This window comes from Caretta caretta, chromosome 13 (assembly GCF_965140235.1).
Source record: "Caretta caretta isolate rCarCar2 chromosome 13, rCarCar1.hap1, whole genome shotgun sequence".
Taxonomy (NCBI): Eukaryota; Metazoa; Chordata; order Testudines; family Cheloniidae; genus Caretta; species Caretta caretta.
Window position 1 is genome coordinate 32,163,225 of NC_134218.1, and position 119,407 is coordinate 32,282,631.

Sequence of the window (119,407 nt, forward strand, 5' to 3'; positions counted from 1 at the left end):
CTTTAGTTCTGATAGTGCTCGTAATTTATATGAGTATGTATCTGTCCTATCTGCCTAATCTTATCTGCTCCATCCACTCCTTTCCTCACCTATACATCCTCACTGTTGGCTCACTCTGCAGTGACAGAACATACGGGGGCATTTCTTGAACCAGGGAAGCTGTCATGGCCGCCAATCTTCCAGTTCCCATATCCTTGGAAGGTACACACGTGTATGCTCCCAAATGAATCTGTGGCACTCCCATACCTGTGGCCTGGAAGGCACCATGGTCTCTGTAGACTCTCCATTCCTATGGTGGGAAGGGCTAAGGTAAGGGTCCTGTGGACTCCACATATTCACAGTATCAGACGGAATGTGATCCCACACCTGCAGCCCCACTGCATAAAAGGCATGATGGACTCTGGTCTGTAGGTCTTGCATATCTGTGGTATGGCAAGGTCTGTGGCCCCATTCCTGTGTCCACTAGGTTCCTATGGCATGAGTAGTGCCATGCTTTTAGTCCTGTGTTTTCGTGGCCTGGGAGACACAACAGGTACTAAAGCATGAGTCAAGGTTTAAATGACATAGCAGGAAAGGGGTTAAAGTTTAAATGACTATTTTGTTTATGAATTAATGTAGGTAGTTTTGAGCCAAAATATCTACCATTAATTTTTCCATCTATTCCAGGAGCAGTAAGATACACACAGTAAAGTTTATTTTGGTACTTGGTATACTTCACTCCCATTAAAAATAAATTAATCAGCAAATTCCTACACGGCTAAGCCTTCTTTTACGTAAATACAACACAGCTGTAATGAATTACAAGGTGTTATTATCTCACACATACTGCATAATACTTCACACATAAGAGGTTTCTCTCCTTAGCTCAGCTTGCAACAAAAGCATCTTAAATAAACTGAGAGAAAGTTGTTTGGTTTGTAATGTTTTTACAGAAGTGGGATATACCTCACACATATAAGGTTTCTTTACATGACTCATTTTATAACAACTTAAACTGAGGAAGTTTGCTTTTGAAAAAACTAACAAAATTACTTTATATATCTATGTGAACACACACACACACACACACACACACAGAAAAACTCACTCGTAGTTGCTCCCTAAACAAAGGCTAAGAAGCATTTGCCTGTGTTTCGGAGATCATGTTCTGGATCCCATTTGTCACTGACAGGAAAGGTGATGTCTAACACTGATGCAAATTGCCTAGAAAAGTTGGCACTAGGAGCAGGAACATCCACAGTCCAGGGCAGCTACAGAAGACATCAGACTTACACCAGAAATAAGAACATTTGTGGCATGTTAGAGGGATCACACATTAAAGATGACTCGTCTATATATTTGGTGAATTGGTTTATTAGGACTATATCCTGACATGACAGGGCACCATTCTTCTCATTCTCAGCAAAGGCATTACAAAGTACACAAAACTAGTACAGTTCTATTACTTGGTCACATGGTTTCCTATGAAGATTTTGTACACGAGAGAAATAAAACCAGTTTCAGTCACTGAACTAGAAACCCCATGTTGACCTTTAGTTTGTGCAATAAAGTCCTACTTTCTGTTGATTTATTTGGTGCACGCTTTCATTTAATTATTCTTTTGGGGTAACTGTTGCCTGCTTAACTATTTAAAATGTTAACTAAAAAAGGTCTTGAACCTCTTCTTTTGGGCAGAGCATAGTTTTATCCCATCGAGAACATGAATAGACCATTCAGATGTTACTCTACTGCAGCAATCACTAGAGCACAGCTCTAGAAAGAATATAAGCATATCAGGAAGATACAGCTACTTTGAAACAATAAGTTCTCTAAAGTGGCTTTTAGCCATAACCCCCCCATGGCCCCGTCACCTCCCTCTCTAGCTGGCTAGTACCCAAGGAGGTTAGCAAGGACTGTGAACATGCCTGGCCCTGGCTCCAGCTCCTTGCACCTACCTCGCCTTGTGCATCTGTGCAAGAGGCCAGTCGCAGTCTGACTCTGAACTGGGCTTTGATCTTGAAATGATTTTTTATTTTCTCAGCCAATTCCCAAGCATTTTAATGCAAAAATACTCTATGTCCCCCAAAGCCAGGATAGAGGTATATCAACACTGAGAACACACAGAACTCAGCCTTGTGCTTAGCAACTTTTCATGGCGCAGAAAGAGTAATATCATTGTATCTGTGTGAAGCAGCTCCCCTCTTGCCAATTAAAGAGCAGAGAACCCTGTTCTTGAGGTACCTATCACTTTTGGGAAGATATTTGGTTTTCAAAAGATGAACCTACCTACAGGGTCAACTTTATACTTCTGCAACAGCCAGGCATTCCTCAACTGAGCTAGCAGCATCTAATCCTAGACAGAATATTCAAAAGAGTACTGCTGTCAGGTTTACCAACATGTAAATCAATATAAAAAAGGCTATTTATTTTAACATATTCTTTCAACGGCAAATATTTATTCCTTCCCTTCTTGGGTACCCCACAGAATGAGATAACCTCACTTTTAGGTACAAGCTGATTTAACACATCGTTCATTGACTGATGAAGGTCTCAGAGTCCTTCATCATTATACGTTGGGGTAGTTGGCCTCAGGATGCTTTGGGCATTACTCTCCACAAGAGGGCGCCAAGTCACTTCACCAGCCAGTAGCAGGTCCTCTCCATTTATAGCATCCAGGTACTGCATCTGAAATTCACAAGGAAATAATGTATTTCTGACTTGAACTCACTGGAAGAAATAAAGATAGCCTGAAGATTTCCCCCGACAATTCCAAACTCACCAAGAGTTCATGTAAGCAGCATGTTTTGAAGAAAGGAAGTAGAACTGTGGGATTGTTTTGAATCTTTAGCACTGAGTGGAAGAGGACTAGAAGGAAGGGGTAAATGGCTGAAAGTGCTTCTCAAAAGGGCTAGAAGACAAAGAGCTATAGAAGGTTTGAGTCTAACAAAAGGTCTTCTAATGCCTGAAATAAAATGGTCTCTGAAAATCCTGACAGTGGGGCAAAGAAGAGGGCAGTGTGCTGAGGAAACTTTGGCCTGTAACCAGTGTATTGGACCAGTCCCTCAAGCTTGAAAAATGGAGTGGAGAGGTACTTAATCCACAGCTGGCTGAGACTGTCCTGGTGAGTGATACGAATAAAGAAGTGAGACTATTCATTTCTACCTATACAAAAAAACCACTATCCCAAGTACTAAGTGATTCTACCACCAATCTTAAATGACTGCTGCTGTTATTGGTAGTGCCTGGAGATCTGTACACACACAGTAGGAGACAGCTCCTATCCCCAAAGGTTTATATGAAAACACAAGACAAGCTATGGGTCGGAGGAAGGAAGCACTACCCCCGTGACGTAGATGAAGAACTGGGGCCCAGTGCCCTGCTCAAGGTCACACAGGCAGGATGTGGCAAAGCCAGGAACTGAACCCAGATCTCATGAATCTCAGCCTTAGCCACAAGACCAGACTTCACATAAGCTAAAAAATTCACAGCTCCTCTTCCCCCGGAACCAAAAAGAACCAGTGATAACAGCAAATCAAACAGTTCTCACCTGGCCCTGCAAAAAGCTGTCTTTACCATCAGACTGGGTAAAAAGATGGGCTTTGCACCTGCCATAAAGGTAATCACATTTGGTCCATTTTGGACCAAGGAGGTGGGGAAGAGGGAGTAAATTCTGAAGTTAAGGGTCCCTCATGGAGAAAGCCCTGTCAGCAACTCCCTCTCTTCTGCCAAGGGGGCTCCAGCTCAGTTGCTTCTCCTGCCTACAAGCTGTGGCAGTACAGTACGGGGAGGGAGGTGTCCCTTGAGTAGGCATGTCTCAGGCTATTTACAGCTTTCATGGTAAAACCACCACCTTACCCTGTACCCAGCAGTCAATGCAGATCTGGGACCACTGGTGTCATGTTTTTTCTGGTGAGATGCACTACTTGCTAAGCCATGCAGGCTGCACCAGCTTCAATTTCCAAGCTAATTTAAGGTGAGGTCCCATGCAGGGCACATTGCCATCTTGAGGTGACAACGGAATGAATTAACATAACCCAGACCACATCCAAAATAAATAGGCGCAGTCTCCTGGCCTGACATAAATTGAGAAAAGCTGCTTGATCACTGCAGCTCTGTGACGGTCTAACAGCAGCTAGGAATCCCGTAATACCCCCAGACTACATATTCCAGTAACAAATGGTAGACACGTGTCTCACGAAGAGGGGTGGAGATAATCCTTGCCACGTTTTACAGATTATAAAACCAGAAAGGACCATTGTGATCATCTAGTCTGACTTCCTGCGTAACACAGGCCAGAGCACATTCCTGAATTAATTCCTGTTTGAACTACAGCATATATTTTAGAAAAACATCCAATCTTGATTTTAAAATAGACAGTGATGGAGAATCCACCACCACGCTTGATAAATTGTTCCAATGGTTAATTACTGTTCCTGTTTAAAAATTACACCTCATTTCCAGTCTGAATTTGTCAAATTTCAACTTCCAGCCATTGGATCTTGTTATACCTTTGTCTGCTGTACTGAAGAGCTCATTGTCAAATATTTATTCCATGTGTAAGTACTTACACACTGTGATCCATAACCTCCTCTTTGTTAAGCTAAATAGATGGAGTTCCTTGAGTCTATCACTATAAGAAGTTTTTCCATCCTTTAATCAGTCTCATAGCTCTTCTCTGAATCCTGTCCAGTTTATCAACATCCTTTTTGAACTGTAGTCACCAAAACTAAACCCAGTATTCCAGCAGCAGTCACACCACAGGTAATGTAACCTTCCTTCTCCTACTCAAGATTCTGATGTATGCATCCACGGATCAAATTAGCCCCTTTGGTCACAGCTTTGCACTAGGATTTCATGTTCAGCTGATTATCCAGCATGACCCTCACCCCAAGTATTTTTCAGAGTCACTGCTTCTCAAGATAGAGTCACCCATTCTGTAAGTATGGTCTACGCTCTTTGTTCCTGGGTGTATAACTTTACATCTGGCTGTATTAAAGTGCATATTGTTTGCTTGTGCCCAGTTTACCAAGTAATCCAGATCACTCTGAATCAGTGACCTGTCCTTTTTATTATTTACCACTCCCCCAGGTTTTGGTATTATCTGCAAACTTTATCAGGAATGATTTTGCATTTACTTCCAGGTCATTGATTAAAATGTTAAATAGCATAGGGCCAAGACCCGATCCCTGCTAGAAACACACTTGCTTGATGATTCCTCATTTACAATTACATTTTGAGACCTGTCAATTAGCCAGTTTTAATACATTTAGTGTGTCACATTAATTTGTATTGTTCTAGATTTTTAAGCATCATTTTGAATGGTATAAAGTCAAGTGCCTTTCAGCAGTCTAAGTATATTACATTATTACTGTTATCTTTATCAACCAAATGTAATCTCATTAAAAAAAATGATATCAAGGTAGTTTGACAGGGTATATTTTCCATAAATCCATGTTGATTGACAATTATATTATCTTCCTTTAATTCTTTGTTAATTGAGTCCTATATCAGCTGTTCTATTATTTTGCCTGGGATTGATGTCAGGCTGACAGGCCTATAATTACCCCTTTTAAATACTGGCACAACATTAGCTTTCTTCTAGTCTTCTAGAACTTCCCCAGTGTTCTAAGACTCGTTGATTTTCAATATTAACCATCCAATGAGCCCCTCCGCCAGCTCTTTTAAAACTCTTGTATGCAAATGGGTAAATGGAAATGCAACATGCATTTGCCAAAGTTAGATCATGCCAGATTAACCCAATATCCTTCTTTGAGAAGAAAACTGATTTTTTAGATGGGGGACATACAGTCAATCTTGTACACTTCGACTTCAGTAAAGCATTGGACATGGTATGGGAAATTATTAATAAAATTAGAGAAGATGGTGATTAGTACAAGAATTTTAAGGTGGGTAAGGAACTGATTAACGAGCAGAAGGCTGGACTGGAGGGAGGTTAGTAACGGAGTTCCTCAAGGATCGATCTTGGGACTGATCCTATTTAATATATTTTATTAATGACCTTGGCACAAAAAGTAGGAGTGTGCTAATGAGATTTGCTGATGATACAAAGTTGGGAGGCATCATTCATACACAGGAGGATCAGAATATTAAACAGGAAGAACTGGGTGACTCTGAAAGCTGAAGTAAAAGAAATGAGATTAAATTTAATAGTACAAAGTACAAGGTCATGCACATAGAATCTAAAAATAAAAACTTTTGCTATAAAGTGGGGGCTCATCAGCTGAAGTGACAGAGGAGGAGAGAGACCTGTGTATATAAGCTGATCACAGAACGACTATGAGCACCAAATGTGATGTGACTATGAAAAAGGCAAATGTGTTCCTAGAATGTATCAGGGAGGCATTTCCACCAGACATAGAGAAGTATTAACGTCATTGTACAAGGCACTAGTAAGACTTCATTTGGAATACTGTGTACAATTCTGGTCACCCATGTTCCAATAAAACTATTTCAAGAGTCAAACAGGTGCAGAAAAGAGCTATTAGGATGATCAGGGGAATGGAGGGTCTCTAAGGGTCTTACCGTCGCTAAATAAAGTTATTGTTTCTGTTAGTTCTCTAGTTTTTATACAAGGGTGACGTACCTCAATGGGTAGGTCCTAGGGATCAAGGAAGGAGGGAAACAGGAGAAGCAAAGAGAGGGAGTTTGCCTGGGGAAAGTTCCCACAGAGTTTTTGCCTTTCAGGCTTCTGTGAGCAGTAAATACAACATCTGAAGAGACTCTTAGAAGGAAAGCAATATGGATAGTAAGCTATCAGCTGTTGTGACCTGCACAGGATGTACCATGTTTTTCTTTCTTCCAGAGAATAGAAGCGACTTCGTCTGTACGAAGTGCAAGCTGGTCTCTGTATTGAAAGAGAAGGTTAAAGGGCTAGAGACCCAAGTATCAACCTCGCATTGCATCAGAGAAAATGAAGACTTTCTGGACAGACGTCAGCGTTTGGTACTGCAGGCACAGCATGATGAAGAATCAGAGAGGGCAGTTCAGAATGAGGAATAAAACTAGCAGCACGTGACTTCCAGAAGAAGAAAGAGGAGAACCCATGTACCCCCAGTGCAGATACAGGTAAAAAACTGTTTTCAGGCTTTCTGCACAGGTACTATGGTGGAGAATGGTTTGGAAGAGCCATCTGAGGGAAGGGATGAGAAGGAGACATCATCGACCGAAAGGAATGGGATGCACTGTCCTAGAGATGGGGGTTCTACGACCACCACTCCCAAGAGGAGGAGATGGGTGGTGGTGGTCGGGGACTCCCTCCTAAGGGGGACAGAGACATCCATCTGCCATTCAGACCGGGAAACTCGAGAAGTGTGCTGCTTGCTTGGTGCTAGAATTCAGGATGTGACAGCGTGTCTGCCGAGACTGATCAAGTCCTTGGACCGCTATCCCTTCCTACTTCTCCATGTTGGCACCAGTGATACTGACAAGAATGACCTAGAGCGGGTCACTGCAGACTATCTGGCTCTGGGAACAAGGATAAAGGAGTTTGAGGTGCAAGTCGTGTTCTCGTCCATCCTCCCTGTTGAAGGAAAAGGCCCAGGTAGGGACCATCGAATTGTGGAGGTAAATGTGTGGTTGCCCAGGTGGTGTTGGAGAGAGGGCTTTGGATTCTTTGACCATGGGATGTTCCTGGAAGAAGGATTGCTAGGAAGAGATGGGATCCACCTAAGGAAGAGAGGAAAGAGCATCTTTGCAGGCAGGCTTGCTAACCTAATGAGGAGGGCTTTAAACTAGGCTCGCCGGGGGATGGAGACCTAAGCCCTGAGGTAAGTGGGGAAGAAGGATACTGGGAGGAAACACAAGGAGGAGGGTGCAACAGAGGAGGCCGCCTGATTCATACTGAGAAAGTAGGGCAATCGGCTAATTATCTTAGGTGCCTGTACACGAACACAAGAAGCCTGGGAAACAAGCAGAAAGAATTGGAAGTCCTGGCACAGTCAAGGAACTATGATGTGACTGGAATAACAGAGACTTGGTGGGGTAACTCACATGACTGGAGCACTGTCATGGACGGGTATAAACTGTTCAGGAAGGAAAGGTGGGAGAGAAAAGGTGGAAGAGTTGCACTGCATGTAAGAGAGCAGTTTGACTGCTCAGAGCTCCAGTATGAAACTGGAGAAAAGCCTGTTGAGAGACTTTGAGTTAAGTTTAGAGGCAAGATCAACACGAGTGATGTCATGGTGGGCAACTGCTGTAGACCGCTAGACTAGGAGGATGAGGTAGATGAGGCTTTCTATGGACAACTAACAGAAGTTTCCAGATAACAGGCCCTGGTTCTCATGGGAGACTTCAATCACCCTGATATCTGCTGGGAGAGCAATACAGCAATGCACAGAAAATCCAGGAAGTTTTTGGAGAGTGTTGGGTACAACTTCCTGGTGCAAGTGCTGGAGGAATCAACTAGGGGCTGTGCTCCTCTTGACCTGCTGCTCACAAACAGGGAAGAATTGGTAGGGGAAATAGAAGCGGGTGGCAACCTGGGCAGCAGTGACCAGTGATGGTTGAGTTCAGGATCTTGACAAAAGGAAGAAAGGAAAGCAGCAGAATACGGACCCTGGACTTCAGAAAGACTGACTCCCTCAGGAAACTGATGGGCAGGATCCCCTGGGAGGCTAATATGAGGGGGAAAGGAGTCAAGGAGAGCTGGCTGTATTTTAAAGAAGCCTGATTGAGAGTGCAGGAACAAACCATCCCGATGTGCAGAAAGAATAGCAAATATTGCAGGCTACCAGCTTGGCTTAATAGAAAAAACAGAGCTTAAACACAAAAAGGAAGCTTACAAGAAGTGGAAACTTGGACAGATGACTAGGGAGGAGTATAAAAGTATTGCTTGAACATGCAGGGGTGTCATCAGGAAGGTTAAAGCACAACTGGAGTTGCAGCAAGTAAGAGACGTGAAAGGTAACAAGAGGGGTTTCTACAGGTATGTTAGCAACAAGAAGGTCAGGGAAAGTGTGGGCCCCTTACTGAATGGGGGAGGCAACCTAGTGACAGATGATGTGGAAAAAGCTGAAGTACACTATGCTTTTTTTGTCTCAGTCTTCACAGACAATGTCAGCTCCCAGACTGCTGCACTGGGCAGCACAATATGGGGAGGAGGTGAGCAGGTGAAAGAACAGGTTAAGGACTATTTAGAAAGGCTGGACATGCACAAGTCCAAGGGGCCGGAAAAGAAGAGTGAGGGGGGATTTGATAGCAGCCTTCAACTACCTAAAGGGGGGTTCCAAAGAGAATGGAGCTTGGCTGTTCTCAGTGGTGGCAGATGACAAAATGAGGAGCAATGGTCTCAAGTTGCAGTGGGGGAGGTCTAGGTTGGATATTAGGAAAAACTATTTCACTAGGAGCGTGATGAAGCACTGGAATGGGTTACCTGGGGATGTGGTGGAATCTTCATCCTTAGAGGTTTTTAAGGCCCAGCTTGACAGAGCCCTGGCTGGGATGATGTCGTTGGGGTTGGTCCTGCTTTGAGCAGAGGGTTGGACTAGATGACCTCCTAAGGTCTCTTCCAACCCTAATTTTCTATGATTCTCTGAAAGTGGATCTTCCTCAAAATGAGAGGGAGAAACTGCAATGCTTACTCTGCTCCTGGTGGTCTCAACCTTCCTGAAAAGAGTGAGAAGCTGTGGTGGGCTTCAGAAGGCTCTTTGTGTCAACAGCATTTTATGTCCATTTAAAACTGAAAGTAGCTATGGCACAGACAACTTGCCATAACAGTGGAAGGGAATCTTTGTAAAAAAAGTCTATATGGTCACTCACTTCTGAAAATATGCTGGAGCGTTTCATGGACTTCTGGAGATTAGGGGCAGCAGGAGCAGATACAGCAGCAATTCTGCCTGCTGTGCTTTCTGTCCTTATGGTTCTCCACCCTGCCTGTGTGAAACATATGTATCGGCAAGTCACATGTGTCATGAATTGGTGAAATGTGGAAACCTGTATTTTGTTGTGCCACACCATAATTCATGGATTATTATGTCTTTTAAGTACAAACAATGTTTTAAAAGCTGATTTCTCATTACGAGCAGCTGTATGTGTAGTAAAGCCCAGAGTGTTTCAGATTTCTTGTAAAATGGGTCCAAAAAAGTGAGACAATCTCGTGAGAAATATGGAAAGAGATTATTCTGGATCTCTTATTATTCTTTCAGTCTCAATCCATTTTTATCAAACCACCATGAACAACTGAAATACCAGCCAAAGTTCACATCCTTAATTCCATTATTTTGCCACTTGTATAGGTGTTTTAGAAACTAAAGGTTTAAAATTCCTGCTAAACTGAAAACCTCTACCTCAACCTTAACTCTGAAGCTGTGACCAACTCCAGCATAAGAAAGCAAATCTTCCAGGGAGAGACCCAAGGCACCAAGCTCCAGTAGAGGGACGGGATTAAGACATTGCCACTGGGGAGGGAAACTGGAACAGGATTTTATGAAACTCTTGGTCAATCTCATTTCTGTAATCAGCCCTGTGCAATGTTGTTTGGTAAGCAAGCAATACAAAGTTTACTTTCCTGGGAGCAGTAAGAGAGGCTCGGCTCTGCTCTGAACTACTGCCCACCTGCTTGCGCACATACTCCACTAGCAGTTCCAGCTGCTTGGGGTCCTCACAGTGCTTGTTGAAAAAGTTTCTCCAAAGGGCTGCTGCCAGTACATGGTCATCAGACAAAATCCCCTAAAAAAAGGAGCGAGAGAGAAGGATTGGACACTGTACACGGCGAGAATGTAAACAACAAGCAGAAAACCTGAGTGATATTTAACTACCTGTTGTCTGACCAGATCTTTTCAGTTTATTACACATCTCTTACAGCCCCATACTGTTGGAGTTGCAGTCTCTTTTTCGCATCTTTTTCACATTCCAAGCGTTGAGTCCAACACAGCTAAAATATACACTGCAATATACACCACACATCTGCCTCTCCCTGAGGCTTGTGTAGCGTCTCAACACAACAGTCCAAAAGAAATGGCTGGATGAGCGGATTCTGGAGAAAACACGCGTTGGTAAACCAGTTTTCTCTCTCTTTGGATCACTGGCGCAAAGCCTTACTCCTTATGAGACTAGAGACCATTGCTGCACAGTATGGGGGGGGGGGGGGGGAAGCGTGATAACTTTTGGCAAGGACAGGAGCTAAAGGGCATATAACATAACTGTTGCAGAGAAGGCCACTAAGGTGCTGCTGTTCACCTCAGCCTGTGATGCAAGACCACAGGGTAATTCCATGACATTTAGGCTTATCTGGATTTTTTTAGTTAATTTTCACTGGCAGATGTCTTTGCTGGATTCAGATCTGTAACACTTCTTTGTCTGTGTTCGTCATAACCTCTGCTGTCTGTCTAGATTATATGGTGACCATCCCTGCAACATCTGAATGCCTGTCCTCTGCTGAGTGCTCCCATCAGGCGTGCATTAGGCAAAAATTACCTTAACATTAAAGACCAATATTTGCCTTGATCTTGAAGCATCCTGCTGCCCAATACATTGTGGAACTCACTGTTTATAAGGCAAACAGCAAAATAAAAAACTAAAGTAAATGATTATGTGAATGAGTACAGCACCTGCAGTGACATCAGTTCAGGCAAAAGAAATAACACACTTTGCCCTTAACGTAGTGCCTTCTGAGAGTCACACAGCCCTTACACACATCAGGGCATTTTTACAATTCTGGGTCATTAGACAGGCTCGATAAATAGCATATCCACTGTACATCTGGATCAGCTAAGGCACTGAGGGGGGAAGTGACTTGCCCAAGGTTAGACAGTAAGTCTGTGGCAGAGCCAAGAAGAGAACCTAGACCTCCTACCACTCAGGCTATGGCTACACTAGAGAGCGGTGCAGCTGCACTGATGCAAGTTCTCTGTATAGCTGCTCTAAGCTGTTGATTTAATTAATCCACCCCCAACGAGCAGCAGTAGCTATGTCAGCGGGAGAAACTCTCCTGCTGACAGTGCTGTCCACACTGGCACTTAGGTCGGTGTAATTTATGTCACTTGTGGAGACGGAGTGGCTTATTCACACCCCTGAGCAACACAACTTATACTGAAATACGTGGCAGCGTAGACATAGCCTCAGTTGTGTGCCTCAGCCAGCAGACCATGCTGTCTCTCCTAGAAGGGCTCTCATTAGTCAGGTTTCAAAGGTCAAACCGATCACAACAGCTGCGTCAGGAAGAATTCTGTCCCCGTTGCGCTCTGATGTGTAGTCTGGGTGTTTTACTCCTTCCTGTGAAGCACCCAGCTTTCAGCGCCACTGGAGAAAACAGTGCACTAGACGGTCTATGCCGTCTGCCACCTGGTCTGTAGGCAGGGTCGACTGTATGCTCTTACCTCATCATATCCAAATATAGCTGCATAGAAATTTTCTGTCATGCTTCTCATACTTTCTTTTAGAGTAACAGAATCAATCTGAAAAATAAAACAACAACATAATCTGTACAGGTCCTGAGAGATGGGAGCAGTGAGAGCAGTGCGGTCCGTGGGGGTCGGGGCAGAGGGAAGGTGAGAGCAGTGTGGGTCGTGGGGTGGGAGGAGATAGAGCAGTGCAGTCTGTGAGGGGCGGGATTGGGGTGTGAGCAGTGTGGTTCATGTAGGCGGCGGGGTGGAGAGGTATATGCATTAGAAGCTAGCACGGACTTTGTAGAAATGAAAACTATCATAAGTATCTGCCCTGTGTGCTCAGAGGGTAGGAGAGTCCCCAGCCTGGGATGCTCTCTCATTAGTCTCAAGTTCCTCCCAATTCCTGTCAACTCCTCCCTGGCCCCATACTGCCAGTTTCTGTTGCTTCCACAGATTAACAGATATTAAAGCCATTAGCATCACCTAGTCTGACCTCCTGCATAAACACAAGTCACAGAATTTCACCCAGTAATCTGATCAAAATTAACATTGGTTTCTTTGACAAGTGCCATGCTGATTGGCATTAATTGTGCTACCATCATTTCATTAATACTGGGTGCTTCCATGTTAGACTTTCTATGATATTGCCCAGGTTATCCTTGTACATTATTGCCTCAACATTAGTTTTCCCCCCTGTCCTCTTGGGCTTCCCCAGTATTCCAAGATTTGTTAAATATTAGCATCAATGGCTCAGAGAGCTACTTGGCCAATTTTTAAAAACTCTTGGGTGCAAGTTACTGGGTTGTTCAGTTTCTCTGATCCTCCTTTTTTGCTTTGTCTCTGCCTCATAGATTTGCAGACTGAATGAGGTGGCTCTGCTACTGTCTGAGACTGTGCAATCAAACTAAAACTAACATATATGAGCTCAATTCTACAAGGTGCTAAGAGTTCTGGAGTGACCAAACAAAGCACTTAAGAATCTGTTAAATTTTAAGCAGGTGAGTAGGTACCCTACAGTCACTGGGGATAGCCACAGGCTAAATTTAATCAGATTCCTAAATAATTGCTAGTTTGGCATAGCTGCTCATCAGCTTGCAGGATTGAGCCCTGTGTCAGCAGAGCTATGAGCTGCCTAAATGTGCTAGGGAGAGCTAGATTGCCAGACACTCAGAGGGATGGCTAACTCAGACTCATGCTGGCCTACAAAATACTTACTTCATCTGTACTTTGCTTTTTGTCAATACAAATTGCCCCAAACAATTTAGAACTAAAACATTTTCTTCACATAGATATAGCTGCATTTTAACTGGCAAGGACTTGGGAAAGATTCTTTCCTATATTGGACCCATATGACAGATTTAAGGGACACTGAGCACTTGTTCTCAGAAGGAGCTCTGACAGGGCCCATTGACAGTATGTGGCGAGAGGGACCAAAAGAGCCCCATATGGTCTCTGCTTATTTGCATCCCTCCAACCTCAGTCACAAACACCTGAGACAGCCTATGTATGGCCAGTGTTCTGGGATATTCTCCTGTGTTCTGCCCAGTCCAGGCAGTTTCCAAACGCTCACATCTAAAAATGTCTCATTTAATTATCTTCAAAACTGTCTTAAATAAATAAATAAAATAAATGCCCCCCTCCTCCCATGTGTGACACTGAAGATAGAAGCGAGGATTTTTTAAAAAGATGTTGGGGATCAGTACAGTGTTTAAAAAATTGTGTTTACTATAGAAAGAGCATTGCTGTTTTGGGGGTTGCAACACCATGTCAAATACAGACACTACACAGCAAAGAAAAATTATGAATACAGCTTCAAGAAAATCTCAGAACTCTGATAGCAGCACAGACTGCTGGAGTTTCATCAAAAATGTCACCAAAATCCCCATAATATCCCTATAACCTTAGTGGTTGTGCCTATATAATAGTTGCTCTCTCAAAACTCTTACTTATTTTATATAATGCCATCAAATCTATTGTTTATATACTCTTTCATTAAATCACTATCCTTTTTCATAATTTGATTTTTATAAGAATACATGTAGTGCAACCACAAGGAAAATGTTCCTTTTATGTCAGTTACTCATATTTTTCCATTTAAAGGAGCTATTAAAATTCATGCAGATATTTTATAGGCCATCAAGATTTGGTGACTGGCTATTACTGAATGTTTAATAAAAAACTAAACAGAAGAAATCAGAGGGCTAAATGATGACTGCAACTCCAGTAATGACTTAATTAAATTTTTATGGAGTACATAAACTATGATGTCACTTCTAGCCAACCACACTCATACTTTCTATGCATGCCAGAGGCCGTGGTTTTTCTCAATAGAACATACTTCTAAATAAGCAGCACTTCTACACTCTAATAGGGGAGCAGGTCTCATGTAACACACTCAATAAATTATCCTTCCATTTTAAAACAAACAAATTCCATGAGTTATAATATATTTGCCATGCACTTTTAATGACATAATAAAAATGTTACCTTAAGGATTACTTAACACATACTACAAATGTTACAGCAGGCAATTGCAAAGGGGTAAAGAAAACAAACAGTCCCATTACAGGGACAAGTCCTGGACTAAACATCCCCAGGGAAGCAACTTACTATATTAAAAACCAAAAGCAGTGGCTTTAGGTTAGTAAGAAATGGATTAACGAAGGAGATAAAGTTAAGCAAACATGGCAATAAGTACATCTTAGAGACAAACATTTTGAAATATGAAATATGACTGAGGATGAGGGAATATCTTAGGCAATAAAATTACATTTAAAGGGCTATCATACTGTTTTTGAGGAATGTAGCCAACAATGCATAACTACAAAAAGCTGGAGAAACAGCCTCTCTTACAAAACAAGGGAAGCAAGTAAATCGAAATCAGCGCTCTTTGGAAACCATTCCCTTCTTGATCTTATCTGCTTTCTCACCACTGGCAAACTTCACAGTCTGGCTTTTGACCATGATGACTGCAAGGACTCTTTTGCACTCCAGTCTCAAACAGCAAAGCTGCTCGAGAATTTCAAATGAGTTAAAAATTTATAAAAACAACAAACAACAAAAACAGCGGAGTTCTCCTGGGGTATGGCTCCTTCACCCGCTGGAGTGTCCCATCTCAGAGCAGTTACCAGAATCAGGCCATCCATGCACTAATGCCTGTATCCTCACAAATAAAAATCTGTGTTCAAAACAAATTAAGAAAGCTTGGGTGTCCCCCACATCTACACAGATGCTTAAAAATAAGGCAATATCCAGCTAAGGTATCCTGCTTTAACATCATATTCACCACTTTTGCTGAAAGACTGCTCCCTTTATTAACAACTCCCTTATATCTTCAGCATATACAGTAACACAATATACATACCACATTCCTCACTCACACACTAGAATGCAAAACCTTAACTCCAACTTCAGCAACATTAACATACATACTGTTACACTCTACCAATGCTTGGATGTCTATGATTCTATGTACCAGTTCTATGTCATGCTTCTCCCTAGGAAAATCAGAGGTAAGGTTTTGCATTCTAGTTTGATGGTTAGGAATGTGTGGAGTGTATTGTGTTATTGTATGTGCTGAAGGTGCATTGAAATTGTTCGTAGAGGGGAACAATTTCAAAGTGAAACTGAACATAATGTGTGGAGGTTAAAGAAGTACATGAAGAGTTTTTTAAACTGGACATGCCCTTGCTGTTATGAGTTTGTGTTAATGGGTACTGCCCTTTAGTGACATTATAGCAATAGACTAAAAGAGCTCATTCTATACAGCTTAACAAAGAGGAGGTTAAAGGGTGACTTGATTACAGTCTATAAGTATCTGCATGGGAAACAAATATTTAATAATGGGCTCTTCAATCTAGCAGAGATCCAATGGCTGGAAATTGAAATTAGACAAATTCAGACTGGAAATAAGATGTAAATGTTTAACTGTGAGAGTGATTAACCGTTGGAACAACTTACCAAGGGTTGTGGTGGATTCTCCATCACTGACAATTTAAAAATCAATATTGGATGTTTTGCTAAAAGATCTACTCTAGGAATAATTTTGGCGGTGTTCTCTGGCCTGTGTTATGCAGGAGGCCAGACTAGATGATCACAATGGTTCCTTCTGGCCTTGGAATCTCTGAACAATAACCTGGATCTTTGCACCACTTAGATGAACAGGGGCTGTGAGCCTTCAGTGGAAATGGAGATAATGTCTTAGCTAGTTCTTCAAAGTGTTTCCCCTTTCCGAATAGCAGCATTTCAATCTTGCCTCGGCGCAGCTTGAACCAGCTGATCCTCATCCAAGAGCTGATCTCTTGTAGACATAGTCTGCCATCTAAGTAGTGGTGGTAACTGCATACCACTGGCAGCGTTCCTCCCTCCCAGTAGTCTCATGTAGCTATCAAAAAGACAAAGGGATTGTATGGTTCTCTGTGGGACCCTGCAGGTTAGAGCCTTCATTACTCATGGCCCACATACCAATCACAACTCTCTAAACTCCACTGGGAAGGAATGACTGGAGTCACTGTAGTGCTGTATTATGTATTCCTGCTATGTCACGTAAGTGGGTTAGTAGAACCTTGCAGTTCATTGTTTCACAGGCTACAGAGAGGTCCAGCAGTATGAGCGTGGAGAACTTACCTGTGTCTACTGCCATGAGATCATCTTTCAGTATCACTAGAGTCATCTTTGTGCTATGCTCTGGTCTGAACACTGATTGTGAGGCTTCCAGTGGCTGATCTCACATTTTGGAGCTTAGCGGTTACTACGTTCTCAATTATCTTGCCCAGGATTGGGAGGTTAGAGACAGGACAGTAGTTGGAGTGTTCTCCAAAGGTTAGTTTCTTGACTACAGGAGAAACTATTGTTGTACCTTTCATGGAGTTTGGTACGTGTCCTTCTCTGAAGAAGGCACTGATTATTTCCATTAATAGTGTACATAGTTGCTCTTCACTGGCTTTCACCAGCTAGGAGGTGCATGGATTCATAGATTGTGGCTGTAATATTTTTCAGGGTTTCCTGAGCTTTGGCATGTGTGATGGGGCCAAACTCATTCAGGGTTGGTAGGGTAGATAATACAATCGGGTCCGGGATGGAATTTTCTTTCCCACTTAGCTCCATACATATTCAGTTGATCTTATCAGTAAAATACGCTGACAGCTCTTCACAGCAGTTGACGCTTGGGGCTGCCATCTGGGCTGTGCAGTCTGCATGACTGAAATAGCCCTGCTGACCGTGACTATGCTGCATCAATTGCAGAGAAGTAGAAGGCTCATTTTGCTCCTTTATTGCAGTGGCAAAAGTTCTGTAAGAGCTATTTGTGGTGGATAGATTCAGAATCCTTTTTGTGCCACTGGCATTCTAACTTTCTGCCTCTGCCTCATCTACTGTTGCTCTTCTGTGTACCATGGTGATCTTCTCCACTGGTGAGGGGAGAATGGGCAGGACAAGACCAAGGCATTGATGGTAATGGACATCAGGTGATTATACTGTTATACTAATTCATCGGCACCTTCTATTTGGGTGGTTTGTTCTCCTACAGTGAGTTTTAAACCCAGAGGTACAGGAGTCTTGGGGAAGGACAAGCTTTGGTTGTTCGCTACTGTAGTGGGAAGGACAGAAGTCTGATCTCTGCCACCATGAGACCAGTAGCATGGTATGTTAGTAATTTCTCCAATATCCACTCTTAGGCTGATGCCAGGATCTAGCATATGTCTTGCTATATGTGTGGGTCCAGAGTCTGCCTGGGAGAACCCCATGATTTCTACATGGGACATGAAATTAAGTACTACCGTGTCCTTTGCACTGTCTATGTGAAAGTTGAAGTCCCTGAGAGGAGAGAATCTGTAGGATTCCAGTACTATGATGGGCAGCAGCTCTGTAAGTTCCTCCAGAAAGCTGACAGGGTTCCCAGCTGAGGGTCTTTCACCACTAAGAGTCCTAGGAACCTTTCTGTCCTTTGCCCCACAGATCATGTTTTGTTTCTAGGGGGATCATCTTCCGCATCTCAGACTGGAGGGGAACAGGATTACTACTCTGCCTCCTCTTTCTTTTTTTTCCTGGTGCATTCTGAAATCTTTCTTGCTTTGGGATGTATAGAGTATCCTGTGGAACCAAGCATGTTAGGGTATAATAGAAGGAGGCCTTGAACCATGTCTCAGTGATGTGAGCAAGATTTACTATACTGACATTTTGTATTCCACCACTATAAGATATAATGGTTATTATTCCAAATTGTCCAGTACCTCCTCTTCTACTGGAAACACTGTATAAACCTCACTGACACACTGGGGCTCTTTGTCCCCCTGAAACAGTTAGACCATGTACAGAGCTTTAGGAGTCAACTCCTGTCCCTGAGCTAATGGCTCTAGTTCTTTAGCTCAAGCAGTAGTGGCCAATGCTTTCAGAGCCAACTATCCATTAGTTCAGATGCTGCAGCAGACCCATAAACCACTGTCTATGGTCTATCCCTTAGAGAGTGGCAAAAATAATTCACTGTGTTAACATGGGATATAACTGCATTTTCAAAAGTCTTCTAGCATCACAGAATAGTAAGCGGTAACAGTATGCCATCTAAAAAAACTCTGTCATTGTGTTGACATAAATATTATGCCATCATCATAGCTTATGCCATCAGTAACATTGTGTCAATATACCTGTGATGCTGACATCCAAAAATAGTAACTTCTTAAACCTTAATAACTATTAATAAAAACATGTTGCAACTTTTAACCAATATTCTTGCCAACTACTCATAGCGAAGAATAACACACATTTAATTTCCTACTTCAGACTGCTCTAAGGCTTTTTTATTTTTTTAAAGGAGTCTGAAGAGAAATGAGAAACTGGAATAACTGTGGTCATGTGATGCTTTTTGAACTCGTTACAGCAAGTGTCAGACTGGGTTTCAAAATTCAAGCAGTTCATAAACAAAAATAAGCATTTGAAATTGACACTATAATTCAAAACAGATTTTACAGAATTTGTTTTCACCTCTGTTAAAATGAAAATCACTGAGCAACTTTAACGATGGTGGCTCAGTCACCCCACCACAATGGTACGGACAGATCATCCATTTGGGTTCCATATGCAGAACTGAAATATTTATTGAATACACCTGGATTTTCTGCACCATTATTGACAATTTTACCATTCCCATAAAATAATGGAGCTACACCATTACTATGATTCCTCCCCTTTGCCCCCCGATATGCCTTAAAAACCTTGTCTTTAACTCTACATAGATATTTCATTGATACCTTTAACTTTTTGTCTACCCTGCATTTCTTAACTTTAGATTTACATTAATTGCCATCTTCCTCCTCTTCCCCCGTCTGCTATATAACGATTTATTGTTCTTTAGTACACCTTTCACATCTGCTTAAGCAGATTTATTTTATACACTGAAATAGCCGTTTTTTTTTTCTGGCTAAGGAATTGTGGCTTTTTGGGCATCGAGCAAAATTCTTAAACAACTCCAAATTTTTGTTCATGCTTTTCAGTTTTATTTTTTCCCCCAAACACATTTTGCTCATTATTCTTTTTGGCACAAATATAGGGGGACTGTATTCTGTTTGCACAAAATGAGTCTACCAGGTCCTGATCACATGTATCTAGGCAACCACTAATATTTTGTTGAGTAATCACTTCATCTTTATCCATCATAATGAAATTTAATATTGAAACAAATCTAAACATTACAGGGATATTGCACTTATCCCCAAACCAAACTTTACAAACCCAAGAAACGCTGAGTTAAGGTTACACTTAAAATGAATACAAATATTTTAAGGTATGGAAATACACAATTAAGGTACAAAACCACAATTTACTCTGCTCTGTAGTGATGCCATAATGATTAAGGCATTTTAAATGCTTGTGGTCTCAGATTAGATTAAACTCAGTTTCAAAGACACAGGTGTTTCATATTTTTGCCCTTCATGCCACTAAGTAAATCCTTTCTTCCTTTGAACCTAGAAGGGAATACACAATAATTTCTTAGGCCTGCATCTGTGGTGTACATAGTAGCCTGAGAGTGCAAGATGAGCTAGCACTGGGCCTGCAGTGTCAACAATGTTTCTAAGATACAGACCAGGATGGGTGACCCATTGGTAATATGATTGTGGAGAGACTATTCATGGATGTTGTTTTGATCTGCATGAGGCTGAGGTCTTCTCTGTTCCAACTTTATCTCAATGTCCATGAGTTGGCTGTTTGCTTAGTATGCTCAATTCTAACTAGTTATCTGCTGATCTTTCCAGGTAAGGATTGATTCCTTCTTTGTACAGTTCTTCCTGTTCTGATTTGTACCGGGGACAGATATAGGCTAATGCAGGGGTTGGCAAACTATCCGGCCCCTCAGGGCTTTGGATCCAGTCCACGGGATTGCCCCCCCGCGGAACCCCCGGCCCCGCGCCACTCTCAGAAGCGGCCAGCATGACATCCCTGGGGCGGAAGGTGGGTAGGCAGAGGGCTTCGTGCATTGCCCTTGCCACCAGGCACTGCCCCCGCCACCAGGCACTGCCTCCCACAGCTCCCATTGGCCGGGAACGGGGAATTGCGGCCAATGGGAGCTTCGGGGGAGGTACCTGCAGGCATGGCATGGGCAGCGCACGGAGCCCTGTGCCAACACCCCCCCAGGGGCCGCGCAGGGACGTGGTTCTGGCTGTTTCCCGGCGTGGCGTGGGGCCAGGGCACGCATGCAGGGAGCCTACCCTGGCCCCGGCATGTGCTGCTGCCACCCCGAAGCTGCTTTAGGTAAGTGGCACCAGGCCAGAGCCCAAACCCTCCTGCACCCAGCCCCCCAACTCCCTGCCTGTGCCCCGCACCCCTCGTGCACCCCAACTCCCTGCCCTGAGCCCCCTGCTGCATCCTGCATCCCCATGCACCCCAACTCCCTGCCCTGAGCCCCCGTTGCACTCCTGCACCCCAACCCCCTGTCCTGAGCTCCCTCCCGCAGTCCGCACCTCTCCTGCACCCCAAATCCCTTCCCTGAGCCCCCTCATATACCCCACACCGCCCTCTGCCCCAATCCCTTGCCCTGAGCCCGTTCCTGCACACCGCACCCCCTCCCTCGCACACCCCAACCCCCTGCCCCAGCCCTGCATACAATTTCCCCACCCAGATGGGGCCCTCGGCCCAAAAAGTTTGCTCACCCCTGGGCTAGTGGATGATCTGAAGTAACACAGATCACACTGCTGACCTGAGCATCAAAACTGGATCAGGATAGACTAATCTGAGTGAAAGAAAATGCTGCCTTTGGCACAGTTTATAACCGACCCATGAGTTTCTAGAAACAACAGCACCTTCCTCACTGGCAGGACTGATTCCTCTTTGACTGCTCATACCAACCAAGTATCCAGATAAAGGTGGATGAAGAGATGCTCGCTTCAAGAAGCTGAAGCTCGAGCCACGGCATTAGTAAATGGCAGGACACCACAACCCTTCAGAAGGAAATAATCACTAGTTCTTACCCAGAATCTAGAATCAAAGAAATATCTGGTGGACTGGATAGATGAGATGATACTGGTTAGGAACAGGAAGTCATCCAGACTGACTGCAAGGTTTTCATCCAACAGTTCAACTTCCAGAGAAGGGAGTTTACTTTAGACAAATCCAGAATGGGGTAAAAACTGCCAAATGTCATGGCAATTAATGAGTAATCCATGTGCCTGCTTCATGATGGGGACCTCTACTGCTGCTCTGACCTTTATCAGATGACTCAGGCCTGGGCAAATTCTATGCCATTAAGAATACCTAATTTTGAAAATCATCACTGCAGCCACCATGACCTATCTACTGTATCCATACTTGGCCCACTGGGCCTCCCAGCACACATCCGACCGTGCCTGCCCTGTCCAGGCGTGACCCACTGGGCCTCCCATCACACATCCTACCATACCTGTCCTGTCAGTGTGTGACCCATTGGGCCTCCCATCACAAAGCCTACCATGAGTTCTGTATGTGTGCCAGACTTGAGACTTCATCATCTGAATCATCACACTGATTTCAGCTTCTGTACACTGATAGTTTGCACTTTTCAGTTTCACTCATAGGCAGAGAAAAACCTGATTTCCCTAAGCACTTCTCCTCCCCAGAGTATCACACATATGCAAGCCACAGAACAGTTAACAGTTAAATATTTTCTTGCCAGTATTTTAAGAGTGCAGAAGGTTCCAAATTGCTGGTAAAATAAACAATGCCAGACTGTGAAAACTCCTGGCTGCCATGTTCTCTGATGTTAACAAGAGTTTCTTTATTACTGTAACCTTTCTGAAGTGAATAAAAATTATTTCTCTTCCCTAGTTCTGCCCTCAAGTAAAAGGCAAGAGAGGAAAGTGAATCCTGAAGAAAGTTGCACAGTAAGAGCTCCAGAATGCTGGGGATGGCTTGTTCAAACATGTTGTTTCAAAGACAGCATTTATCATAATCATAGAAAATACTGAAGTTTCCAATATAACTCCTGTATTTCATTCAGACTTGGTACTGTTGTGAATAAGCAAACTCCAAAGGCTCCTAAATAAATGATCAGGGATATAAAGGGTTAAAGTCTCTTTACACACCGTTTACTGAAAAGGACCAAAAGATGTAGATTAAACCTGGACCGGGCAACATTCTCTTCCTCTAGCCCAAGCACACAAAAAGATGGTCTCGTCCAGTGGTTTTCAAACTTTTTTTCTGGGGACTCAGTTGAAGAAAATAGTTGATGCCCGCGACCCAACGGAGCTGGGGAGGAGGGGTTTGGGGCATGGGAGGGGCTCAGGCCTGGGGCAGAGGGTTGGGGTGCGAGGGTGAGGGCTGTGGGGATGCAGCCGGGAATGAGGGGGGCACAGCATTGTGGTGCAGGAGGGGGTCAGGGCTCTGGGCTGGGGAGGAGGGTGTTGGGGTTCAGGAGGGGCTCTGGATTTGGGGGTGCCTCAGGCAGGGGATTGGGGTGCAGCCACAAACTTACCTTCGGCAGCTCAGCGGCGTAGTCAGGATGCACTGCGGGCCACGCTGCACCCCGGAAGCAGCCAGCAGCGGGGTCTGGCTCCTAGGCAGAGGCCAATGGGAGTGCGGAGCCAGTGCTCGGGGCGGGGACAGCACACAGAGAGCCCCATGGCCCCCCTGACTAGAACAGGGTGACCAGATGTCCCGATTTTATTGGGACAGTCCCGATATCTGGGGATTTTTCTAGGTGCCTATTACCCCCCACTCACTGTCCCAATTTTTCATACTTGCTATCTGGTCACCCTAGCCTAGATGCCGGACTGCTGCTGGCCGCTTACAGGGCACAGCGCGGTGTCAGAAAAGGTAGGCACTAGCCTGTGTTACCTGGACTTTTAATGTCCCGGTCGGCAGTGCTGACCAGAGCAAGGTGACCCAGCGCCTTACATGCCACGACCCAGTACTGGGTCTCGACCCACAGATTGAAAAACACTGGTCTAGTCTACTATGAAACACAAAAGGACATATTTAGGACATCTTGAGTCTCACACACTGCTTTCTAGCTCCTTGACATGCAGATCTGGCTTTCAAGACCCATAGGCAAGACCCCTCTTGATTTTGGGGGCTCCATAAATGTCTAGACTAACTTAGGCTTTCATGTATAAAGAGAGAGCTGTTAGCCCTTTTTATTGTAATCAACAAGACATACACCAATTGCCACTCATGGTGATTTCCCCTAAAAACCATTGATTATTCACAATCATTCTTCTGCCACATAGGACTGATCTTTGGAGTCATGAGATCAGTTCTCATGTTTCTGAAGGTCCCAACCCAATTTGTTGCTCCAGGTGGAGGTGCCATCCGGACGGCTTCCAACTAAACTAGGTTGTGAAAGCCCTATCTTCTAGTCACACATTAACTAGCTGCATGCAGCTGAGATGGCTCCTTTAATTAGCAGCCACTGCAGCCTCTAGGCTGAACAGAACAGAACAGAATAGACGGCATCATGGTACAGATCCTGTAAACTAAGTACAGGAATGCAAGAAACCCCTGTGTTCTAATCCCAGTTCTGACATGCTGTGGTTTCGGTCACATCATTTCATTTTTCGTCATTTGTTTTTATATTTGTAAAATGGGAATAATGCTACTCAGCTACTTACAGGAGTGTAGTGACAATTAACTAGTTAATGCTGCTAAACAGCAATGCTAAGTGCTATTAGAAAGACAAGAAGGAGGAATGGAGGAAGACCGTAAATAAGCTGTTGAATACAGTAGGAGTAAAAAGGATGGAGATAAAAATGTAGGGAGCAAAGAAAGAGACAATATAACACTGGACAAAAACTGATGACCTCAAGAAGGGTGAGGTGTTTAATGCCTATTTTGCTTCCTCCTGCACTAAAAAGGTTAATGGTGACCAGATACTCAACACAAGGAACGCAAACCAAAATAGGGAAAGAACAGGTTAAAGAATATTTAAGATAAAGTTAGATGTATTCATGTTGGTCGGGTCTGATGAAATTCATCCTAGAGTACTTAAGGAACTACCTGAAGCAACCTTGGAACTGTTAGCAATTATCTTCAAGAACTCATGGAGGATGGGTGAGGTTCCAGAGGACTTGAGAAGGGCAAACATAGTACCTGTCTTTTTATAAAGGGGAAAAAAAGAGGACCCTGAGAATTATAGACCAGTCAGCTAACTTTGATACCTGGAAAGATACTGGAACAAATTATTTAACCATCAATTTGTAAGCATTTAGCGGATAATAGGGTTATAAGGAATAGCCAACATGGATTTGTCAAGAACAAATCAGGCCAAACCAACCTAATTTTCTTCTTTGACTGGGTTACTGGCCTAGTGGATGGGGGGATGCCAGAGATAGGATATATCTTGGTTTCAGTAAGGCTTTTAACACAGTCCCACATGAGAGTCTCATAAGCAAACAAGGAAAATGTGCTCTAGATGAAATTACTATAAAGTGGGTGTACAACTGGTTGGAAGACTGTACTCAGAGTAGTTATCAATGGTTTGCTATCAAACTGGGAGTACATAGCAAGTGGGATTCCACCAGGGTCAGTCCTGGGTCTGGTACTCTTCAATATTTTCACTGAAGACTTGATAATGAAGAGGAGAGTATGATTACAAAACTTGCAGACGACACCAAACTGGGAGGGGTTACAAGCACTTTGGAGAACAAGATTAGGATTAGAATTAAAAATTACCTTGATAAATTAGAGAATTGATCTGAAATCAACAAAGTGAAATTTGATAAAGACAAGTGCAAAGTATTACCCTTAGGGAGGAAAAATCAAATGCACAACTACAAAATAGGGAAAAACTGTCTATGTGGCAATACTGATGAAAAGAATCTGGGGATTATAGTGGATCACAAATTAAATATGAATCAATGTGATGCAGCTGCAAAATGGGCTAATATTCTGGGTGTAGTAACAGGACAGTCATGTGAGGTAACTGGCCCATTCTACTGAGCGCTAGTAAGGCCTCAGCTGGAGTACTGTGTCCAATTCTGACAGTTTAAGAAAGATGTGGACAAAACGGAGAGAGTCCATAAGAGACCAACAAAAATGATAAAATGTTTAAAAACCTGACCTGTGAGGAAAGGTTAAAAAAACTGGGCATGTTTAGTCTGGAGAAAAGATGACTATGGGGATAGTCTTGGTAGTCTATGATAATAGTCTTCAAATACGTTAAGGGCTGTTATAAAGAGGATGGTAACCATTTTCCATGTCCTACTGCAGATAGGACAAGAAATAATGGATTAATTGGCAGCAAGGAAGATTTAGGTTAGATATGAGGAAAACCTAATTATAAGGGTAGTTAAGCTCTGAAATAGGCTTCCAAGAGAGGTACTGAAATCCCCATCACTCGAGGTTGGATAAGCACTTGTCAGGGACGGGTCTAAGTTTATGTGGTCCTGCCTCAGCACAGGGGCTGGACTTGATGACTTCTCAAGGTCCCTTCTAGGCCTACATTTCTATGATTCTGTGATTCCCTCCTGTTCTTTAGGTTCTCATTTAGAATGGGGACTAGGACAGAACAAAAGGCCACTGTATTAGAGGGCATCTGCAGAGATGGTCCTAGAGGAAGAGACCCTTAGTGCCAGGAGATAGAGGGAGTGGGAGATGAAGTAGTCATGGCGTAGTGGTGGTGTTTTTGGAAATCGAGTAGGTGATCCAGAAGGAGCAGGAGAAGAGGAGGAGGGAGAGGATGGGCCAAGTGTGAGATTTAAAAGGGACTACTGAGATGGAAGTGATGATGGGGAAAGGAGAGGGTCGGCAGGGAGGACCAGTGTTGGGGTTGATATCACCAGAGGTATGGAGACATCAGCAGAGGAAAGTGTGAGATACGGATGTGGGGGGGGGGGAGTAAAAGGTGGTGGGTGATATGAAAGGAGTGGGAGAGGGGAGAAGGTCAAGCGGTGTGAGCTGTCAAGAGGGAGGGTAGCAGAGAGGAGGAAAGGGATTGAGTGAGGGAGGGTGTGAGGAGGAGAGAAAAGTATGCATAGAATGGGTGAGATGAGAGCCATAGTAAGAAATGGAGGGTCATAAATAATTGGCTGTGCACAACAAACTGTTAATTGGGGAGTCAAAAGTTAAGTAAATTAAGCAAAAAATTAAATATACAGTGAACCAGTTATGAACCAGATTGCTGTGCTGCTTTACCACTGCATACAAATCTTAAGGAACATGCTAAATTTGCTCAGAAGATTTTATTCTCAACCATTCCTTAGTGTAGCCAGTAGTATTGTTTTGGGTAACTAATGGGAAGCCTGCTGAGTGTGAGAGGCACCAGTGTGATGTGCTCTTGTCAAACTATTGTTAAGAAAGCAAGCTGCTGCATTTTGTACAAGCTGAAGTTTCTGTGTGGATTTTGTACTCAACCCCAGGTAAACTGTGTATCATTGATTGATCTGACAACTCAGAGGCACTAGAGCTGGACTGCTTATAGATTTATGATCTAACCAATATATCATAAGATGGATACTGCCGGGGGTCCGGTATAGACATCAAATCAGAAGAAGGAATAGGGTGAGAAGCTCCTTAAACATCTAAGATGCAGAAAGAAAATCTGCATTATCATGCGGGATTTCAATCTGGGGGACACAGTCTATAAGACTCAGGCTACCACTAGAAGAACATCTTTGGAGTTCATAAAAATTACAGGTGATAACTTTCCAATACACAAAATATTACAACCAACATGTAGTAATTCTATATTAGACCTTATTCTGATGGCTACGATGGATTGATCAGTGAAATGAAAATTAACGGTTGCCTAGGTACAAGTTACCACAACCTAATTACATTCAGAATATAATCCTGACCAGTAATATGCACACACAACCCATATGGAGTGCTTTCAAATTTCCAATAACCAAAAACCTGAAAATAAATATGAGCAAACTTGATTGGGAGAACAAATTTAAACTTAAAAATTTGAAAAATAATTGTGAATTGTTTAAGAATATTTTACTAGATGTTTACAAAACAAAATTTCACAATCACAAAAGGAGGCTTTTTGGTTAAAACAATCCTGATTAGGAAGAGAAGTGAAAATGGGAATAATTTTTCTTTGAACCAATATATAACACACACAAAAAGGGAGTAGTTGATCACATTGATTATAAATTATCAGTTAGGAAATACAGACAATTGATAAGGGAAGCTAAAGATATCAATGAAAATTCTATAACCAAAGACAACAGGAAGGACGTTTAAAAATAAATCAGGAAAAAGAGAATTTAGAAATCGTATAGGTTCATTATTAGATAAAGATGGTAAAATTGTTAAAAATAATTCAGAAAGAGGCAAAAATGTTCAATAAATATTTTTATTCTGTATTTGAATGAAGTTGGACGACGTATTCATTTCTTACAGTGATAAATATTTTCTAATCCAGTAAAAATTAGGGAGGATGTTAAACAGCAGCTTAAAGTTAAACTTTTAAAACACCCAAGAATTTTAAAAGAATTCACCAAGGAGCCCTCTGCACTACTGATAGAATCATAGACGTGTAGGACTGGAAGGGACGTCAACAGGTCATCTAGTCCAGTCCCCTGCACTCAAGGCAGGACTATGTAATATTTGATGTTGATATTAAACAAATCATGGAATACCGAGGAAGTTCCAGAAGACTGGAACAGCTAATGCTGTGCCAATATTCAAAATGACTGCGGTAACTACAGGCTGGTTAGCCTGATATTGATCGTCGTCTTCTTCAATGCTTAGCAGAATGGTCGGTCTTAGTAATCATTCATCATTGAGTCCGTTCCTGTGCAGCTGCAAGGGCTTGATGGGCCAAGAGTAGAACACTGGAATAGACTTGATGCACCCATGTAATAGGAGGTCTGACCCTGGGCTGCCTCCACCCCTCACAGTTGGTGGAATTTTATCCCAGATGTTACAAGCCACCCGGAGAACAGCGTTCACCAGAATGTCTTGCGGCATTTTGGCGACATGTCCGAAAAGCGTAAGACACCACCTGTGGACAATGGCTCAAGTCATCAGTAGGCTGGAGCAACTGTAAACATCTGCATTACAAATTAAGTCATTCCACTTTATGCCCAATATACAACATTGGCATTTTGTGTGGAAAGCCTCCAGCTTTGCTCAGCCTGAGCGGCATAGAGTCCATGTTTCACAACTGTATGGCAGTACAGAGAGGATACAGCTCAAACAGATCCTGAACTTGGTTGTCATGCTGAAACGATGTTGATTCCATATTTGTTGTAGATGACCCATGGCAGTCTCTGCGATGTCAATCCGGTGGAGAACGTTCATGTAATAGTTGGAGGAACTGGTGAGTATAGAACCCAAATAGCAAAAAATGGAGACTGCTTTGACAGTTTCATTATTCAAAGAGATTTGGGTCATGGGTGGACCTGATCCTAGATTTTGCATCTTTGTCTTTGAACACGAAACATGGAGGCCAACCTTAGCTGACTCCTCCTCCATTTGCTGGAGTGCCTCACAAAACCTGTTGGGGCTCTGCACTAGAAGAACGTCATCAGCATAGTCAAGGTCTGAGAGAGAGAGAGAGAGAGAGATCACCGATCTTAAAGCCTATGAACCTGACGGAATGTTGCATTATGAAATCCATTGCCCAACAAAAGAGTGCAGGGGTGAAGATACACCCCTGCCTGACAGCAGATACTGATTTAAAAGGTGCTGCCATCCGATTAAGTAGCATAGTTCCATTATGCAGCTTGCTAATTAAGTCCAGCAGAGTGGTTAGGACATCTATGCCCTTGAAGGCCTTCCACAGTGCGACTTGGTCAATGGAATCAAACGCAGCCTTAAGATCAACATACGCTGCGTACAGGGGATCTTGAACTGGTGATGTATCTCCGACAACAAGCGGAAGGCCAGAATGGCAGCTAATGTGGACCTGTGCTGAAGGGCGGTGACCTTCAATTTAACTGTCTGGAAGGCCTCCTCTGATAACCATGAGTTCTGATATTGATGCCAGACACAATAATAGAAAGCCTGGTAAGGGAGGCACGGAGTACAAGTGAGGGGCCACTGGACAGAAGAGTAGGACTGCTATATGGAATTGTGCTGAGCACATTGACAATGACAGGTTTGGTTACGGATGGGTACAGTGCTGTTATATCCCATATCTATTGCCATCCTCATGGGGCAGAGTTAAGGTTGTGTGGCTGTGTTGTGTGGGAAGTATCACCTTAGCTCGGTCATTCCTAGTTTGACAACATATGACTTTTGGGATTTAAATTCTTGCGTTCTCAAAGGGCTCAAGGAGCACAGGGCAGTGCTGAGTGCCAGCAACCTTCCCTCCACTGTAACAATGGATTTCGCATATGACTTTTCCCATTGTTTTTGAGAAAGGGTAGTGAGAAGGGCATTTCTGGGAGGGGAGGTTGTGGGAATAAGGGGGTGCTGTAAGGAGGTTTCCTGGGCACTTCTCAGAGCCTCTGAGCTACCAGCTATAGGCCCCAAGGAGAGCCCCAGACTGCTTGCCCTTATCAGAACCTAACACATCTGGGCAATTTATACCAGCTCCTAGTACACTAAATAAGCTTCAGGGCAGGCCAGTGAGCTGAGCCTGAGCACAGTTTCTATGATCGCAACTCTCCTTTGGTCTCAACACCATGTACCTATGGCATGCACCCAAACAGGTTCATTTGCAGCTACCTGGCTGTTTCACTGCTGTGTGCCTGATTCCTCAGCCCTTAGAAAACTAAAACAGGTCATCTGAGGGAGGGACTTTATCTCAGAAATCCCTAGACCAAAAACTCCAAACTTGCACCATATAATCTACCATCTATTCTGGAGCCCAGTGAGGCATAGTTGTTTTCAAGACCATTTGCCTATATGGATGAACACAGGACAGTCCCTAGCTATGGACAAAAATACATTATAAGAACCAGGAAATTTTAAAATGAGGTGATTTTAGGAGGAATATATCTCAGGAATCCATTGACCTAATGAGCCTAAACATGCACTGCTAACTCTACCCTAAGATTTCGAGTGGTGTAAGCAATTTTGAGGGCCAATACAAGTATACATGGGGATTGTAGAGTACTTTGAAAATTCAGCTCTGAACACAAAGCTCTGCTCAGTCTTAACTATAGTGCTGCGAGAGCCGCCCTCATAATCCTTTTGAAAGTCCCCCCCCACACACCCCCTTGTCACCCAACATGACATCCAGCTGACATCCTTCCCCTGAATCATCAGCACATCTGGGGAGCCTAACATCCCATACTCCTCTACTGAAAACATTGTGTAACCCACACTAATATGGTGTCATGGCTGGATGTTTATACTTCTGCTAAAGCCTATGCATGAGTGGCCCTGGTGCTTCAGCTCAAGCAGCAGAGACTTATGCTTTTAGATCCAGACAACCCAACTAAGGTCATTGCTGCAAATGGTCCAGCCATTAGAAAAGGCATAATTCATTACCGTGGGTTACACATTCCTCCTTGCCAAGAAAGCTCACCCCACAGTAGTTCAAATCCCGGTACAGGTTTGTAGGGTCTGAATACAGGACCTCTGTATCTAAAAACACTGGAGGACTAGTTCCATTCGCTCAGAAACAGCAGCACACTGAAACCTCTATATGTGGTCTATCCCCATGATGTTAGCGTGGGTTACACTTGCATCTTCTGAAGTCATCTCATGTCATAACTCCTGTGGGAAAAGAACTGTAACACTCCATTATCCTAATTTAGGTCATCTGTAACATTGTGCCACTGTAATTCTTATGTCTGTAATATTCTTAATGCATTGTCACTATGTTGGTCACAGGACACTAGAGAGACAAGATAGGCTAGGTAGTATCTTTTATTGGACCAACTTCTGTTGGTGAAAGAGACAAACTTTCGAGCTGCACAGAGCCCTTCCTCACCTTGTATCTTTTTTGACACTTAAAACGTTACTTTTTAAACCCTAAAAAGGAGTCACACAAAACATGTTGCTGCAACTTTTAATACACATTTGTCCAAACTATTCAAAGCAAAGAACCACACACATTAATGTCATACCTCTGATTGCCTTCAGATGTTTTTAAAAGGGTCTGAATAAAATGACACCGCAAAATTGTCATAAGGTGATTTTTAAATAGTTATAAATCTCCTGGGGTGCGGGGGTGGAACTTTCCCTTTAAAATATCCTAGAAAATTCAAACATTTCACAAAATACAATAAGCATTTGAAAATGATCCTCTAACTCAAAACAGAATTTTTATCAGACTTTTTCATCCTCACTAAAATGAAGAGTCTGGAACAAATCTTAACTTTCCTGTTAGTTCCACCCCAATCCACCCAAGACCTCCACCTTCCTGTCCTCTTCCCCAGTAAGCTTCCTTCATGTCACATGAGATTCCCTCCCATGCAATGCACTCCCATTCATGGGCCACTCACTCTCCTCCTGCCCCAATCCACAGCCTCTTCCCATAAAACACTTGTTTTCTATTATATACTTCTCATCCTGACTCCTATACTGCCTGCTCTCCTTGTCTTGATTCTGATCATGCTTCTTGACTCCTTGGGCAACCTCATGCATCTTTTATCCTCCACTAGGAGGAATAGCTTCTTTTGGAACTGACCTGTTGCAAATTTAAGAAAACGTAATACATGACGTGAATAATCCCAAAATGAATCCCAAATTGGTTTCCAATAGTCAGAATGTGGCTAATGTAGGACAAGGCTGGATTTGTTTTCTTTTAAAACAGATTCTAACAGTGGCAGAACAAGGCAGAAATCTGTGCTCAAAGTTTCTGAGCCAGATTCTGTTCTGTTACACTGATATAAATGTGGAGTAATGCCAGTGATTTTAATGGTGTTACTTTATATTCACACCAGTGTGACCGAGAGCAAATATGGGCCACTGTGTATAAATAGCTCTAGCTGAAAGCATAACAAAGGCTGTATTGTGCTATGCAAGGCAGTGGCAATAAACAAATTCAAAAGACATCTAGAAGTAGGGGTTTGAGTGGTCTGGTGGGAAAGCAAGAAGGTGGGATTAAGATAAATTAGACAGGGTTCCCATGTTGGGCTGGACAGTCCCTTCCTGTTCCTATCATCTCTTACGACTTTTAAAACATGCACTGATACAAATCAGGATTTTGTAGCGAACAAGCAAATCTTGTACATTTCAGACATATAGTATCCCTGCATATAACAGAAACATCCTTGTTAAAAAGAAACTTATTTGAATTAGGAATGTTTATTTCAAATCAGTCCCTGATGCATATGTTTAGATAGAGTACAATTTATGTAGAGTAATGGTAGTGAATCTCAATCTTAGATTACCAGGGAAGATCTAAGATTAAGGAACAGGAATTTTCTGAGGTCTCCCCTTTTCTAAATTCCATGGTATGGAGTCCTAACGATCGACTCCACTGCACCCTGATTCAGGAGTATGAGAATACACTCAAGACACCACAGTCCTGCTTTTTAAAGCTAGATTTACCAAAACACAATGTACAAGCGAACCTAATATCTTTGTTGCCAAGGTCCTCTGATAGGAAGAAAAACAGTTGCAATTTCTAGTACTGACTCTGGCTCCCCCTTACAAACTGATTAAGCAGCTGCCAGTTTGCATAATTTAAACTTGCTCAGTGTAAGCCACAAGATGGAGATCTCTGGCAGAGCAGGATCGTAAGGAAGTCTTTTACCCAGCCTAATGTTACTATTAACACTTTGAGCCATTGCATCAAGCCAATTTTTATGTTTGTTTTTTAAGTTTGGTAGAAATGTCACAAGTGGAAAAATTAAGTAAAGAGCATTGGTTAGCCACAGAACTGGACACACCTGGCTGCAAACCCACCAAAAGAAACTGACTTCATTAGTACTAGCAGCAGCAGAGTAAAATTTATATCTGAAATCTGCCTGCACCAGTAGAATTGCTGAGGCCAAAAGCTCTCTGTCTGTTTTTACAGCTGTGTCATGTTTTGATTCCTGACTCTTGCTGACACTCTGGAGTGCTGAAGGAGCCCAGGCTCCAGGGTCCCAAAACTTTGCAGCTGAGATTCAGATCTCAGAGATTTAACTATCAGTTTATGAAATAATACAGAATCAAACTGGAGTTGGAGCGGATATAAATTAGTAGTAAAAATGCAACACGTATTAATTTAACAGCACTGATCCAGCATTTTTAAGAGCAGACAGCAAATTCTAAATACATTGATGACAATTCTGAAATATAAAACTTAATGTCCACTTTCTGCATCAGCTGTATTAACTACAGGTTACGATACATGAAAGGGGGTTGGACCCCTGAACGTCCTCTCTCAAAATGTACCTTACCTCTTACTGATTTTAGACAAACTGCCTTTTAAAAATAACCTGACCAATGGAAGATTTTTATATTTTAATGAGTGCACATGCCTGAAAGCCTCTTAACAGAAGAATACAGTTAAAAATGTCCAAGATTAAATTAACGAACTGCTCTGCTTTCTGCTCATCAGTCAGGTAGCTACATCAATCACCTACTCCAGAAATTTGTACCCAGCTCTCCTCAGCCTTCTCTAACCAATCAAAAACTACCTTAGAGAGACAAGGTATGTGAGGGAATATATTTACTGGTCCAACTTCTACTGGTGAGAGACACAAGCTTTTGAGCTACACAGAGCTCTTCTTCAGATCTGGGAATGATACTGAGAATGGTCACAGCTAAATAGAAGATCGAACAAATATTTAGTACATACTCTAAGCCTAAGGGACAATTAGAACCACAAGGCTAGAAGGGACCACAAGGATCATCTAGTCTCACCCCGTGCCAAGATGCAGGATTTGTTGTGTCTAAACCATCCCTGACAGATGGCTCTCCAGCCTCCTTTTGAAAACCTTCAGTGAAGGAGCTTCCACAACCTCCCCAGACAGTCTGTTCCCTTGTCCTACTGCTCTTACTTTTCAAGGTGAAGTGGCCCATTAACACCCTATAGTCATAGGACAAAAAGGGGGGTTAGTGTGTTACAGATTGCTGTCTGATCAACACCCCCCACAAAACACCTTTCAAGATCCATGGGTCCTACTCATACCTATCACAACATGTGCTGTACCTCAGTAACCAGTGCACTAAATGCCGCCACAACAACAACTGTGTGGGTGAAACCAGATGGACAATCACTACACTCTCAAATGAACTCCCACAGGAAAATGATAAAAGAAAACAGTACCATACACTTGTGGGTGAACACCTTTCACAAAGTGATCACTACATATCTGACCTATCAGTCCTCATCCTCAAAGGAAACATACATAATCCTTTCAAAAGATGAGTCTCGGAGCTTAAATTTATAACTTTGATATGGTTTTAATAAAGACACTGGCTTATTACAACCATCTGTAACCCACTAACCCCCCATTTTTGTCCTATGACTGCTGGGGTGTTAATGACCCAATTTACCTTGAATTATCCCATAGAATAGGTGCTAACTACTTACGCTAAACTATCTGGAGCCTCTGATAAGGTCCCAAAACTCAGGCTGCAGCCCTAGCCCGAATGTCTATACGATAATTAAACAGCCCCTTAGTGAGAGTCAGCTGGCACAGGCAGCTGCGGGTGTCTAATGGCAGTGTAGACATACCCTCCGAGTATGTCCCAGCCCCGAAGAAGATCTTGCTCCTTGTAGCTTCAAAGGTTGTCTCTCTCACCAACAGAAGTTGGTCCAGTAAAAGACATTACCTCATCCACCTTGTCTCTCTAATATCGTGGGACCGACACAGCTACAACACCACTGCATACAAAAACTACCTTAGCAGCTATAATTTACTGAACTCTTTACGCAACCCAGTGGAAGTTCAGACTGGTGGATTCCCTTGCAGAAATCCAGTTTTTAAGACAGAAACAGTTTCCTTTTCTCTTCAGGGCTGCACAAAGGTGGACTAGCAAATTTCATACAGATGCAGATTCTCTTTTGGCCCAGGAAACCATACTCTCTCATGAGCTTTAATTCCTAAGAGGTAGTGGAGACCTTCCCGCCATTTATGCCTCCTTAGTACAGGAATGAATCCATCTGTTTGAGAATGAGAAGCTGACCCTCTAGACCTTTCTTATATGTCTAGACCAGAACAAACTGGATTTCTTAACCTCCTGGGAGCAGTGCATGAGATACTTCAAGGACCTAAAAGCATGCTGTGATCTTCCCTTTATCTGAAGTAAGGCAGGACAAAAGCCAGAATCTGAAATTCATCTAGGAAGTAGCTACTCAGAAATCAGAAAGGAATATTTAACGAGGAGGGCTGCCCTGGTAATTATATTTCTGGTGGCTTCCAATGACACTCAGAAAAAGCTAACAGAAGCTAGAAGCTCCAATAGGGAAAGAGAAAGCTGGTAGAAAGAGCAGATTAAACAGCCTAGGACAAGACAATTGACTCAGGCCTGACCAGGAGATTTGCTTTGGCTGGACGGCATCTTGGAATTAAGCAGTGCAATCCAATAAAAGAATTTTCAGCATCTCCTCCAATAGTCCCTAAGGTCAAAACTTGGTCCTTGTGGTTTCTCAAGACTGACTTCATTCTCCACTTCCTCCTGGAGGAACTCCAGAACTTGGGAAACAGAACAAGACCAACCTTGCATGCCCTGCAAGAGCACCTTTTAGAGAAAAAGTTCTAAGGATGGGAGTATGGATTAGAGATAACAGGCTTATGGGAGTTCAGACCAATGTCCATATTTAAGACTCCCTAATATCTAAGAGACATTTTTCATGAACCATGCTTTCAGATATAATTTGACCCAGATACTGAGATAAATTTGACCCCATGCAAGATGATCTGAAAAATTTCTTTTCCGACCTAGTTCAAATGGCTTGATTAGGTTGAGAGTGAACTAGGGCTCCCAGACTTTAAAAATGACTACCCGCTAATGAAGATCCCCAAGAGGCAACCCTGACTTCCAATCCCATAGTGAGTACAAGCAATGAAAGAACTGCCTTATGGAGGCTGGTGAAAAAAACCTCGGATTCCACCTGGAAAACAATGGCCTTTTTACCCTGCTCTGGCAGAATGAAGGGGTCATAAAAACAGCAGATCAGGCCATTGAAGAACATTGCTGGTGGAGGAGATTTACCAGTGTGCCACAGAGTTGGTGTAACAGCTCTATATCACTCTCTCACACCATTGGAGGGTTTCAGGAGCATTGTTGGAGGGGAAGGACATGGCCACAGTACCACTAGGCTCTGGCTATTCTCAGCTGTTGCAATGGCTCCAAGTTAGAAACCTCAAACTCCTGAGGAAGCAAGGTAAAGGTTTAGCCCAGAACATGCACCATCGTAAGTGGGGACAGAAACCCTCTGAACCTCTCTATCCTTACTTTAGAGAGTTCCTCCACAGAGCCTTCGAAGAGGTGTGTGACAAGATGAGAAAGAGCTCCTCCCTTTCCCCCACTGCCCTCTCACCCAGGTGGCAAAATCGGCAGAATGAGCCTGCCACAGCACCGCAGCGGCGCTGCTGCAGCACATCTGGTCAAGACGCTATATGCTGATAGGAGAGAGCTCTACTGTCGACATAATAAAACCACCTTCATGAATGGCAGAAGCTACGTCAGTGGGAGAAGCTCTCCCACTGACATACTGCTGTCCACACCAGCGCTTAGGTTGGTGTAACTTACGTCGCACAGGGGGTGGTTTATTCACATCCCTTAGCGACATGAGTTACGCCAACATAAGCTGTAGTGCAGACATAGCCTTATCTCTCAAAGGCAGAATGTAGATTAATTAGAGATGGACTGGACTACTGGAGAGAAGATCTGGGTGCCCATTTTGGATCAGCTAACTGGCTGAACGTAATGCCTGGGTGATAAGCAGAAGGCAGATCATTCCACAAAGCTCACCTTAATGAAGCCTTGAGCACAATTTTAGGTGTGTGTGTGTAGCAGCAGGCAAAGTACTAAGGACTGTCCCAGCTGCCCCTCTTCTAGCCATTGTTTAGCTAATTTCTTGTAGGTGTTTCAGCATAACGGAGCCCTAAGGGAAAGATCAGCTCAGAGGTGGAGGTCCATGCTTAGCAGGTGTTGTAAGAAATCACACAGTCAACTGTGGGAGGAGGGGTAAAAGAGTGTATTCGGCTGGCAACACTGGCAGAGAGGAGGGGATAAATTGACAAGACTATCTAAAATGAATTACATGCCCAAATGAAGCAATGAATAGGAGCAAAAGAAATCCTAAGATCTTAGAAACATCTATATTTCACCACAAGTCCAACAAACAATATTAACTGAAATTAAAAGGTACAGCGCAAAAAGTGAAATCCCTGTAAGCTGAATGGAAACTTTTAAAAGACACCATAATAGAGGCTCAACTTAAATGTATACCCCAAATTAAAACACACAGTAAAAGAACCAAAAATGTGCCACTGTGGCTAAATAACAAAGTAAAAGAAGCAATGAGAGGCAAAAAGGCATCCTTTAGAAAGTGGAAGTTAAATCCTAGTGAGGAAGATAGAAAGGAGCATAAACTCTGACAAATATGAAGTGTAAAAATATAATTAGGAAGGCCAAAAAAGAATTTGAAGAACAGCTAGCCAAAGACTCAAAAAGTAATAGCAAAAAAACGTTAAGTACATCAGAAGCAGGAAGCCTGCTAAAGAACAAAATTGTCAGGCACACAGATTAACATAATTTGTTGGAGAAGAGTCAACATGGTTTTTGTAAAGGGAAATCATGCCTCATCAATCTACTAGAATTCTTTGAGGGGGGTAAACAAGCATGTGGACAAGGGGGATCCAGTGGATATAGTGTACTTAGATTTTCTGAAAGCCTTTGACAAGGTCCCTCACCAAAGGCTCTTAAGCAAAGTAAGCTGTTGTGGGACAAAGGGAAGGTCCTCTCCTGGATCAGTAACTGGTTAAAAGATAGGAAACAAAAGATAGGAATAAATGGTCAATTTTCAGAATGGAGAGAGGTAAACAGTGGTGTCTCCCAGGGGTCTGTACTGGGACCAGTCCTATTCAACATATTCATAAATGATCTGGGAAAAGGGGTAAACAGTGAGGTGGCAAAATTGCAGCTGATACAAAACTACTCAGTATAGTTAAGTCCAAAGCAGACTGCGAAGAGCTACAAAAGGATCTCTCAAAAGTGAGTGACTGGGCAATAAAATGGCAGATGAAATTCAATGTTGATGACTGCAAAGTAATGCACATTGGAAAACATAATCTCAACTATACATATAAAATGATAGGGTCTAAATTAGCTGTTACCACTCAAGAAAGAGATCTTGCAGTCATTGTGGATAGTTCTCTGAAAACACCCAGTCAATGTGCAAAGGCAGTCAAAAAAACGAACAGACTGTTGGGAATCACTAAAAAAGGGATAGATAATAAGACAGAAAATATCATATTGCCTCTATATAAATCCATCCATACGCCCACACATACTGAATACTGCATGCAGATATGGTCGCCCCATCTCGAACAAGTTTTATTGGAATTGGAAAAGATTCAGAAAAGGGCAACAAAAATGATTAAGGGTATGGAACGGCTGCAATATGAGGAGAGATTAATAAGACTGAGACTTTTCAGCTTGGAAAAGAGACAACAACTAAGGGGGGGATATGATAGAGGTCTATAAAATCATGACTGGTGTGGAGAAAGTAAACAAGGAACTATTATTTACTCCTTCTCATAACACAAAAACTAAGGGTCACCAAATGAAATTAATAGGCAGCAGATTTAAAACAAACAAAAGGAAGCATTTTTTCACAAAATGCAGTCAACCTGTGGAACTCCTTGCCAAAGGATGTTGTGAAGGCCAAAACTATAACAGAGTTCTAAAAAGAACTAGATAAGTTCATGGAGGATAGGTCCATCAATGGCTATTAGCCAGGATGAACAGGGATGGTGTCCCTAGCCTCTGTTTTCCAGAAGCTGGGAATGGGCAACAGGGGATGGATCACTAGATGATTATCTGTTCTGTTCATTCCCTCTGGGGCACCTGGCATTGGACACTGTCAGAAGACAAGATACTGGGCTAGACAGACCTTTGGTCTGACCCAGTATGGCCCTTCTTATGTTCTTAAAGGAGCAGTCTGTGGGATCAAGCCTGTAGATACATACAAGAGTTCTCTTTAAATATTTGGTGTTCCCAGACAAAAGCTATGGTAAAATGGAGTTACAGCTGAGAACACATCTAAAGTAACTTAGAGGCAAATACATTATAGGGATGCTGTCATTATCACAAACCAAGCGACATAAACCTAGGAAATTCAGAATTAAGGTTAAAAGAAATCTAAACATGCTGAGGTATGGAAACATACAGTTAGGTCACACACACAACTTTAACTCTGGTTGGTACTGACATCATACAGTAACCACACAACCACGCTGAATACGTTTTCATGTGTGCGGTCCCTGATTAGATAAGACTGATTTCTGAAGATTCTTTCTAAGTCTTCAAGGGGAGCTTTGCAGGGAATGGGGATAGCATGATTTACAGGAGACACAGAAACTCCTAAATTCAGATCTATTCCAAAGACTAGATCCAACAGGGGGCTGCCTTGTGTGCACTTTCTGCAACTAACTGAGTAAAGCACCTGGACAGCAGAGTTCTCAGAAAGTTTCAGGCAACTAAAAAAAAAAAAAAAGAATAGTTGTCACTGAGGGAGCAACTGAAATCTCCCAGAATCAACACTTCCCAGGACTCTCTGAGCAATGAAAAGAGAAGACTGTACACCTAATAGAGAGACACTCCCTTGCACACTCTCATTAGCAGTACCTGAAAGTGTTGTGGACCCATTGCACATACAGAAGAGAGGGCTGCCCAAAGAGCTCACAATACAATTAGTGCAATTTAGAAACAAAAGGGAGCGTGGGAGAAAGGAGACAAGATTACTTCTGACCTATGGTTAATATTCCCTCTTTTGAATGTTACTTGACCCAGCTCCCTAGCTGACCCTGCCTTGGCTTCTTGTTTCTTTAGTAACTGGGGCACTGGTATATTAACCCTTCTAGGTTTTCTATTTGTTCTGTTTACTTTAATCCTAAACAATCCCCTTTTTTTCCAGCAATAGCATAACAGCAGTTCCCTCTTTTCCCAGTACAAGTCACAATAGGCATTGCCTCCCCGTCCAACCATTGCCTGCAGAAGTACTGGAGTCCTGTGAAGACAAGGACATTCATTTCCATCAGCCCTGCAGAGGTCACTATACTTCAAGGTTTGTGAAGGTCATCTCCTAGTGCTGCTGCCCCATGCATTGTGATCTCTGAGGCCCCATACCAATGCTGGTATGCAGTGGTACACTCTGATTCGAAGACTTTAAGGCCAGAAGGGACCATTGTGATTACCTTGGGTGACCTTCTGCACAGTACAGGCCAAAGAACCTCACTCAGTGCTTCCTGCATTAAGCCCTTAACTTGTGACTGAACTGCCCCTGAAGTTCCTTTATAAGTTTGTTCCTTTATAAGCTCCCTTCTGAGATCAGGACCAGATATGCAGAGAATCCAAACTGTAGATTGTACTCGTGGTTAGTTAAAGCATTATGTAGAAACTCTGTCCTCTCTCCCCGTTCCCATCCACTGTCCTAGGTACATGGAATACTGAAATCCCAGCTGAAACCAGTCAGACCAAGTCTTGCACCACCTTAATCCCACAGCCACTGTTCTAATATGTCCCAGGTCACAAAACATTACATGGTTTGGGTCATCAAAATAATCAAGAAAGTCAACACTAGACAAAGATGACTTACCCCCATCACCTTACCACGCTGTTCAACGTCTTCCCACATAGAATGAACTATATAGCGACACATGTATTTCCCAGCTCGACCCTCCTGTTTCATTCGTACCAGACACATCCTGCAAGACAACAAGCACCAGAGAAGTTGGTTTGATTTCCAACGGCTTCTTCAGACCTTAAAAGAGTAAAAAAACCTATTTTTATTTTAAATTCCTTACAAATCTCACTACAGCATGGAAAGTGCTATAAGTATAAATAATATTCTGCTCTGGTTAGAAAAGTTCCTCAATAAAAATGGCACATTTTTACTTTTACAAAACTTGCCTTCTGTGTATTTAAAGTCTGATCTGCTGGATTTCAGACTAGTCTACAGTGGGGAAATCTACCTGAATATTAAAACTGTTTCAAAAATGGCTGGAGCTGTAGCACAGACGAGGCTACCGTAGGTGGAATCATTCTTCAAATTAGTGAAGCCCTCAGAAAGCAGGTTATAAAAATGCCTCTGCCTGCTGGAGCCACTGCAGTTCCAATCAGTTTTAAAACCAGACTGAATTTTGGGAAAAATGTCCCAAATGTAGATAAAGCCTTGGTGACAATATGTTTGTATTGTTTTTTATTCCTGTAAGCCTTGCAGAGCCACACCGGCTACAGAAGGCAGCACTGGAGTCTGTCCAAGCTCATTTCTCTACTTCAGGGAACTGAACCTGTTGTAATTAAACTGACTGTACTGAACTGCCTCTGTGTCCTCATTAGCCATGCTGTATCAGTTTAAGAATCGCTGCAGGTTTGACCCATGTCCACACTAAGGCTGTGTCTATACTATGAGCTAGCGGTGTGATTCCCAGCTTGTGTAGACATACTCATGCTAGCTCTCATCTGAACTAGAACACTACAAATAGGGAAGCTGTGGTAGCATGGGAAGCAGTGGAATGGACTGGCTGCCCCAAGTACATACCCATGGGGTTCAGGAGGGTATGTACTCAGGATGGCTAGCTCCTGCTACCACCACTTCCATTGTCCATGCGACCACAGCCATACTACTATTTTTAGCATATTAGCTCACATGAGAGCTAGTATGGGTACGTCTGTGCAAGCTGAGACTCATAGTATGTAGTTTTCAGAGTAGCAGCCGTGTTAGTCTGTATCCGCAAAAAGCAAAGGAGGACTTGTGGCACCTTAGAGACTAACAAATTTATTTGAGCATAAGCTTTCATGAGCTACAGCTCACTTCATCGGATGCATTCAGTGGAAAATACAGTGGGGAGATTTATATACATAGAGAACATGGAACAATGGGTGAACACACTGTAACAAGAGTGATCAGGTAAGGTGAGCTATTACCAGCAGGAGAGCCGGGGGGGCGGGGGGGAAGAAAGAAGACGATGACGACACCTTTTGTAGTGATAATCAAGGTAGTATGTAGTGCAGACATAGCCTAAGGACTTCTGTACACCCCACATTGCCACTTATTTTGTAACCTGCTGTGCACTAAATGTCTACATGGACCCTGCTACAGTGCACAAAAAGCTTTGATCTACCTTGCTTTGAAATGGGAGTAGATTAAAGTGCACTAGGAAACTTTTCAAAAAGAAAAGGAGTACTTGTGGCACCTTAGAGACTAACCAATTTATTTGAGCATGAGCTTTCGTGAGCTACAGCTCACTTCATCAGATGTATTCTTTTTGCGAATACAGACTAACACGGCTGTTCCTCTGAAACCTAGGAAACTTTTAGTTCACAGCAGCAGAGTCCACGCATACCCACGGAAACTCAGCGCGTGGCAGATTTACAGCTCAGCTTGCCATGAACTAAGTGTTCATGCAGACAAACCCTAGCACGTACCTAAACTGTTTCAGCTGCAATGACCCATTCTCCAGACCAGTGCATTCTGGGAGATTTTGCAAGGCTCCAAGTGCACTGTGGGACATTAGTAGGAGAACAGGGTTGAACTGTTTCAGCTTCTCTGCATCAAAATTGGCATTAAAACAGCTCAGGCTAAACTGGTATTTAGCCCCAATAAAACATATTCTACTCTGCTTGGTTTGTAGTGTGCTTATAAACCATTTGGAGCACTTTCATGTGTGAGTGCAAAGAACATAGATTAGGAGATTAAAATGGCGCTTAGATCTGTGTGTTTCTCTAGTGTACACAAGACCTGTGTCAACCTATGCACATTGAGAATGCTTACCACATTGTGGATGCTGCCTCAGTAGAAAAATAAATTAGCGGCAGAATCTTTATTATTGGGGATGATGTGCAAAAAGGAAATAAAACAATTTATATCTTAGATTCCAGACAGGGTCCTGACCATTAGAAAAAACATATTTTTCTTGTAAATGGAGCAAAAATTACTCTGGAGGTGAGTTACTGATGGACAATAAAACTAGAGCCCCATGAAGCCATTTGTACCAAGACACTTTTCAGAATAGAGCCACATTTTCCAAACTGCACACAAGTGTTTGTTTTAAACTTAGAAATTAGAGATGAAAAACATCTCATGGACCTAATTTTTTGATGGAGGACATCTGGAAATGGTGAGTGTTGATTGGCTGGATCTGGTTATGGAGCACTTGGGATAGGGACGGGAAGGTTAAGGCAGCTCTCTGTTAACACCTTCTGCCTCTGGCCTCCTGCCCTCTTTTTTCTTTCTTGCATGGTTTTGTACTTCTTGTGCTTGTGCTTTCTGACTGGAGGGTACTGGGTGCTCCAGCTCAGGGGAAGTGCACCTGAAAGCTTTGCTGAGTAGCCCAGGGCACTTCACAACAAACCTAAAACTTCATTCTAATGTCTGGCAGTAGCTACCAGCGCTGACAGTGGAGGGTTCATTAGCCCCATTAGACCCTCAGTGTGGTTCAGGGCATTTGATGAGCCCCTTGATTTAGAGCAAGAGGGGGAGGAGAAGCAAGGGTCATAGGAGGAGCAGAGGGAAGAAAGACAAATGGGGGAAAAGTGATATGGGAAGGATGGAGGGACTCGGGGAGCAGTGCCAAAGGGGAAGGGGAGGACAGAGATAGGGGCAACGTGGGAGATGAAGGGTAGAAGGGCTGAAGGAAGACAGAAAGAGTGAGTATAAAGTAGAGGGATAAGTGGGGAGGGAGTGCAATAGAGATGGCTAGAAAGACCTGGAGAGAGGAAAGGGTAAAAGAGGGGGTGAGGATGGGGCAGAGTCAGAGAGGCTTAGGGAAGACAGAGGATGGGGAAATTCCCTAAAAATGTGTCAGGTTTTCTTTTTGGAAAATGCTCTGGAGCTGCGTGGTGTTCCCAAGGCTCATGTGGTGACTTCCAGAGTGGTTGTGAGGATGGACCGATGATCCCTCCATAGCCTGACAGTACCATCCTTCCTTCAGCCCTGGCAGGTGGTGGAGAATAGGGAGGGTTATAGAGTGACACAGAGTGCATCATACCCATCCAGAGAGGAAGGACAATCCTGCAGTTAAAGAACTGGGCTGGGACTTGGGAGATATAGATCCAATTCCCAGTCCTGGCACAAACTTTCTGTATGACCTTTGGCTTAAACACCCTCTGTGCATCAGCTCCATGTGTAAAATGAGGATAATGCACCCTTTTTGCAATCAAAATACACAGGACAGATGAATGATGGGTAAGTCCTGCCCATACAAACACTATAATCAGTAATAATCCTGGAATCCCATTGCTTTCCGCACACCTACTAAGACAGATAACGAAAGACCATGTTTGGGAGCCCAACTCTGGATAAGAAAATGGTTTTATACGTTACAGCCTGGGTAGTCAAGCCAAGGAAGAAAGCAAGGAGCCCTGGCAAGAGATTCCCTCAGTACAAATGTTGCTTCCCATTCAAGCTGCAGTATCCCTCAGTGGTGTCATGGTAGAAGGCAGAGCGCAACAAACCAATAATTACAATCCATCACTAGTAATGCAAGAATGGAGTAGTTTTCAGAGTAAACCTTGTTGCTCTTGAAGCCTGAATGGACGCTGTGTGTTTGGATGCATAGTTCTGTCATAGAGCAGTTCAGCAGCACCAAGAGTGAGGTCATGGAATTATGCAGTTTATTTGAAAATTTGGTAGTTTGTTACTACACCTGCCATCTGAGGTTTAAAAGACACAGATTTTCTTAGACTATAAACTTTATACCTAGATTAACACGGTATGAAATGTTTTACTTTTTCACTACGGAACACATTCTGTAGTCCATTCAACTACTGACTCATCTTTGTCACACCACTAAGGTGAAACTGTTCCACACTCAGATTACTGGTTTTAAAAAGTTATTTGCATCATTACTTTAAAACTATGATATTTTGAAGCTTAAAATATCTTATGAATATTGTGTTTTTATCTGGTTACCTAAAACAATCACTGTTCTGCACTGGTGGTGGAAAAAGCAGATAGTACCCATAGTCAGTTAAAATACTTGCATTTTTAACCAGTTAGAGTCAGATTGGATCCTTTATGCTGTACGTACATTGAAATCAACTCTAAGGGACAAATTCTGTCTTCATATGCACAAGCAGGGGCACCCTTTTTAAAATCAGTAAGTATCCTACAGGTGGATCCAAGAGCAGAATTTGGCCCAAAGTTGCTAATAAAATGCAATGATCCAACAGATTGTTTCCAGTGCAATATCCTGAAATTAGTAGTGAGGAAACTAGGCAAAATCATACTGCCTGACAAAAAAAAAAATAGATGAATACAATGAAGAAATAATTGTACTGCAAAACTTTTATTACAGCCAAATAATAAAGCGGATTAGAACAACCACGCAATTCTAACACAAAAATACATTTAAAATTGCATTTCCCAGCGAGTGAAATACAGCTAGCCACTCTTTAATCTTATTAAAAGACAATAACTTTGATTTTATACCTGACTAATCACCATTAAACTATGCGATACTGTCCTAAATATAAAGGGAAGGGTAAACATCTTTAAATCCCTCCTGGCCAGAGGAAAAACCCTTTCACCTGTAAAGGGTTAAGAAGCTAAGGTAACCTCGCTGGCACCTGACCAAAATGAGCAATGAGGAGATAAGATACTTTCAAAGCTGGGGGAGGAGGGGAGAAACAAAGGGTTCTCTCTATCTGTGTGATGCTTTTGCCAGGACCGGAGCAGGAATGCATGTCAGAACTCCTGTAAAGAGTTTGTAAGCAATCTAGTTAGATGTTTTGTTTAAATGGCTGAGAAAATAGCTGGGCTGGAGGGAATGTATTTGTGTCTTTTTGTAACTTAAGGTTTTGCCTAGAGGGATTCTCTATGTTTTGAATCTGATTACCCTGTAAAGTATTTACCATCCTGATTTTACTGAGGTGATTCTTTTACTTTTTCTTTAATTAAAATTCTTCTTTTAAGAACCTGATTTCTTTTTAATTGTTCTTAAGATCCAAGGGTTTGGGTCTGTGTTAACCTATGCAAATTGGTGAGGATTTTTATTAAGCCTTCCCTAGGAAAGGGGGTGTAGTGCTTGGGGGGATATGGGGGGGGGGGAGGGGAGACATTTCCAAGTGGGCACTTCCCCTGTTCTTTGTGTAACACTTTGGTGGTGGCAGCGTTTAACCTAAGCTGGTAAGAATAAGCTTAGGGGGTTTTCATGCAGGTCCCCACATCTGTACTCTAGAGTTCAGAGTGGGGAAGGAACCTTGACAGATACAAATTAAATTTCACACTACTAATCAGCAGTTAAACTAATAGTTTCAAATTAAGTAACAGTCATTTCACATATGACCACCAAAGCACCAGTTTAAGGACTTATTTGACAAATACACCAAGGCCTGGTCTAAACTACACGGCTAGGTCGATGCAAGGCACAGCTTACATCAACCTAGCTGTAGATGTGTCTTCACTTACATTTGACTCCCGCCAAAGTAAGTGCCCCCTATATTGACATACTAACACCATCTTCCTGAGAGGCGTAGAGCCACAGTCGATGTAGTTAGGTCAATGCAGTGATAGTGTAGACACTGTGTTACTTAGATCTACTTTTATTGGCCTTCAGAAGCTCTCCAACAATGCCCAACATTGACTGCTCTGGTCACCATTTTGAACTCTGCTGCTGAGGGGTCAGATAGACAGGACGACCTCCTCCCCTTTAAAGGCCCACAAATTTTTGAAGTTTTGTACCTGAAATGGAGTGTTCTTTCCCTTTCATAAGTTCTGTTCCTTTAATTTGTTACGTTTTAAATGTTTTTTTAATTATCTGGTTCATGTTACAGAATAAGATTCTATTTTTTTGGAACAAAATTAATCTTTATACTTCACAACATATGCTGTCTGGTGCTGAGCAGGTCTGATACCCACCAATTTACTGTTACTTCATTTTGTCATAGAACCCATAGCATCATTCACAGACAACAGGAACACTGACAACATTATATTCCTATGTACACAGCAATCACTACAAGATTCATACCACGCTGCAAAAGAGCAAGGCGAGGTAGAGCACACGACAGCAACACACACTGCTCACTATTAAAATGGTTTTTCAATGGTTGAGCTCTTCTTATAGCCCTGGTATTTGGCTGTTCAAAACCAGCAGACAGACACTCCACTTCCACCTGGCAGAAACTTTTCCCCCTTTGTATCACAGATATTATGCAGGACACAGCAGACAGCTATATGTAGATTTTTTTTCCCTCAGCGGTCCAATCTTGTTAGTAAACAATGCCAGCAACCCTTCAAACAACCAAAGGCACGTTCAACTGTCATTCTGCACCTACTGAACTGATAGCTGAAGCGCTCCTTGGTGCTGTCGAGGTGGCCAGCGTATGGCTTCATGAGCTATGGGGACAACGGGAAGGCTGGTCTCCCACAATCACTATTGGCATGGCAACATTCCCAGTGGTAATCCGCCAGTTGGGAAAGAAAGTCCCTTCTTGCAGCTTTCTGAATAGTTCCGTGTTCTTAAAGATGGGTGCACCATGCACCTTTCCTGACCAGTCCACACTGATGTCCCTGGTGATCCACCAGTGCTTGCATTACCATAGAAACGTAGTCCTTTCTGTTGACGTCTTCTGTGCCAAGGTAGTTTGATGTTAAAATAGGGATGTGTGTGCCATCCATCTCCCCACCCCAGTTCGGGAATCCCACTGCTGCAGAACCATGCACTATATACTGCCCATTGTCCAGAGTCACAGTCCTATGTTACAGAAGGTGATTAATTGCCCTGCACACTTGCATGACAACTGCCTCCACAGTGGATTTCCTGATCCAAACTGATTCCCAACTAACCAGTTGCAAACTGGCGTTGTGAGCTTCCGCAGTGCAATTGACACTCACTTCTCAACTGTCAGTGCAGCTCTCACTTTGGTGCGTCTGCGCTGGAGGGCTGTGGAAAGTGGCCAGGTAGGGCAAGTGCAGACTCTCAAAGAATAATAGTTGATGAGTACCCTTTCTTTCATCCTCCCATACTGGGCTTCGGACACAGGCCAGAGACCATCTTCTTCCATGTTACCCTGACTATACCAGTCAGAGCAATCAACACCTTACACATCCAATGAGCCTGAGATGTGATCCACCCTCTAGCCTATTACTTCATCATACAACAAAAAATCCTATTGCAATCCATATAAAACAAGACAGACTTCGGTTTGTGTAACAACTTGTGGGGTTTTCCCATGAGTACGGTGAAAATAAGTAAGAGTGAAGTGGCAGAGTTAAAGCTATTGTTAAATTGTATTTGAATATTCCCAAGCTTTCCAAGCCATAGGTTTTCTCACTTTCAAATTGTTGGTTTTATAACTTTAACTTTGAATTCCTTGACTTTCAAAGAGAAGAATATTGTGTTTTTATTTTAATAAATACAATGCTTTAAATTAATAGATATAATATTTAGAACTTAAAATCTATCTCACTGAAGTTTTTGCCTGGGATTTTATATTGACTCCAGGTAGCTGAACTCATAGTCCTATAACAGTTCATACAGATTCTTCCGTCTGCTGGTCTAGACTGGGTTTGCAGATAATGGCCAGTAACCCTAGCTGAGGCCACATATCTCATGGAGGACTATCTGGTAACTCAAGCCATTCAGGGGCCCTCTACGAAGGGAATGATGGCTCCTGATATGCTAGAAAAGGAAATAAGCCAAGGACCCAAAAGTGGTGATAGAAAATGCAGACTGTTATCCGAGCAACCGGCAGCATGAGGGACAGGAACACACCTCCAGGTCCATGGGTCAGATTTCTCTGTGACAATAGGCTTATGCTGTGATGTTGCACTCTATATGCTTTTATAAAAATATGCTAATGAGTGTGAATATAATGTAACTGAAATGTGCTTCATGCAAAAGGTCTCTTGAAAGGTATCATTACAAAGCTTATAATCTACTGAATGTGTTCATCCTATCTGTATGAATGTATCATTCTTGTATATGAAACTAGAAATATGAAATATAACTCTGAGGGCCTATTGTAATTATGCAAAGTGTGGGCCATTAATGGTGCTTTGGAATCTTGATGGCTCCCATTAACCAGGACAATTGACTGTGGATGCCTCTGTTTTACTTGTAAGTCTTCATGTATACATGTGTGCTGGCAAGTGAGTAATGAAGTCTTACAGTGACATGTGATCATGTCACCTGAACTGGAATCCATCTTTAACCTGGTGTTTTTCCATTGAGAAGGAGGGGTGGGAACCCAGAGAGGGACAAAGGATTCCCGGCTTATGCAAAAGACATACAAGTGGGTGGAACAGAACAAAGCGGGCAGCCATCATGAGAAATCCCCTAGCTACCACCTGAGCTGGAACAAGGACTGTACCAGGGGAAAGGATTTTGCCCAGACTAGGAAGGCGTCCAGTGAAAGAAACTTATTGAAACATCTCTGAGGGTGAGATTTTATCTGTATTCAGTTTTATTACTGTACTAGGCTTACACTTCAATGTTTTATTTTATTTTGCTTGGTAATTCACTTTGTTCTGTTTGTTACTACTTGGAACCACTTAAATCCTACTTTCTGTATTTAATAAAACCACTTTTTACTTATTAATTAACCGAGAGTATGTATTAATACCTGGGGGGGGGGGCAAACAGCTGTGCATCTCTCTTTATCAGCGTTATAGAGGGTGAACAATTTATGAGTTTACCCTGTATAAGCTTTATATAGGGTAAAATGGATTTATTTGGGGTTTGGACCCCATTGAGAGTTGAGCATCTGAGTGTTAAAGACAGGAACACTTCCCAAGCTGCTTTCAATTAAGCCTACAACTGTTAGGGAACGTGGTTCAGACCTGGGTCTGGGTTTGCAGCAGGCTAGCGGGTCTGGCTCAGGAAGGGCAGAAAAGCAGGAGCAGAAGTAGTCTTGGCACATCAGGTGGCAGTCCCGAGGGGGTTTCTGTGATCCAACCCGTCACATATACGCTTAAGTGCCCTTGTCTCAAACCTACATAGGAGCAAGGGCTCGCTGCTATTCAGAAAGAAGGTAACAGCTGCCAGAAGACAAGGGACAGACCTAATGACTCCTGCGGACAACAGGGGCACTGATTCCGCGACTGCCACTACAAGGAGTATAACTTTGGGCAGTTCTGAACTGGAGAGAATAGGACCTGAAGTAAAAGCCTGAAGAAACTCACCATCTCAGATGAAGAGGGTGAAAAGACACTGGCCCTCATAGACTTTGGGTATAATCAAACATTTATCCAGGAACGAATGGCCAATTTATACCCATTTTGGCTTCTGCCAACATAGTCCCTTAGCATAAATAGCTCATCACCCTCCTTGGAATATTGTCTTCAGTAGTGGGAACTCCAACAACAGAAAGATGTCAAAAGACTGGAAAGAAATCTGAAACCAGCAACGAAAATTACCAGAGGGCTGAAGGCAATTAATTAGGAGGAAAGATTAAAGTAGCTAAATATGCATTGTTTGGCCAAATCATTGCTAAGCAGCATACATAATTTTCCTGAAGTACTTGAAAAAGAAAAAAACTTTGTTTAGAGTTGTATATAATTAGGGGATAGGAATGGACCAAGGAGGAGAATGTGCAGCAAAATAAGACCATTAGATATAAGGAAAGCAGGTTTTAAGGAACTAAATCTAATGAAGGTGCAATGGAAAGAAATATTAAAGAAGGCTGATGGACAATGCAAGACATACATTAAAGCACCATGAACTCCCCTTCCTCTAAAATAGAAGGATATAAGAAACTGCCAATATATCTTCAGAAAGAACCGCAAACATCTTAGGGTACAGCAGAACCTGGACTGGAAGTGAAAAGGAGAAGCACGTGACTGGGTGAAGATCTGGGAGGCCACGTGTGCCTATGGTTAGCTGCAAGTAATAACAGGCTATTTGGAGCAGTAGCAGCCTTACCTTTGAAGATACACTCTTTCCAGCACTTTGGCTACCCACACAGATAATTGCAAGAGGTTCTGTTTATGTTGTTAGGGGGAATGAATCTTTCAGTGAGGTAACAGAAGGGAAATTAAGGGAAGGGCAAACAGAGGCAATTTTAATATTTCCATTAAATATTTTTGGGGTTTCTTTAAGACCAAAGTTGTTTCTCAGTCTGATTCACACATATTTAAAAAGCAAGGGAATAGAGTACAAACATAGTTTTAGGTTGAAAATTTAAACCCAAATAGTCAGGAAATTATTATTTAAGGTGCTCACACTAATCCCAACTCTGTGACCAAAAAGATACAATACAATAGGGCCTTTCATTAAATAATCACACAGCATATTCATATATATCCACTTCAGGTTTCAAATGTTATGTTAAGAGTTTTTTGAGTGGAATAAGCTGCCAAAGAAGTAAGATGCAAAGACTCTCAATACATTTCAGAGTCTGGAAATTAAGGGGGAAAAAAGAGAAATAAGAGATGCAGAAAAATGAGGGGGACAGGGTTGCTGGGCCAAGTGACTATTTCTTCCCAGAAATTCCTTTTGGCCTGTGGATAGCTCCTATAGGTTACAGTAGTAAACTTAATTCTTCAGACATTAGGCTCCTAAGAGAACTGGCAGTCTGGAAAATACTGTATTCCCTTGTGTGTCCCTGCTACGTCCCTCTGACCTTTTCAAATGTGTTATGTTAGATGAAAATTAGATTTTTTTTGGCTACTTATTTCACAAATGAAGAAAAAAATATTGCTTATGGCATTAAATATTTTTACATGCACCCAATCTGGCATTTACTGAACTTGCATGGCCATTTTAGAGGTGCAAGTGTAAATGTCAGGGCTATAATTTGCTAAAGGTTTCTGACAGCCAGCAATTAAAATCACCACAAATTCTCACAATTTAAACCACTTTTACGTAAATGTAAACTTTTCCTAAAACAGCTAAATGAGAGTTTTCCATCCAGTCTGAGTGAGGCTTTTTGATAAGCTCATGGCAATGCTCTTTCTGCTACTGAGGATTTTTGAGAATACTACAAATATTAGTTTCTCTTTGGGTCTGTTTGACCTTTAATAAAAATTTGCTAAAACAAACAAGCTAACAAAACAAATAGAATATTTCTTGTCAATAACCATGGAACTGCTTTTTGACCTGACAGGACTGCTTCAGTCTGCATCATGAAAATAAAAAAAAATTATTATAACTTTCACTTACCAGACATGAAGCTGGGCTACTAGAAACCAAGAGTTCAATGTATCAGGCATATGGCACCCTAGGAGAAAAACAAAACACAAAAAAATTGCATGATGTTTTCCATTGATTTTTACATTTTAAAGAAAAGTTCTTACTTTAAATATATTTTTGTACTTCAACTTGTTTCATACACTAAACATATATCAGAAGATCCTGCTTAGTCTACTTCCAGAAATTTGTGTTTTACTCCACAGAGAGCTCCGAAAACCATTTTTTCCTCACCTTTTAGACTGCAAACTCTTTGGGGAAGGAATTGTCATTTACTGTATGTTTCGACAGCACCTAGACTGGCTAGCCTCTAGGTGCTACACATTCTAAACGTTAAAACAAAATAATAATAAGGAAGTCCCATTTCTCTTTCCACGTCTAGCTCTCTTAGCACAGAGGAGACTTCTATCCATACCAAACCTCTTAATCTGATCTGCGTTCAGACCTCACACCTGCTAATTCAGAAACTGTCTCACTCTTCATGCTTTAACCTGACTGTTGAGATCAGTTACGACAGATTTGCTACCAGTTCCTTCTTTTGCCTGTCTGCATATGTCAAGTCCCCTCCTGTTCTGGAACAGACTTCCTCCCTTGGTCTGACAGAGGAAGAGTATGTTGACATTCAGAGAATACTGACAGGCTCTTCTGTTTACCCAAGACGAAGTTCAACTCTATAAAGCGGGCCACACAAAGCCTATGCACCTTGTAAGTCAAAGAGGCACAGATCTCATGTAGGTCTCTGCACAAGGGAGAATTTCACTCTCAAGTTTTTCTGAAGGGGTGGGAAAAAAGGAGTTCATTAGGCTATGGAGGTCCTTTAAGTGTCATCTCTGACATAATGTTAATTTGTTTATTTACTATTTGGGTATTTTAAATCCTTCATTGTTCATATGCCCAGAGATCCTAACAGCCAGTCTATAAACTGGGAAAATTAAAGTAAACAGCTGGGAGTTTTAGAAGCACAGCGACTAATCACATGCAAATTAACAACCTGACCTGCTGATACACTAGGCGCCTTTCTATATTAAGTGCAAAAAGCTAATGTTAATGCAACATTCAGGTTGTGGAACCAAGCATTCAATTAAGGAATTCCAAAATTTAAAGGTTCTTTCTGCTGTGTTAATTTGGCCAAGCTGAAAATACGTATTCTGCTTTCCTTGTTAAATGCAATCTTTCATATATTTTTGTTCACTTGTGCATACCATATATTATGCAGAGAATATAGAATGATGTAGTATAAAGATTTTATCAACATGAGTTTTCAATATCAGCCAATCCCAAATGAATGCCAATAAAACCTTTATGCCATACCACACTGCCATGTATTCTGTATATGCCACATACATTACAAAACTAACTCAACAACTTGTTTACTGGGACTATTCTTATATCCTTGATCCTGTACAGATAGATGCCCAAAGGCTGCAATTTATTTTCATTGTATCTAATGTAACTGAGTATGTTTTCATTATCTGTATAAATATCTAACAGGATTACTCTAGGGTCTGGAAGCAGCCATCACAAGGCGGAAGGCAGAGAGTTCTTCAAAAGATGGCAGGTGTAAAATGGAATGAATTTAAGACCAATTAAGAAGTTAGAAGGAGAGTAGGTTGTGAAATCAGGGTATAAGATTGGTTACAAATCGAAAAGATTACAATGGGGGGACATTGCAGATGACAAGATGCCAAACAAAATAATGCAAGCACAACCAAGGTCAGTCCCACCTAGAAGTCGACTACCAGCTAGATGGCAGGACATCATATGCAGAGACATAACCAGGCTGGGTTTAATGGAGGAACAAGCCATGGACAGGAATGAGTGGTGACATTGTACTGCTCCCCAACTCTGCAAAGATGTTCCAGGATGAGAGAGAGAGAATGAGAGAGACAGACAAATGTCTAATCCTCTTTTGACTCCTACAAACCTTTTGGCTTCAATGATGCCTCGTGGCAATGAATGCCACAAATTAAATATGTGTTTTGTAAAAAATAAATAAATAAATTTACAGTTTTAAATGTGTTGCCTTCAAATTTTTTTGACCCTTTGTTCTTGTATGATAGAATCATAGGGTTAGAAGGGATTGCAAGGGTCATCTAGTCTAACCCCTACCACAATGTAGGATTTGTTGTGTCTAAACCATCCAAGACAGACGGCTATCCAGCCTCCTTTGGAAAACCTCCAGTGAAGAAGCTGCCACAACCTCCTGAGGCACTCTGTTCTATTGTCCTACTGTTCTTACAGTTAAGAAGTTTTTCCTGAGATTTAATCTAAATCTGCTATGCAGTAGTTTGAACCCATTACATCTTGTCTTGCCCTCTCTGGCAAAAGAGAACAACTTTTCTCCAGCTTTTTTATGGCAGCCTTTCAGCTATTTCAAGACCGCTATCATATCCCCCTTTAATCTCCTCTTTTCCAAACTAAACATATCCAGTTCCTTCAGCCTTTGCTCAGATGGCTTGCATTCCATCCCTTTGATCATCTTTGTCACTCACTTCTGGATTCTTTCTGGTTTCTCTTCATCCTTTCTATACATTAGTGACCAAAACTGGACACAGTGCTCCATCTGAGGCCTAACTAGCACTAAGTAGAGTGGTACTATCACCTCCTGTGACTTGCAGGCTATGCTTCTGTTAATGCAAACTGAAACGGCATTCGCTTTTTTTGCAACAGCATCGCATCACGTTGAGGTTGCAAGCCACAACTCCCAGATCTTTTTCAGTAGTACTGCTGCCAAGCCAGTTTTTCCCCATTCTGTATTTGTACATTTGGTTTTTCTTCCCTAAGTGTAGCACCTTAACGTTTGTCTTTTATGAATTTCATTTTGTTGTGTATTGCCCAGTTCTCCAATTTATCAAAATCCCTCTGAATTTTAGCTCTATCCTCCGAAGCGTTGGCAACCCCCCCAGCTTTGTCTCATCTGCAAACTTGATCAGCGTGCTCTCTATTCCTACATCCAAGTTATTAATAAAGATGTTAACACGGACCCAGAACAGATCCCTGTGGAACTCCACTTGAGACCTCCCTCCAATCCATCATTCCATTAATAGCTACTCTTCGTTTGTGGTTGTTTAACCAATTATGTGTCCACTTAACAACAGTTCTGACAAGCCCGCATTTCTCCAGCTTATTTATCAGAATGTCATGTTGGATGGTGTCAAAAGTCTTGCTGAAGTCCAGGAATATTATGTCCACAGCATTCCTCCTATCCACCAAATCAGCTGCCCTGTCTAAGAAGGAACTCACGCTGGTTTGAAATGGATTTGTTCTTGGTAAATCCAAGCTGGCTACTAGTGATCACGCCGTTCATCCTCCAGGGTATTGGCAAATTGAATGTTCTACACATTGCTCTATTAGCTTCCCAGGTATCGAGGTCAGGTTGACTGGTCTATAGTTCCCCAGCTCCTCCTCCTCTCTCTCTCCCTCCACAACCAGTTAAAGATGGGCAAATGTAGAACCCTTCTCCAATCTTCCATGACCTCTCCTGTCATCCAGGAGTTTGTATATATTTGTGCCAGGGGCTCCAAGATTTCTTCAGCTAATTCCTTCAGTACCCTCAGGTGAACAGCATCAGGCCTTGCTGATCTGAATTCATTCTAACTGGTCAGAAGATCTCTGATGTGTTCTTTACTTATCCCGATCTGCATCCTTTCCCCTTTATCATCTATGGTAACTTTGCTAGTCATCCGATCACATTTTTTATGAGAAGACGGAAACAAAGTAGGAACTGAGAAGCTCCACCTTCCTATCATCTTCTGTTACCACCTCACCTTCTCCGTTAACCAGCGGACCCACACTGTCTTTGATCTTTCTGTTTTTTTGGTCTGAACATATTTGAATAACCCCCTCCTGTTGTCTCTAGCATTCCTTGCCAGCTGTAACTCATTCTTTGCCTTGGCTTTCCTGATTTTGGCCCTACATACTTATACATGGGAATAGTGCACTTCCTTGGTGACATGCCCCTCCTTCCATTTCCCGTATGCATCCCTTTGGGGTTTTAGATAGCCAAAAAGCTACTTATGCAGCCACACTGGCTCTTCTTATCTTTCCTCTGTAACGGAATAGCTTGATGTTGAGTCTCTAATATTACATCTTTTAAGAACTGCCAGCCCCACTCGACTCCTTTTCTTCTTAATTGGTCCTTCCATGGGACCTTGCCTACTATTTCTCTGAGTCAGTTGAAATCCACCTTTCTGAAGTCCAGTTTCCTTGTTTTGCTGTTCTCATGCCCTCCTTTCCATAGGATCTTGAATTCTATCAGATTATGATCATTTCCTCCCAAGTTCCCGACCACCTTACATTCACAACTAATTCATCCCTGTTGGTCAAAAGCATATCCAAAATGGACAACCCCCTAGTTGAGGGAAACTAGAAGAGCTCTAATTAACTTCGCTATACTGTTTATTTTTTGCATACTTATACCATTTTCCCTCTTTTCATCCCCAGAAGGTAAAGAGTCTCAATCTTTTCACTCTCTCTTCATATGGAAGTTTCTCCATGTGTCTAATAATGTTCACTACCTGTATTTGGACCCCTTCTATTTCTGCTCTTATAACACTAGAACAGAAAATAATATTCCAGGTGAGGCACTATCATCAATTTATATAATGGAATGATAATATTTTCAATATTACTTATTTTTTGATCACTGCTGCACATTGCACAAAGGTTTTAAATTGAGCCATCCACAATGATACCTTGAATTTTATCATGAGTGTCTACAGTTAATTCAGAAACCAACAATGCATATGATAAATTTAAATTATTCCTTCCAATGCGCACTAACTTGGCACTTATCAACACTGAATTTCATTTGCCTTCATGCTGCCCATTTTCCTACCTTGGCTATGTCCCTCAGAAGTTCCCCACAGATTTCTCAAATCTTGACTAACCTAAATATTTTGTGCCATCTGAGGAATTTGCCATTTTTTAAAAAATTCTAAGCCATTTACAACATCTGTTTCTCCATTATCCACTACTTTGCTGATGTACTTAAAGAATTCTAGTTGATTAGAGAGGCAGTTTTCCTTTACAGATGCTGTTGCTGGTTTGTTCATATCATATCTAAAGAAATTTTATATTTTATAATTCTAGTTTTAACCAATTTTAGTTGATGCTGAAGTAGGCTTATGGGTTTGCAATTCCCAGGATCACCCACTGTTTGGTAAACTGGTCACAATCAAACATCTACTCCTGATAGCAAGATGGCAGCTCCCAGCGACTAGTTAAATTTTCAAACTAGCACTTTCATGCTGTCTTCCATGTTGCCCCTAACACATCAGAGGAGCTCCCTGTAAACGTACAAAACTACCTCACTGTCCTCCTTAAAACTCTCCTCTGCCATGTTGCTTACAAAAAAGGAAACAGATAGGCAGCTGGTAGGCTGAGAAGCTGCCCATCATACTGACCAATGTTGTCTCATTGTTTCCTTGTGCTCCCCTTGTCTTTCTGTATCTATGTGTTTGCACATGCCTAGCACAAGATGGTCCTGGCCCATCACTGAGGGCTTGGTTACACTTACATTTTATAGCGCTCTAACTTGCTGGCTCAGGGATGTGAAAAATCACCCGCAAGTGCAGCAAGTCAGAGCGCTTTAAAGAGCTACTTAAACAGGCTCCGAGCACTGGGAGCCGTGCTCCCAGCGCTCGGAGCTAACCCCCTCGTGGAGGTGGATTACCAGGAGCGCTGGGACTCGCGCGTGACCATACTCGCGCTTCAAAGCACTGCCACGGGAGCGCTCCCTCGACAGCGCTTTGAAGTTTCCAGCATAGCCATGCCCTGAGACTAAGTGCTACAGAAAAACAAATACAACAACAAACATGTTTACGTACAGCCAAATGCACGGCAGTTCAATCTCCAGGCAGCTCAAGCACTTGATTCCCACAGACTCTTCGGTGGATACCATCCGGTCCTAGTGACTTGCTGTTCTGAAAATGTATCAATTTGTTCTAGCATATGCTCATAACATTTCAGTCTCTGAAAGCGTCCTCTAATTTTTACTTGAAGAATAGGTCCTGGTTGGTATCTCTCTAGTATGAGTTGTGGGGAAGACACGCAAAGAAATCATTTAGCTTCTCGGCAATGTCCTTGTCCTCCTTAGTTGCTCCCTTTACCCACTAGTGGTCCAGCGCACCCATCAATACTCTCACAGACTTCCTGCTTCTCATATACTTAAAGAATTTCTTGTTATGTTTTTATGTCTCTCTCTATTTGCTCTTCAATATCCCTCTTCGCTCCCTATTTTTAATTCCCACTTTACAACTATCTGCCATTGCTTATGTTCCTTTTTACTGGCTTCACTAGGGCTGGATTTGCATTTTCTAAAGGATGGCTCAAATAACCTGTTGTAAATTTCCCTTTAACTAGACTATTCTTTATTTATTTGGTTTGATTTAAGTACACAGAAAGACATGAGATGCTCATCTAAGGTCTCTAGGAGACTGATCCTGTACTATTTAAGGGAGCTGGAATTTTGCCATTGACAAATGTGAGCAGGGTCAAGTTCTCCACATGATTAAAACCACAATCATAACAAAAACTGCAACACGCCAGTATGGCCAGTTTCTCTCAACAAGAGAAGAAAGGGTTACTCACCTTGTGCTGTAATTGTGGTTCTTCAAGATGTCTCCCTATAGATGCTCCGCTTCAGGTGTGCATGTTCCTTGATAGGAAATTTTTCATTAGCAGTGTCCATTTGGCCCATGCATGAGCTCTGTGCAACCTCATGGCATGCTCGGAGGGTACACCGGGCTGCATGGGTGAACCGCCCTCAGTTCCTTCTCTGTCCAAATGTCCAACGAAGTACAGTCCAAAGCAGAGGGGAGGAGGGAGGGTAGTGGAGCATGCACAGGGACACACATCTCAAAGAACCACAGTTACTGAACAAAGCAAGTAACCCTTTCTTCTTCAAGTAGTGCCCCTCTGGGTGCTCCACTTCAGGTGACTCCCAAACAGTATCCTCACAGGGAGGAGGGCGTTTCAGAATCAAGTCCAAGACTGAAGACAGCACTGCATTACCAAGTGCAGCATCACATCCGGTGGCGTGGATGAAAGCATAGCGTTTCGAAAAGGTATGCACTGAGGCCCATGTAGCAGCTACGCATATCTCAGATATTGGAATGATTTGGAGCAATGCTGTGGAAGCTGCCTGCGATCTGGCAGAGTGTGCTGTTATCCTCTGGGGAGGCAAAGCACCAGCTGCATTATAGCAAGAAGTAATATATCCAGACAACCATCTTAACAGTCTCTGTGAAATAATCGTGTACCCCCTAGATCTTTCTGCGATGGAGACAAACAGTTTAGGCAATATCCAAAATTGCTTGGTTCTATTCAGGTAAAAGGCCAAAGTCCGACTTACATCTAACATATGAAAGGAGGTCTCATGCTAAGATTTATTTGGTTTAGGAAAAAATATTGGTAGATGAATATACTGGCTCAGATGGAAACCAATGCACCTTAGGTGAGAATTTCAGAGGACTTGAGTCTTGGCAGACTCTGTCACATCCTGAATTCTAGCTCCAGGTAAGCAGCACACTTCTAGGGATTCTCAGTCTGGGCAGCAGATAGAGGACTCAGTCCCCGACCACCACCACCCTGCTCCTCCTCTTGGAAGTGGTGGTCACGAAACTCCCATCCCTTCTAACCCCTTCCTCAGATGACTTTTCCAAGGCATTATCAACAGTATTACCTGTGCAGAGAGCCTGAAAGCAGTTGCTTATCTCTATCTGTGTTGGGGGTATACTGGTTCTCCTCCTCCTCCTTCAGAAGGTCACATGCTGCCAGTTTTCTTCCCTGTTCTTCAGTCCCCATTGCACTGCCCTCTCCAATTCTTTGGCATGCTGTGCCCGCAATACCAGAATGTGGCCCATAGACCTAGCTTTAGCATTTATTTTATTTAGCAGGTCTGTCTCCTGTAAGACATTGGCTTTTAGCAGTTAGCATAAAGCTTGAGGCCTATGAACTTTGGCACAGATCAATGGCCCAACTAAGTTTTGGGGACCTGGGAATAGTGTGTTTAAGGGGGAAGTTTGTACATACTGACACCAGGCAACCACAGGAATATGAGCTAACGCCAGCTTTTGGCTACTTTAAGATAGGAACCTCTGCAGATGTCTGACCACAAGAATGCCATGAAGAAAAGGAGTACTTGTGGCACCTTAGAGACTAACCAATTTATTTGAGCATGAGCTTTTGTGAGCTACAGCTCACTTCATCGGATGCATCCGGTGGGCAATGGCAAAAGCTGGGCTAATTGCATTCTGGCTGATCTGCTTCTTGATGTCCATCCATCAGCTCAGCAACAATGGGGCCAAATGAAATCTTTCCACCACTTTGTCTCGTACCAACTTCACGGCTTCATTTATCTTTAAACCTTTTTTCGCTAGGTCATTCTCCATCGTGCCTATTCAACGCATCCTCAGTCTTCCTCTATTTTTAGTTCCTTGCACACTGATATGTAGTGGCATGTATGAGATCTTTTCCAGGTCCATTCTTGTCCAAACCATCGCAGTCAGCTTCCTTGAAATTTCTGTAACAGTGTTATTTCCTGCTATAGCCATTTTCTTATCACTTCATTTTTTATTTTCTGCAATCTTGAAACTCTCAGTATTCCCCTCAGCCAGTTCATTTCTGCAGTCAATATCTAACATCCATTGGCCTTCCTCATACTCCAACATTTCAACACGTATAGCAGTACTGGTAAGACAACTGTCTCTGTACACTGATTTTTGTTTTTATCAAAATGTCTTTGGCTTTCCAGGGCTTACCAAATCCAAACAGAGCATGAAGAAGAGAAGCCAAAAAAATATGGCAACTGGAAGACAAGAAGAAAAGATCAAAGTTGGAGACAAAGAACTAGAACAAGTGGAAAAATCTGAGTACCTTGGAGAACTAGTATCAAAGAAAATAAATTGTTGAAGATGACATTAAAAAAAAAGACTTTGGTGAGCCACTATTGCATTTGGAAAACTCTAAGATCTGGCTGATATGCAACTTCATGTTAATCAACATCTACTATACACATTTTTTAAATGAGCAGGTCTCACAGCAATGTCAACTCGCATACATTGTATATACTCAATTACGCAATATTAAGGTTCTGTGCAAGTTTTACTTCATAGCATCAAATATAGTACTAGGAGGATCTGCCATCTAGCAACCATTAAAATACATGAAACTGGAATATTTATGTTGGATGTAACAGAAAAACTTCGGAAAGAGTGCTAAATGTGTTTTTCTTTTAATTGGAAAGGTTTTAAAAAAAAAATCAGTGGAAAATAAAGCTACCCTCCAATAAATTATAATAAAATGTGCAATTAGCTTCCTTTGCTGTGCATGACAAGCTACATGAAGCAGACACCTTTTCAGATTCCTGGTACTATTTCCCACTGCTGACCCTTGCGCAAGGGGTAACTTATTAAAAAAACTATTTTACTCTCTACAGGTACAAGCTGACCATTTGCTATCTCCCATAACCTCATGTGAGGCTAAAGCTACCAAATTGCAGGGCTAACTAAAAAGTTATAAAGGAAGGGCAAGACAGTGGAATTTCAAGCTGTTAAATGTGACAAACTTATCCAAAAAAACAAAATCATGCAAAAACTGAAAGACACCCAGAATTTTGGAAAAATCAGATCTCCCAATTTGCAGCTAGCAAGAATGCCATGGGCTAAGATTTCAAAGCAGCTAAACTTATTGTCCTTTTTCAAGCAAAGCTGTCCACAACAGAAAGGAATCTTGCCACCTACCGGTCAAGTGTTTGGTTAAGGATTATACCATGACCTAGGAACCTTATAGATGGCTAAAAAAAATTCAGCTGAATTTCAACTCACAGAGCAACACCCTGCTACCTTTCCGACCCCACCAAAATGCTCAGTCAGATATAACAGTTTTCAAAACATTAAACTTTATTTCCAAGGTAAAGGTTATAGACAATTTCTCCTGCAGCTTAAGACGAGATTCAGAAGCCAACTAGTAAGTCAAAGCATTACACCTCTCAGGAGTGAGCATCATGTGAAGAGGGATCACTAGAATTGCACAGCCTCCAGCTGTCAGTTCCTTTTCAGCCAAAGAAACCAAACAAACATGCAGCTCATAAGAGGAATGAAAAAGAAAGCTCTGTGGGATGCTGTAAAGTCTGGTGTAGTTACTGTAGGCTGAGCGCTATCAGTCAGGTACAATGAAAAATGAGAACTTCTTGTGCTGCCATGATGGGGGCAGGGAGAAGGTCTTAGATACAATAACAGACCTCATTAAAGCCAATGGGTATGCCAAGCACTTTTTCAGGTTCAACAAAAGGAGCAGCCAAGTCCCTTTATGTAATAAACACAGCTGCAGACACTGAAAACTACCACCAAGTCCCTAAACTGCAAAATCAAGCATGAGCTGACCCAGATAGATAAATGGCCTTCCGTGGCTGCAAACACAGCGCCTAGAAGACTGGTTGCAGCCTGTGCATGTGGAAAGAGATAGAAAGCCAGGAGGAATGGTGAGCGTAAACCTGAGAGGAAGCAGAGACAGAGATTTGTGGGCCCAGAGTTCATTAGAGTGGCAGACACAGGCATTTCTGGGCAAGGAAACTGCTTACTATATCTGTATTGTGATCAAGCCAACGGTGACAGTGTGTATTTTTTTTGTAAACAAGATTACATCCAGAATACACCTGACTCGTAACACTGATTTCTCATGCTAATGGAATCAACTTTGCTAGGCCCTGGTTTTTGGCTAACTGCTCATGTCAACGGGGCAACAATTATTTTCTGAAACGTCCTTATGTTTAATATTAGAAGTGGAGACCTTTATAACTTTCATCACCATATAATTCTGACAAGTTTCCAAGCCCCCTTCTTAGTTTATGTTCCACGCCCCTCTCATTTTTGGATGTGTACACTTTTGGTTTGATGGCCATTTAAAAAAAAATTAATGGGGAGCATTAGAACTAAATGTACAAAGTGCTTAGAAAGACACAGTGGGTGAGGTATCATCTTTTACTGGACCAACTTCTGTTGGCGAGAGACAAGCTTTCAACCTACAGAGCTCTTCTTCAGGCATGGTAATGGCTTTGTAGCCGTCACATACACACTTTTAAAGATATCAAAATCCATGAGTTCGGGATATTTTGTAGCAGGCTAGTGAAATAAAAAGGACAGTTTGCACAGGTTTATCATTTGTAAATTATGGGGAGGCAATGCCTTTATGACAGCCATTCTTTCCATCTGCTAAAGAATTGTGAAACTGCAGTAAAACAGAGCCAGGGCATATCTGAATAAATCTGCCCCTCCCTGCCCCCTGCAACAAAAGAACTTTAATTAGAAATAAAGCTATAGTAACATGTTTTTATAGTGGATCTAAACATGACATTAAGAACACAGTTAATGCATCATTTTGTAACACAGAGGCATCCTTTAGTTTTAATCCAGTTAGAGAATTTTCAGTAATTTTTTCTTTAAACAAATGAACAGCAGAATTTCACACACAAATGTGTGCATTATAATTTAAAGGATCTGAGAAAATTTCAAAACTTGTTATGTAGTGACATTCTTTTGCTCAAGCAACTGTTTTTAACAAAGGATTAATGAAAAAGTTTTACAAAATGAACTATACTAGTTTTTGTAAATTAAAAATGTGTTAGCATGTTTTATAATGGGGTATTCATCAAAATTGTCAAATACAGGGTTGTTTTTTTTTAATTTAAAAACTAGTTTTGGGGACCCCTGTATGGATTAATTTTCAATACCATTTTTTGAGAAGTTGGGATATATATAGAGAGAAATCTGGACACAGTTGAAGAAACATTGACATATTTCTATTACTGTTCTCTTTGATTTTATAGTTCACATCATCTACAGTCCAGTTCACACAGTCATGTCTCCTCTAGCTGGGGGTTCTATGACAGCCCCTGGGCAGTGCTTAAATTGCTTCTCTTTCAGACAGTGCTTGATGATTCCCTGACATCAACTTGTACAACTGCTTGCATAATGATTTTAGGCTTTCAGGCTCGATACCATATTTGTTCGTCAATGTTAGCTAGTACATGCCTATTGAATAAATATCCCCTTCTCTTTCAACATCCTATTGAGCATCTTGTTTGGGTCTGGGTAAGATCAGATCAGGCCCAATCCATTTGCTCCTTTGTAGCTGTCAGTGTCCAGATTCTCCACAGTATCTGAAAAACCAATGCTCAAATGCTGAAAAATTTAAAGTATCAATGTACTTTTTTTAATAATGTACTTTTAAAACATTTTACTTTGCGTGTCAAGAGACCTCTTCAGTTTGCAGTTTCAAAGAACATTGCCTCTGTATGGTCTCAATCCAAAAGGCTCTAGCAAATTAAGCTACCATGGCCAGGTCCCCTCCAAGCACCTAACCATTCTTACATGCAACATACCTATAACTCATCTCTGTACAACTCACTATTTGAATCTTTTGGGGTCTTCTGGTTGGGGTCCAGAATCTCAAACAAAACTTGGGTCAGTGGTCTTGCCTCATGCTTCCCCTCCACATTGTCCCTTTGCCCATGTTGTTTATCAGCAACTATCCCTGTTGCTCTACTCCCATGCCCTGTCTCAAACATCATTTGTGTCACTGGGATGTGTGTTCAAGTCCTTCAGCTTTGCTCATATAACGTCTCTTCATGAGCTGCTTGACTGATGGTGTTGGTGAGGCATGCTTCAAGGTGCTTCCATCTTTAATCAACAGGTCTGTTCTTATCCTTTTTTACACAATACTTTCTTAGCCAATAGTTTAGGGCTAGCACTTCAAAAGTCCATTGGTCTTCCTCCCTAAATAAGGAGGAACTTCTGTTTAAGGGAATAGGAGAACAGGGGCTGTTGCACACTTAGTTTTGTATTATTTTTATATCTCAAACTTTCCTGAGTCAGTTCTCTTACAGAATTAACGAATTATGTGATAAATAGGTACTCAAAGTTAAAGAAGTAGTTAATGATTTAAGCATGTGAAAACTGACAGAATTTGTAACTGGATCCTAAGAAGTTGTAGATTTACTTCGACTGTGATCTGCATTGCCCTGAAAAGGCAACTATCTGGCCACACTGGTTTTCACTAGAAAGCCACAAACAAGGTGGAAAACTCAATGAATGTTCTTGCTGGACATTGTGTAATGCTGGGATCCAGTGCAGATTTAATTACCACAAATGCAATGAACCAGTCGAGCCTTTTTAAAATTTGTCATTAAAATTCATACTAACACTTTATTTCAATTCTCATTTTATTTAATTTTAATCTTGTGATTAAAAAAATTTCGCTGCAAAAGACAGTTGTTTTAGACAAAAGGAGGAGGGGATATGTTTCTTAAGATAGGAATAGTCCTTATCTCCTTCCTTTATGCAGTTATAAAGCTATAGCTTGTCTTTTTAAAAAACGTTTATATTTCATCTGTAAACATAAGTGATATTATACTACCCCCCAAAATCTTCATTTTACAAATACCCTGTAAACTGATGTTACAGAAATTTTAATCCTATGATTAAAAATACTCTTGTTGCAACTGTTAGTTTTTTTAGAAGAAAGGAGGGGCACATTTCTTCAGCTATGCCACAACACCCCCTTATTGAAGTTACACAATTCTTTAGCAAAAGGAAAAAGTATCTCTCACAAAGGGTTTCTCCACAATATACAAATGATAAGCCTCTGTAAAATGTCATTTTTATTTCACTAGCCCTCTACAAAAATATCCTTAAGACATGGATTTTGGTTATTTTACCTTTAAAAATTTGTGTGTGACACATCTACAAAGCTGCTTCACTTACATTTAACAATGCCGTTTTCCCCCATTACCTTTAGAAGTGTGTGCTACAAAGCACTTATTAATGCCCTGCTTTTTATGCTAATCTTTTAAGTTTATTTGTAAAACTGTACTTGGCGTGACTATGTTAAAAAAAAATCTAAATTCTTTTAAAGTCAGGAAGAAATAGCACTCTTATCTCTGGTAAAGTGTTAGCAACTCTCACAAATTCATTTCAACTAGCCTCTCAAATTAGACTAATCCAAATGAGATACATCCAATGAAGTGAGCTGTAGCTCACGAAAGCTTATGCTCAAATAAATTTGTTAGTCTCTAAGGTGCCACAAGTCCTCCTTTTCTTTTTGCGGATACAGACTAACATGGCTGCTACTCTAAAACTTCAAATTCGACTGTGTTTTACATACAGTAATAAGTCTTTGGAGCAGTTTTTGGTTGGGGATGCTTTTGCACAGTGGGCAATTCATTTAGGCAAATTTTTAAAAGCACTATTTAAAAAAAAAAAGTTTGGGGTCTTTCTACACAATATCGCTATCTCAAAAACTTGCATTTTTTAATCTCATTCATTTGTTTAAAGAAAATATTACTGAAATCTCTCTATCTGGGGTATGACATTTCAGTTCTAATTCTAGAATTTAAACAGTTCGTTTATTGCGGGAAGGGGCATACTGCTTCAGCTCTGATACATCCTTATGCAAAAACCTGCTGTGTTCATAGTGAGTCAGGAAAATCAAGACTCCTGGCCCAAGTCCCTAAAAGGCAATGGCTTTAGACAAACTTTTCACTTGTTCAGGAAAATGCATTCATTTTAATGACGTGTCTGAAGAATATCTTCTGATTGGCTCAGTCAAAAGGTGTGGCTTGTTCACGGCTGATTGTCCCAGAATTGCTGGTATTTAACTAGTGACAGCCATTGGGGTCAGATGCTTTTTTATTTCTATTTTAAAGCTCGCTCTCCCTGTGATAATTCACTTTAATTTCTCTCTCTGCTATTCGACCAGTGAGAGGCTTTTTTCCTTTTTTGTTATTTTAAAACTCTCTATCACTTTGTTTACTCTGCTCTATTTTCCCTCTTTCTGCCATTTGACCTGTAACAGGCTATCGGGCTTTTTTTCCTTTCTTGCAGTTTTAAAACTTTCTCACTTGTAATATTCCACTTAATTCTCTCTTTTTTTTTGCCTTTTTTCCTTGTCTTGCTGTTTTAAATTTCTCTTTCATTTTGTCTTGTTTAATCCCCGTTATTTTCTCTGTCTTTTTTCCTGTCCATGTAACTAACTCTTATTTTCTGATAATCCTCTGTTTTGTAAATTATTTAAAAAGTGCTTAATGCTTCTTAATGCTAGTAGCCTATTTAAAAATACCTTAAAATGACACTAAATATATAAAAAAACCAGCACAAACACTATTTATACATTTAATCCTAATGCTCCCCAGTTAAAACTAAATTCAAAATGGCTGCTATGCCAAAAGTGTAACTGTCCAAAAATAAGACTGGGGCAGGACATAGAAGAGGGCATGGAAACCTGTCAAAATTACGTTGTGATGAAAGGTACCGAGGTCTTCACTTACTAATATTAATATTAGTTGTGTTCTGATTTTTTTTTCTAAATTTTTACCACTATCATCACTGTAAATGTTCTGCTAAATAGAATCAGAGACCCAATTAAAAATGAAACGGAAAACCCTGGTCATGAGCACATATAAAATACCAAAACTAAAGAGAAATTAGCCAAGAGAATGTTTGTGCATGAAGGAAAAGGTCCCAGATTTTCAGAGCTAATGGTGAATCTTAGTTCTTAGGAAATTCATATGTAATTTCCATCAGGTTTTTTGACAATTCAAATAAGCATGAAAAAAAAGCCACGCTTCCCACACTGACAAACAGCCAGCCCTGTTGTGTGGCTGGAGAAAGGGAGTTGTGTCTCCAGGAGCTAGCTGTCCCACCCCCACAACAGTGGAGAAGGGTCTTCCCAGTCTAAGACACTCCCATACATCAAGGGGAAAGAGTGTTCTGGTTGTAGTAAGACCCTCCCCTCTATCCAGGGGCTTGTCCCAGTTCTAGACCCATGTGCCAAGACAGGGTATGGGTGAGTAGGATGCAGAGCCTGTTTATGTTCTAGCCAGCCGTACTCCTGAAACGTGGAAAGGAGAGGAGTGTGCCTCTGGGTTCTAGGTGGCCCTGCCCTTGACAAGAGCTCAGGGGGTGGGGTTGTGTGTGTGTGTGTGCGTGCATGCATGCACACTCCAGATGGCCCTATCACAGGGCTGGGTAGAATGCCAGGGGCATGCTGTAGCCAGCCAGCTATACCACAAATACGGAAAGGCTGAGAATACAGATTTCAGCCTGCCCTACCTTGGCCACAGGGGAGGGGCATCTTCAGGTTGTAGACAGCCCTCATGGGTGGATCACGCTGGGTTCTGTCTGGCCACATCTTGGAATTCTCACCCTCCCTCCCCCCAGTGCAGAAGGTGTAGGAGAATGAGACGGCAGCAGCAAATTCATTTTCCGTAGTCTGACCCAGCTTCATAAGGGGGGCATGGGGCACTGCTCTTAGGGCAGGACAGTTCTATACAGCCCTACCCCCACTACACAGGGGAACGCTTTTGGTTTCCAGCCAGACCAACCTGTCACAGGCACTGGGTAGTCCAGGTTCTAGCCAGCCCCAACCTCATCTGGGGCACACTCCAGGTTCTAGTATCCTAGAGAACAATAACTTACTGTGAAAGAATTCCTCGTAGTCAGTTCTCTCCACACAGCAAGTGTACATGCGCAGAGCCGCTATCTTAATCTTCTAGAGAGAGAGAAAACACAACACATGTAGTACTCACCAAAAGGTCGCCAACAAGTCTGGATAAGTTACACAAGCGTACTCAGTGCTCTTCTATGATCAGATACGTGTATCCATGTGTTGGATTAGACACTCATTTTAATGCCCTTCCTTAAAGCCATCCCAAAGCATTTCAAAAAGAAACATGTGCAGATGGGCCTGTTTTGTCTTTTATGATTTCCTCCAATATCTCTCAGTGTTGATTTATACTATTCTGAGATGAATTTTGCACAAGTCAATTTTTAAATATTTTTAAAAATAAACCATTGATGTGCCAAAGATTCATCAAAATTTCTCTTTTTAGCTTCAGATACACTAATAGAACAAGCAAGTTTAAGGTGCTAAAAGAAAATCTCAGACAAAGACCTTGGTGATATAGATTTAACGTGCCCCAAGACTTGGTAGTCTTGTTTACTGCCTTCCAGTGCAACACTAGCCTGTTCATTACATTTTTTAAAAATAGGATACAGGCAGTCCTCGACTTTACGATGTTCAAGTTACAAGGAACGGCACTTACGACGCTTCTACATTGACACTCTGATTCGACTTATGACTATAGGTTTCGAGTTTACGACGCTCGATCCCAGAATGGAATAGACTGCAGTTCCGAGTTCCAACATTCCGACGCAATTGTAAGGAATCAATTGTGTTGTAAATCCGAGGACTGCCTGTATACAAATCAGAGACAGAAGAGGAAAACTCTTAACTGCTCCCCTCCATTCACCTTTGGGAAGGGACTGGGAGAAGTAGGGAATTCACAGCACTCTCCCTCCACCTGTCTTTGGGACTGCTAGGGAACAATGAGCCCACCATTTTAGGTGAACCCACCTCAAAGTGAACCATAAACCCACTGCACTGGTAGACCACCTAATCAGAATGTGTGCCCTCTGCATTTTAAGACAGCACATCAAAATACCAAAAGGTGAATTTAAATCTGATCTGACTACAAGGAAACTAGGGAAATAATTTCCAAAGGAGGAGAACAGCTTTAAGGCACAATTGTTCTCCTCATTCAGTAGTCTTGAAGTTCTGCCAGAAAAATGGAAGATTTTGACATCCAAAGCTCTCTTAATCAGAATTATGCCTAAACTCTTAAGCGCCATTACAATTACAATTGAAAATGCACCACTTGAGTTCAGACTTTGTGACAACACCGATACAATGAGAGATTGTCAATGCAAAATTATTTCAGTTAAATTTTATGGAAATTTTGTTCTGGTGTATTGTTACCTCTGCACAATGACTGAAACCAATATTGTTAGTATGGGCTCAGTCTCAATTAATTTTCATCCTGACTTTATAATCCTCCATAAAATATATAATCCATTTTCCTTTGTTTTATTTATAGTCTTTTTAATGACCCTTTTCACCATAGTACCTGAACATATTACATGAAATTATCCTCCCAACATCCCTGTGAGACAGAGTAGCATAATCACTATTTTAGGGATGGGAGAAACTGAGGCACAAAGATTAAGTGATTTGATCCAGGATGACACAGGAAATCTATAGCAGAGATCTCCAGCATTTGCCATACGCAATGTTAACTGCCCGTTATTGGAACATCCTCATTCTTTATTAATTCAGTGTGTTATCCGGAGAGAACTGAGCAGAACATATATTCTCTTGAAGAAAAACTGAAAAGAAACAAGCCTCTCTCTAAATAACATGCATCATCCCAAACACATGCACAGACACCAATAACCACTCAAGAAGGTCAGATACACACATTTAGATCTTTAAAGGAGGACACAACTCAGTTACTATATATAAGGGAAGTTGAGTTACACACAAACTTAACTCAGATTTCAAATCAATGTAAGATTAGCACAAGAACTGTCACGAGATGCTCAGCACTCAAATTCTTATTTTCATTTTTATTGCTATCATTATAGCACCTAGAGACCCCAACAAGATCAGGGCCCTTAGTGCTAGGCACTGTACAAACACACAGTGAAAGACAGTCCCTGCCCTGGAGAGCGTACGGTCTAAATAAGGAAGGCAAAGGGTGGATGAAATTTTACAGGTGGGGAACAGAAAGATTAAGTGACTTACCCAAGGTCATACAAGGAGCCTGTGGCAAACCCACGAAATGAACCCAGGTCTCTAGAGTCCCAATCTAGACTCATAACCACAAAATCCATCATCCCTGTAAGCCCAAGTCCCTGGGCCAAAAGCAAGTGATAACAAAGCAGAGGCAGTGTGGTCAGCCTTTGTTGGGACCAAGAGAGAAAGCAACATGCAATGCTCTTCAACAAAACCCTCTGGACAACTTGGAGTGGTGTTCACAAGCACCCAAAGGGAACTGCTGCCAGCTTCCATTGCTGGAGGGTAACTGTGGTGTGGGAACTTTGATGGATGAATAAAGTGAGGAAATAATTTTTGGGAATCCAAATGGCCTTCACACTCATTTACACACCAAAATAATAAAACTCCTACTTGTGTCAATGGAGGCCCTGTGCATATATCAAGGCAGGTTAAAGCCTTGGGTTATTATTCTCCATGTTGTGTGAGAGGACTTTATATGGGTAATATGAATGGGACTGTGCACATAAATATCCCTCCCATGTCACAAAGAACCTAGTTTTCAAAACAGATGTAAAGTAACCAACTACAGGAAAATATTAAGACTACCAAAATAATTGCTTTACCCATTTGTTATATTTCAGTGGTCCTGTGAATCCCATTGCTTCTATTATCTTTGTGAAGGCACTCACTTTCTCTTCAGATGGCTGCAGGGAATCTTTTGCAGCAAGAAACTGTAAGGTAAAACAAGATAAAATCTAATAAAACACAGAACCACATGTCCTTATCCCAGCAATTCAATCTGATCATTTTCGACAAATAAAAAATAAATCTGAAATTTTAACTTCCATTGTAAGTTATCTTTATAACTAATGCATTGCACAAAACTGACATACCAGCACTCCTGAGAACACACTACACCTATACACAGATTACTCACTGATTCATTTTATTTCGAGTGATAAGAATCTGTATACACACCTCCAGCCTAGTTTATGGGGGCCTAACCAATAAATTAAAGTAGAACTGTACCAACATTAAAGATTGCCCAGATATAGACATGCTAAATCACATTAGAACAACTGAAAGACAATTACTCAAAAGTTAGAAAATGACAGAATATTCTTGCAATGTGAATTTCGTTGCCTTATGTATACATATTTATATATTTTAAGGCAGAAAAGACCTTTAATGGTCTTCTAGTCTGACCTCCTCTATTGCACAGATAATAGAATTTTACCTAATAATTCCTGCATCAAGCTTATAAATTGTGATTGAGCTCCAGTGTATTTTTAGGAGGACACCCAATCTTCATTTAAATACATCGACTGATGGAGAATCCATCATATAACTTGGTAAGATGTTCCAGTGATTAATTTATCTGATAAAAATGTGTACCTTTTTAATGTTTGTTTTAGGTCACCATTTCTAACAGGTATAGTGCAGAAATCTGCCTACATATTCTGTACCCTTCTATACCAGTATTCCAGTCATGTGTATTATCCTACCAAGACTCTATGATGCCAACTATGTCACAGCTGTGATTATTCACTAGTACTTATAGTTCTTCCTGTTTATTCCTATACTCCTTAATGCTCTGGGCTGCTATGCTGACAACCTTGACATGCAGAGGCTGCCTGGGCTCAGCTATACGTCAGCACTCAAAGTCAGATGATGTGGCAGCAACAGCAGCTCCTCCAGGAGCAGCAGGTCTTCTACAGCAGTGGAACCAGGAAGCAGACAAAGAAAAAGAGCAACCGACAGGAAAAGGCCAGTTCCTGGGGCAGGTTTACAACATGCAGCGCTATCTCTGGGTTCAGGAAACCAGCATGGATTGGTGGGAAAGACCTGGGATGACCAGCAGTGGCGAGAACTACTAACTGTGGTATGGAACCTATCATTTAAATCAGCTTCTGTACCAGATGACTGGAGGGTAGTTAAGGGGATGCCAATATTTAAAAAAGGCTCCAGAGGCAATCCCAGCAATTACAGGCCAGTAAGCCTAACTTCAATATCAGGAAAATTGGTTGAAACTATACAAAAGAACGTAATTATCAGACACATAGATGAACACAATTTGCTGGGGACGAGTCAACAAGGCTTTTGTAAAGGGAAATCATGCCTCACCAATCTATTAGAACTCTTTGATGGGGGCCAATAAACATGAGCACAATGGTGATCCAGTGGATATAGTGTACTTAGACTTTCAGAAAGCCTTTGACAAGGTCCCTTACCAAAGGCTCTAAAGCAAAGTAAGCATTCATGGAACAATAGGGAAGGTCCTCTCATGGATCAGTAACTGGTTAAAAGACAGGAAGAAAAGAGTAGGAATAAATGGTCCGTTTCAGAATGGAGAGAGGTAAATAGTGGTGTCCCCAAGGGGTCTGTACGGGGACCAGTACTGTTCAACATATTCACAAATGATCTGGAGGGAGGGGTAAACAGTAAGGTGCCAACATTTGCAGATTATACAAAATTACTCAAGATGGCTAAGTCCAAAGCAGACTGCAAAGCGTTACAAAGGGCTCTCACAAATCTGGGTGTCTGGGCAACAAATTTGCAGATTAAATTCAATGTTGATAAATGATAAACAAAGTAATGCACAATGGAAAATATAATCCCAACTATATATACAAAATGATGGGGTCTAAATTAGCTGTTACCATGCAAGAAAGAGATCTTGGAGTCATAGTGGATAGTTCTCTGAAAACATCCACTTGAATGTGCAGTGGCAGTCTAAAAAGCTAACAATGTTGGGAATCACTAGGACAGGGATAGATAAGACCGAAAATATTATTATGCTGCTATATAAATCCATGGTACACCCACATCTTGAATACTGTGTGCAGAAGTGGTCACCCCATCTCAAAAAAAGATCTATTGGAATTGGAAAAGGAACCAAAATTAATATGGGTATGGTACAGCTTCCATACAAGGGATTAAAAAACTGGGATTTTTCAGCTTGGGAAAGAGATGATTAATGGGAGGATATGATAGAGGGCTATAAAATTTTGACAGGTGTGGAGAAAGTGAATAAGGAAATGTTATTTATTCTTTCACATAACATACGAACTAGGGGTTACCCAATGAAATTAATAGGCAGCAAAAGGAAGTATTTCTTTATTCAACACACAGTGAACCTCTGGAACTCATTGCCAGGGGATGTTGTGAAGGCCAAAACTATAACAGCGTTCAACAAAGAATTAGATACTTTCACGGAGGATATGTCCATCAATGGCTTTTAGCCAACGTGTGCAGGGCTGCAACCCCATGCTCTGAGTGTTCCTAGCAGCTGTTTGCTAGAAGCTGGGAGTGGACAAAAGGGGATGGATCACTTGATGTTTGCCTGTTCTGTTCATTCCCCCTGAAGCACCTGGCCGTAACCACTGTCAGAAGAGAGGATACTGGGATAGATGGACCATTGGTCTGACCCAGTTTGGCTGTTCTTATGAGAGACTTTCATGGGAAAGGCAACCTTTCTAGAGATCTGTGTTGACCTCAGCTCTACAGCAGCAGCATACAAACATGCGGTGCCCCATAACCATGGACAAGCGAGTCACAACTGTCACCTAGAAGCTGGCCACCCCAGAATGCTACTGGTCCATAGCGAAACAACTCTCTGTGGGGAGATCAATCACTGGGGCCACTGTCATGCAGGTATGAAACGCAATGCCAAAGAAAAAGTACTGTTGCAACAAGTTATAAAGTTTGGTGATGCTCACAAAGTTACTGATGGTTTTGTATGCATGGGATTCCCTAACTGTATTGGGGCAACTGATGGGACCGTGTGCCTATTATTTGCCCACTCCATCAGGGCTCAGAATTCTTATACAGAAAAGGGTATTTCTCCACTGTGCTCCAAAGGCTTGTGGGTTTACAACCACTGTGGCAGGCTTACAGACATAAATGCAGGGTGGTCTGGAAGGCTCCATCATATTAGGCTCTTTCAGAACTCAACTCTATTTACCATAATGGGGAAAGGACAGTGAATGGTGTGGACATTGCTCCATTTATTTTGGGAGCCTGGGCTTACGCTCTGCTTCCCTGGTTCATGAAGCCATTCATAGGCTGCTTGGTCAGACGGGACTGTTCAACTACCGCCTCAGTAGCAGCAGAGTGACAGTGGAACGTGCACTGGGCCGTCTAAAAGGGAGATGGCACTGCCTGGGAACAGGTTGGAAGCAGTCAAAAAAAATCCCAAAGATTATAGCGGCATGTTATATTTTGCACAATATTTGTGAGAGTAAGAGAGGAAAAATCAATGGCAATGGGTGGGAGGCTGAGGCGTAAACACTTGCTCAACAGTTTGAGCAGCCAGCAAAGCATCCAATACGAAGTGAAAACAGCAAGGGCAATGTTGTCAGGGATACCCATTGCTCTTATTTTGATTCTCAGGCCTGAAATAGTGCAGGTGAGTTTTTTGTGCAGCTCAGTGTTGTTTACGGGTGGTGGACATCTAACGTTGTGGCAATCCCTATTGCACTGTGTGTCTTTGCCTGTATGTGTTTGTGAAACCTTATGAATTAGTGCAAATGTAATTATTTTCTGTGTAAAATGAACTGTTGACTCCTTATGAATGTAATGTTAAAGGCTTTTATGATTAAACAACCTATTATGTCACAAACAGAAACCTTCCACTGAAATGAAAAAATGACTATTAATTATAAAAATCAAACAATCCATTGTCTAACTACTAGGAACTACATTAAACCAGCAATGAAACTAAACAGCGCAGTGCAATGCACAATGCATGGAGTGAGCTTAAAGTCAAAGGCAAGCATACATTTTGGCCCTGCCTCTTCTGGTTCGTGGGCCTTCTGGCATAGAGCCCTGAGGCTCGTAGTTACTAGGGACAGTAGGGGGCTCAAAAGAGCTGGGGTCCTAGATGCCACTGTTCTTGGTTCACTGAGCTGGGCCCTGGGAGGGGAATAGACTCTGGGAGCAGTGCTGCAAGGGTATAGCAGGGAGGAACTGTGTTTGTTCCTAGTAGCCTGTGTTGTCCATGGGCTGCGTAACTGGTGTTGGTTTGCAGTACCACATTGCCTGCTTCCCTAATAACAACAACAGGACATTGGCTTCAAGAGTTGCTAGAGAACAGAAACAGCTAACAGGAGAATTTTGCGAGGGAGTTCTCCAGGTGAAGGAGAAGTGACTACGTGGCCCTTGCTGTTGTCTGTCTGTTTGCTGCTTGACTGACCTATACATTGTGGTCTGTTTGGGGGGCTGTGCGCTGAGCCTAGCAGCCTGCCAGGCAAGGCTGAGAGCTTCTTAACAAAGCTTTCATCCCTAATCCCTTTAGCACCCACTCAACGTAAACCAGGAGGCACAGCTACCCAGGAGACACTCAAGGAGAACAGAAAGAAAAGGAGTACTTGTAGCACCTTAGAGACTAACCAATTTATTTGAGCATGAGCTTTCGTGAGCTACTCACGAAAGCTCATGCTCAAATAAATTGGTTAGTCTCTAAGGTGCTACAAGTACTCCTTTTCTTTTTGCGAATACAGACTAACACGGCTGTTACTCTGAAACCTGTCAAGGAGAACAGGCCTTTAAAAACCAGCTCCAAAGCAGCCAGAGGAGCAAGCAACCAGGAACAGCGAACGGGAGTTTTGTGAGGGAGTTTAGAGAAGGAACATGAGAGCCAAATACACCTGATTAACATTCTCTACACTTAGGCCAGTAAATACCCCTCTCTCCCAAAACCAAAAAAAGCTGCAGGAGTAAAAAGAATGCAGGCAGAAGTCCTGCAGCAGGGTGGGGGCTTTCCAGTTTATTGCACTGAATGCAGCATGTATAACGCATGCCTTGTGCGTGGGTGGCATACATGCGCATTTGTTGCAAGCAGCTCATGACCCTCAGAGACCAAGTATGGGCTCTGGAGACCAGAGTGGCTGAACTGGAGGATCTGAGACAAAGAGGTACACAGATGAGAATTTCCGGGACACAGTAGAGTGGTCCCACCCCCAGGTCTGCAGCCTATGTGCTGTTGAGAAAGATGTGTGTCTCAGGGAAGGAGAGCATCAAAAAGAAGCAATCTCACAATTGGAACCCTCCTTCGAGATTATGTCATGGTGTGCTCTCGCCCTGAGAATCTCTCTCCGGGGAAGGGAATCCCAGTTATTAGAAAGAAACAGATAATAATGGGGGATTCATTCATTAGAAATATAGATAACGGGCTTTATGATGACTGGGAAAACCTCATTGTGAATTGCCTGCCAGGTGCAAAGGTTGCAGATCTCTCGAGCCATCTAGACAGGCCTGTATGCAGTGCTGGGGAGAAGTGACTCATTGCTCTGTCCATGTCACCTGCCTCTTCATATTCCTCAATTGCTACCAAAGCTTCTTGTCCTTACCTTTTCATGATTAGTCACCTACCTGTAAGATCTATTATCTTATACTGTTGTGCCCCAGATTTGTTTGGGGACGCAATGCCTGTCTTGACGGCTACTCCATTTCTCCCACATATACCTCCATGTTTTCTTTCATACTGCCTTTCCCTTATACCGGGGAAAGACACTGTAAAAATCTGTAAAGCCACTACCTTGTTCTCTTTCAAATCCCTCTTTAGAATTTAGCTCTGTCATAATGCCTACAAACCATTGCCATCTGATCTAGCCTAGGCCAGTAGCAAGCTGGGATTGTTGTCAGGCTTTGTATATGAATGTTATTGTTCCTTCATTCTCCAACCCACTCCCCTTCTTATATCTTGTGCACCTGTTGTATTTTGTCATTTTCTTAGCCTGCAAGCTCTGTGGAACAAGGACTACCACAGTTATTATTTGTATTATGGTAATGCCTAGAGGCTATCACCAAAGACAAGGACCCATTGTGCTAGGCACTGAACAAAAACATAACAGAGATGGATTCTGCCCCAATGAGATTACAGTCCAAGTATAAGACAAGAGGCCACAATAGACGCGGGGAGAAAAGAAAACAAAACAATACTGGTCAGCAGGATACACTGTGTTCACAGCACACCATCATTAGTTACCACTATTAATATTTAGTCTGACAGTATTAAGCATTTGGTGAATAGCAAAATTTGCTATACCTCCCATCATTCCCTCTCCCCCCCACACACCAGAGAGGGGAAGCATCCTCGTCCCCTTTAAAAGTGGGGGCAACACTTCCGTTTCTTTTCTCCAGATGGAGACAAGGAAAAATCTGCCCCCTATTATTACTTCTCTTCCCATCTCAGCCCCAACCCTCACAGGCCTTTTGTTGGACCTTTCCCAGCAGCTCCCTGTCACCCAGTTGGGGAGAGAGAAGGGAACATGACACTTTTAGTGCTCTGCCTTCTGAAGGGATACCTTGCAGCTCTCAAATCACTGGTCTTGATCTATGATAATATCTACTCTATAACATTTAATGTTCCGATTGAGTAAGTTCATCTCCTGGACTGTTTAAAAAAATCATCACTTAGAAACATATAAACATAGGGCTAGAAAGGACCTTAAGAAGTCATTAAGTCCAGCCCTCTGCTCTGAGGCAGGACCAAGTAAACCTAGACTATCCCTGATAGGTGTTTGTCCAAACTATTCTTCAAAACCTCCAATAATGGAGATTCCACAATCTTCTTTGAAAGCCTATTCTAGATCTTAACTATCCTTATAGTTAGAAAGTTTTTCCTAATATCTAACCTAAATTTACCTTGCTGCCAATTTAGCCCATTATTTCTTGTTCTACCTTCAGCGGACATGGAGAACAATTGATCATTGTCCTCTTTATAACAACCCTTAACATATTTGAAGACTTATCAGGTCCCTCCTAAGTCTTCTTTTCTCAAGACTAAACATGCCCAGTTTTTTTAATCTTTCCTCATAGGGCAGGTTTTCTAAACCTTTTATCATTTTTGTTGCTCTCCTCTGGACTCTCTTCAATTTGTCTACATCTTTCCTAAAGTGTGGCACCCAAAACTGGATACACTACTCCAGCGGAGGCCTCACCAGTGCTGAGTAGAGCAGGACAGTTACCTGCCACGTCTTACATCGTACTCAGAGTAGTTATCAGTCTTTCAACCAGTTATGCACCCATCTTATAGTAATTTCATCTCCAGCACATTTTCCTAGTTTGCTTATGAGAATGTCATGTGGGACTGTGTTAAATGCGTTACTAAAATCAAGATGTAGCACATCTACTGCTTCTCCTTGTCCACTAGGCCAGTAACGCTATCAAAGTTACCCTGTCACAAGTTAAAGGTGTCTGAACCGTGATTGCAACAACAAAGCGTCTGATAATAAACAAATATCAAACTATTCTAACCTGATCAGTGCTGTGAAGCATTCTCCTTTGCTGTGTTATTGCACCACTGGTTTGTATCAATCCACCACATACTTTATTCAACTGGGGTCGGCCAGTCTCATGCCTCTGGTTAAAGTGACAAAAGAGAAGTGAGAACAGTGTTGAGGAATAAGCACTAAAACTGTGTTACATTCAAACATTCACTAATTTACAGTCATAGAAGTTACAGATGAAAAAGGCCTATTAGGTCACCAAACCCATCTCTCTGGGCCCAATACAGGTTTGTTCCCTACTGTACATTTGCTAATATTTTGAATATCCTATGGAATGGGCTGGCAGTTTCATGCATCTTAATATCACGAAATTTGTTCTGAAATTTAATCTAGATTTCTCTCACATTTTTGTTCCATTAATCCTAGTTATACCTCCTTGTACAACAGTAAATAATTCCTCTCTCTCCTTGATGTTAACATCCTTTCAAAGACATTTTATATGGGTTGGTAATTTGATACTATAGTTATCTGAGTCCTATACAAATGATACACCAGGTTAGATAATCAGGTCACCCCCACTCTTGAACAATTACTGCTTAGCCAAGCTATTTAGCTCTTATGATTAATACAATTGGTAAACAAATATGGGCTGTGGCGTCTTCATGGCCTGCATGACAGATTTATATCTCCACCATCTTATCTAGCTGAAGTGGTTCAGCCAGATATCAAGCGTCTAAGGGTATGTCTACACTATGAAATTAGGTTGATCTTATAGAAGTCGATTTTTAGAAATCGATTTTATACAGTCGATTGCATATATCCACACTAAGCACATTAAGTCAGCGGACTGCGTCCTCACTACTGTGGCTAGCGTCGACTTTTGGAGCATTGCACTGTGGGTAGCTATCCCACAGTTCCCGCAGTCTCCGCTGCCCGTTGGAATTCTGGGTTGAGCTCCAAATGCCTGATGGGGCAAAAACATTGTCGTGGGTGGTTTTGGGTACGTCTTCAGTCACCCCTCCCTCCACGAAAGCAACGGTAGACAATCGTTTCGTGCCTTTTTTCCGTGCAGCCGCCATACTGCTGTCAGCAGATAGTGCAGTAGGACTGTTAACCGTTGTAGTCATCCACTGCTTCCGCTGCAACTCTGCTCTCCTGGTGCCATGAATCCACCTCGCAGGTCCTCTCGTCGCTCTGTATAAATATCTATTCTCGTGGCATCCGTCGTCATCCACCGCTTCCGCTGCAACTCTGCTCTCCTGCAGACGCCATACCACGACAAACATGGAGCCCGCTCAGCTCACCACTGCTTTTGTGAGCATTGCAAACACCTTGCACGTTATCCTGCAGCACGTGCAGAACCTGCAAAAGCAGGCAAGGAGGTGACGACAGTGCGATCACGATAGTGATGAGAACATGGACAGACTTCTCTCAAAGCACGGGCCCTGGCAATTTGGACATCATGGTGGTAATGGGGCAGGTTCATGCAGTGGAACGCCGATTCTGGACCCGGGAAACAAGCACAGACTGGTGGGACCTCATAGTGTTGTGGGTCTGGGATGATTCCCAGTGGCTGCAAAACTTTCGCATGTGTAAGGGCACTTTCATTGAACTTTGTGACTTGCTTTCCCCTGACCTGAAGGGCAAGAATACCAAGATGAGAGCAGCCCTCATAGTTGAGAAGTGAGTGGTGATAGCCCTCTGGAAGGTAGCAACGCCAGACAGCTACTGGTCAGTCGGGAATCAATTTGGAGTGGGTAAATCTACTGTGGGGGCTGCTGTGATCCAAGTAGCCAATGCAATCACTGAGCTGCTGCTATCAAGGGTAGTGACTCTGGGAAATGTGAGAGTCATAGTGGATGTCTTTGCTGCAATGGGATTCCCTAACTGTGGTGGGGCGATAGACGGAACACATATCCCTATCTTGGGATCGGACCACCTTGGCAGCCAGTATGTAAACCGCAAGGGGTACTTTTCAATGGTGCTGCAAGTACTGGTGGATCACAAGGGACGTTTCACCAATATCAACGTGGGATGGCTGGGAAAGGTGCATGATGCTCGCATCTTCAGGAACTCTGGTCTGTTTGCACAGCTGCAGGAAGGAACTTACTTCCCAGACCAGAAAATTACCACTGGGGATGTTGAAATGCCTATAGTTATCCTTGGGGACCCAGCCTACCCCTTAATGCCATGGCTCATGAAGCCGTACACAGGCACCCTGGACAGTAGTAAGGAGCAGTTCAACTACAGGCTGAGCAAGTGCAGAATGGTGATAGAATGTGGACATTTAGAAGCTCACTGGCACAGTTTACTGACAAGGCTAGACCTCCGCGAAACCAATATTCCCATTGTTATTGCTGTTTGCTCCATAATATCTGTGAGAGTAAGGGGGAAACGCTTATGGCGGGGTGGGAGGTTGAGGCAAATCGCCTGGCGGCCAATTACGCACAGCCAGACACCAGGGCGATTAGAAGAGCACAGCTGGGCGCCCTGCGCATCAGAGAAGCTTTGAAAACCAGTTTCATGACTGGCCAGGCTACAGTGTGACAGTTCTGTTTGTTTCTCCTTGATGAAAACCCGCCCCCTTGGTTGACTCTACTTCCCTGTAAGCCAACCGACCTCCCCCCTTCGATCACCACTTTCAGAGGCAATAAAGTCATTATTGTTTCAGAATCATGCATTCTTTATTAATACATCACACAAATAGGAGGAAAAACTCGCAAGGTAGCCCGGGAGGGGTGGTGGATGAGGGGAGGCGGGAAGGACAAGTCCACACTACAGTTCAAAACTTATTGAATGCCAGTCTTCTGTTGCTTGGGCAATCCTCTGGGGTAGAGTGGCTGGGTGCCCGTAGACTCCCACCCAGCGTTCTTGGGCATCTGGGTGAGGAGGATATGGAACTTGGGGAGGAGGGCAGGCGGTTATACACGGGCTGCAATGGTGGTCTGTGCTCCTGCTGCCTTTTCTGCAGCTCCACCAGATGCCTGAGCATGTCAGTGTGCTCCCCCATTAGACTCAGCATTGCATCCTGCCTCCTTTCATCTCACTCCTGCCTCCCCTCATTGCGCTCATTTAACGCCTTCCTGGACTCTGCCATTGTTTGCCTCCACGCATTCTGCTGAGCTCTTTCAGTGCGGGAGGACTGCATGAGCTCTGAGAACATTTCATCGCGAGTGTGTTTTTTTCACCTTCTAATCTGCGCTAGCCTCTGAGACGGAGATGATAGGGGGAGCGTAGAAACATTTTCAGCTGCGGGAGGAAAAAAGGGAGAGTAATATTTAAAAAGATATATTTTAGAGAACAAAGGTATGGGGCTCTGAACCGGAGCGACCGTTTGCATCCTTTGTTTTTTGGTAGGCTTGCCTCAGCTCCTTAACTTTCACGCGGCACTGCTGTGTGTCCCTGTTGCAGCCTCTATCCATCATGCCCTTGGAGATTTTGCCAAATATACTGGCATTTCGTCTTTTGGAACGGAGATCTGCCTGCACAGATTCTTCTCCCCATACAGCAATCAGATCCAGTACCTCCCTTTTGGTCCATGCTGGAGCTCTTTTGTGATTCTGGGACTCCATGGTCACCTGTGCTGATGAGTTCTGCATAGTCACCTGTGCTGATCAGCTCGCCATGCTGGCCAAACAGGAAATGAAATTCAGAAGTTCCCAGGGCTTTTCCTGTCTACCTGGCCAGTGCATCTGAGTTGAGAGTGCTGTCCAGAGCAGTCACAATGGAGCACTCTGGGATAGCTCCCGGAGGCCACTACCATCAAATTGCGTCCACACTAACCTAAATTCGACCCGGTGATGTCGATTTCAGCACTAATCCCCTCGTCGGGGAGGAGTACAGAAATCGATTTTAAGAGCCCTTTAAGCCGACAAAACAGGCTTGGTCGTGTGGATGGGTGCAGGGTTAAATCGACCTAACGCTGCTAAATTCGACATAAACTCACAGTGTAGACCACGGCTAAGAGACATGGGCTTGAACAGAAGTAATGACTGTGTGTTGGGGGAAAGTCAGAAGAACTGTCTGAGATTATTTCAGCTCTCTTAATTATAGAATCACAGAAGATTATGGTTGAAAGAGACCTCAGGAGGTCATCTAGTCCAACCCCCTGCTCAAAGCAGGACCAACCCCACCTAAATCATCCCAGCCAGGGCTTTCGTTTCGGTTTTACAAGATCCCTTTTTCTAGATGCCCAGGTAGCAGCACTGGCAAGGATTGTTCCCGCCACCCTCATATGCTAGAAGACTGTGACCTTTTTTTTCATATGTGAGGACCTACGCAAATCCCCAATTCTTACACACTTTAGGATAACAAAATATCCTACCTGAAGAGTGCCATAGAGCATTCTGTCCCACTGTGCTTGGGGCAAGGTTGACTGTATTAATCCACTGCATACTGTAATCCATTGAGGCATTCCAGTCTGGCACTTCTAGAACAGAGAGATCAGCATGCACACAGTAACCAGCAGTGAAGGGGATTCACATATTCTACTGGAAACCAGCAAAAAGAGAAGACTGCTGGAATTTCCAGCTACATTATAACTATTAGTTGTAGGCATCCAAGAAAATCAAAACAATGCAAAGGAAGCTATTCCTATCAACTTGATGGTCATCCATAACAAATTCACACAGGAATACCCTATGCTGTTTTTAACTCTCACTTTGACCTAAGAACCCCGTAATGCCAACTGGTAAGAGGGTTACAGAAATATACTGATTCTGGTATGTACATTCTGATTCGCCAACAAATGTCATGTGAGATCTCAAATGAAAGCTGGTATCAAACTGGTCATTAATATCGTTCATAAAATATTAGGGTTGGAAGGGACCTCAGGAGGTCATCTAGTCCAACCCCCTGCTCAAAGCAGGATCATCCCAGCCAGGGCTTTGTCAAGCCTGACCTTAAAAACCTCTAAGGAAGGAGATTTCACCACCTCCCTAGGTAACGCATTCCAGTGTTTCACAACCCTCCTAGTGAAAAAGTTTTTCCTAATATCCAACCTAAACCTCCCCCACTGCAACTTGAGACCATTACTCCTTGTCCTGTCCTCTTCTACCACTGAGAACAGTCTAGATCCATCCTCTTTGGAATCCCCTTTCAGGTAGTTGAAAGCAGCTATCAAATCCCCCCTCATTCTTCTCTTCTGCAGACTAAACAATCCCAGTTCCCTCAGCCTCCCTTCATAAGTCATGTGTTCCAGTCCCCTAATCATTTTTGTTGACCTCCGCTGGACACTTTCCAATTTTTCCACATCCTTCTTGTAGCATAGGGCCCAAAACTGGACACAGTACTCCAGATGAGGCCTCACCAATGTCAACTAGAGGGGAACGATCACATCCCTAGTTCTGCTGGCAATGCCCCTACTTATACGTTGTTTAATGTATGTGCAGATACTATGGAAGGAGTTTTGTATATACATTTAAAATGGTTTTTAAAGTCTGTATCAAGGTGCTGGTCACTAGCAGAGATGAAAAACAGGTTTTTCTCCAGACAGGAGGTAAGAAATGTCCCTCCCTCTCTCTCTGAGGATGTAAATTAAACATTGTAAACTAACACACTGGATGCCTATTTACACACAAAGTCAAATGTTAACAAAGAAATGTGAAGTCAACAGGGAAGCAGCAAACAGGAAAAACAAGCCATGGGTTGTTATCCTGTCTCTGAGTACAGACAATGAACTTCGGGGGTATATATCAGAGGCAAAGCACTGAGGAAGTAAATGGGCAATGGATATATATTCATGAAAATGGGATGTCAGCCAACCTTGCCTGATAACGCTAAAGATGATTTTGGGTGAAAAACTTCTTTAGACAAGAGGTTAACTTGTTAATTAAATTTAGTCTCTATAAAGCAGGGGGTATTGGGACCCCTCAGTGGGTCGCGAGGGTATTACATGGGGGGGTCACGAGCTGTCAGTCTCCACCCCAGGCCCCGCTTTGCCTCCAGCATTTATAATGGTGTTAATTATATGAAAACAGTGTTTTTAATTTATAAGGGGGGGAATCACACTCAGAGGCTTCCTATGTGAAGGGGATCACTAGTAAAGTTTGAGAATTACTGCTATAAAGCATGTTATGGTTTTGTTTTATACATAACCACGTTTCCAATATCCTTACTCACTATCTTTTGAATCTCTAGTCTGATATACATTTATAGTGAAAACAATAAGTTTATCAGTGGTGCTGTGATGTTAAGCAATCTGCTGGTCTGCAGAGCAAAGCTGCATCTGACAAGTTGGTCTGTATATTGTTCCTTTGGGGACAGCAGACCTGGTATTTCTGTGAGTGTTCAGTGAATAAGGGACTAGACACTACACGGGAATGCTTCAAAGGGACTCAGGGACTTGGTGCACTTGCTTTTAACCTGCAAAGCAAAAAGAAAAGGAGTACTTGTGGCACCTTAGAGACGAACAAATTTATTTGAGCATAAGCTTTCGGGAGCTACAGCTCACTTCATCGGATACAAAGTCACTTTTTTCTTATGCTTTTATCTGATAGATTAAAGAGCCCTTTGGAACAGAATATTTTTAACCTGTGAAGGTACTTATACAGTAATCAGGTCACCTCTTCAACTTCTTTTTGATAAGCTAAACAGATTGATACAGTCCCCCATTCTATACCTATGGCCTACAATCCTCCTCCCTAGATGTATAACTTTGTATTTGGCTGCATTAAAATATTTTGTTTGAGTAGGCACAGTTTATCAAGAGACCCAGGCCAGTCTGTGACATTTCCATGTACTCATCATTATTTACCACTCCACCAATCTTTCTGATCCACAAATTCTATCAGAAGTCATTTTATATTTACTTCCAGATCACTGATGAAAGTGCTGAATAGTACTAAGAAAAGGAGTTCTTGTGGCACCTTAGAGACTAACCAATTTATTTGAGCATGAGCTTTCGTGAGCTACAGCTCACTTCATCAGATGTATACCGTGGAAACTGCAGCAGACTTTATATACACACAGAGAATATGAAACAATACCTCCTCCCACCCCACTGTCCTGCTGGTAATAGCTTATCTAAAGTGATCAACAGGTGGGCCATTTCCAGCACAAATCCAGGTTTTCTCACCCTCCACCCCCCCACACAAATTCACTCTCCTGCTGGTGCTAGCCCATCCAAAGTGACAACTCTTTACATAATCTAGTCGGGCTATTTCCTGCATAGATCCAGGTTTTCTCACATCCCCCCCACCCCCATACACACACAAACTCACTCTCCTGCTGGTAATAGCTCATCTAAACTGACCACTCTCCAAGTTTAAATCCAAGTTAAACCAGAACATCGGGGGGGGGGGGGGGTAGGAAAAAACAAGAGGAAACAGGCTACCTTGCATAATGACTTAGCCACTCCCAGTCTCTATTTAAGCCTAAATTAATAGTATACAATTTGCAAATGAATTCCAATTCAGCAGTTTCTCGCTGGAGTCTGGATTTGAAGTTTTTTTGTTTTAAGATAGCGACCTTCATGTCTGTGATTGCGTGACCAGAGAGATTGAAGTGTTCTCCGACTGGTTTATGAATGTTATAATTCTTGACATCTGATTTGTGTCCATTTATTCTTTTACGTAGAGACTGTCCAGTTTGACCAATGTACATGGCAGAGGGGCATTGCTGGCACATGATGGCATATATCACATTGGTGGATGTGCAGGTGAACGAGCCTCTGATAGCGTGGCTGATGTTATTAGGCCCTGTGATGGTGTCCCCTGAATAGATATGTGGGCACAATTGGCAACGGGCTTTGTTGCAAGGATAAGTTCCTGGGTTAGTGGTTCTGTTATGTGGTATGTGGTTGTTGGTGAGTATTTGCTTCAGGTTGCGGGGCTGTCTGTAGGCAAGGACTGGTCTGTCTCCCAAGACTTGTGAGAGTGTTGGGTCATCCTTTAGGATAGGTTGTAGATCCTTAATAATGCGTTGGAGGGGTTTTAGTTGGGGGCTGAAGGTGACCGCTAGTGGCGTTCTGTTATTTTCTTTGTTAGGCCTGTCCTGTAGTAGGTAACTTCTGGGAACTCTTCTGGCTCTATCAATCTGTTTCTTTACTTCTGCAGGTGGGTATTGTAGTTGTAAGAAAGCTTGACAGAGATCTTGTAGGTGTTTGTCTCTGTCTGAGGGGTTGGAGCAAATGCGGTTGTATCGCAGAGCTTGGCTGTAGACGATGGATCGTGTGGTGTGGTCAGGGTGAAAGCTGGAGGCATGCAGGTAGGAATAGCGGTCAGTAGGTTTCCGGTATAGGGTGGTGTTTATGTGGCCATTGTTTATTAGCACTGTAGTGTCCAGGAAGTGGATCTCTTGTGTGGACTGGACCAGGCTGAGGTTGGTGGTGGGATGCAAATTGTTGAAATCATGGTGGAATTCCTCAAGGGCTTCTTTTCCATGGGTCCAGATGATGAAGATGTCATCAATATAGCGCAAGTAGAGTAGGGGCTTTAGGGGACGAGAGCTGAGGAAGCGTTGTTCTAAATCATAGAGACTGGGAGTGGCTAAGTCATTATGCAAGGTAGCCTGTTTCCTCTTGTTTTTTCCTACCTCCCCACCCCCAGATGTTCTGGTTTAACTTGGATTTAAACTTGGAGAGTGGTCAGTTTAGATGAGCTATTACCAGCAGGAGAGTGAGTTTGTGTGTGTATGGGGGTGGGGGGGATGTGAGAAAACCTGGATCTATGCAGGAAATAGCCCGACTAGATTATGTAAAGAGTTGTCACTTTGGATGGGCTAGCACCAGCAGGAGAGTGAATTTGTGTGGGGGGGTGGAGGGTGAGAAAACCTGGATTTGTGCTGGAAATGGCCCACCTGATGATCACTTTAGATAAGCTATTACCAGCAGGACAGTGGGGTGGGAGGAGGTATTGTTTCATATTCTCTGTGTGTATATAAAGTCTGCTGCAGTTTCCACGGTATACATCTGATGAAGTGAGCTGTAGCTCACGAAAGCTCATGCTCAAATAAATTGGTTAGTCTCTAAGGTGCCACAAGAACTCCTTTTCTTTTTGCTAATACAGACTAACACGGCTGTTCCTCTGAAACCTGAATAGTACTGGACCTCATATCAATCCCTGCAGAACCAATAAAAGCATGCCCATTCGATGATGATTCCCCATTAGCACCTACTTCTTGAGATCTATCAGTCAGTTCCTAATCCGTTTAAAGATACTGTATAGGTTGATTTTTTTAATCAGAACGTTGTACTGTATAAGTCTAACACCTTACAAAAGTATAAGTATATTACAACTACCCAGTTACCTGTATCATCAAACTTGTAATCTCAAAGAATGAGATCAGGTTTGTTTAATAAGATCTATTTGCCACAAAACCATGTTGACTGGCATTAATTATATTCCCATACTTTACTCTTTATTGACTGTATTCTGCATGAGCTTTTCCATTATTTTGCCTGGGGCTGAAGTCAAGCTAACTGGCTTATAGTTATCTGGATCATCCCACTCACCCTTTTTGAATATTGGCATAAAATAAGCACTTTTACAGACTTATAGAATTTCACAGAATATCAGGGTTGCAAGCGACCCCAGTCCAGTGCTTCTCAAGCTATCTGATGTGGGGGACCGGCAATTTTTTTTTTTCCAATGTGCGCGCAGACCGGCAGCCGATGGCTCGCAGACCAGCACTGGTCCGTGGACCATCACTTTGAGTAGCACTGATCTATTCCAACCCCCTTCTCAAAGCAGGACCAATCCCCAACTAAATCATCCCAGCCAGGGCTTTGTCAAGCCTGACCTTAAAAACTTCTAAGGAAGGAGATTCTACCACCTTCCTAGGTATCGCATTCCAGTGCTTCACCACCCTCCTAGTGAAAAAGTTTTTCCTAAAATTCAACCTAAATCTCCCCCACAGCAACTTGAGATCATTACTCCTTGTTCTGTCATCTGCTACCACCGAGAACAGTCTAGATCCATCCACTTTGGAGTCTCCTTTCAGGTAGTTGAAAGCAGCTCTCATTCTTCTCTTCTGCAGACTAAATAATCCCAGTTCCCTCCGCCTCTCCTCATCAACCATGTGCTCCTGCCCCCTAATCATTTTTGTTGCTCTCCGCTGGACTCTTCCAATTTTTCCACATCCTTCTTGTAGTGTGGGGCCCTAAACTGGACACGGTACTCCAGATGAGGCCTCACCAATGTTGAATAGAGGAAAATGATCACGTCCCTCGATCTGCTGGCAATGCTCCTACTTATACAGCCCAAAATGCCGTTAGCCTTCTTGGCAAGAAGGGCACACTGTTGACTCATATCCAGCTTCTCGTCCACTGTAACCCCTTGGTCCTTTTCTGCAGAACTGCTGCCTAGCCATTCGGTCCCTAGTCTGTAGCAGTGCATGAGATTCTTCCATCCTAAGTGCAGGACTCTGCACTTGTCCTTGTTGAACCTCATCAGATTTCTTTTGGCCCAATCCTCTAATTTGTCTAGGTCCCTCTGTATCTTTTTACCACTCCTCTCAGTTTAGTGTCATCTACAAACTTGCTGAGGGTGCAATCCATGCCATCCTCCAGATCATTAATGAATATATAGAACAAAACCGGCCGCAGGACTAGCCCTTGGGGCACTCCGCTTGATACCGGCTGCCAACTAGACATGGAGTCATTGACCACTACCCGTTGAGCCCGATGACCTTATAGTCCATTCATCCAGCCCATACCTCTTTAACTTGCTGGCAAGAATACGGGGGGAGACCGTATCAAAAGCTTTACTAAAGTCAAGGAATAACACGCCCACTGCTTTCCCCTCATCCACAGAGCCAGTTATCTCATCATTAAAGCCAATTAGATTAGTCAGGCATGACTTGCCCTTGGTGAATCCATGCTAGTCATTCCTGATCACTTTCCTCTTCTCTAAGTGCTTCAGAATTGATTCCTTGAAGACCTGCTCCATGATTTTTCCAGGGACTGAGGTGAGGCTGACTGGCCTGTAATTCTCCGGATCCTCCTCCTTCCCCTTTTTAAAGATGGGTACTACATTACCCTTTTTCCAGTCATCTGGGATCTCCCCTGATTGCCATGAGTTTTCAATTTCCCAAGCATTCCAAGATTTCTTAAAAAGTAACATCACTTAGCCAGAGATGTCCTCAGCCAACTCTGTTAGGATTCTTGGGACTACTGATTTTTAAATGTTTATCATTAGGACATGTAGTACTAGTACAAGTAACAGTCAGCATGGATTGGTCAAGAAGAAATCTTGTCAAACCAACCTGATAGCTTTCTCTGATAGGGTAATAAGCCTTGTGGATGGCAGGGGAAAGCACTAGATGTGGTATATCTTGACTTTAGTAAAGCTTTTGAAATGGTCTCACATGACCTTCCCATAAACAAACTAGGGAAATGCAACCTAAATGGAGCTACTATAAGGTGGGTGCAAAACTGGTTGGAAAACCATTCAATCATCAGTGGTTCAGTCATGCTGGAAGGGCATAAGAAGCGGGGTCCCGCAGGGATCAGTTCTGGGTCCGGTTCTGTTCAATATCTTCATAAATGATTTAGATAATGGCATAGACAGTACACTTATAAAGTTTGCGCACAATACCAAGGTGGGAGGGGTTGCAAGTGCTTTGAAGGATAGGATTAAAATTCAAAATGGTCTGGACAAACTGGAGAAATGGTCTGAAGTAAACAGGATAAAATTTGATAAGGACTGATGCAAAGTACTCCACTCAGGAAGGAACAATCAGTTGCACACATACAAAATGGGAAATGACTACCTAGGAAGGAGTACTGCGAAAAGGTATCTGGGGGTCATAGTGGACCACAAGTTAAATATGAGTCAACAATGTAACACTGTTTCAAAAAAAAAAAAAAAAAAGCGAACATCATTCTGGGATGTATTAGCAGGAGTGTTGTAAACAAGACACGAGAAGTAATTCTTCCGCTCTACTCCGCGCTGATTAGGCCTCAACTGGAGTATTGTGTCCAGTTCTGGGTGCCACATTTCAGGAAAGATGTGGACAAATTGGAGAAAGTCCAGAGAAGAGCAACAAAAATAATTAAAGGTCTAGAAAACATGACCTATGAGGGCAGATTGAAAAAATTGGGTTTGTTTAGTCTGGAAAAGAGAGGACTGAGAGGGGACATCATAACAGTTTTCAAGTACATAAAAGGTTGTTACAAGGAGGAGGGAGAAGAATTGCTCTTAACCTCCGAGGATAGGACAAGAAGCAATGGGGTTAAGTTGCAGCAAGACAGGTTTAGGTTGAACATTAAAAAAACTTCTTAACTGTCAGGGTGGTTAAGCACTGGAATAAATTGCCTAAGGAGGTTGTGGAATCTCCATCATTGGAGATTTTTAAGAGCAGGTTAGACAAACACCTGTCAGGGATTGTCTAGATAATGCTTAGTCCTGCCATGAATGCAGGGGACTGGACTAGATGACCTCTCGAGGTCCCTTCCAGTCCTATTATTCTATGTTGTCTAACGTCATAGAATCATAAGTCATCCTTAGTTACTAATGGATTGGAAAGTAGTTAATCATCCTCTTGTGATCAGAGTACATCAGCCTGCTTCTTACCAAATACAGAACAGAAATATCTGTTGGTCACTCTTGCCTTTTCTACATCAACATCAACTTTACCATCTCCAGCTAGTAATGGGTCTATACCAGTGCTTTTAAGTCTCTTTTGATCCTTTTCCATCTCTTTTGTTGCATCCGATGAAGTGAGCTGTAGCTCACGAAAGCTCATGCTCAAATAAATTGGTTAGTCTCTAAGGTGCCACAAGTACTCCTTTTCTTTTTGCAAAGACAGACTAACACGGCTGCTACTCTGAAACTTTTGATCCTAATATATTTTAAAAGGTAAAGTGATAACTTGATTATAGTCGATAAGTATCTACTTGGGAACAAATATTTAATAATGGGCTCTTTAATCTAGCAAAGAAAGGTCAGACAGGATCAAACGGATCTAAATTTAAGCTAGACAAATTCAGATAGGAAATAAGCTGTAAATTTTTAACAAGGACAGTAATTAACCCTTGGAACAATTTACCAAGGGTTGAGATGGATTCGCCATGAATGACAATCTTTAAATCGAGTTTGGATTTTTTTCTAAAAGATCTGCTCTCAGAATTATTTTAGGGAAGTTCTGTGTGTTATACAGATGGTCAGACTAGATGACCACAGTGATCCCTTCTAGCCTTGGAATCTATATTCATCTTTGTCTATCATGAGAATAAAATAGTTATTTTGTGATGGGGTGCAATACCTTTTGCATTAAAAAATTCCCATCTATACGTTTTTAGAAACCCTAATCATGATTTACTACTGGCTGCAGGAGAACGGCAGTATTTGTCTCCCAAACTGAAGTCCCTCATAACACAATTTTTCTTTCCATCATGTCCCTGCTTGATTTGGTGGTCTGTAACAGACTCCTCACCAGCACTCCTTCCTGCACTTTGTTAGCACATGAATGCATATGGATCAAAGTTCCTGTGGTTCTGAGTTACCTATAACTGTAGAACAGATAATGATGTCTAATGTAGAGTGCCAAGGCTATTTCTTTCACCTGCTCTGACCTTCCTGGACAGGTTATAACAAGTGACTTAACTTTCCAACCATGCGAATTTCAGTACTGCCCATCAAATTTCTTCTAATCAATGAGAAATTTCCGATTTCCCGTGTTTGTTACTCAGACTCCCAGCAAAGGTATATAAGCCATTGAAAAAACTTCTTTCATGTTGAACCAATTTGTTTCTGACATTCCATGTTCCAGTTTATACAATACTTTCCTCCTTACCACCCTCCCCTTGCATTGGTAGTTTAACAGCCTCCTGGCTGATCCAGCTATTCTCCAACTGAGAACATTAGCACTCCCTCCATCCTAGTGAGATGCAGGCTATCCCACTCATACAACTACCTCTCCCACTGGAACATGTCCCCAAAGCTCCAACATAACCAAAGCCTTAAGCTTCATACCAGACATACAACCAACATTTCACCTCCAGTATTTTCTGACTTCTACTACTTTTTGCGTGTACACCATTGTGCTAGATATGGTACAACTCTTAGTTGGTCCCGAGGCACTACCACAATAAATATGATTAATAATAAGAGCAGATTATTGGTTAGTCTCTAAGGTGCCACAAGTACTCCTTTTCTTTTTGCGAATAAGAGCAGAGACTCAGGCATGCACTTTCACCGCTACCAGAAGCATGTGCAAGTTAAGATGTGCCTTCTCTATGTACCAAAGTGTTAGAACAACAAATTTTTGTGTGTGATGCTAATTGGACAAGCTGCAACAATGACGGGCAAAATACTGAATGAATAAAAGTTTAACTTTCAGGAAGTTAGCTCAGCAGGTCACAGAGGACTACAAACAGTAATTCTTGAAGTAAGTGTCCTGACACACAGCTTCCAAGTGAAAAGCTCATGAAATAAAAATCAGAATTTTCTACAAAGAATGGCTAAAGATGGATTCAAAACCTCTGATGTGGAACACGTTTGATGCTCCTGTTCTTGAATAAAGATCAAGGACAAAACACATGTAAAGTGCAAGCAGATCGGTGTTTTGGAGGGGTGGGGGAAAAGAGGAGTCTGAGTGGCTGTTGAAAAACCACCATGTGGAACGAAGGAATCCAGAGTAAAGATTCCTAATTCAGAACCTTTGCGACAGACGAATCACTGCGCGACTGGAGAGCGTGGAAGCGCCGGGCTGGGGTATCCCAGACGCTGCCACCCTGGGCTCCCCGCCCAGCCGCATGCACCACGCACATCGCCGCGCACAGCGGGACACCGCGCGGGGCCAGGGCTCCGGATCCACCTTCTGTGACGCTACAACACCGCTGGGAAGGTGCCAGACGCGCCCCGCCAAACCCGCCCCCAGCAAAACGGAGCCGGGGGCCACCACTCCCAGGCCCGGTCACCCCGCGCAGACCGCAGCCACCCGGTGCATCTGTCGGCGGCTCCTGAGCCAGACCGCCGGCGCTGCAGGGAGGCTCCGAACCCGGCCGGACACGGACACCGGCGCCGTGGCTCGGGCTCCAGGTCTGACCCCTCCCTTCACTTACCACGGCTCTCACCAACGCCGCCATGACACGCAGAAGCTCTTCCGGAACATGGTAACTACTTCCGCTTCTCACAACCGAGCGGGGGGCTGAAATCACAACTGCGCGTGCGCAGACAGTTCCCTACGAGGTCCCCTTACTTCGCGCGCGCTTGGAGAGCAAGAACCGTTCCGCGCATGGTCACTATACGTCACGTGTCGGGGCGGAAGTGGGTATCAGTGCCCTGGCCTGCTACTGCGCACGAGGGGCGCTGCGCCACGGGCTCGCGCCGGCTCCGGTCTTAGCGCCTCCCTCGGGGGGAGGGCGCTGGCGCCGGCGCCGCTCTGGGAACAGCCTATCCCGCTCCCTGCGCCTGGCCCCACAGAGTCGCTCTCTGAGCCGCGTGGCGGGGGGGCTCCCTGGGAAAGCCCAGGAGTAAGGGGCAGCGTAGACTCAATCATAGACTATCAGGGTCGGAAGGGACCTCAGGAGGTCATCTAGTCCAACCCCCTGCTCAAAGCAGGACCAATCCCCAACTAAACCATCCCAGCCAGGGCTTCGTCAAAGCTCTAAGGAAGGAGATTCCACCACCTCCCTAGGCAACGCATTCCCGTGTTTCACCACCCTCCTAGCAAAAAAGTTTTTCCTAATATCCAACCTAAATCTCTCCCACTGCAACTTGAGACCATTACTCCTTGTTCTGTCCTCTTCTACCACTGAGAATAGTCTGGTTTCAGAGTAACAGCCGTGTTAGTCTGTATCCGCAAAAAGAAAAGGAGGACTTGTGGCACCTTGGAGACTAACCAATTTATTTGAGCATGAGCTTTCGTGAGCTACAGCTCACTTCATCGACGAAAGCTCATGCTCAAATAAATTGGTTAGTCTCTAAGGTGCCACAAGTCCTCCTTTTCTTTTTGAGAATAGTCTAGAACCATCCTCTCTAGAACCACCTCTCAGGTAGTTGAAAGCAGCTATCAAATCCCCCCTCATTCTTCTCTTCTGCAGACTAAACAATCCCAGTTCCCTCAGTCTCTCCTCATAAGTCATGTGTTCCAGACCCCTAATCATTTTTGTTGCCCTTCGCTGGACTCTCTCCAATTTATCCACATCCTTCTTGAAGTGTGGGGCCCAAAACTGGACACAGTACTCCAGATGAGGCCTCACCAATGTTGAATAGAGGGGAACGATCACGTCCCTCGATCTGCTGACAATGCCCCTACTTATACATCCCAAAATGCCATTGTCCTTCTTGGCAACAAGGGCACACTGTCGACTCATATCCAGCTTCTTGTCCACTGTAACCCCTAGAAAGAAAAGGAATACTTGTGGCACCTTAAATAAATTTGTTAGTCTCTAAGGTGCCACAAGTACTCCTTTTCTTTTTGCGAATACAGACTAACATGGCTGCTACTCTGAAACCTGCAACCCCTAGGTTCTTTTCTGCAGAACTGCTGCCTAGCCATTCGGTCCCTAGTCTGTAGTGGTGTATGGGATTCTTTTGTTCTAAGTGCAGGACTCTGCACTTATCCTTATTGAACCTCCTCAGATTTCTTTCGGCCCAATCTTCTAATTTGTCTAGGTCCCTCTGTATCCTATCCCTACCATCCAGTGTATCTACCACTCCTCTCAGGTTCGTGTCATCTGCAAACTTGCTGAGGGTGCAATCCACGCCATCCTCCAGATCATTAATGAAGATATTGAACAAAACCGCCCCAGGACCGACCCCTGGGGCACTCCACTTGATACCGGCTGCCAACTAGACATGGAGCCATTGATCACTACCTATTGAGCCTGATGATCTAGCCAGCTTTCTATCCACCGTACAGTCCATTCATCCAGCCCATACCTCTTTAACTTGCTGGCAAGAATACTGTGGGAGACCGTATCAAAAGCTTTGCTAAAGTCAAGGAATAACACGCCCACTGCTTTCCCCTCATCCACAGAGCCAGTTATCTCATCATTGAAGGCAATTAGATTAGTCAGGCATGACTTGCCCTTGGTAAATCCATGCTGACTGTTCCTGATCACTTTCCTCTCCTCTAAGTGCCTCAGAATTGATTCCTTGAGGACCTGCTTCATGATTTGTCCTGGGATTGAGGTGAGGTTGACTGGCCTGTAGTTCCCCGGATCCTCCTTCTTCCCTTTTTTAAAGATGGGCACTACATTAGCCTTTTTCCAGTCGTCCGGGACCTCCCCCGATCGCCACAAGTTTTCAAAAATAATGGCCAATGGCTCTGCAACCACATCCGCCAACTCCTTTAGCTGTCTTGGATGCAGTGCATCCGGCCCCATTGACTTTTGCTTGTCCAGCTTTTCTAAATAGTCCCGAACCACTTCTTTCTCCACAGAGGGCTGGTCACCTCCTCCCCATTCTGTGCTGCCCAGTGCAACAGTCTGGGAGCTGACCTTGTTCGTGAAGACAGGCAAAAAAAGTTTTTTTCCACATCCTCTGTCACTAGACTGCCTCCCTTATTCAGCAAGGGGCCCACACTTTCCTTGACTTTCTTCTTGTTGCTAACATACCTGAAGAAACCCTTCTTGTTACTCTTAACATCTCTTGCTAGCTGCAACTCCCAATTGTTATTTGGCCTTCCTGATTTCACTTCTGCATGCCTGAGCAATATTTTTATACTCCTCCCTTGTCATTTGTCCAATCTTCCACTTCTTGTAAGCTCCTTTTTTGTGTTTAAGATCAACAAGGATTTCACTGTTAAGCCAAGCTGGTCGCCTGCCATATTTACTATTCTTTCTACACATCAGGATGGTTTGTTCCTGTAACCTCAAAAAGGATTCCTTAAAATACAGCCAGCTCTCCTGAACTCCTTTCCCCCTCATGTTATTCTCCCAGGCGATCTTGCCCATCAGTTCCCTGAGGGAGTGAAAGTCTGCTTTTCTGAAGTCCAGGGTCCGTATTCCGCTGCTCTCCTTTCTTCCTTGTGTCAGGATCCTGAACTCAACCATCTCATGGTCACTGCCTCCCAGGTTCCCATCCACTTTTGCTTCCCCTCCTAATTCTTCCCGGTTTGTGAGCAGCAGGTCAAGAAGAGTTCTGCCCCAGTTGGTTCCTCCAGCACTTGCACCAGGAAATTGTCCCCTACACTTTCCAAAAACTTCTTGGATTGTCTATGCACTGCTGTATTGTTCTCCCAGCAGATATCAGGGTGATTGCAGTCTCCCATGAGAACCAGGGCCTGCAATCTAGTAACTTCCATTAGTTGCCGGAAGAAAGCCTCATCCACCTCATCCCCCTGGTCTGGTGGTCTATAGCAGACTCCCACCACGAAATCACCCTTGTTGCTCACACTTCTAAACTTAATCCAGAGACTCTCAGGTTTTTCTGCAGTTTCATACTGGAGCTCTGAGCAGTCATACTGCAACTCCCCCACCTTTTCTGCCCTGCCTGTCCTTCCTGAACAGTTTATATCCATCCATGACAGTACTCCAGTCATGTGAGTTAACCCACCAAGTCTCTGTTATTCCAATCACATCATTCCTTGACTGTGCCAGGACTTCCAGTCTCCGTGCTTATTTTCCAGGCTTCTTGGAGCAAGTGGAAGAATTAGAGGTGGAGAGTGGTGACACACTTAAGTGTTGGTGACTGGGTTTAAGAAGGAGCATGAAGATAATCAGATTTTAGTCATCTTTGAAAAATGTGGAAATATCCTGCAAGGTGTTGGGAGGGAGGGGTTAGAAATGAGTTACAGGTGGCAAGAGGCGAGGAATAGGTGTGAAATCAATGAGGGTGGAAAGTTGTGCTGCTTGACCTGGAAAATGGCAGAGCTGAAAGAGGAAAGAACAAATGTGTGATGGAGTAATTCTGTAACATTGCAGGATTTTCCCCAGAGACATTTAGCTACATGACAGCAAGAATGGAAGACGTGAATGTTAAATAAACCAGAGCTGGGGATTGGTGGAAAGTATCTTGTGGAGAAAGAGATGAGGAAATGAATTGATGATGGAGAAAATCATGTTGTGGACGACATAAATGAATCAAAGGAAGACAGTGAAGAAGGAGGTAGATAAGGGGCCTGAGGAGTTGGGCATGTTGATGGATTGCAGGGTGGATTTGATTTAAATCACTAGTCAGGAAGACTCGATTTAATCATGGATTTCTACATAAAAGTGCATTCTTGTAGGTTGTTACCAATCTGAAGATCCTGCATGTTCAGACATGTTCCTTTCATCATCTTCAACGCGGCTTCCTCCTGAGAAGGAACACTTCTCATGATATGGTTTCATTCGGGCAACAAGGCCTTGCATTTCTTTGTTGCACTGTTTGCATTTTGCATGCATGCCTGTCTTACCCACAGGTAGAGGAACTTCATTAAAATATTCCCAAACTGGGTCTCTTTTATGGCCTGCTGCCATTATAGGTTTTCCCTTCTAGTGAGAGAATGGTATGATAGATCTCAAATCAATGAAGGCTACACTCAGAAAGACCTCAAGACTTCTGGAATATGCTGCTCAAATAGTTTCACTTTTGTTTCTGCTGCCTGTCCCTCCCTTCTCACATTTATCTCCAGACGTCTTCTCCTTGTCCAGATCTATTCTGCCCCCAACAATCTTCTATTCATTGAACTTTTTGAAACTTTGCACTTTTAGAGAGGTAAGGGATTGACTCTGTGTACACAAATTTGCAGAGGGACAATAGATATTCATAGATATTATTAAGGGTTGAGGTCTATTATTTCTCACCTCTATATATTTACTTATTTAAAACATTTTTGCTGTTAACAAGCATGTTATCTCTGGAGACACAAATCCACAGTTTGAGAACTGCAAAACTAAGCATCTCTGATGGTATCTTCTAGACTGAGCTCTGAGTCCATTGGGTAGATAGAAAGATTAACCGAAACAAGCTATACAGAAGCCCCTGGAACCCCATAAGACTGGGTCCCTAATCCATGAACTATTGGAATTCATTTACAAAACTTTTCTTAAACATTACATGAATATATTGTCTCATACTATAGAATTAGAATTTATAATCCATATTCCATTCTGAGATATCTTTGCGCTATAATGTATCTTAATTAAAACTATCTTTAGATTGGTTTTTTCCTCAAAAATCCACTTTAAATCAAAAAAGTTGGATTTAAAAAAAATTTTTTTTTTAAATCCTTGATTTTTATCCAACCTGATGGATTGGAAGGCAGAGTGGTGTGAGGGAGACAAGTTGGAGGAAGTGAGTCAGTGGTTGGAGACAAGAAATTTGGTTATTGGAAAGATTAGAGAGGTACACGTGCTTGGTAAAGAGTGAGTCACCATTTGGGTGTGTGGGAGACTTGACTGAGCATTGCAGGTCAAATGAGGTGAGGAGAAGAAAGTAGGAAGCTAAAGGATCAGATGGGACATCTATATATGGGAGTTGAAAATAAGGAGAGCTAAGAGTCAAAATCAGCAAGGAAGGTGGCTGAGGAGGAATCAGGTAGGTGACTACATGGAGGACAGAAGAGTTGCATGAAATGCTGTTCAAAGTAGGAGAAAGGACAGTAGACAGTGTTTGGAACCAGCAGGAGAGGATGATCATCCCTTGCTGTGTGGGCTTTGAGGTGGGGAGTGAGTGAGGAGAAGCTGCTGTAAGAGACCATAGCAGAAGCCAGGGTAAGAGGGCCTTGAGGATCCAGGTGTCTCAAACAGACAAGATATATGTGCAGAACTATCACTGATGAAAACTTTGTGATTGCAGAAATTGGTGAACGAGTGGTCCTGTCAGAGATAAGTTTCAAAGAAACGGATGAAGCTGCCATTCACTAGCAGAGCAAAATTAAAAAGCAGCAAACAGAAGAGAAATGCAAATAAAATTGCTAATTTAGAGGAAGGATGGTCCAGTGGTTGGGGCATTTGCCAGCAACTTGAGGCCCCAGTTCAAGTCTCTGCTGTGCACAATTTTTTTTTACCTTGGGCAAGTCATATAGTCTCTGTGCCTCAGTTTCCTATCTGTAAAATGGGAATGATAGAACTATCCTACCTTACAGGGGCGTTGTGAGAGTCAATACATTAAAGAGTGTGAAGGGTTCAGGTCTATGATAATGGGGCATGTAAGTATGTTATATTAAAAATAGTGGAATATTGATTAAAGTTTGAGGTTTTTCCCCCAGAAAACTTAAAGTGAGGGGATACCATTATTCTAGTGCAGAAATTTTGGATTTAAGGCACTCTTAAATAAGGAATACCTAGATGGAGTAATCTTTGGGAGGCTGTGATGGGATGCATAAACCCCACACTGGAAAAGAAGGAGTTGAAGAACTGCTCTGGGCCCAGGAGGCCCCATTCCATGGTACCTAACATAGGCGCTGACTCCATGGGGTCTGGAGCACCCATGGAAAAAAAAATAGTGGATACTCAGCACCCACAAGCAGCCCTGCGGATCAGCTCCTCCTCCTCTGTCCCAGTGCCTTCTGCACACCATGATCAGCTGTTCAGCAGTGTGCAGGAGGGGCTGAGGTGGGGAGAGGGCAGGAAGGGGTGGGGGGGACTTTGGGGAAGGGGCAGGATGGGGCCTGGGGTGGAGCAGGGGTCAAGCACCCCCCACGAACTGGTGAAGTTGGCGCCTCTGGCACCTACAAAGCCTGGATAGGCTGGAGGAGAAACTTAAAAAGGGAAGCAGAGTGGCTTACTGCTGGGTAGACAGTGGAGATGAGCTGACGCAGATTCTGAGCTCCTGGGACTTGACTATTGTAATCTGACCAAGTCTATTGAGAAGGCACCTGTGACCGTCTGGGGGTTAGAGACTTATCTTTATGTTTTAGTTCCTTACTTTACCATGTGGGAAGAGAGGGGACTGGTAGGATGTGGTCTGGGGAGGCAGCTGCATACCACCCCAGGGTGCAGGACTTGGCTGCCTACTGTTGGGCCCTGGATCAGAGCCCAGTGGAGAGGGTAGGCCTGGGCTCCACTATCAACCCTGAAAGGAGGACAACCCTGATGCAGGGACCCTAGTTGGGGGAGAAAACCTAGAACATAAACGGGTGCAGACTGGGAGATCTTGACCCAAGTGCGGGGGAGCCTTGAGTCCCCTGCTTAATCTTGAAGGCTCTTCCTCTATTTATACCCTGAAAAGGACAGACTTGAACACATGACCCAGACTGTCACTGGAAGGACAGACCACTGAGGAGTGGCAGTAAGAAACGGGGATGCCCAGGAGCAAGACAACCTGCTACACCCCTATCCAACCACTAGGCAGCACAGGTGGTAAGCATCCCCCTTTACATAGGCATTCAGAGACTTGTATCTTATGCCAACAGCAGGCTCAGAGGTTACAGTTAGAACTCACCAAAACATGGGATTTCTGGTTCATGGGAAAAATTGCAAATGAGAAATCCCCAAATAGTTTTGTTTTCAGAAACACCAAAAGCTGGTGTTTCCAAAATTAAATCTGCTCCCTGGGACCCCAACAGCAGCTAAGTGAAATTGACATTCTTGTCAGTTTTACCAGTGCTAGTAGCCTGTGTTGGCATCCCAGAGAGCCAGCTAGTTTAGGAGTCTGGAAGCCCTGGAATATTTGTATATATTTCTTTTTTATTTAGGTTTCTAAGTGCAGCCAAAAAAGAGAGAAGTGACAATCCCTAATCTCCAGGTGCCCTTCGCAGTTGTTTTAAAAATGCAATCCATCATAAAGACAAAATTAGCATGACAATTCCTAAAGACTAATTTTAGCTCTAACAGGCCAACCATCTCTCTAAAGAAGGGTGGACAGTGCTCACTCAATGAGCAGCTATTCAATATTTCTCTTGCTATTCATTGGTCAGCATCTGGCTCTAGATCTTATTTACTGCATGCTCCTCAAACCATGCTCTGACTAAAGGAGTATTAATTTCTTCATGGAATTCTCTGTGCCGGTCGTTGCTATGCTTTGGGTGCTTCACAAATATTAATGAACATATTCTCACAACACTCCTGTGAGATGAGGGAGGACACTATCTTGATTCGTTCTCTAAGTAATGTCCATCCTGTGCACTGACTGATGCTGGGGTCCTGTGGGAAAAAGATAGGGTGTGAGCTTGTAATAAAAGATTGTATCAAAATGCACGTGCACAAGGGGGGCAAAGTAAGGTTGCCCAGTCAGTCTAAAGTCTGGTGTTTCCTGACTTTTGAGTGCTTTACTTTGCAACCTTAATTATATTTTAATGTAGTTTTGTATGTAATTTAGCATCTATCCTGAAATACAGAATTTGGAACCATATTAACTCCTATATTAGACATACAGCAGGGTTGTGGCCTTTAGATCCACACCACAGACTTCTGCCACTTGAGATAATTGCTAGAGGTAGTTGTAGGTCTTGCTGGAACCCTAAGCATAACTAGAGTGTGAACAGAGTAGGCCTGGTCTTGGCAGAATAGTAACACATTAGGTATCCGCTAACCAAGTAAGCACATTCCTGACCAGAGAGGATTGTACAAAAATACACAGATCTCAAGTAAATACATATTCCTAAGAGATGGTACAAGAACACACCTGTGATGGGTTTCCCTGCCCCCTGGGGTGCCACCTGGAACTGGAGTACCACAGAGCTTCCTGACTCACCAGCTTGGGCACCCTCTCACACTGTGCTGCTGTGACAAGCTGCAGACCACTCCCAGTCCTACACTCCCACCAGCATTCACACAGGCAAGGACACACCCAGCTGCAGTTAATTGCAGGCTCTGGCCAGCCACTGCATGAACCACAATAGAGAGGCTACAGCCAAAGCACCCCCAGCTCCCCAGCCTAGGACCCCAGAACTGTACCATTCTGTCCTGGTCAAAAACCTGCCCAGTATGAATTTATTACGCAGTTTGTCCCTCCCTCGATGTGGAGAGAATAAGCACAATGTCTATGTTACCTGAGCTGAGATTTTCCCTCAGACACTTCACTTAAAGGCACACTGGTTTAGATAAAGCATAAAATAAGTTTATTAACTACAGAAAGATAGATTTTAAGTGATTATAAGTGATAGCAAACAGATCAAAGCAGATTACCTAGCAAATAAACAAAAACGCAAAAAAAGTCTAACATACTAGATGAATGGGATTTGAATTAGCAATTTCTCACTGTGACTGAAGATATAAGCAGTCCACCAAGTTTCCATACACAGGCTAGAAATCCCTTTAGCCTGGGACCAGCACTTCCCCCAGTTCAGTCTTTGTTCTTCAGGTGGTTCCAGGAGTTCTCTTGTGTGGAGAGTGAGGCCATAAGATGATGTCACATTCCACCTTATGTAGCTTTTCCATAGGGTGGGACCCCTTTGTTCCAAACTCAGTTCCCAGGCCAGCCTCTGGAAAAATACAGGTAACAAAATGGAGTTCAGTGTCATATGGTCTGGTCACATGCCCTGCTGAGTCTTAGCAGCCATTACTCATAGGCTGTCTAGAGTGTTCTCAGGAAGGCTCACCAGGTGGAGGATAAGCTTCTCCTAAGGCCTGTTGTTTCCCCTAATGGCCCATTACCCCGAATAGGCCCTTCACAACCAGCGGTCTAGACTGGAAGCTTTTTGCCTAGTGGATGTTACCCCAGTGTAACCACATTTGAAATGCAGATACATAGTCAATATTCATAACTTCAGATACAAAAATGATACATTCCTACAAATAGGAGAATCATATTCAGCAAATCAAACTTTTCCAATGACACCTCACAAGACATATCTTGTACCAGATGCATCATAATTATGTAATCATATAATCATACAATTATGAAGAATATGGGGTGCAGTGTCACAACACCAACCCCTCAAAAGATGAGGAGGGGATGACATGATAATGGATAAACTAGCAGGTACGAGGATAAGGGTAGTACCTAACATCATCTGGAGTGTGATCCATAACTTGTTTGTATCAGTGTATAAAAGGAGAAGTCATAGGGGGGATATCTTTGTGCTGGTCTAGGGGGCAGAATCCTGGTGTGTTGATTGAACCATCACCATTGTCGTAGGCATGCATGTGTTAGTGTACCTGTAGCTCCTATCGGGCAATAGTGCCATGCTTTGTTAACAATAAACCTGGCCAAGCACCTTCACCACTGAACCGAGCCTGTGGTCTTTCTTTATGAAAAACAGCGAGGTCTGCTGGCTCAGCAAGCTGCACTCTCTGCTGGTGCAGCTAACGCCGGACAGCACTAGCAGCATTAACAACTCAGCAGCCTTCACAACACTCCATTGCACTAACAACAGTAGTAGGCTGTTATCCTCTTGTAGACCAACCACGACAAGGGGAAGGAGCACATATTTTGCCAGGGGTTTCGCAGACAGGAGAGGAAGGGTGAGACTCAGGAATCCTGGGTTCATTTTCAGATTCTGGTTGGCAATATGAGTTAATGATTATGTCTCTGTCTCCCCAGTCAGTCTTTTGTCCCTCTGTCCCTGTTTCTCTCTGCTCCTATCGATTCCAGTCTACTCTTGTTCTCCCCACCCTCTGCTCTTCATCCCTTTCCATTTGGGTCAGACTGCTTCCTCCTCATTCTCCATGTTTTCTGGGCACTAGTGGGAGGCAGAGGGTGTTGAGAGCATAGGAGAGACTGTCTCCATACTCTCAGTTCCAGTGAGGAGCAATTACAGGGAGTTTAACTCGGCCAAAGGATGGAGCATGCTCAGGTACTCTGTAGGAATGGTGCATGTGGAGTCTGGTTAGCATGTAGGATATGAGTGGGGGTGGAGCATGTGTGCTCAGTGCAGATGGACTCATAAGAGAATAACAAACCTCTTCTGAACATGTGTAAACTGAGATTTTTCACACACTTATAATTTGGCCAAATTTGGTAAGATTTTCACAGGGATTACAAAAGGCCCATGCCTGGCCCAATGTGACATTTCCCCATTGTCAAATTTCAGATCTCTGCTCTGAAGGCATTGGAGTGGATCAATGAAATGGTGGTAAGAATGTTTAATATGGGCAGAACAACATATTTTCCCCTAATCTTGTTCTCAGAAATGGGTGAAAGGCTTCATCTGAAACAACCTAATAGCATTCATTATGTGCAAACAAAATACTGTCCCAACTTGTATCTATATACTAGGCATTTTAAAGAGTCAATTTTTCAAAGCTAAAAACAATTATGAACAAAATTGATTGGGGCAGGGGGAATAAACAGAAAAATTTCAATGATAATAGGGAATTATTTAGAAACATTTTACTAGATGCCAAGATAAAAAACAAAACCACTGCATCTCCATGGCCATAAAAAGTTTCTTCAGCTAAAAACCCATACTGGTTAAGAAGAAGGGAAATGAAAGTATCAAAAAAAGTAATAATAAATGGGAAAATAAAGGGCATTAGATAGAGATGTTAGGATGTGCAGATAATTGGTAAGGGAAGCTAAAGGTATCAATGAAAAATCTATTGTCAATGGGGTTAACAGATATAAGAGGGAATTTTAAAGTATATCAGGAACAACAACAAAAAATCCTAGTGATTGTATAGGTCCATTACCAGAAAGAGATAGTATAGTTGTCAATAACAATGAAGAAAATGCTGACGTGTTCAATAAATATTCACTTTGTTAATGGAGAGTTAAGATTATTTTATGCCTTGTTCCCTTCCAGATCATGGAAGGTGATTACAGTAAACCTCTGAAAACCAGGTAATGCCTAGTTTTAAGGTAATGCCTCCCACACCACATTTAGTCCCCCCAAAAAAAGTATTTTGGGGAAGATCTATGGCCTGTGTTAAACAAGAGGTCGGATTAGATTATCACAATGGTCCCTTTTGACCTTGGTGTCTGTTAACTGCCCCAACACAGTCTTAACTCTGCTCCCTTTGAGCCATATCCCTGTCAGAAACCATAGGACTATATCTTTCATGGACAAGTGGAGGACAGTGAGGAAAGTACACAAGAATAGTGTGTGAGAGAATTCCTTAGGCCTTCTCTCGATTACAATAAAAGACAACATTAGCTTGGGCTTAGCAAACACAAGCTATTTAAGCGTAATACACTTGACTATGTCACCTTTTCCAGACATTCCAGCTGTTGGCACCTGCTCATCCTTATCCTGTGCATTCCCTCTAGGACATCCCCTTCGGCTGCTCTGACTGAGCCTTGTGATGCAGTGTGGTGTATGCCAACAGCCTGCTAGAACTTCCCAGGGCAACGGTGCAGCACACAGAGCAGAGAGGCTGCATGGCAGAGTGTGAATGCCAGGGCAGAAGTGGAGTTCAGGTGGGCACCGACAGCATGCAGCAGAGTGTCAGAATGGAGGGAAGCACTCTTCTATTCCTGTTTCCTGACGTACCTAGTGGAGTATCAGCTGCCACAGAGGGTGGTTGCAGATGTTCTAATGGCCCTGAGACTCTGCAGTAGTTTTTACAACTCATTCAAACATTCCTCTATTTTAGAGCCAAGACAGGCCCTTCGGATCATCTGCTCAGACCTGCTCCCAGCTCCCTCTAGCTGCAGTTGCACCTATCCTCAGATCGCCGTGGAAGATCTGATAACTTGCTGCAACTAACTCCTACATCATGACACCTATATCTATCACAGTGATCAGTAACAGTGTATGGAGAGGAATGTTGATACAGAATTGTCCTGGACACAACAAAACAGAATATGACAGATTTTAGTTGGGGATAAGTCAGGTTGCGTTGGTTGGGTTTGGTCTCCGTGTCCCACAGCCAGCAGTGTGGAGATATTTGTGATGGGTTGGATCACAGAAACCTCCTTGGGCCTGCCAACTGATGTGCCAAGACTACTTCTGCTCCTGCTTTCCTGCCCTGGCAGCTTGGGACTTCAGTGCCCTGCCTGGTTTGAGCCAGACCCACTAGCCTGCTGCAAACTCAGACCCAAGTCTGAACCACGTCCCCTAACAGCTGTAGGCTTAATTGAAAGAAGCTTGGGAAGTGTTCCTGTCTTTAACACTCAGATGCCCAACTCCCAATGGGGTCCAAACCCCAAATAAATCCATTTTACCCTGTATAAAGCTTATACAGGGTAAACTCATAAATTGTTCGCCCTCTATAACACTGATAGAGAGGTATGGACAGCTGTTTCCCCCTCCCCCCCACCAGGTATTAATACATACTCTGGGTTAATTAATAAGTAAAAAGTGATTTTATTGAATACAGAAAGTAGGATTTAAGTGGTTCCAAGTAGTAACAGACAGAACAAAGTGAATTACCAAGTAAAATAAAATAAAACCCGCAAGTCTATGCCTAATAGAGTAAGAAAACTGAATATAGATAAAACCTTACCCTCAGAGGAGTTCCAGTAAGCTTCCTTTTACAGTCTAGTCTCCTTCTAGTCTGGGTCCAGCAATCACTCACACCCCCTGTAGTTACTGTCCTTTGTTCCAGTTTCTTTCAGGTATCCTTGGGGGTGGAGAGGCTATCTCTTGAGCCAGCTGTAGACAAAATGGAGGGGTCTCCCAGGGGTTTAAATAGACTTTCTCTTGTGGGTGGATACCCCCTGTGTGGAATTCCAGCTACAAGATGGAGTTTTGGAGTCACATGGGCAAGTCATATGTCCATGCATGACTCAGAACTTACAGGTAGTAGCCATGGTTTACATGCTACTTTGAACGTCCTCATGTAGAGTTCTTATGTGGATTGGAGCCTTCCAAGATCCATTGTCCGTTAAATGCTTCTTGACTGGGCTCTTAATTTTCACATTCCTTTCTCAAGAAGCTGACCAAATGCTTTACTAAGGCTACTTAAAAATCAAGCAAGTACACAGCCACTATTCATAATTTCGAATACAAAAATGATACATGCATACTAATAGGATGAATAGATTCAGTAGATTATATCCTTTACATAGTTATGTTACATGGCATATGTAGCATAAAACATATTCCAGTTATGTCATATAGTAACTCCTCACTTAACTTCCTCCCGCTTAATGTTTCAAAGTTACGTTGCTGCTCAATTAGGAAACATGCTCGTTTAAAGTTGTGCAATGCTCCCTTATAATGTCGTATGGCTGCCTGCTCTGTCCACTGCATGTAAGATTTTGTGGAAGAGCAGAGACTTTATAAGGGAGCATTGCCCAAGTTCCTCTTCTCTGCCTCCTCCTCCATTCCAGCACTTCCCCTACCGCTAAATAGCTGTTCGGCAGTGCTTAGGACTTTCTGGGAAGGAGGGGGAGGAGCGGGGAAGCGCTGCACCTCTACTCCGCCCCCTCCCTCCCAGAAAGTCCTAAGCGCTGCAAAACAGCTGTTAGGACCTAGTCACATCAGCCACACTATCAGAGGCTCATTCACCTGCACATCTACCAATGTGATATATGCCATCATGTGCCAGCAATGCCCCTCTGCCATGTACATTGGCCAAACCGGACAGTCTCTACGTAAAAGAATAAATGGACACAAGTCAGACATCAAGAATTATAACATTCAAAACCAGTCGAAGAACACTTCAATCTCTCTGGTCACTCGATTACAGACCTAAGAGTGGCAATTCTACAACAAAAAACCTTCAAAAACAGACTCCAATGAGAGACTACTGAATTGGAATTAATTTGCAAACTGGATACAATTAACTTAGGCTTGAATAAAGACTGGGAGTGGATGGGTCATTACACAAAGTAAAACTATTTCCCCATGTTAATTTTCCCCCCTACTGTTCCTCACACGTTCTTGTCAACTGCGGGAAATGGCCCACCTTGATTATCACTACTAAAGGTTTTTTTTTTCTCCTGCTGGTAATAGCTCACCTTACCTGATCACTCTCGTTACAGTCTGTATGGTAACACCCATTGTTTCATGTTCTCTGTGTATATAAAATATCCCCACTCTATTTTCCACTGCATGCATCCGATGAAGTGAGCTGTAGCTCACAAAAGCTTATGCTCAAATAAATTTGTTAGTCTCTAAGGTGCCACAAGTACTCCTTTTCTTTTTGCGGATACAGACTAACACGGCTGCTACTCTGAAACCTAACTATAATAGATGCTGTTCAACATCCTCCCTCCATGCTTGGAATGAGAAGTATTCCATTATCACTGTATGATATATATGGATTCATATCCCAAGGCCAGAAAGGACCATTCTGATGATTGGGTCTGACCTGTATCACACAGGCCAGAGAACTGCCCCAAAATGATTTCTAGCACCGATCTCTTAGAAAAACATCTAATCTTGACTTAAAAATGGCCAGTGATGGAGAATCCACCATGACCCTTGGTAATTTGTTCCCATAGTTAATTACTCTCATTCTTAAAAATGTATAGAATTGTAGAACCAGAGGGTTAGAAGGTACTGCAAGGGTCATCTAGTCTAATCCCCTGCCAGATGCAGGATTTGTGCCTTATTTCCAGTCTGAATTTGTCTAATGTAAATTTCCAGCCATTGAATTGTGTTATACCTCTCTCTGCTAGGTTAAACAGCCCATTATTAAATAATTGTCCCCCATGTATATACTTATAGACTGTAATCAAGCCATCTCTTCTCTTTGTTACACTAAATAAATTCACTCCTTGAGTCGATAAGGCAGGTTTTCTAATCCTTTAATCATTCTTGTGGCTCTTCTCTGAGCCCTCTCCAATTTATCAACATCCTTCTTGAATAGTGGGCACCAGAGCTGGACACAGTATTCCAGCAGCAGTCACACCAGTGCCAAATGCAGAGGTAAAATAACCTCACTACTCCTACTTGAGAGTCCCCAGTTTACGCCTCCAAGGATCACATTAGCACTTTTAGCCACAATGTTGCAATGGGAGCACATGTTCAGCTGATTATCCATAATGACCCCCAAATCTTTTTCAGAGTCACGACCTTCCAGGATAAAATCCCCCATCATGTAATCATGGACTACATTCTTTGTTCCTAGATGTATATATTTACATTTAGCTGCTTTAAATATATCATCCTGCTTTTTTCCCCACTGTAGTGAGGTGGAGTGGCCTCCCACTGAGCCAGAGGGGAAGGGACCACTCCGTGAACCCTGGTGGGCGAAGCCAGGCTGCAATCACCCCTCCCAAAAGAAGTCAGTGGGTGGAACAGGAAGTATAAAAGGCAGGCCTGTTTCTTCACTTCAGCAGGTGGGCATTGTAGTTGTAAGAACGCTTGATAGAGATCTTGTAGGTGTTTGTCTCTGTCTGAGGGGTTGGAGCAAATGCAGTTGTATCGTAGAGATTGGCTGTAGACAATGGATCGTGTGGTGTGGTCTGGATGAAAGCTGGAGGCATGTAGGTAAGTATAGCAGTCAGTAGGTTTCCAGTATAGGGTGGTGTTTATGTGACCATTGCTTATTAGCACTGTAGTGTCCAGGAAGTGGATCTCTTGTGTGGACTGGTCCAGGCTGAGGTTGATGGTGGGATGGAAATTGTTGAAATCATGGTGGAATTCCTCAAGGGCTTCTTTTCCATGGGGCCAGATGATGAAGATGTCATCAAGTAGAGTAGGGGCATTAGGGGACAAGAGCTGAGGAAGTGTTGTTCTAAGTCAGCCATAAAAATGTTGGCATACTGTGGGCCCATAGCAGTGCCACTGATTTGAAGGTATGCATTGTCCCCAAATGTGAAATAGTTATGGGTGAGGACAAAGTCACAAAGTTCAGCGACCCGGTTTGCCGTGACATTATCGGGGATACTGTTCCTGATGGCTTGTAGTCCATCTTTGTGTGGAATGTTGGTGTAGAGGGCTTCTACATCCATAGTGGCTAAGATGGTGTTTTCAGGAAGATCACCGATAGATTGTAGTTTCCTCAGGAAGTCAGTGGTGTCTTGAAGATAGCTAGGAGTGCTGTGAGGAGGGAGTCTACATAGCCAGACAATCCTGCTGTCAGGGTGCCAATGCCTGAGATGATGGGGCGCCCAGGATTTCCAGGTTTATGGATCTTGGATAGCAGATATAATACCCCGGGTCAGGGTTCCAGGGGTGTGTCTGTGCGGATTTGTTCTTGTGCTTTTTCAGGGAGTTTCTTGAGCAGATGGTGTAGTTTCTTTTGGTAACCCTCAGTGGGATCAGAGGGTAATGGCTTGTAGAATGTGGTGTTGGAGAGCTGCCTAGCAGCCTCTTGTTCATATTCTGACCTATTCATGATGACAGTCCCTCATCTTAAAAGTATAACCAACATTCTTTTCCTAGATATATGACCTTGCATGTGGCCGCATTGAAATGCATCTTAATCTCTTAAAAAATGTAAGGAGACCTGATCTCCTTAAATCCACGTGGCGTGCCACTCCTTAAATCCACATGGAGTACACATCATTATCCCCCTTCCACAGGTTTTGGGAAGCTGAAGCACAGAGAGCAGAAGTGAATGCACTAGGTCACACATCAGGTCAGTGTAGAGGTCAGAATAGAACCCAGTCCCTGATTGCCAGTCCAGTGCCCCAGCCATTGTACCATGCTGTCTTTGATTGCATTGTCACTGGGGCTGAGACCTTCACCAAAGGACAAAAGCAGGGCAGCCTCAGGAAGAGTGACAGTGATGTGCCCATCCTGGACACACTGGTTGGGGAAAGAACTGGAAGCGTGCTTGGTGATCGCATACAGAGACAGTGGATCTGTATTCTTGACGAGGCCATTGCTGTTGTGGGTTCTGCTAGGCATCTGCTGTGGCACGGATTTAAGGAAAACATGGAAGGCTGCTTGTGGAAGGTCACTGCTACAGCAGGTGCCTGATGGTGGGGCTTGCTGTCCTGCCAGTCCAGTCCACTTTGCTGAGGGTAACCTTCCTGCACCTCCTGTTACTCCCCATTCTCCATTTTGCCCCCCTCCCCAGCTTTTCTCCACATAATCATGGGCAAAGTCCGTGGCTTATTGTCCACTCCCATCACTGGCCTGCTCTGCTCTTGGTACAGTCGTAGCCAGGGTCTGTAGAAGATATCAGCTGGGGTTCATCACTTTGTTTTCTCCCACTGTCAGCCTCTAATGAAACACTCCTGCCCGATGTGCTACATGCTTACGATTGGAGCCACTGCCCTGCTCTACTCTGCTTCACCCTCACAGGCCAGGACACTGCAGCAAAGAGCCTCTGCTTGACTGCTTCAGCCTGGTGAGAGAGGGGGTGCAATGACAAACAGCACCTTAGGGTGCTAGTGCTCAAGGAGGTCGGAAGAGCATGTTCTTCCAGTCTTGCCATCCTTGCTGTTGAATGTTGTGTTCTCAGTCAGCTGGGTGAAACTCCCTGGTGTTCTGCGCTGTTCTCTCTCTGTTTCTCATTCTAGGATTGTTTGGAGCTGTCAGCGCCTGTCTCTGCCAGGAGAATAGGCTACTGGACTGCCTCCTCCATGGTGCCCAGCCAGTTCCCCATCCCCCACATGGAGCCACCTGAAGGCTGGGAGGAACAGGGTGGTGCAGTATGGGCCTAAGTGTTCTTCTTTGGGGCTGATTTAGATGGGAACAGAGCCCATACTGTGCCCCATGCTGATATCTCTGCTGTGTCCTCTCTATTTCAGCGCTGTGGGGTGCTGTAGTCTGCTCCTGAAGAGCAAGTGGAACCTACATGTGTTTCTCTCACAACCAATTCACACTCCGTCCAGTCTCGCTATTGGCCAGGCACTGGAAGAGCAGACGCCATAGCTCCTGGGCTCACCGCAAGCAAACTGTACTGCTACCCCACGTCTCTCTAGGCCTCTCCCAGTACTTATAGGCAGCTCCTTAAACTTCTTGCTGTCTGTCTGGTTCTGTATCCTGCCTTCCTTCCTGTATCTTTCTCTCTCTCTCACCCACACACCACTCAGCAAAAAGCCCTCTACCCCCACAGTGCAGAACTCTTGGGTGGGTTCACAACCTCTTTTTATCTTAGGTGAGGGCTTGTGATAAATTAATACAACTGTAAGGATAAGTTAAAGGGTGCATTCACATACCTCACTCTCGGCAAGGTTTTAACTCAACCCATAACAAGGTTTTACCCAGTTCATAACAGTGATGACACCAGAGTCTACCTCCTCTCACTATCTCCTGTAACTTCCTCACACACAGCAGGAGGGGTGAAGGTCACCTCTCTGTGGAACCCCACAAGGGCAAATGTGCACTTTCTTGGGTAGCTCTCAGCAACACATCTGCTTCTGATAGTCAGACCCTGCCCCCACACTAGATGATCTCGTTTGCACACATGAATGTACTTGGTATAAAATAGAAGGTCAGGAAGGTTGAAGCACCATATATGAGAAAACATTTTCCAGATTTCAGCTTCCTCCAAGGTAATATGCAAGTGTAATTAAAACAGAACCTGGAAATACAGAGTACAGTACTCCATTCAAAGTGTGTTGTAGGAGCTGAACTCCCTTCATTGATAGTTTTCCAAAACACACAGCTGCAATAATCTTTATCCAGGAGCAGGGAATAAATTAAGTCTAAACACCTCCTGTGCATAGAGTGCTTTTCAGTGTAAAGCACTGTGCCCAGTCTAACCTCTTACTGGGAATGGAAAGCTGCAAGAGGCACAAATGGAAAACCTCTCTGACCAGCAAACATTTTCTTCTTCAAAAAGCACACAGATGAGAAGAAAAACTCATGAAGTAAAGGCAGCTGAACTACTGTGGTGTCTTGTTCCTGGAGCTGTCTGCTCCAGCCTTCAAGGCTCCCAACTCGGCATAGTACCAAAGTACATTCAGAAGTGGGCATGTGGGGAGAGGATGCCAGGGCAACATGGGGAGCAGGCAGTAGCAAATGGAACAACTACAGATGATCAGCTAAGGTAAACAAATGTGGCTGTTTACCATTTCATTGGACAGCAGCAGAAACTGCCAAGAGATGTAATGGTGGGTCCCAATTTCCATTCTAACCTTATGTTTTTCACTTCCTCCTACTTTCCTGAAGCATTCATTTTGAGGGGGTAAAGTTTTGAAGGCTTAGCCTCAAATGACTTGGTAAGGTGTGCCAGACGGAACCCTGCTCTGATCAGATCCTATGGTAATGCGCATGGTATAACCATCTAAATAGAATAAAATCCAGCTTTGCTTCATCCCCAACTGCAGAGCTTGTAAGGGATGCAAGAGAGAAGCAGATCAGGGAGTCAAGTGGTTTCTAGCTAAGTGATTCCAGTTTATAGAGTTATTTGTAGGTTTTTGAAAGCAAGCACAGTCTCTAAGTCCTTGTAAATAATGCTCCATTTGTTGTTGTTTTTTAATATAAACTTCCAGCTTAGGAAGCTGGCAGTATTAAGTACAGTACTCACACCGGCCCTGTATGTTGATTATACAACATTATGGAGAGACAGGAGCTTCTTTCAATAGTTAATAATGCAGCAAACTTCCACTAAAAGTCCTAGTTTAGCCCTCCTAGAACTCTGCCTTAAAAAATTGGTTTGACCTGAACGTTGCCAGGTTTACTCTGCAGGCCAAAGAGAATGTTTCTGCTAAGCGTGAAGAAATTTGGGATCTTCCAAAGCACCTCACTCCCATTCAGAATCAATTGGATTTAGATACTGAACCTGGTCAGGCACTTTGAAAGTCCTATTAGGCACCTAACTGCATCTGTAGGTACCTGTAACACCTTTGAAAATCTTCCTCCCACACACTTCAGTGATAGACTGCCTTATAAAACTCCAGGGAGAGATGGATTCAGTCTCCTTGAAAGGAGAGCGCTGCTTAGAGAAAATAGTAAGCAAACGTGTTAGCTATTTTGGTTAAGATTAGTTATGGGCCCGATCCTGTTTTCACTGATATCAATAGTATTTTTTACCATTGACTTTAGTGTGAGCAGGATCAGGAAGTGTGTGTATGAGCAGGCTTGTGGCTCTCTGTTGGTCAGCTGCTGCTTAGTAAGAATATTAGTAGATTTTAAAGGTGGCCCCTGTCAGACCTCCTCCAGCTCGGGTGTAGGGTGGCCCCTGTCATTCCCCCTCCTGTCTCTGGACCAGGAGAACGTGTTCAAAAGGGTGGACCACAAGTCTCCTGGGCACTCTGCTGGCGTTCGGCTTTGGGCCTCCCTTTGTGCGCTTTCTCCAGGTGCTCTACACCTCTGCAGAGTGTTTGGTCAAGCCCAACTGGACCCTGACTGAACCCATCATCTTCAGACAAGGGATGCATCTGGGCTGCCTGCTGTCTGGCAAGCTTTACACCCTTGCCATTAAACCATTCCTCCACAGGAGGTCGATGGGGTTCATGCTCCACAAGCTGGAATTGCGGGTTGTCCTGTCAGCATATGCCAGCAACGAGCTCCTCACAGTCCAGGATCCAGGTGACCTGGTGCAGGTGGAGGCTTGCCAAGCCATCTATTAGGAAGCTTCCTCTGCCTGGGTCAATTGGGTCAAGAGCTCTGCTTGATGGTCAGGGACAGGTGGCAAGCAAGCTCCTCCCACCCACCCTCCAGGCCATCCGGTGGAGTGGGGTCCGCTGCTCTATGTGAGCACTTACCTTTCCACCGCCCATCCCTCCCTGCTGGAGAACTGGCATGATTTGGAGGGCATGGTGGCTGAGCAGCTACAGAGATGGACAGGGCTGCTCCGGTGCCTTTCCCTGCGGGGAAGGGCACTGGTGCTCAACCAGCTAGTCCTGTCCATGCTCTAGCACCTGATCAACACCCTGAGCCCAGCCACGGGTAGCCTGGCCCATCTCCAGAAGAAAATCCTGGAGTTCTTCTGGCTGGGGATACACTGGGTCTTTGTGGGTGTCCTGAGCCTCTCCCTGGAGGAGGGTGGACAGGGCCTGCTCTGCCTCTGCAGCTAGGTCCACGCTTTCCACCTCCAGGCCCTGCAGAGACTTGTTTATGGTGCAGGTAGTCTGGCATGGAGCATGCTGGAACATGCCTTCCTCCACCATCTCCAAGGGCTCCGATATGACTGGCAGCTCTTCTACCTCCATATGAGAGGTCTCCCGTGAAACCTCTCCAAGCTGCTGGTCTTTTATCAGGACCTCCTCAGGACCTGGAAGCTGGTCTCAGGGGCAGCAGGTTTGTATAATTTTTGGTGGTGTCCAGAACGGGTCCAAGTCGTGCGCCCCCCGTTTCCCCCGACACACACACCTCCCTAAAGGTCTGGGAGGAAATTTGGGTGTGGGCTCTAGGCTGCGGCAGGGAGTACGCTCTGGGAAGGTATTTGGGTGCGGGGGGTAGGCTCTAGGAAGGAGTTGGGGTGTGGGGTCCGGGCTGGGGCAGGAGGAGTGGGTGTGGGGGATGTGCTCTGGGAGGGAGTTTCGGTGCGGGGTCTGGGCTGTGGCAGGGGTGCAGGAGGGGGCTCAGGGCTGGGGCTGAGGGTTGGGGTGCAGGGGGTGAGGGCTCTGGCTGGGGGCACAGGCTCTGGGGTGGGTCAGGGCTGGGGATGAGGAGCTTGGGGGCAGACAGGCTGCCCCGGGACTAGGGCCAGAGAGGAGGACTCCCACCCAAACCTCTCCCGCACTGCTGCTGCCCCTCACCGTAGCCTCACTGGTGGTGGGGGATGGGGCTGCCCCTTGCCCAGCGTGGGGCAGAAGCAGTGACTGTGGGTGGGTGGGGGGGTGCAGGGTGTCGCTATACTCACCCAAGCCCCAGCTGCTCAGGTCTAGGGAGCCCCCTCACCTCCCCCGTGGTGGGTGGGTGCTGGAGCGGGAGGGGGCTGCCATCACGTGGCTTCCTCCCCTGCTGCAGCCTGCTGCCCCACACCGTAGCCTCATGGGGGCAGGGGAGGGCTGCCCCTTGCCCCTTGGCTGCAGGCTGGGGGGGCAGGATCACAGGGTCAGGCACTCAAGGTGAGTGAGGTCCAGAGATCTCTTCCGGTGTCTCCTCCCGGTGGGTGCTGCGGGAGGAGGGCTGCCAGTCACGTGTGCCCCTCCTCCGGTGCAGCAGCAGCCTGCTGCCTCAGCCTGCCCCGGTGCTGTGGCCTAGCCTTCGGCGGCAGCAGAGCAGCAGGGCAGCCGCCCGCTTTTAATCAGGCAGGGATGCCCGGGGGAGGTGCGTGGGGGGGCGGTGTCGAAGGAAGCTCCAGGCAGGGCCGGGAGAGAGATCCAGCTTCAAACATTGGTGGAGCTGGGCCCCCAGCCCTGAATATTGCTGGAGCCCGGGCACCAAGGGCCCATGTAACTCTCCGCCCCAGCTGGTCTCAGTGACCAGGTCCACTGCACCCACAGAGGAGGGGGACCTCCTCGCGGAGCCCCTGCTACACAACCCCCACTTCCGTGTGCCGTGGCGGAGTCCCCTTTGTGCACCACCAGGATTGGAGACTGGGTGGACCCCCTGGTGCGCAGCTGGCTCATGGGTCACTCCACCCCTTGTGTCCCGTGGCATATACTCCAGGAGGTAAGGGCGGCCTTACTGCCTGCCTCTCAGGCTTTCCTCAAGCGGGTCCTTCAGGAGGGTGCTCCCTGCCTGCCCTTCATCCCTGGCCCTCCACACCTCACCATCATGCCCCTGACCCCAAGCCTCCCCAGCTGCTACCTCCGCACCATCTGAGTCGTTTGCACAACATGCAGCTGGCTCACCTCTGAACCACGCCTAGGAAACAGCTGTATGGACTCGTGCTCCACAACCTTCACTTCCTCCCCCTCGTGTCCTGCCCTGACACCAAGTGGCGGGACCTGCTACCACCCACAAAGGGTGAAGAGCCCTGGTGGACCAGTCTGTATTCCACCCTGGTCCCACGGCCCGCCAGAGATATTAGTTGGTGGCTCTTTCACAGAGCTGTGAGCATAGGCATGTACCTGGCGCCGTTCACCACCTCCCACTTCTGCGGTGAGAGAGACCCTGGTGCAGATCTATCTTGAGTGCGCCAGTTTGCAGCCCCTTTTCTGGCTCCTCCAGAATCTCCTCCTCAAGTTCTGGCTGCACTTGTCCCCACACCTCCTGCAGTATGCGCTCCCTGTCCACGGCCCCATGAAGTTGTGAGACCTCCTGACCAAGGTGGCCATCCACCATACCAGCAGGAGGAAGCTGGACGGGGATGTGCTCTGCAACTGTGGGGCCTATTTCCGCTCCTTTCTTAGGTCACATCTCCAGGCAGAGTCTCTCTGGGCATGTCCACTGGCTCCCTGGATGCCTTTGAGGAGCAGTGGGTGCTGTCTGGGGTTCTCTGCTTGGTGTCCCCCCTTGGATCCCTAGTTTTGACCCTGTGACCCTCAGTCCCATCCCTGTTTTGCCATTTGTTGTGCCCAAAACTTATTTGAGTCCTGGGTCCAGTAGCTTCTCCCCTGAGGCTGCGGGGCCAGTCTTTAGATGTGCTAGAACCTCAAGATGTGCTGCAGCGAGTCAGCCCTCAGGCATGCAGCAGCAGGCGATCATCAGCAGCGTCTGACCGCTCAGATGACTCAGGTATTTCCACAACCCCAGCAGAGCTGCAAATCAGTCTGAGCAACAGCACTATCCGGCCAGAAACCCTCCTGCTGCCTCACAATGCAGCAGACTCTAGAGACTCTCAGCCTGCTCCTGCCCTAGCCTTGCCTGAGCCCTGTCCTTGCCCTGCACTAGCCTCACTCCAGCCTCGTCACCAACCCATTCCAGCCTTGTCTCTACCCCTGATCCCTTCCAAAACCTGAGACGCTGACTATCTGGTTTCGACCTTCGGCCCCTATCTGGACACTGACTGTGGTATTGACTTGACTTGTCTTTGGACTCTGATCACCCAGCTTTGACCTCTGGCCTGCACCTGGACTCTGACTATGGTTCTGATCCAGGTTAAGCTATGGACTGTGATCTTAGTTTTGACCCCAGCCTGTCCCTGGATCTCAGTTTCAGAACCACTCTTGGCCCAGGCCCCACCCTAGGCCTAATTATGCCCATGCTCCAACCACTAGGCCTGATTATTGGATGCCGTGCCTGACAGCCTGGACATTGCCCACAAGGGGCTGGGCTAGGCCCTTCCCCAAAGAATACCCAGGTAGGTGGTCTT

The 119,407-nt window shown here is 43.5% G+C and overlaps 1 protein-coding gene across 1 annotated transcript; it reads right to left on the reverse strand.

The window, feature by feature from the left end:
- Nucleotides 1-1,333: 1,333 nt before the first annotated feature.
- UQCC1 (ubiquinol-cytochrome c reductase complex assembly factor 1) lies at nt 1,334-94,883 on the reverse strand. The gene is made up of 10 exons (XM_048820036.2): nt 94,778-94,883; nt 84,098-84,202; nt 79,802-79,906; nt 72,166-72,273; nt 69,406-69,478; nt 52,904-52,961; nt 41,395-41,503; nt 12,315-12,392; nt 10,552-10,665; nt 1,334-2,664 (listed from the first exon to the last, which is right to left on the reverse strand). The coding sequence occupies exons 1-10, from the start codon at nt 94,799-94,801 to the stop codon at nt 2,530-2,532; spliced, it is 909 nt and encodes a 302-aa protein (XP_048675993.2). The 5' UTR covers nt 94,802-94,883; the 3' UTR covers nt 1,334-2,529.
- Nucleotides 94,884-119,407: the final 24,524 nt, after the last annotated feature.

Excerpts from the sequence above, each read along its gene's own strand:
- UQCC1 (XM_048820036.2), bottom strand. The coding sequence starts at position 94,801 with ATGGCGGCGTTGGTGAGAGCCGTG. Across the intron at positions 72,274-79,801 it reads TGCTTCACAGCACTGATCAG|TTTCTTGCTGCAAAAGATTC; the intron begins GTTAGAATAGTT and ends TTTACCTTACAG. Across the intron at positions 69,479-72,165 it reads CACTGAAATATAACAAATGG|AAGATTAAGATAGCGGCTCT; the intron begins GTAAAGCAATTA and ends CTCTCTCTCTAG.